This window comes from Mirounga leonina, unplaced genomic scaffold (genome assembly GCF_011800145.1).
Source record: "Mirounga leonina isolate KUSES-001 unplaced genomic scaffold, KU_Mleo_1.0 Mir_153, whole genome shotgun sequence".
NCBI classification, from domain to species: Eukaryota; Metazoa; Chordata; class Mammalia; order Carnivora; family Phocidae; genus Mirounga; species Mirounga leonina.
This window is the reverse complement of record NW_023270387.1, coordinates 4,987,188-5,131,366: the sequence shown is the minus strand read 5'-3', so window position 1 is coordinate 5,131,366 and position 144,179 is coordinate 4,987,188. Positions and strand designations below refer to the sequence as shown.

Here is a 144,179-nt window from a genome sequence, read left to right as displayed (position 1 = left end):
ACTCGGTGGGCACGATTGACAGGTAAGGGCCTGGCGAGTGCTGTAGCATCTTGCAAAAGAAGGGGGCAGAACAAGAGAAGACGAAGAAGAAGTTAGCTGGCTGGATTTTTGTTAGTGCCAAAGGGGTACCCCCATGAGGACACAGATATAATTGGCCTGAGGTGTGGGGGTCCCCTTTCCTCTTGCACACTGGCACATGAGGGCAAGAACCAGCAAAATGCAAGCTAAAGAGGAGGCCTGAACCACTTCTCCCAGATAAGCTGCCCAAATTCTCAGAATATAAGCCCCTGGCAACTTCACATCACTTACTGTAAAGGTGTAAAAGGTTAGGTTACTCCCCAGGCTCTAGAACAAGTGCCCAATTGCTCTCAGAGAGAGTACATCCCTCATCCAAAAGGAAACCTAGCCTGTAGCTTGCACCCAGCTAATCTTCCACATTACTGCAACGAGGCGCTTCGGTTTTATCATTGCCTTCACAGAGAGCGGAGTTAGATTTTCATGATTCTTCACGACTCTGTTCCCTGGGCTTTCATAGCCACAGCTAAAGCCAAATGAACTTGTTCAGAGAGAACAAGCAATTTTGCCTGATCCTTATTATTCATTTTGAAATTGCAACTGTGTTATTCTGACTGACAGATTCTCAAAAGAGATTCAGTGAAATCCTCGATCAAGTTCACCAGGGAACAGAAGGTTTCAAGTAGGCGTGTCTGGCTAGTCTCCCTGAACGGCTCGGTAACGGCACATCGAAAGACTGCTGAATTCTTATTTCCCATCTGAAAAACAACAAAGCCAGTCTGAAATCTGGGAGTGTTTGGAGGGCAGATGGTATTAGCCTAGTAGTAAACACATTTTTGGCTGCTGCTTTTTTCTCCCTGGTTGCTATGTTTAACGTGCTGAAAGAAAGCTGTTTGCTTGCAGAATCTTATTATAGAGCAGAAATACACTTGTTCCAGAGAAGAGGAATTTAATTGGCTCCGAGTCAAATGATGTTAACGTGTCATCTCACCAACCCAGGACTCGAAATGGGTTATTATAAAAAGGACCGACACATATTTTTTTCTGGCTCTCGTTCCCACCTGTTATGCAAAACTGCATGTCCCTGTCATGTTCCTCCTGATTATTTCCAGCACCTTGAGGAGGTGGTTCTTCACACGGACCCATGCACAAGTGCGGCTGGCCACCACACTGCTTGCCATTTTCTTGCTCTTTAGCGTAAGCTGCTCTCTACTGTTATTGGCCAACGAGGCCTGCACAGCTGAATACGAACTGCAAGTTGGTCTTGATCGGTACTGCTGCTTCTGCCAGTCTCCGTGACACTTCACCAGAAGGAGGTGACGGTGCTGGTTCCCCGGACGCGCTGAGGTCCAAGAGATGGTACCGGTAGAGGCGGAATCTCTCTCTCCCGCTCAGTGCTACATGCTGCTCAGAGTTTTTATCCCTAGCTCTCTCTCCTCTAGGACCCAGACTCCAAGCAACAGTGAAGCAGGATGCGTAGCGTGTGGGGACAGGGGCCACGAGCTGGTGCCTCTCGCCGACCGTCATCGAGGTGGATCCCAGCTGAAATCATAATCACATCCGCACAGAAGCCATGAGCCCCTCGGGCTGCTCCTGGTCAATGAGCATGGGAGGAATGCGAAGGTCATCTCCTCCCTGGGAGACGCAGCATGTCTCCGACATGCCACTGTGACTTGAGGCTTCCAAATAGCCCGGTCAAACTTTCCTTAGAACCGAATTGCAGTCTGAGATGCTTCTACCCAACCTCCGTTCCTTTTCCCCGCTGTCTCTTTCTCTTGCTGTTCGATGGCTCTCTCAGTTCCTCTCTCCCTCCATGTTTTCTCTCTGAGGCATTTCCCCTAATATATTTTCCTTTTGCATATTTCGTCCCACCTTGGCATCTATTTCTCAGGGGGCCTGGCTAACCAGTTGTGTTATGTGCAGTGGAATGACTATTCTCCCTGTTGCTGAACAACATGTATCTTTTTGATCACTTCCCTTTAAAGGAGTTTTCTCTCCCAGGTGGTATCTAGATCCTTTTATGGGTCTATTTGATGTCGACCTCAGCTTACCCCATTCATGTTTGCAGGGCACGCTCAGACATGTCTGGATCTCAGTAGGAGATGTGATATGATGGAGGTGCAGACTGAGCCCCTTGCTATACATTCTAGATCATCTGTTATGATACTTCGTTGGTTTGATGCATGGCTAGAGAACAAAAGAAATACAAGAGACTATCCCTGCCTTTGAAATTAAAATCCAGTTAGTGAGACAAAAATCACACATATGCCATAAATAATTGAGAATGCAGATAGTAATCATTACTTTTTTCAAGGACCTAGAGAGAGCTTCAAGAAATAGGGTTTCCTCTTTCTCTGGGCTTGTACTTCTGTGTTTGGGATAATGAAAAAGCACAAGCAGAAAGCAGTTTCTTTCCTCTGAGCAGCTCCATGAGCAGCTGGATGTGAAGATGTGAAGATGAGAAAGGCATCGTCCTCATGATCATATTCATTACCGTGATGTGCTAAGAACTTATCACCTTTCATCAGGCCCTGCTGATTTCTTCCATCATGTCATAGACTTGACCCAGAAATCATGGACTGACTTGAGGTGCTCACTTTTTGCAAAGTAAAACGGTGGATGAAAACGGGGAATAATCAAGCACAAGAGCTCAGCATTGATTCTCAAAGGGTATACTATACTGAAGAATGTGTGGTGGTGGTGAAGGGGCAGGGGAGGGTACATTAATGCCAAGTAGATCATCAGGATCAATGTCAATGTGAACATTATTTACTTGACATTTTTAAAAGATTTTATTTCTTTATTTGGCAAAGAGAGCACAAGAGAACACAGTGGGAGCAGCAAAGGGAGAGGGAGAAGCAGACTCCCCACCTGAGCAGGGAGCCCGATGCAGGACTCGATCCCAAGACCCTGAGATCATGACCTGAGCTGAAGGCAGACGCTTAACTGACTGAGCCACCCAGGAGCCCCTTTACTTGACATTTTGGGCCCTTGGCTGAATTCTATATTCATAGGCATAGAAATAACGTCAAAGGTTTTTTAGTATGTCTTCTTGTTGATGGGCAGAACAGCGCCTTGAAAGAAAGTTGATAGGGAATGAATGCTGTTAAGTCCTGGGAACTGCTCACAGAAAGGAAAATGTCAGCAGACCTTAAGAAAGGTTAATTGAAAAGGATGCCTTTGCTTTGGCACTGAGTTTTGAAATCTTGTTATTCTCAATTTCTTAAATGAGAGACCATAATGTTTATTTATTTATTTATTTTTTTGAGACCTGCAAATCCTCAGGGCTAAACTATCCCGTAGGCCTTTGAATAGTTGTCACGTGACTTTGGGTGGCTTTCATATTTTTCTGGAGAGGGTTAGGTCAAACTGATAACAAGCTAAATTCTCAGTGTAATCCCACTGTCTCAGGACATCAGTGGATAAGCCACTACTATGCAGAAGCTTCTGAGGCTTTATCTGCGAATTTGTCAATGTACTGGGCAGAGTAGTCCCTGGTATAAAGTGGACCAACTTAAATGGGACAACCGAGTAGACAAATTGAACTGAATAATTAATAAGCAATAGGATTTTCCCTCCCAGTTACATTGAAATTGACCAATTCAAACAAATTGACAATGTTTGGGAATATGTTGACATTTCCCCATTGTATTTAATGTTTTAAATATTGTACAGCTAATCCTGTTTTGAACATGTACAAAATAAATGCTCGTCCCCTACACACAATACCAAACCCACGGCATAATATGAATTTGATTCTACGTGAATCAAAAAAGATAGAGGTTTTCCACATATCAGATTCCTTTACCAAAAATATCGGGAATTTGAGACTGTGTGCAGCCTGAAGGAAGGATTTTTTTCCCCCATTGGGTGGTGAGATTAATAGCTAGTAGAAATTTTCTGTATGATTTAATATTTTCAAATGTTCTGTAATATATATGTAACTTTTTGATTGCCCCCAGCATAGTTTTGAGTGGTTAAAAAAAGGTACGGGTGTGGCTTGGTGACCAGGAAAACACTCCCAGCTTTTGAAATGATCTGGCAAGAGCTCAGAGGCAAAAGACAGAAATCTGACTACATTTGAAGGGGTTTGCCAGATGGCAACATGTCAGTGCCAGTGTTCGATTGAGCTATAATTATTATGTACTATCTGTCACTTCACCCAGCTATCTTTTTACAAGGCGTATGGTGACAGAATGTTGTCTTAACATTATCTATCACTGGGTTTATGTTGAAAATGAAGAAAAGGATGGAAAGTCTTTTATTTTATTTTATTTTATTTTTTAAAAGATTTTATTTATTTATTTGAGACAGAGAGAATGAGAGAGAGAGAGCACATGAGAGGGGGGAGGGTCAGAGGGAGAAGCAGGCTCCCTGCCGAGCAGGGAGCCCGATGAGGGACTCGATCCCGGGACTCCAGGATCATGACCTGAGCCAAAGGCAGTCGCTTAACCAACTGAGCCACCCAGGCGCCCCTGGAAGGTCTTTTAGTAACGTCTCTGGAGTATAAGGCACAGTGGGGAGAGGTTTGACAATGAACACAACTATATGGAGAATTTTGCTTGCTTATGCCTTCTGGGAATGCATTATTTGGGAATGCATTATTTTGATTGGCCCTACTTGAGAATTCAGAGGGGGATTTGCTCTATCATCTGTAAGGAAGGGATTTGCTGAGCAAACACAGTTGCTGGGGTCCTGTGGAAAGTGCTTTGCTGATGTGCTTTCAAGTCCCATTAAGTAGTTCAGGGGCTCCATTTACCTCCAGACATCTAGAATGTTGCTTGTAAACTCATCTTAACAGCTTAGTTTTAGTTAGTGCTTATAATGGAGAGTTACACACTTCTACTTCTTGCAGAGAGGTTCCATAACTCACGATTGCACTACTGTCAATCGCTTCTGTTTTTACCCCTGAGGTCTCTCCAAAGGACTGAGTTTTGCTCTCCAAGTTTGCTGCGGGATTAGTTTACTGACAGAGACAAAACCATGCCTTCCACAGCTGTCTCAGATGAAACTGTATATTAATGTGTAAACTTCCAAAATACGACTTAGCTGGAATGTTATGGAGAGCAGGTGACTGAGGAGATAGCTTTCACTGCTTGGATGAAGGTCAGTTCTGAAGGAGCTGGAGATGTCTGTTGAATTCTGGTGCCCGTGTGATTTGGAGTGTGCGTGTGCAAGGCAGAGAACTCTTCATATTTCAGATAGTTAAGGATATGGATGGTAAAACAAGGTCATTTTTTTTTTTAAGTTTTTTTTTTTTTAAAGATTTTATTTATTGGGCAATCCCTCCACATCCCCTCCCTCTTCAGGAGCTCTGTACTATCACTTTGCTATTGCTCAATAAACCTTGCTTTGCTGCCCCCCCCCAAAAGATTTTATTTATTTATTTGACAGAGAGAAACACAGCGAGAGAGGGAACACAGCAGGGGGAGTGGGAGAGGGAGAAGCAGGCTTCCCGCCGAGCAGGGAGCCCAATGCGGGGCTCGATCCCAGGACCCTGGGATCATGACCTGAGCCAAAGGCAGACGCTTAACAACTGAGCCACCCAGGTATCCCAACAGAGTCATATTTTTTACACCCTTGTGTGATGAGTAGGGGGGAGTGGCCAGTTTCAGCATTGATCTGATATTAGTCTATCGCTCTGGGTTTATGATGTTTGAAATACATGTTAGAGCTATTCGTGAAGATGTAAAAGATAAATTTAAAATCCACATCAATTGTGCCTAAAGTCAACGGGAAGGGAAGACGTTAAGTCTGTGTGGTGTTAGTACAAATAGGCAGCCAGAGGACTAGAGTCTTAGTCAACAGACTTCTATCTTCCCCCTAAACACAAATAGCTTCAAACCTTTGGAGGTTGTTCCTTTGAGATGTTTCATCAGTGACATCACAGTGACTGCCACCTCCCTCAGACTACTTTAGGCCCTGCCCAGAGTCCAGGAGTTCAGAGAGCCTGGGAGACAAGCAGGAGTGGGAGCCCGAGGTGGAGAGAGAGAGAAGAAGCCTACTGCAGCCAGGTGTGTCCTTGACCCTCTTCAGGTGACAGAGGGATTTTTATACTTAGCAGAGAGAGAGTATGTGTGTCTGTGTGTTACAAGTTGCAAATGAGAAACACAGAGGCATATTTACATTTCTTAATGAAATAGGCAATACCTATTGTATCCGGTATTTTTTAAAGATGTAAAGAGTATTATTTATTCTTATTTGCCTTTTTTCTTTCATCTCGTGGTATGCATTTCTCCCTTCCTAATTCGCAAAGCCTCCATTCGAAGAAGGTCAATGTCAATGTATTCAGAGCTTTTCTGGTTTTTATTTCACCCATCTGGCAATCACTTTGGATCATATGGTGTGATCTTGACTCTGGGGAAGATTTACAATGAGGCCAGAATTGTCTTCGTGGGGTAGCAGCAGACGAATGGAAGTTTGCTGATCTGAATATCTGCCTAACTTTGATATAAATGTGTGTGATAGTAAAGTCCACTTCTTACTGTTAGCGTGTGCATTGATTCAACTGGATTCATTAGAAATTCTCAGCTTAACTCCTTGTATTTTACTTATTTAAAAATATATAAAACAACAAATATTCAAGTTTGCCATCAAAGTGTGAGAAATAGTAAGAGGTAGGAAGTAAAGAAGTATATGAGGTAGGCTGTCAATTCAGAGACTACTGGAAAAAAATGTAAAGAATCATAAAACATGGTTTGGACAATAATTATAAAGCAACACCTGTATACTATCACCCAGGTCAAGAAAGAGATCATTGTTGGCACCCCAGAAGTCCATTCCTGATCATCTCTCCCTTCTGCCCCACCATCGGTGATCACCATCTTGATTGCTGAGATAATCTCGTTTATTCTCTTCTTTATAATTTTACCACCTCTGTCAACATTCCTAAACAACATGACTAAGTTCCCTGTTTTGGGTTTTGTATAAATGGAATCACATTCTCTGTGTCTTTTGTAAATTCTTCTTTGGCCTGACAGTTCTATTTGTGAGATCCATCCGTCTTGTGTGTTGCTATCGTTCATATATTTGCTTTGCTCTGTAGCACTCAAATGTATGAATGTGCCAAAACTCATCATCCATCCCACTGTTGATGAACATCTGAGTTGTTTCCAGCTTGGGGATATTATGAAAATGTGGCTGTGAACATTCTTGTATATGGATCCTAGTGCACACGTGCTTGCGTTTCTAGAGCAGACATGAAATAGCTGGGTAATAGAGAGTTAGCATTATCAGCCTCAGTAAAAAATGTCAAATGGTTTTCCCAAAGTGTTGAAATTTTACACACACTTTGTTTTGTCAGGGCAGTTAATTGCAGTAATAACTCATCCTTGTAATCACTCCTATGTAGTAACCACAATTCTAACAACCAGTTCAGTTCCAGTCTGCCAATTCTAGTTCTGCCTCTAACTTGTTACGTGCCATTATGCAAACAACGTACCTTCTCTCTCAGTTTCTCAGCTACAGTCATGGGAAAGAGAAAAATCGTGGTAATATTTGCCGGAGTTGTGAAGGTCACAGAGTTGTGAAGGTCACACAGAGCTGTGGACAGCTTTCAATAACATTTTCTGAGTATGTTCTCGTTGGCCACTCTCCATGGATCCCTTTATTTAAGAGCTTAATCTAATAAGCAGATTTGGTGGGATAGTGATTTTGCCCTCCCTGAATTGGGTTGTTTTGATCATTATAGAGTCTCTCTCTTTTTGCATATCTCTGTATTTCTTCAAAATGCACCCAAATAAATTAGTGTTTGGACGAGGACTAGATTTTATTGAGAGAGAAGAATCTGCCTATGATTCTCATTCCTTTGCCTCCAGGCTCCTGGCCTGGATTCGTCACCTTCCCGTTCCTCTCTGCTCTTGTATACCTTCTAACACATTCTCTCTACCTCCTTTATCCATTTATTATCTTCTGTTTACTTTATCCTTCAAAAGCAAATCTTTGTAAAGCGTTCCATTGGAATTCACTGTATCCTGAATGTGGAGGGCCAAACGATGGATAACAATTAAAAGGGAAATGATACAAAAATCAGTCATTATCAGCCATTTTTTAAAGCAAGATTCAATAAGCTACTGCTTGACGCCATCTCATTTGAACCTATGTGTTAATTACACCAACTGTTCCATAATATGAAGAATGATTATTTAGTTGGTGTGTACAACTAATGATTTCATCCATTAATAATATAATAAACATGGTAATTACAATTAATAATTCAGTCCGATTAGATGCTTAAAAATGCCCTTCAGGCCAAAAGCATGCTAACAACCCTTCCTACCCCCTGAACTCCCACCCTTAACAAATAAACAAAACACTCCTTCCCCCTAAACTTTTTCACTTTATAGTATCTAAAATTTTAGTATCTAAATAAATATCTAAAATGTTATCTTTAATCTTTAATTTCATTCAGTTTGCATACACAAAGGACCAATTATGCCACATCACTGAAGGTAGTAATCTCATTGATTGCATTGCATATGTTCTCAAGGTACGATTTCCTGCATGTACTGTCTGTACACACTCTAAAGATACCATCCCTGCTCTTTGAAGTGTTTACAGCATAGGCACATCCTGCACTTGACTAAAAATAGCTTGCAGAAGCCCTTTTGAAATAGAAGTACCCATGAGGTTAACACTTGCGCTGTTGACCGAGTGCCTGTTATGCGAGGGACTTTCGGTTGACCCCAGTGGGCTCTGTGCCCAATGCAGGGCTTATAAGAGGCCGAGCAGCTGCTGCAAGAACTTCATGCCTTCACAGGTTTAGATAGAGACCTATGGCAGCCCGACACCTGAGAAATTACGGGGTCCTACTTCTACACGCAATTCCAGGCAAGAACGAATACTAAACCATACCACTTTTTGGTCTTACTTTGTTTCGGTGACCTTGCTTGTTGGTACCCTATGTTAGCAAGGCAAGCACACACATCCTTGGAGAGAGAAAATACAATATTTTGTGTTTTATCCAATGCATCTATATATTCATCACAGAAAAACAATCAGGACTTTGTTGGTCTTTTTGACATTAGGCAGAAAACCCAGGTTCTTCTTATTAGTTAGGGTTCTTCAGAGAAACAGAACCAATAGGGTTTATGTGTGTGTGTGACCTACATCTATAGTTAATATCAAGACAGATGTAGGTAGATACATGGATAGAGTTGGCTTAGGTGATTTTGGAGGCTGACAAGTCCAAAATCTACAGGGGAGGTCAGCCGGCTGGAGACCCAGGAAGAGCTGCGGCTCTAGTCCAAAGATAGTCTGGAGGCTAGAAATTTAAGATGAAGGAGTTGACAGGGTTGATTCCTTCTGCGGCCTCTCTCCTTGGCTGGTAGATGACTGCCTTCACCTGTCTTCACACGGACTTCCTTCCGTACATGTCTGTGTCCTCGTCTGCTTTTCTTATAAAAACACCAGTCATAGTGGATTAGGGTGCATCCTAATGGCCTCATTTAAACTTAATTACATCTTGAAAGACCCTATCTCCAAATACAGTCATATACTGAGACACTGGGGGTTAGGATTTCAACATATAAATTTTGTTGGGGCCACGGTTCAGCCCATAACACTCTCCTCTTCCACATTGAGGACAGCATGCTCACGAATCTCCCCATGTTTTCTTTGCTACTTTCCGTTAGGTGAGGACAAGCAGGAGGTCGTTGGCGTGCCCTCCGAAGTCCGCTGTCAGTTCTCACCGAGCCAACTCGGAGGATGGGGATATCCACCCGGGAGCTGTTTCTCAACTTCACTATTGTCCTGATCACCGTGATTCTTATGTGGCTCCTTGTGAGGTCCTATCAGTACTGAGAAGCCATGTTACACTCCTGGGACTGACTGCAACCCTCTGGAGCTCCCTGCTGTATGTCCTGAGCGCCCACTGCTGTCATGGGATGCCTTTCTCAGCACCCCAAGGCATTCTGACCCAAATGCACACTATCTGAGGTGCCTCCAGCGTTAGGATCGATCGTGTGTCCTCTAAAGATGCTGCTCACACGGGCTGCCAAGTATTTGCCAGTGAGCATTAGATTTATTCCTCAACTCTTACGGCAAATGTGTTAGACAAGCCACAAGGTTAAAATTAAATGATTCATGATGATGTAGAATTGTAACAAGCCCCTGGTCTGTCTTCCCACACATCCCATCTCCTTACACCGTCTGCAACCAAACTCTCCATCAACTCACCAGAAGAAAGAAATGTTAGAGGAAGTCATTGTCAACCCCTATAGCTCTCATGTGAATAAAGTGAAGTCAACCACAAAATGACTTCTGGGATTTATTTCGCCTTCTATTTGCGATGCTACATTTGACCCTTGGCTGGGATTGAAGTGACATGTTACAGTATTTCTAGCATTTGAGATAAGCCAAGATGCTGAGGATTTGAAACCAAATCAATTAAGATTTGCCACATTTCAAATAATTCTGTTGATTCAGTGTTCCTCAAACTTACCCTCTAAACTGGTTCCGAGGGCCGAGGGAAAATAAATTCCACTAGGAGGTCTGGGGCAGAGCCTGAAGTGTCCCCTTAAAGCACAAAATTTCTTTGAAATCTTGTGTTTTATCTTTTTTTTAAATTGCTGTATATCCTTTTTATTTTTTATTAACATATAATGTATTATTTGTTTCAGGGGTACAGGTCTTGCGTTTTATCTTTAAAATTCACAAGAAATGTGGGATGCCTGGATGGCTCAGTCAGTTAAGCATCTGCCTTTGGCTCAGGTCATGATCCCAGGGTCCTGGGATTGAGTCCCGTGTCGGGCTCCTTGCTCAGCGGGGATCCTGCTTCTCCCTCTCCTGCTCCCCCTGCTTGTGCTCTCTCTGTCAAATAAAATATTTAAAAATAATAATAATAAAAATAAAATGTAGGATCTCAGGCCCCACTCCAGACTGAATTAGAATCAGAACAAATCAGAATCCTCACTTCCAGTGATCCATAATCACATCAAAGTTTGAGAAATACTAGTGGGGATCAGGGATTGCCAACTCTGGCTGCACAGTAGAATCATCTAGAGGAACTTGGGAAAATGCAGATGCTTGGGCTCTACCCACTGAGGCTTTTACTTAATTGGTCTGAAGAGGATTCTGGGATCATGACCTGAGCCGAAGGCAGACGCTTAACAACTGAGCCACCCAGGCGCCCCTTCCCAGGAGTTTCTAATCTAATTGGTCTGGGGTGAACCCAGGCATTATTCTTTTTCAGAAGGATTCCAGTTGATTCTTCTGTGCAACCAATTAAGAACCCGGATGTGATTAAGGGGAAAAAAAATTTTTTTTTCTTTAAGGTGTTCCCAGCAAAAGTTAGGAAATTGCAGTGTCCTGTTCCTAATTTCATTTTATTTTTTAAAGATTTATTTATTTATTTGGGGGGGCAGGGGCAGAGGGAAAGGGAGAGGGAAAGAAGCAGACTCCCCCCACCACATCCGTGCTTGGAGCCTGACGAGCCTGACTCGGGGCTCTAACTTAGGACCCTGAGATCATGACGAGAGCCAAAATCAAGAGTTGGATGCTCAAGACTGAGCCAGCCAGGCGCCCCTCCTGTTCCTATTTTAGAGTCAGACTACACCTGCGGATTTGCAGTCCTTAATGATTTAGTGTGCAGTGCACCTCCTCCTAGACACGTGGCTCTGGGGCCCTTGGTAGAGGGTTATTAGTTTCTCCCTTACCCTAAGAAGACCTCAGAGAATCTACGGCTGTTTGTGTCTGTGTTTGAGAAGGTGGTAGAGAGGGAAGTGGACACAATGAGTGACATAGTCCCTTCACCCAAGTCACTAGTGGTGCCAACGTTTACAGCAGCAGCCGTTTACTGAGTCTGCTGTACGTGAAGCCCCACACCAGGCACTTTCCACATATTATGCCATTTAGTAGATGTGGAGTAGATGTGGGAGCTGAGGATCACAGACCTCACTGACCAGATGTAAGTGGTGAAGCTAGGGTGACGAAAATAGTGTGTTCCCCTCTGTCGGGACTGCAAACAAGTCATGCTTTATTATAGCTCTCCAAAACCTTTGATTATAAGTTTGTACCCTCATCTTCTTTAGCATTCTAAAACATCAGGCTAATGAGATAAAGGTAACAGGTGTAATTCTCTATGTAATTTCTCTGCTTGTCACTCCTTACCTGCTTTTTTCCTGCCTTTCTCTTCCTAACTTGCTGTGATTGGATCTACTGATAGGACCCACTTGCAGACCATATTAGGGATCACCTTTGCAGGGGTAGGACATCCATTAGCAAATGTGTCTAATTTCCTCTACGTTCAGGAGTCCTAGTCAGTATGGCTAAATTCTTGTTTGACTTGTAAGTATCCCCCCCTTTTTTAAAAAAGATTTTATTTATTTGAGAGAGAGTAAGCGAGAGAGCACAAGTGGGGGGGAAGGCAGAGGGAGAGGGAGAGGCAGACTCTCTGCTGAGCAGGGAGCCCAATGCCAGGCTCGATCTCAGGACCCTGGGATCATGACCTGAGCCGAAGGCAGACGTTTAACTGACTGAGCCGCCCAGGCGCCCTGTAAGTCTCCCTTCACGTATAACCTTCCCTGAGTCCTCAGGTATCTGAATCATCACAGTACCCTCAGTGTTGGCCCCACCCACTCAAACAAAATGCTAGTTCTTTGCAACCAGAATGCTGAATCCTACTTGTTAGCTAAAGTTCCAGCTCATGGGCTTGATCTATCGTGCTAGCTTCTTTCTCTTTAGTTCATTCATCTGACAAGTACCTATGTGGAACTATGATGTGTTGGGCATTATACTAGCCACTGGGGATAAAATGGCAAATAAGACAGGCAAGCCCCCTTCTCAAGGAGCACATCATTTAGTGGGGGAGACAGATACATGACTGGGTGGTTATAATGGCATAAATTCTTCAATGAGAGAAGGACAGGCTGGGTATTGTTGGAAGAGATTCCAGGCAGAGGGAACAGCAAGAATAGAAATCCAAAGGTCAGACAGCATGGCAATTCCAGGAAATTGAAAGTATCAGCACAGCTGAAGCATAAAGTACCACTCCAGCCACATGAGGGCAGGTCTCAAGGTTCTGACTGCATCTGACTTCCAAGTTGGACCATCTCTGGCTTTCCTCACTGTCATGCCTTCTCACTCACTGGAAGGGACCTCCTGCCACCAACAATCATCTGAACTGTGTCTGTGCTTATACAGGAATTAGACACTGGGTCTGGGAACCCCTGGTCACCTGTACCCCCAGCAGTGAGGAGAGTTCTCGCCACTTACCATCTCGCCCTTGGGGTAGCTCTCTGTTGGATGATGGTCTCTTTTTGCCATAAACCCCAGACTGCCCATTCAAGTGCCTCTTAAAGTTGAGCTGCTCATATTACAGTGGCAACCAACCATATGAATTTTAAAAGGAAGGTAGTTTGAAGTGCTGGCTTAGGCTTTTCTTCCAGTCTTCCTTAAACTCACTACTAAATTGGGCATCTTTTGGAATATCCATCTCCCCTCCTTTTTTAAAAGATTTTATTTTTACAGAATCTCTACACCCAATGTGGAGCTCAAACTCATGGCCGAGAGCAAGAGTTGCATGCTGTACTGAGCCAGCCAGGCGCCCCTGGGACATCCTCTTTTTTTTTTTTTTTTTTAAAGATTTTATTTATTTATTTTGAGAGAGAGAGAATGAGAGAGAACACATGAGAGGGGATAGGGTCAGAGGGCAAAGCAGACTCCCTGCCGTGCAGGGAGCCCGATGCGGGACTCGATCCCGGGACTCCAGGATCATGACCTGAGCCGGAGGCAGTCGCTTAACCAACTGAGCCACCCAGGCGCCCGGGACATCCTCTTTTTATCTAACAATTTTTTTACACTGAGGAGATACACATGCTTTTATCAGTTGTTGACAGTCCCACCACCATATGCGGTTGCCAACTCCTCTCCTTAGGGCTGCCAGGAGTGTTGGCTTTATAGGCATAAGAAATTTTCCATATAATTCGTGTCCCAGCCATGGCTCTTAGAAAAGAGCCCCAAGGTACTCCAACCTGATCAGCTTTTCCAATCACATTTCCATCTTTGCTCCATTGACCCAGACAGGGAAGTGTGAAAATCATCATAAAATGATGGTGCTGCCACTGTTGTCTTTTTTTTTTTTTTAAGATTTATTTATTAATTTTAGAGCGAGAGCTCTCACATGAGCAGGGGGAAGGGCAGAGAGAGAGAGGGAGAATCCTCAAGCAGACTCCCCGTTGAGCTGGGAGCCCAATGCAGGGCTTAATCTCATGACCCTGAGATCATGACCTGAGCTGAAATCAAGAGTTGGCCGCTCAACCGACTGAACCACCCAGGCGCCCTGCCACTGTTGTCTTTTAATGTGGGCTCTCAAACATTCTAGAAGGCATTTCAAGGGGACAGCACCCATTGCATGTTTACTTTTTTTTTTCTTTTTTGCACTAACGATGAACTTCATTCTCTCACTGAATAACAAATTGGGGAATCCTTTAGAAGGCAGTCTCACATGAAAAGGTAAAGGTCAGATTTGCAATTTTATTTTCCTCCACCTTCTTCCTATTCCTATTTGTTTAGAGTCAAAAGAGCAAGGTTCACAGAAAAAAGTCATCTCTTGCTGCACAAGCCTGTCCCTTGGATAGTATCCTGCCACATCAATAGATATTTTCAAACAAAGTATGTATATTTTGGTCTCTTCCACGCCCCCTATCCATTCATTTCTGATTGACTATCAGGTGTACTGGAGGAATAATTGTCAAACTATATTGGAATGGCTTGGTCTCATGGCAGGGTCTTGCTCTCACTTTCCTTTTAGCTCATGGTTAAAGGGACTAATCACCTTTAAGATTTTCTTTTCGGGCGCCTGGGTGGCTCAGTTGGTTAAGCGACTGCCTCCGGCTCAGGTCATGATCCTGGAGTCCCGGGATCAAGTCCCGCATCGGGCTCCCTGCTCGGCAGGGAGCCTGCTTCTCCCTCTGACCCTCCCCCTTCTCATGTGCTCTCTGTCTCTCTCATTCTCTCTGTCTCAAATAAATAAATAAAATCTTTAAAAAAAAAAAAAGATTTTCTTTTTGCTTAGCTGTCCCTTTTATATCCCTGGGACACATTTTTTTTTTTTTAAGATTTTATTTATTTATTTGAAAGAGAGAGAGAGAGAGGGAACACAAGCAGGGGGAGTGGGAGAGGGAGAAGCAGAATCCCTGCTGAGCAGGGAGCCCGATGCAGGGCTCCATCCCAGGACCCTGGGATCATGTCCTGAGCAAAAAGCCGATGCTTAACAGACTGAGCCCCCCAGGTGCCCCTCCCTGGGACACAATTTATTGTGCCATTCTGCCTTCCCACAGCCATTTGGGCAAGTGCTCCCTGTCATTCCTGTATGGGATCCCAGAGCCTTCCTCAGCAGGTGGGTATGTGTGTTACCTCCTTGAGATCTCACTACCCAGAATCCTGTCCTGAATGCCTAGAGTGCCCCCAGTAGATACGGATCAAATAAACTAAGCTGGTTCTGTACCTCTTTCCTCCAAATACATTACCCATCATTCTCCTAGATAGGTTTTATCTTTTTTCTTGTTTTTAGAATGTCTTTTAAAAATTTTTGGCACAGAAGACATTTCTTAGCTGACCTATGCTACCTGTAACTGCTCTTCTGTTTGCCTGTCCCATGTGCCCCACTCCACCCCTCATTTCCTGTCATTTCTTACTATGTATAGTTTTCAAGTATGCCACGCTCTCTTATGCTGCTGTGACCTTGTACATCCCTTTGTCTGGACTTTCTTCCCTTTCCTTTCCTGGCTAATGCATTTAAGGTTGCCATTAGGTGTTATTACCTCTTGGAGGTTATCCGCAGAGGATTCCCTTCCATGAGTCTCATGCTTCACGTGCTCTTAGCCCTTATCCCACTGCATAGTTTGTTGCATGTCTCTCTCATTTCTTTTTAGTCCATGGCGGGGAGGGGGAGGGTCTTATTTCAAAGCTAAATTTTAGTTCCTAGCTGGTGGACCATCATCACTAGATAAGTATCCATTGAATCCATCAAGAAATGCTTGGCTGGGTATAACAGTCTTGGGAATAGACCTGTGCCCATTTCTATGATTAGGTGCATGATCTGTGCTCACGACAGTGTAAGAAAAGAGGGGGCATGAAATCTGTGCTCTAAAAATTCTATCACAGTAATGAGCAAAGCAAACTTCTTTTAAACTTTAGGCAGTTGAAACAGTTTTTCCAAAGGCAGTTTGCATCTTTATGAAATATTCATGGTACTTGCTTCTTTTGATCTATCTCTATCGCCACCCTGAACAGTTTGACAGTGTTTATGAATGACTCAGCAAAGCCCAATGTGTTGAGCACACATTTGAGTTCATCTACAAACAGGGTGATACTGGAAAAATTTCCATTTTTCAAGCTACATAAAGTTAGGGTTAAACTTCATTTATAAACAGCATACTTCTACAAAACTTACGGCACACCTACTGTATGTAAATAAGAGAAACGTATTTCTCTTTTATCTCGTTAAGTATTCATTTTTATTCATACTTTTATTCAGCCAGTGAGATGGCTGGACATAAAGGACAGATGACCAGTCCTAAAACAGAGCTAATGAGAGGCAGAGCTGAGAGGCAAATCTAGTTCTTTCCAGCTCAGCTCACGTAGAGCTCTTTCCAGTCGCAGGGCTGCCCCTCTGCATTATCAGATGAGTGACTCCAGGGCAGAAGGTACATTCCCTTAATCTGGGCTGAAAGTGCCAAAGTATAGTACATATTAGAGGCCTCCAGGCAAATAATTTAACTGCTCTGTAGCTCAGTCGTACCGGGTGTGTCATGTACACAGTTCTGTTTCCCAAGAGTTTGATACAAAGTCCTGGAATCATCTTCGTCAGTCAACTGAGCAGTAGACGAGAAAGGACAAGAATACTGATGGCTGATTAAAGCTATTTTCAATGTGTCAGTGTTATCTATGGGGATTAAGTAGAAATGACAGCTCTGTCTACAGCATTAGCCACTTATATACACTTGCAGGAATTTGTCACATGGAGATGTTTTCATCTCCTGCTCATTAGATCATTTTAAAGTAAGTACTGGAAGAAGTACAGTCTTTGGATTCACAGACTATATTTTGTGTACTAACATGTGACCCCAGACAAGTTACTGAACTTTTGTGAGCCACAATTTTCTTAGCTATAATAATAGAGAATAATATTTTCTTTGTAGAAAGATTAGACATTATTTAGATATCCTGTGTTTAATGAGAGTGCCTGGAAATTAGTAAATGCTCAATAAACAATAGTTAATATTGTAACATAAGTAAAGTGTGTACAATGTTTGGAACAATGTGGCCCTAAAAGAGTGTTAAAGATTTGTGGTGAGTAATGCTGCTGAGATTCCAATGCTATTTCTTTTAAGAGGGAAAATGAAACACTTTGTAAAAGTTGGGATTTTTTTTAAAGCAGAGGAAAGGGATAGGGGAATAGCCGATTCTTTTACTCCAAAAGAGTACAGTATTTTTCTCAAAATGCAAGGACCATTTGAATGATATCTGGATTCCTGCACCAACCCTGGATCTGACAGAATCTCTAGGAGTGGGGTCTGGCTTGCTACATTTTAAACCTGCTCCCTAGATGATTCTTATTTCCCTAAAGCTTGAGAACCATGAATCTGCAACACCCACACATGCCAACCCATAGGATTTGCATCTCTAATACTATTAAGGATTTGGGTTCTTGCTGGACTCACAAGTTCTCCCAGTTTCACTTTCTCAGAGGGATCACAGAGTTCTCACCCCATCCCCTTGAGCTACAAATTTATGGTCTTTCTTTCTTTTTTTAAATTTTATTATGTTATGTTAATCACCATACATTACATCACTGGTTTTTGATGTGGTGTTCCATGATTCATTGTTTGCATATAACACCCAGTGCTCCATTCAGTACGTGCCCTCCTTAATACCCATCACCATAGAGCTATCCTATGACCCAGCAATTGCACTACTGGGTATTTACCCCAAAGACACAGATGTAGTGAAAAGAAGGGCACCCCAAATTTATATTCTTGTTCCTCCCCATCTTTCCAGGGAAAGCTCTCCTTGCACCCTCTAGCCCCTATTCTTAGTAGTTCCCATGCCAGATCTATAGATTCTCTCTCAAAAGTATTTGCTTCTTTGTACCTGAAGATTCAGATGCTCTCTACACCTCCACTAATACAACTAATACTAATATTAATAAAATTATTTCTAAACCTGAGGTTATGTAGTGTGTTAGCTTGTATGCAAGGGTTCTATTTTGATACATTTTCAAAGAAAATGTTGGAACTGTCGCTCAAATTTTGATAGCTTTAAAACATAAACATCAATAGATCTTTCCAAATTATGTTCCCACTTGATCCTCGCCTTCTTCCTGGCAATGAGACTGCACCCAAGGCTAGAACATCAGCAGAAAGCAGTCTTCCCATTAGATCTCGGATTTTAAAAATGCAGAAATTTGTTACTTTCTCCCTGGGTGGGTAAAGTGAAAATGACTTTTCTCAGCAGCAGCTGTTTCAGGGTCTGCCTGAAACAGCATTCTGGTGGCAGTGTTCGCAGGCTTCAGCCAACACTGTCTGACCTACATCCACCTATGAATTGCTTTTCTTCCAACCACTTACCCACTTTAGATCCCTCTGACACAGCCTCAAAAAGGCCATGGGAGAAAAAAAACCTATTTTCAACACATGCTGGGTCTACAGTGACATGCAAAGTGATATCCAGCAACCCCCCCGCCCCCCCCCAACACACATCCTGCCAAGTCCTGCCAAGTCCTGCCAAGTCCTAAGACGGTTTGTCTTCGCACTGCAACCTTTTCAGGTATTCAGAGATTTCATGTGATTCTCTGATAATCCAACATGAAAACTGCCCCTGTCTTTTGCTGCATGCCCCGATGAACTTTCCACTTCACCCAGAATGACAAGACACTCAGAGCGTCTTGGAAGAGCAACGCTTGGAATCAAGTGGTACTAGAAGGCCATTTGTGTGAGTCACCACTGCCATCCCGACCCTGTTGGAATGAGTACGATCACATTCAGATTGCAGACTCATAGAATAAGCGGGAAACCACACTTGTAAGATTTGATTTTGTCACATGTGATAATACCATCAAACCTTGATTTTGGAAGTGAGAGACAGTCATATGCAGTTGGGGAGACTGCCAACCTGAGATACATTTTGCATTATACCATATGTCACTGACTTTAACGATGGTTCTGGACCAGTTCATTTTGAATATCACTTATGAAAGATCATATCATTGACATTTAATATTATTGATGATTAGCCTCTGAGCCATAAAGCGTTCTCTTCCTGAGAAAGATAGGTATCTTGAAATATATTTTCCTTGAAGATGTCTGTACTTGGTCCCATCTTTTCCACCTTCTGGTATTTTCAGGAGCTTAATCATAATGATTAATATGACTATTGGCTAAGGCTGTATTTAATCTGCAAATCAATCCCCCAAATAAAAGAAAATTTTTTCTATTTACAGTGAAAAGGCAAAGCAAGCCCCATCTTTCGTCATGACCACTCATCTATGGAGATGAGAATGAAGGAATATCTCTTATGGAAGAAAAGGATGCAGTAGTACCCAGTAACAAGGCATATATATTTTGATAAGTACTATTTTTTATTTGCAATTCAAAAATGTTCTTCTGAATATTAGGTATGATGACTTAAAAAGAGGTTTCAGAAGTCTTTTTCTATCTGGGTGCCAATCAAAAAAGAACTTGGTCCTTTTTAAAAAAAAAATTTTAAATTATAGTTAGTTAACAGACAGTGCAGTATTGGTTTCAGGGGTAGAATTCAGTGATTCATCACTTATATACAATACCCAGTGCTCATCATAACAAGTGAAGAACTCAGTCCTGAAATATGAATTATTATCTTACTATGCTATTTTAATTACAATTGGTTATAACACTTCATTATAATGTCTTATATTTTCTGGAAAGAGAGAAATTTATTCAAATTTTGTTTGGCTGGAGTTTCCCTGAGGCTGTTGGAACTCTGGTAAAGTGAGTGGTCTTAAGCTACTTTTGCACTAAGGCAAACAAAATGGAAATAATGTTGACAAAATAAATGGTTTCTAAAAAAGAAAGAAAGAAGGAAATTAGAAACCTTTCAAGTGAAGGCTTCACGCTGGGCAGCATCCAGTGATGATACTTAAACTAGACCATATGATTTAGGCACAAGCTTTGATGGAGAGGCAGGACATATGCCCCCACAATAATTTGGGGCTAATTTCAAACTTTCTCTTCACTACCAGACCTCCAAAAAAACTTCTGGAATGTTTCAGCTAGAGAGAATTTCAAAGATATATGGTTCAACAGTGAAATTTTATGGTGAGGAGCCAAGCTTAGAAAAGTTAAGCAACTACTCCCTATTTGTTAATTGCAATTTTGGGGCGAGGAGCCAGATATCCTGATGTTTAGGCCACCATTTTTCAACTGGCAACTATGAATAATTGGATTTCTTTAGTGGAATCTCTCTTCATAGCTCTCAGATGGGGGGGTGGGAGGAAGGGCAAAATCTGGCTCCTTTAGGCTGTGGCCCAAAGAGTAGATCTCATTCTGTATGTATACAACTGAAAGAATGTGATTGTGTGGCTCCCCATGGCCAAGTTTGTCTTGCTGTAGACCAGAAAATACACTGGCACTTCATCCTGCCTAGATGTCCAGGCCCCTCAACTTAGAATTCAGCTAACAGTGCTGTTACTCAAAAAGTGTGGGCTTAGGTATGCTGGAATCAGAAATCTGCAGAATCTCTCAGAATTTTTCTTATGATTAGCCTTCATTATTATGGCTGGAAGGAGGAAATTTTCAGCAAGGATTAAAATTTTAGCCACAGGGAAGAACAAACAGCTCCTATGACCTCTGAGATTTCCTACAATATCATTGGATGGTTTCCCTAGAACTTTCTTTACAACTCAGATGCTAAAACCAGCTGCTTTCAGATATCTTGCCCTACTCTCAAGGAACATGATCTAAATATGAATCATCACAGGCACCAAGACCTTGGCTAGAAAATCTTCCTAGTGACACAGTATCCTATTCCCTGAGAGATGCCAGAGGAATTCTTTCCACAGCTTCTTCCTCAGAAGAGAGGCAATAGGGCATAGTGAAAAAAGCTGTGGCTTTTGCTACAGTTGAAGTATTCATCCTGACTCAGCCATTTATGGGCTGTTTGACCTATGATAAGTAAAATAATTTCCCAGAGCCACGGTGTCTAATCTCAAAATGGAGATAATGTTATGTACCTCAGAAGCTAGTGATAAAGTAGAAATAGTACATATAAAGTACTCTAATATAGTAGATTCTAGATAAATTATAACTTGTAACTATGACGCATAGGTTGAGTGTGATTACTAGAACGGAGCACCATCTCTATTTAAGGTAAGCTTTGAGAATTTAATGCCCCACCAAGTCCCACACATGGATCAGTGCATGTATGTTTTGGGGGTGGGAGTTTGTATGAGAGAAGGCAAGAATAAGAAATAAGATCTGGGGCGCCTGGGTGGTTCAGTCAGTTAAGCATCCGACTCTTGATTTTGGCTCAGGTCATGATCTCAGGGTGGTGACTGAGCACATGGGCTCTGCACTGAGCTGGAGGGAAGGGTCTGCTTTACTCCCTCTCTCGCTGTGCCCCACCCCACTCACACACAGACTCTCTCTCTCAAATAAATAAATAAATCTTTTTTAAGAAAACAAATAAGACCCAATTTTCATCTTTTTTACTAAGGTGTTAGTATGTCCTTTGTATTCATGTTGCATTGGCTAGGTTCTCCAATAATATGTCAATTAACAGTGATAATAGAGGGCATCCTTTAATTTTTTTCTTACTTTACTGAGAATGCTTCTATAGTTTCCCCATTAGATATTATATTTAATGTAAACTTCTGGTAGATAACTTTTACCTGGTAAGGAAAATTTCTTTTGAATTTGTTAATTAAAAGAATCAGGTATGGTTTTAGCTTTACCACATGCTATTCCTTTGAGATTATCATATAGTTTTTTTTTCTCATTTGATCTGGTAATTAATTAATCTACTTACATTCCTGAGATAGATCCTACCTGACCACAATGTATTATTTTTTCACTATACTACCCGTTAGGGTGGCCAGTGATGCTGGCGGCAAAGATTTGCACAAAGAATACAGCAGTAAGCAGGACAGAATTTATTCACTCTCCAAGGGAGGAGAGGGGCTAGACATGGAAAGAGAGGTAGGCCCCGAGTTCCTTTAGGCTGGGCCTTGTGAGGAGGGGCTTGACTCTTGGCCAGGTAGAGCAGGCCTAACAAGTTTCAGAAGTGGGGACAGGGCTCTGTCCTGGGCTCCTCTGGAATGTGGGCTATGGGCCGGCTAGAGAGGAATATGTTTTGTAGTTGTGGTCTATTTTCTGAGAATGAGGGGCACCATGACCTGGAAAAACAAAACAGACACCTGTGAGTTTTATCTGTAAGCTTGACTGGGGAGGGGGCTTTGAATAGAACGCTTTCACTACCAGAGTCAGAGTCATAGGCATTCATGAAGAGCTCCGAAGTGGCTTCATGCACAAATTTAGGGCATCCCTTTCTCCAGCTGTCTCTCTTCTGTGATTTTTCCAATAGCTCTCAAGAGCACCTTTTCACGGTCCTTAGAAAGCTGGAGTACTGTTCTTGTTTTGTTTTGTTTTCCATGCAGTTGCATACTTTCCGTAGCTGGGTCTGGCTTAGGAACAAAGGGTAGAAACAAAAGAGAGAGAAAACAATAAGGATTCCTTCAACACTGTTCAGATTAAAGGGACTCCTTTTCTCAGTTCTTGGGTAATAAAGAAGGATTTTTCTCTGGGTTTTAGGTGCCTGCAGGCTCACCACTGCTGCTTTGTTGCAAGAGTTGCAGCTTTATGACTTTACACGGGGCAGGGTCAGGAGATTAATAAAAGAAAAAAGTGGCAGATTTCCTTCAAATTCACAATCGCCTACCTGGTCCTCTGACTAGAAAATACAGGTTTCTTTTGGAGCTATTCTGTTGACACATGCTGTGTAGTTCCAGGATTTGGGCTTGCCCTAGAGTCTAAATTAGAAGACCTGAGTAGAAAAATAAAAACCAGAAAACTCACCATTTTAATAGTTGTTACATGATTTTATTTATTTTTATTATTTATTATTTTTTAAAGATTTTATTTATTTATTTGACAGCGAGAGAGGGAACACAAGCAGGGGGAGCAGGAGAGGGAGAAGCAGGCTTCCCACCGAGCAGGGAGCCCGATGCGGGGCTCGAGATGCGGGGCTCCATCCCAGGACCCTGGGGTCACGACCTGAGCCCTGAGCTGAAGGCAGATGCTTAACGACTGAGCCACCCAGGGGCCCCGTTAGATGATTTTAGAGAAAGATACAGAATGAGGTTTATCTATTTTAGGCAAAAGCGTAAGTTCCTGGAGTCTAGATTTGAATCATCTACCCTCTTGACTGGATTAAGATGATGTAAGATTGTTAGAGCGACAATGGTCAGGCGGAGCAAATGAAAACTCTCTTGGGAGAGACGCTCTCATAGTCCTAGAGCTCCATTTATTTTTATAATTCTTGATAGGCAATATCTGGCACTCAATAAAAAAATAGGCACATGAAGAGACAAGAGAAAGTAATCAAAGACGAGAAACAACAGACAATAAAGAAGACCCAGAGAACAGACATGGACTTTGAAATAACTGCAAAAGGGCGCCTGGGTGGCTCAGTTGGTTGAGCGACTGCCTTCGGCTCAGGTCATGATCCTGGAGTCCCAGGATCGAGTCCCGCATCGGGCTCCCTGCTCAGTGGAGAGTCTGCTTCTCCCTCTGACCCTCCTCCCTCTCATGCTCTCTGTCTCTCATTCTCTCTCTCTCAAATAAATAAAATCTTAAAAAAAAAAAAAAAGAAAAATAACTGCAAAAATGGTCAAGGAAAAAATACATAGTTATAAAGTTGTCCCTTGTATTGTCTTACAGCTTTTAATACTCTCTGTATCTGCAGTTTGGTCCTTTAGAAGGCCGGCCGGCGCTGCTGCCTCCCCCCCCCCCCAAAACATTTATTGTCTCCATTTGGTCCCTGGGGTGGGAGAAAGCTGTCTCGCGGCTGCCTGGAGAGGCTCAGGCAGAGGCCCCTGTCACCAGAGGGACACGAGGGGGACACGAGGGGCACTTTACGGGGCTCCAGAGGCTCCTCGCTGTGCCTCAGAGCGAGCCCTTCCGAGAGCTACCGGCGCAGCCCGCCGGCCGGCTGAGCTGAGTCAGGGGGTCGCCATCTTGCCGACGGGGTCGCCGCCTCACCCAGGAAGTGGTTCTCCGGCAGGTCCCAGACACGGGGGTGGCGGAGGGCGCCTGCGCGGGCACAGCCGACGGCTCGGGCTCTGGGCCTGCGCGCCTCACGCTCTTCTTCCAGAGCCACGGCGGCCCCACGGCGGCCCCACAGCGGCCCCACGGCGGCCCCACGGCGGCCAGGGCCCTGCCCACGCGTCCGTGGAGGCCCTGTGCCGGTCGTGCAAGCGGGCGCAGCCCCGCGCCGCCTGGGCGCCCTCGCGCTCCTCTCGGGCGCTCCGGAGAAGGGCCCGCGCGGCGCACGGCCACGGGGAGGCGGTGGACCCCGGAGCCCGGACAGAGGTAGGGGGCGGGCCGGCCGCTGCGCGTCGGCGAGCGGGGCACGCGGCCTCCGGCGGGCGCGCCGGTCCTGACGAGGCTCGAGGGAGGGCGCGGCCGGCGCGGAGGCTGCCTGGGGACACGCTTCTCGCGGTCGCGGCTGGGGAGGAGGGCGGAGGGCGGCGGGAGGCCGGGGGACGGGCGTCGCGGTCTGCGGCGTCCCCGGCTGCGGAAGCCGGAGGCCGGCGGGCCTCAGCGTCGCGCGCGCTGCCCGTTCTTCTCCTCAGTGGGCCGACTTCCCTGCGTGGGGGGGTGAGGGCGTCCCTGTGGACGAAAAGCGTGTCACAAGGTCAGCGACCTTCCCGGGCGACCAGTGCTGGTGCTGCTGTGCGGGTGAGGGGACTGGTTAGCGTCACCTGTACGTAGCCCGTGTTTTTATTAAAATGTTATTTACTTAGGTATTTTGAGATTGTACTTTTAAATAATCTCGACAGCCAGGGTGGGGCTCGAACGCGCACGCTCTGCGCGCCGAGTCCGTCAGGAGCCCCCATTAATACGCACAGGTACCTCCAGCAGTATGTTTTTTTACCCGTTTGGACTGTAGTCTCCGGGTACAATTTTTAAATTTTTTTTTAATTTTAATTTTTAATTTTAATTTTTAAATTTAATTTTAAAATTTTTAATTTTAATTTTAATTTTATTTTTTTTATTTTTTTAAGATTTTATTTATTTATTTGAGAGAGCGAGAATGAGAGAGAGAGAGCACACGAGAGGGGGGAGGGTCCGAGGGAGAAGCAGACTCCCCGCCGAGCAGGGAGCCCGATGCGGGACTCGATCCCGGGACTCCAGGATCACGACCTGAGCCGAAGGCAGCCGCCCAACCGACTGAGCCACCCAGGCGCCCTCAAGTGCCCTCTTTTTTTGACAGTACATTTTCTTCAGGGAATGTTACCTTTTCTTTGGTAATTTGCTTTGTCTTAATCTTCCTTTCCGCCCCGCCTCACCTTAATTTTGTAAATCTTCTTCTCCTGTCCCTTGAAAAGGCTTAGGATTCCCCTAGAGGTGGCCCTCTTACTTGCCTCGGTTAACACTAAAAAAGGGAAAAGGCCTTTTAAATTTGCCCACATTTGTTGCTGCAGTTACAAATCTGTCATGTGTCCTGGTGGGTGTCAGCTGTCGATTTCAGTTAAAATTAGTTCAAGGGCACTGATCTCCAGCAGTAGCAGAATTAGGGGATAAAGGCGTTTTGTATTTGTAAAAAGCGCGGTACTCTGCTTGGCTGTCTCGCTCCGGCTTTGAGCCCAAGGGCGTGAAGCGTTGGTGTAGGAAACAGCCTTGCCTCGGCGTGGATCCCTGATCGCGTGTGTAGAGGTGACGAAGAGGCCACTGTCTGGGGCACTGTGCGTTGAGATACTCAGCGCAGCTATCTTTGAATATGGTTTCTCTTAAGTAAAAACAGGTACATGGGGGCGCCTGGGTGGCTCAGTCGGTTGGGCGACTGCCTTCGGCTTCAGGTCGTGATCCTGGAGTCCCGGGATCGAGTCCCGCATGGGGCTCCCTGCTCGGCGGGGGGTCTGCTTCTCCCTCTGACCCTCCTCCCTCTCATGCTCTCTGTCTCTCATTCTCTCTCTTTCAAATAAATAAATAAAATCTTTAAAAAAACAAAACAAAAAAACAGGTACATGATTGGAAATGCATCTCCCCACGCACATTTCCTTTCTCACCACAGTGTCCAGTGTCTGCTCCCATATAAATGATATACTCTTTTTCAGGGAAGTACAGTATTTTAAATAATCTGCTGCAAGATTAATTGTCATTTTTTAATCCCTTCTGTTTAAACATTTTCTTTGCAGTTACTTGGTTAATCATAGCATATGACATGATTCACTAAAAGTGTGCTTTACGTGGGCATTCCTCAGATTTTGTCTATTCTCTCAGTTGAGGTTCTTCTACATCCAGGTGTCTTTAGCTAAAATCTCAAGTGAGGGACGCGTCCCATGTACATAGTTGCTTTCTGGCGGTCTTTTCAGAGGGTTTTCAAACATGGTGGGGTGTGGAGTCTTGTGAGCTGTCCTACCATCTGTCCCACCACCTCACTTTATTTTATTATTCCATTATTATGAAGGGCTTATTTATGACCTAAACAAGATATAAAACCTGAGCCAGGGACGCCGGGGTGGCACAGTCAGCTAAGTATCTGACTCTGGGTTTCAGCTCAGGTTGTGATCTCAGGGTTGTGAGACTGAGCCCCATGTCCAGCTGCATGCTCGGCGCAGAGTTTGCTTGGGAATCTCTATCCCTCTCTCTCTGCCCCTCCTATTCGTGCTCTCTCTCTCTCTTTCACTCTCTCTACAATAAATAAATCTTTTAAAGAAAAAAACTGAGCCAAAACGTTTTGTTTTTTTCAAAAAACAAATGACATGGGTGATTGCAGCTGTAAAATGGATGACCCCAGGTATAGCACCGGGGAGGGAAAGCAGTACCCCCTGGTTAAGGAGACGAATGCTTTGCCTGGAATGAGCCTTTCTGGAAACTTGTAGCTTTACTGAATTCCCTCAGGAGTTTTGCTTCATAGCCAGATAGTGAACAGGTCCATACACAGCAGAGGGCGCCCCAGTATAACACTAAAGCCCCAGGCCCACTGAAGAGCTCTGCAGTTACTGGGTTTGTGCTCAGTTCTTACAGATGTGGTGATAGCTGTTCAACAAACATCTGGTGAATGTTTATTATGGGCCAGACACAAAGATGAATTTGGCTTCATTCCTGCTCTCAAGAAGCTTACATGCAGTCAAGTAGGGGAGATGAGAGTATGTGTTAACTAAAAATAACAACAGCTAACGTTTATTTTCCACTTACTATGTTTCACACACCGTGTTAAGGGTTTTGCCTTCATATTCTCATCTATTATTCGTAAGATTTCTATAAGTCAGATGCTGTGACTATGGCTGGCACCACACTGTGAGCTGTGCTGTAACTGAAGGGTGCTTGGGAAGAAATAAGAAAGACATAAGTCTACTGAAGAGAGTGAGGGAGGAGAAGGAAGTAAGTGACATTAGCCTTTCCTCAGCTGTGAACTGGTTTAGTGGGCAGACTGTGTTTCGTTCAGTTTTGAAACCTTAGTGCCTAGCCTCAGTAACTATCTCATGATCCAAGAATAATGTTTGAGCTTGATCTTGAATGATGAGATTTTCACAATATAGGAGAGAGAAAAGGGCCTTCTAGGCAGTGGGTCATAACAAAGGCAATGAGGTATGACTGTGAGATAGGGAATTTCAAGTACTCTGGGATGAAGGACTATCAGAATACAAGGCAGGGAGTGGGAGGAGAAGGTGGAAAGTAGGTTGGTGTCTCAACTATGCTGGGTAGTAAGTCACATAAGCTCTTGCTGCGAAACAAATTATGATAAATGTAGTATTTAAGCCATCAGTATTTATTATTGTTTATGAGGGTATAGGGCGGCTGGGGGGTTTTGCTGATCTGGCCAGACTTGGCTGATTTCAAGTGGGCTTGGTCACAAGTCTTTGGTGACCTAATGGGTAGACTAGGGGCTGCCTTGCCCAGCATGGCCTCATCCACATTTGTGGTGGTTGGCTGGATGTTGACTGGTGGATCAAGGTGATTGGGCCTGTCGTCATTTAGTAGGCTAGCCTGGGTTTGTTCACTGGGCAGTGGCAGGGTTCTGAGGTGAGTGGAAGTGGTCAAGGCCTCTTGAGACCTCCGCCTGGAATTGGTACTCTGCCATTTCTGCTGTTTTCTATTGGGCAAAGTTAGTCACAGGCCAGCCTAAATTCATAGGGTGGGGAAATTGACTCCACCCCTTGATGGGAGGAGCTGCAAAGTCAAATTGCATAGGGTGGGGATACAGAGAGGGGTGAAGACTTGTGGACATGTTTGCTCTTGCAGTAAAATCAGATACCAGAGATTATCACCATCTGAATACCAGCTATGGACATTATTTTGTAAAAATGGGAAGCTGTTAAAGGCATGACATAGATTTGGGTTTTAGAAAGCTATCTCTGGTAGTGGTATGATACAAAGTTTGGAGGGAGGAGAGATTGAAGGCAAGATGCCTTTGAGGTGGCTAATTCAACAGTTCAAGACTATGGGTTTAAACAGAACCCACAACCTTAATTCACTCCATCTAGTGATCAAGACCATCTCTTCTCTTCTCTGTACCCACCAGTTCATTTTTCATAGAGATTTAAGGGTTTGAGTTTAAATAGGTAGGCCTATGAATGAACTCAGGTGGCCTCTGAATTTCTTGTCTATATAAAATTTCCATCATTTTAAAAAGAGTCTTCTCTGTGGTTATTCCAGATGCCTTGAGGATGAAATACTGTCTAAAAGTTATTTCCCTATGTAAAGAAATATGTTGTGAGGGATCAAGGAAGGTTTTTGAGGAAGAGAAAATGTGATCATAGATACCATTTGGAAGGTGAGTTTCACAAGGAATAGCAGAATAGATTGATAGAGAAATGTTGTAGTAAGGGAACCATTTGGAACCCATAGAGATAGTTCATGTAGGAATTCATAAGGCCTGATTTAGACAGGGGGTGGAGTGTGGGGGATGGGAACTGGGAGTGGGAAGGGAGGGATGATCTGGAGGGTGCTTCTATTCAGATAGGGAGAACTTCCCACAAATAGAGAACAAACTGATGGTTGCCAGTGGGAAGGGAGTGGGAGGATGGGCAGAATGGGTGAAGGGCAGTGGGAGATACAGGCTTCCAATTATGGAATGAATAGTAAGTCATGGGGATGAAAGGCACAGCGTAGGGAATATAGTCAATGGTATTTCTTTTTCAAAGAGTTTTATTTATTTATTTGACAGAGAAAGAGAGAGAGAGAGCACAAGCAGGGGGAGCAACAGGCAAAGGGAGAAGCAGACTCCCAACTGAGGAGGGAGCCTGATGCGGGACTCGATCCCAGGACCCTGGGATGATGACCCGAGCTGAAGGCAGACACTTAAGTGACCGAGCCACCCCGGCGCCCCTAGTCAATGGTATTGTAATAGCATAGTAGGATGACAGATGGTAGCTACACTTGTGGTGAGCATAGCATAAGGTATAGAGATGTTGAATCACTATGTAATACACCTGAAACTAATGTAGCATTGTTAACTATGCTTCAATATAAAAAAAAAATAGTATCAAGTGTAAATAAAAAAGGTTGGTAAATTGGACCTCATTACAATGTAAAACATATTTTCTCCAAAGTTACCATTAGGAGAGTAAGAAGATAAACCACTGAGTAAAAGATTTTTTCAATATGTATATCAGATATAAGATTCACGGAATATATAAAGATATTATGCCAATCAATAAGAGAAATGGGGCAGGGTATTTTTTTTAAATGAGTAGACATATGGAACAGGAATTTCACAAAAAATATTCAGATGGCCAATGAACAAATATAAAAGTAGTTAATTTCATTAGTTATCAGGGAAATCTAAATTAAAGCAAAAATAATATGATGTGCACCTGCCAAAATAGTTTAAAATAAAACAAACAAATGTAATAATACCAAGTGTTTGTGAGGATATAGAGAAATACAAATTATCATATACTGCTGTTATGATTTAAAACTAATATAACTACTTTGAAATTAATAGAATCACTTTGGAAAATTCAGAAAGCTGTATGTTAGTCTTATGAGCCAGCGGTTTCACTCCTAGATTTATATCCGATATCAGTGAATGTATATGTACAACAAAAGACTTGCACAGGAATGTTTATTACAGTACTCTTCCTAATAGACCAAAATAGAAAACAATCAAAATGTTCATGAATTGTAGCATAGGTAAATTAGAAAATTCAAACAATGGATTATTATTTGGCACTGAAACAGAACAAAGTATTGGAGTATGAAACAACGGGTATAAATCTCATAAACATAACCTTGAATTAAAGAGACCAAATACAGTGGAGTCCATTTCCTATAATTCCATTTATGTTAAGTTCGAAAACAGGTAAACTAATAATCCGTGTTGATATAAGTCTGCAGAATAATGGTTCTTGACTGGGAGGGTTATTGACTGGACAGAACATGAAGGAACCCTCTGGAGAGCTGGGGATACTTCCTTTCTTGATATGAATGGTGATTACACTGGCTATACATATGTAAAAACACATGTTTTATACATTACTGTATTATACTTAATTGAAACTTATACTAGAAAAAAGTGTAAATCATCCTAGAGGCCAGATGCTAATGACCAAAGCACCACCTTGTTTTGGAAAGTTTATGGCAAATTTTTCCACAATGGAATAACTAAATACTAAATGGCCCAAACAGAGGTTACTCTTGTGCTAGACAATTGCACTATTAAGCTTAGAAAAGGATTAAATTCATTTTTCATACAGTCACAGAAAGATTGGAGGGAACTTGGAACCTGGTTTGTTGTAGGGGTTTGACCAGGGAGAGGAAGAGATGGAGGTAAGTTCATTGATTAATGTCAGTCTTCAGTCCCCATTATATTTCCAAGGTCACCATTTTATAAAAATTAAATTGTATTGCTTATGAAAGTAATAGCTAGTCATCATGGAAAATGCATGGGGTTTTCAGGGCTTTCTGGAGGAGATAAACTTGAGTTGAGGCAGACAGTAGAAGTTAGATACAGACATGAAACTGACTCTGCCATTGATACTTACTAAGTGTGGGACCAAGGCAAGTTTTTACCTTCTCTGAGTCTGTTTTCTTATATATATAAAGATTATTGTGCCTACTTGATACATTGTGAAAGGCATAGGGAATTGTTTGTACAGTACTCAGTACATAATGACAATAGCAAACAATTATATAGCATTTACCAGGTGCCAGACATTATTCTCATTTACTTTATTACTTAATTTCTCAGGTAATATAACTCACTGAATCCTCATAACAATTCTGTGATGTGGATATTTCTATTATACTCCTTTTACATACGAAGAAATCGAAGCCATAGGTGTTAAATGGCTAGTTTGTTGAATAGTACATAAGTGAATAAACTGAAATTTATTTTTTTAAATTAAATCTTCAAAAAATTTTTATTTGGGCATAGTTGTATATGTCTTTTTGAGTTAGTGTTTTTGTTTTCTTCGGATAAGTACTCAGTAGAGGAATTGTTGGATCATATGGTATTTATATTTTTAATTTTTTGAGGAACCTCCATACTGTTTTCCATGGTGGCTGTACCAATTGATACTCCCATCAGCTGTATACGAGGGTTCCTTTTTCTCCACATCCTTGCCAACACTAACTATTTCTTGTCTTTTTGATTTTAGCCATTCTGACAGGTGTGAGGTGATACCTTATTGTGGTTTTGATTTGCATTTCCCTGATGATGAGTGATGTTGAACATCTTTTTATGTGTCTGTTGGCTATCTGTATGTCCTCTTAGGAAAAATGTCTATTCAAGTCCTCTGCCCATTTTTAAATTATTTGTTTTTTGGTGTTGAGTTGTATAGGTTCTTTATATAGTTGGGATATTAACCCCTTATTGGATATATCATTTGCAAATATCTTCTCCTATTTAGTAAGTTGCCTTTTTGCTTTCTTGATGGTTCCTTCACTGTGCAAAAGCTTTTTATTTTGATGTAGTCCTAATAGGTTTTTTTTTGGTTTTTTTTTTTGCTTTTGTTTCCCTTGCTTTAGGAGATATATCTAGAAAAGTGTTGCTATGGACAGTGTCAGAGAAATTACTGCCTGTGCTCTCTTCTAGGATTTTTATGGTTTCAGGGCTCACATTTAGGACCTAATCTGGAATTTTACCCTGTGCTTTTAATTGCTACCTTATCATCTCTATAAAAAGTAAAATAAGTAAATAAATAAATAAAAGTTAATTATTATTAAAGGAGGAAAAGCACCTGATGCACAGGAAACAGTGTGTAAAAGGGCAGGAAGTAAGACATAGCCTAACATTGACTTATGCCTAAGACTGGTTCTGGTGGAATGTTATTGTATCAGTCAACTTCTCAGTCTCCTATACTAGAAACTGCCTCAGAATAGCTTAAGCTAAAGGGAATTTTTGGTAGGATGTCAGGGGGCTCATACAACAGATAGGAGGCTGAACAAGCAGGCTTGGAAATGTAGAACCCATAAAAACCCATGGAAATCTCAGTAGGCATTGTGGGGAAGGAACAGTGTGGTGAGCAACATTTGGAAAGAATAACACCCAACCCTAAGTCAGCTGAAGCTGGCTCAAATTCTAAGTCCTCAGAACATGTCTTATTGGTCAATCTTAGTTACTTGCATCACTCCTGCTCCCACTCCCAGGGCCAGGAGGAGGAGGATCTGAGCCCTTCATCTTCTATTATGGGAAGTGGTTTCCAAGAATTTTCTTCTAAGATTACACAGTGGAGGAGAATTATTTCCCCTCAAGAAAATTGAGGTACTGTTAGAATGGGGGTACATGTTGGAAGTTAAATAATGACCTAGTCTACTACGTGTATTAAGAGAGCAATGGCAGTTAAATAGAAAACCTGAACAGACCCATAACCAGTAAGGAAATCGAAGCAATAATCAAAAATCTCCCAACAAACAAGAGCCCAGGGCCAGATGGCTTCCCAAGGGGAATTCTACCAAACATTTAAGGAAGAACTAAAGAATGCATATTCTTTTGAAAATGTTCCAAAAAATAGAAATGGAAGGAAAACTTCCAAACTCATCTTATGAGGCCAGCATTACCTTGATCCCCAAACCAGACAAAGACCCCATCAAAAAGGAGAACTACAGATCAATATCCCTGATGAACATGGATGCAAAAATTCTCACCAAAATACTAGCCAGTAGGATCCAATGGTACATTAAAAGGATTATTCACCACGACCAAGTGGGATTTATTCCTGCTGCAAGGTTGGTTCAAGCAAATCAATCAGTGTGGTACAATGCATTAACAAAAGAAAGAACAAGAACCATATGATCCTTTCAATAGATGCAGAAAAAGCATTTGACAAAGTACAGCGTCCTTTCTTAACTTTTCACAGTGTAGGGATAGAGGGTACATACCTCAATATCGTAAAAGCCATCTATCAAAAACCCACAGCGAATATCATACTCAATGGAAAAAACTGAGAGCTTTTCACCTAAGGTCAGGAACATGGCAGGGATATCCACTATCATCACTGCTATTCAACATAGTACTAGAAGTCCTAGCCTCAGCAATCAGACAACAGAAAGAAATAAAAGGCATCCGAATCAGCAAAGAAGTGAAACTCTCCCTTTTTTGCAGATGATATGATACTTTATGTGGAAATCCCAAAAGACTCCACCCCAAAACTGCTAAAACTCATACAGGAATTCAATAAAGTGGCAGGATACAAAATCAATGCACAGAAATCAGTCGCATTTCTAAACACCAACAAGACAGAAGAAAGAGAAATTAAGGAGTCGATCCCATTTACAATTGCACCCAAAACCATAAAATACCTAGGAATAAATCTAACCAAAGAGGCAAAGAATCTGTACTCAGAAAACTATAGAATACTCATGAAAGAAATTGAGGAAGACACAAAGAAATGGAAAAATGTTCCATGCTCATGGTTTGGAAGAAAAAATATTGTGAAAATGTCAATGCTACCTAGAGCAATCTACACATTTAATGCAATCCCTATCAAAATACCATCCACTTTTTTCAAAGGAATGGAACAAATAATCCTAAAATTTGTATGGAACCAGAAAAGACCCCACATAGCCAGAGGAATGTTGAAAAAGAAAAGCAAAGCTGGTGGCATCACAATTCCGGACTTCAAGCTCTATTACGAAGCTGTAATCATCAAGACAGTGTGGTACCGGCACAAAAACAGACATGTAAATCAATGGAACAGAATAGAGAGCCCAGAAATGGACCCTCAACTCTATGGTCAACTAATCTTCAACAAAGCAGGAAAGAATGTCCGAAGGAAAAAAGACAGTCTCTTCAATAAATGGTGTTGGGAAAATTGGACAGCCACATGCAGAAGAATGAAACTGGACCATTTCCTTACACCACACACAAAAATAGACTCAAAATGGATGAAAGACCTATATGTGAGACAGGAATCCATCAAAATCCTTGAGGAGAACACAGGCAGCAACCTCTTTGACCTCAGCCGAAGCAACTTCTTCCTAGAAACATCGCCAAAGGCAAGGGAAGCAAGGGCAAAAATGAACTATTGGGACTTCATCAAGATAAAAAGCTTTTGCACAGCAAAGGAAACAGTCGACAAAACCAAAAGACAGCTGACAGAATGGGAGAAGATATTTGCAAATGACATATCAGATAAAGGGCTAGTATCCAAAATCTATAAAGAACTTATCAAACTCAACACCTAAAGAACAAAGAATCAAATCAAGAAATGGACAGAAGACATGAACAGACATTTTTCCAAAGAAGACATCCAAATGGCCAACAGACACATGAAAAAGTGCTCAACATCACTCGGCATCAGGGAAATCCAAATCAAAACTTCAATGAGATACCACCTCACACCAGTCAGAATGGCTAAAATTGACAAGTCAGGAAACGACAGATGTTGGCGAGGATGCAGAGAAAGGGGAACCCTCCTACACTGTTGGTGGGAATGCAAGCTGGTGCAGCCGCTCTGGAAAACAGTATGGAGATTCCTCAAAAAGTTGAAAATAGAGCTACTGTACGACCCAGCAATTGCACTAGTGGGTATTTACCCCAAAGATACAAATGTAGTGATCGGAAGGGGCACATGCACCCCAATGTTTATAGCAACAATGTCCACAATGGCCAAACTATGGAAAGAGCAAGATGTCCATCAACAGATGAATGGATAAAGAAGATGTGGTATATATACATACACACACACACACACACACACAATGGAATATTATGCAGCCATCAAAAAAAGAAATCTTGTCATTTGCTATGACGTGGATGGAACTAGAGGGTATTATGCTAAGCGAAATAAATTAATCAGAGAAAGATAAGTATCATGATCTCACTGATATGAGGAATTTGAGAAACAAAACAGAGGATCATAGGGGAAGGGAGGGAAAAATGAAACAAAATGAAACCAGAGAGGGAGACAAACCATAAGAGACTCTTAATCTCAGGAAACAAACGGAGGGTTGCTGGAGTGGAGGGGGGTGAGAGGAATGGGGTGGCTGGGTGATGGACATTGGGGAGGGTATGTACTATGGTGAGTGCTGTGAATTGTGTAAGACTGATGAATCACAGACCTGTACCCCTGAAACAAATAATACATTATATGTTAATAAAAAATTGTAGAAGAAAAAGAGCAATGACAGTAGATACTGAGCTACCACTCCCTGTGTCATCAAACAGGTTAGTGTTCCAAGCAGAGAAAGACATTTGATTATTTTCACAGTGTCAAAAAAGAGTCCTTATTACTGTTGGAAGATTTGAAACATTTCTGGAAAATGGTAATAGCCAAGAGATTATTCTTTTTCATCATATGTTTGGAGACAAATATATTTATCTCCCTCATCCTCAGCTTTGACAGTTGGCTCGTTTTTTTGCTCCTCTTCCAGCTCTCTGGAGAAGAGCTGATTCTTGGACCAAAGGTAAGGTGGATGAAATATTCCAGAAATTATATTTTTCGCTATATATAGAGGGGGAGGAGAGAGAAGAAAGAAAGGGAGGAGTGGAGGGGGGAGAGAGAGAGAGAAAGAAATGGAGAATTTTTAGACATGGAGGAAAGGTTAGAGATTATTGAATTTCTTTATTTTATAGATGAGAAAACTAAGATCCAAAGATGTTCTGGGGTGCCTGGCTGGCTCAGTTGGTGGAGGGTGCAACTCTTGATCTTGGGGTTGTGGGCTTGAGCTCTGGGTTAGGTGTAGAGATACTTAAACATAAATAAATCAGTCAATCTTAAAAAAAAACCCCAAAACACAAAGACATTCTGTGGCTTACCCAAGGTCAAGCAGAAAAACAAAACTTGCATCTCCTGACGTCAACTCTGCTTTTTCTATTCTAGCACAAAAACAATGAAATAAATTTTTCCAGATTTTTTTGTGGTTTTCAACATGATTCACATCCTTTAGTATACTCTTCAAGTTTCCAAATTTCCTGGGATTATATTCTTCCCATTTCATGGAAAATCTGGCTTGGTTTCTTTCCTTTAAGTTTCCTGCACCCCAGGGCTAGCCGTCTCCCTTCTCCAGTTTTATGTTGCTCTGCTCCTGCGTCTCGCCTATGTGTACTTGGTCATATCACAGGGATCATTATGCTCTCATTTCATGAGCTGGCGTCTCCTCTCCCCAGCTCCTTTATCTTTGCCTCAAGGCCTAGACCTCTGCATTCACAAAAATGTGTGAATTGAAACTTGTATGTTGATTGGTTTGATTTGCAAATTACCTTTGTTAACAACTTACTTCTGCCTTTCAGTACTCTTGGCCCTGCTCTCCATGATCACAGGCTGCTAGTGTGCCTAATGTAGCAACCTACTCAGGTTGCAGCCCTGTGTCCATCTCTTCCCTGCTATCTTCCTGAGCACCAGCACTAGCCCATTAGTATATTGGGCTTTGTTACCTTTGTTAATTTTGATAATCATGTTATTAGGCATAAATGGAGAATGTCTATTTCAGATACCTATTGCTGTATTATAAGTCACTACACAACTTAGGGGCTTAAAACAACAACCATTTTTTATTTCTCATGAGTCTGTGGTGGGATAGTTCTGCTGATCCAGGCTGAGCTTGGCTAATCTTGGCTGGGCTTGCTCATGCATCTGCAGTCAGCTGGCAGGTCGGCTGGGGCTGGTTGGGTCTAGGGTAGCTTTAGCTAGGATATCTTGACATTCTTCCACATGGTTTTTGATCCTCTAGCAGGCTAACCCAAGCTTGTCTTCCTGGTGGTGGCCAAGTTCAAAGAGAGGAGGAGGAAACCTAAAGTTTCTTTTTCAGGCCTGTTTGTATCAGGTTTGAGATTGTCCCATTGGTAAAAGCGAGGCACCAGGCTGAGCCCAGAGTCAGTGTGGAGAGCAGAGAGATCAGATTCAGGGAAGTGTGAAGATTGGGGCTACTAGTACAATCAATCTAGTACAACACTCAATTAAAGTAACCTTGAAATTATCCAGGCTGGTTGCTTGTTATATGTATATTACACATGTAATGTTTAGGTGTGTGTGTGTGTGTGTGTAGTTTTAATCCAAAGTAATAATAGTAATTGATGGAGTAGTAACCAGTAGAGTGGACATTGGTTATTTTTTTGCCATCTCCCCCCATGTCCCTACTTCTTACAAAGGATTTGTTTAAGACTGAGTGACTCCTCCCCTACTCTCAGCGTATACAGTTTTGGGAGAGTAGCACATGACCACATCTAGCCAAAGTGCCACTTCCCTCTAGTAGCAGTGATGGGCACACATCTCAAGTTGGGCTAGTGAGAGACTCAATGTGAGGTCTTTATCTGGAGCAGGTTCTTCTACCCAAATCCTTGCCAGGCCTGCACCTAAAAGTAGACAGTGTGGAAGCTGCTTCAGTCACTGCCACTGTGGAGCCAAGAGATGGAGACATACTCAGTCCTGGTGAGGGTTTTTGAGCTGCTGGATCCATCTATATTTGAAGACAGACATGACTCATTTTTTTCATTTAAATCTTCTCCTTATATTTAACTGAGTCAGAAGATTAATACATATAAAGTGCTTGGATCAATATCTAGCAATAATGAGCGTTCAGTATGTGTTACTATTATTTGTTTATATCAGTTTGAGTTGGATTTTCTGTCATTTGTAACCAAGTGAATCTTAACTGATGCAACTAATGAGAAAATATGATGAAAAAGAGAGTCCATTTACAATAGCAACAGGGAAATAAAAAATCCGTATGTATTCATCTAGAAAGAAATAACTGAGACCTAAGTGAAGAAAATGATGAAATGTTATTGAGGGACTAGAGGAAGATTTAAATGGAAGAGACAATAAGAACCTGGATTGGAAGATACCATGTTTTAAATAGATGACATTTCCATAAAATAATCTGCAGATTTTTCTATGTATTGGTTCCTCCCACTCCTACACCCTAATACTCCTCTCCCAACTCGTCCAAATGCACACCATCCTCCTCCTTTAACTAGGGACCAATGTTTCCTGATTTAATCTTTCCAGTAGTTTCTGAATCTGTTTCCTTTTCCATATACCCACCCCCACAGTTCCAGTTTGGGCCCCCATAATTTTGTTTCCTGGCCTGTACTACCAATCTCCCGTCAATCTTGCTGCCTTAATTTTGGTCCCTTAAATTCACCCTCAAGTCCCAGCTCTTTCTTGAAGCCTTTGAGGCCATTCTTATTCTGTCTCGCTGCTCTCTGACAACATTGAACTGCTCGTCATGCTTTGCCCAGACTATGCTCTTTTCAGGTTGGTGCCTTTGTTCATGTTGTCCCCATTAGTGGTATCTGCCACAGCACCTGCGACCTAGTGCCAGCCATTCATTGCACTCACCTCAGTGTAGTGTAACGGGCTGTTGATGTGTCTGTCTCCTGACCCGACTTGCAGGCAAGGAACATGTCAGCTTTGTGTCCTGGAGCCCAGCATAGGGTCCTCAGTGAGTATTTGCTGATGGATGGGTGGACGAATGCAGGATTCCCTAGCTCTCTGGTTGCACAGGAAAGGAAAACCGAACATTTCTTAGAGGAGTATTCCCCCTATGTAACAGGACCATACGCAAATCTGCAGCGGGGTATGTGGTGCTGCTGAGTGGGAGAAATAAAGAATATTCAGGGTCAAACAGTGAGATGAAAATGAATATGGTCACTTGTGCTGAAACTGTCATTCCTTGTAGCCGTGATAATAACAAGACATAAATATTCATGGTGCCATTATTCAGACACTTATGAAGTGTTGGCAGAGGATGTGCTGTCTGGAATTTTTGTTTCAGTGCCTGAAATTATTACTGACAAGAATTTTTTTAAAGAGGAAAAACCAACAAACTAGTGGTCTCAGAGCCAGTGAGATAATGAGAATTTCTCAAGGTAATGTCTTTGTGAAAGGAGGGGCCTTCCTGGCCAGTACCAGCCCAGGGGCCTGCCATCTGACAAGGCTTTTGCTGGGAGTATTTATTAGGCTTGGCTCTCACTTCTATGGCAACCTGGGCCTGTGACTTAAGACTCTCCCCTCTTTCCTGCCAAAGAATATGTACATATGTTTAGATTTCTGAAGCTTTTCTTTCTCAGAGTGTTATATTATTATTTAAATAGAAACATTTATTGCGGGACACCTGGGTGGCTCAGTCATTGAGCGTCTGCCTTCAGCTCAGGTCATGATCCCAGGGTCCTGGGATCGAGCCCCACATCAGGCTCCCTACTCTGCAGGAAGCCTGCTTCTCACTCTCCCACTCCCCCTGCTTGTGTTCCCTCTCTCACTGTCTCTCTCTCTCTGTCAAATAAAATCTTAAAAAAAAAAAAAAAGAAAAACATTTATTGCTTCCTTTATAGATACCGTGCAAATGCATGGAAGAAAATCTGGAAAACATAGATGTGTATAAATAAAAACAGCTTCTGCCATCCAAAGGTAACCATTTTGGTATATTTTCTTTCAGTTCCTTTTCTGAAAAACAGCATCTGAATGCTGACCTGGGGGACATAGCATAGGGTGGTGTCATGGAGACCTGCACTGAGCCAGAGAACAGGGTTGGAGGCATATCCTTGTTGGTTTCTACCTGGGAAGTTCTGAGTAGGTCACTCAACTTTTCCTTGCCTCATTTTCCTTATTTGTAAAGTGTGGATTAAAACTGTATTCCACAGAGTGAGTCTAAGAATTAAGAGGTGTTGAATATGAAGCACCAGACTCAGGGAGTAGCATGGAGTTGGTGGCCAGTGATTGGCGGCTGTTTCTAGTAGCTTTAGTATTAATAACTTAAGTTATCCTGTCCCAGAAGTCTCCCCATGTTCCTCCCTGTCCTCATCCTTACATCTACCAGTCACCAAATGCTGTTGATTTTACTTGTTTTGTGCTACTCAAATATGTCCCCTCCTCTCTGTGGGGAGGAGATCCTCAAATATACCCCCCCCCCCCCGTCTCTGCTTTGGTTCAGGCCCTCAGAATTTCTTGCTTGGGCATCACAGTTTTATTTGCTTCTTTTCCTGCTGCCTTCGAAACCATTTTCCATGCAGCAAGCAGAGAGCAGTCTTAAGTGTAAATCTGACCATATCACAGCCCTGCCATGGTCACAGGGTTGCCATGTTTACCTCTGTGTGTGTGTGTGTGTGTGTGTGTGTGTGTGTGTGTGTGTGGATTCTGAGGGTGAGGGAAGGAGTTTTGTGCTTTAGCTCCAGAAGAAGTGTGGAGAGGGTGGAAAGGTGTCTGAAATCCCCTGTGCTCTTGAGACCCCTCTGATGGGGGAGGGGAGTTGGGGCCAGAGTCTGAGGCACTGTCTTCTTAAGCATTTTTGGTGATACTATAGCTACAAGCAGTGTTGCTGGAGAGATCTGGTGACCAGGGGGCTCTGAATTATTTGTCATTATATGTGCACCAGAGCTGCAGTGTCAGCTGCCAAAGCAGCAGTGGAGCCAGGAGGCTGAGCTGCCCAGCAGATCCGTGGGAGGCAGCGGCCTCAGGGAGGGCTCCAGCCTCCTGCCAAGGCCAAGCCTCCCTCTCGGTGGTTTGTGGGAAAACCCATCTGGATGCATGGGTATTCCTAGACCTTTAAGGCAAGCTTTTGAAAGAGAGCTCTTTGTTCCTGTAGACGAGCAGCCCTGGTATGCCACACCCTTCATGACTGGGCCTTGCTTTTGTCTTTGGCTTCTGCTTCCTTTCTAGTTAGGTACCAGGGAGTACTCCGTGCTCACACTGTTCGGAGCTAATGGTGTTTCCTGGGTGGATCATTTATGTCTCCGTGCTTTGGTACCTGGTCAGGATTCAGTCCCAGCTGTGAATAACAGGGAATTAAAGAACAGCCTAAATCACATAGTTTATTTTACTTTCACATAAAAGTCTGGGCAAGACAGTGTAGGGCTAATTGGTCTGCCGGGGTCCTCAGGGACTTAGGCTACTTCCAGCTTACCACTCTGACATCCCTAGGATGCAGCACTTGTATTTATGATCCAGGATGCCAAATATCACATCTAGTTTATAGCAGCAGGACGAACCAAGAAATAAGTAAAGGGGCAGAAGGTACAATCTGCATTTCTTTAATGGAATATTCTTAGAAGCTTCCCGCAAAACTCCTACTTAGAAGATATTAGCCTGAATTAATCAAGTGATCATACCTAGCTGTGAGGGAAGACAGAGAATGTAAGTCTTTACTTTGGGGTAGCCAAAATTAGGGATTTCAATCACTCTGAGAGATGGGTCACTCAGATATTGGGGAATTACTGGCAGTCTCTGCTGTATCTAGAAATTCCTACTCATCTTTTGTGTACAATGGTTCAGCTCCCCTGGAAAATAATTTGGCTGTTTCTTATGAAATTAAATGTGCATTGCAGCCCATGTGTCCATTGATAGATGAATGGATAAGGAAGGTATGGTGTACATATATATGTAATGGAATGTTAGCCATAAAAAGGAACGAAATCTTAACATTTGCAATGACATGGGTGGAGAGTATAATGCTAAATGAGGTAAGTTAGTCAGACAAAGACAAATACTATATAATTTCACTTATATGTGGAATTTGAGAAACAAAACAAATGAACAAAGGAAAAGAGAGAGACACATACACAAAGCAAGAAACAGACTCTTAACTACAGAGAACTAACTGATGGTTACCAGAGGGGAGGTTGGTGGGAGAATGGGTGAAATAAGTGATGGAGATTATTTTCACATAAAAATAGGCACACTAGTATTCAGAGCAACTTTTATTTGTAATAGCCAAAACTTGAAACATTTCAAATATGCTTCAACAGATGAATGGTTAAAGAAACTGGTATGGTTAGTCGATGGAATACTACTCAGTAATAAAAAGGAATAAACTATTGCTAAGGGAAAAAACGTGGATGGATCTTAAGGAATTATGCTGAGTGAAAAAGCTAATCAGAAAAGGTTACATACCGTATGATTCCATTTATAAAACATTATTGAAATGACCAGATGATAGAGATGGAAAACAGATTAGTGGTTGTCAGTGCTTACAGACTGGGGTGGGGAGGAAGGTGGGTGTGCTTATAGAAGGGCTGCCTAAAGCATCCTTATGGTGATTGAAATGTTCTGAACATTGATTGTGGTGTCAATTACAGAAGTGTACACACAGGATCAAAGTGCATAGAACAGAACTCTCACAAATTAGTACATATGACACTGATGAAATCTGAGGTGGATTGTATCAGTGTTGGTTTCCTGGTTGTGATATTGTGCTATAGTTATGCAAGATGCTACCGTTGGGGGGAAATGGATGAAGGGTGTATGGGATCTTCCCATATCATTCCTTACAACTGCATGTGGTCAGACGTACAGTTATCTTAAAAAGTTTGATTAAAAAATGCTTTCAGAAGCTGGGAAAGTAAACAAAATTAATGTAATTAAAACATATTAATCCGTAAAAAAAGAAACCCATAGCAAGTTAATGGCATTTTAGATGAATCCTGTTTAAATGATCCATGTATCTTGCTGCAAATAGTAATAATTTTTACAAAAGAGAAACCGTCACATTTGTGTAGGATATTCATACATGTTAATTCATTTTATATTTAAATAGAGTCAGGAACACAAGTATAAGCAAGGAAAAGACCTAAAGCCAGGAAATTGGCTTTGTGGCTTTTTTTTTTTTTTAAGATTTTATTTATTTATTTGACAGAGAGAGACACAGCGAGAGAGGGAATATAAGCAAGGGGAATGGGAGAGGGAGAAGCAGGCTTCCCGCCGAGCAGGGAGCCCGATGCAGGGCTCGATCCCAGGACCCTGGGACCGTGACCCGAGCCGAAGGCAGACGCTTAATGACTGAGCCACCCAGGCGCCCCGGCTTTGTGGCTTATGATAAGGATGAGCGTAACCCCAAAAGTAGCAGTTTCATAAGGACATTAAAATAGCTTTCTTATAATTGACTAGTATTTTAAATTGGTTTAAACTTGCCATTTTTATTCTAGATCATGAGAAAAGATCAGATTGTTATAAGTCAGGTGAGATTCTTTATAGTTTATTTAAGACTGGCTCCATCTTGTTCTGCAAATGTTTGGTTCTCTTTTTAAAAAAATTTCTTTAAGTTTTTGTTTGTTTAGAGAGACAGAGAGGAGTGGAAACGGGCAGAGGGAGAGAGAGAGAGAGAGAATCTTAAGCCAGCTGCACGCCCAGTGCAAAGCCCGAGGCAGGGCTCTGTCTCATGACCGTGAGATCATGACCTAAGCCGAAATCAAGAGTTGGACTCTTAACTGACTGAGCTACCCCACATCCCTTTTTTAAAATTTTTTTAAAATTTATTTTTATATTTATTTTAAATAATTTTTATTTAAATTTCAGTTAACATACAGGGTAATATTAGTTTCAGGTGTACAATATAGTGATTCACCACTTTTCATACATCACCTGGTGCTCATCACAAGTGCACTCCTTGGTTCTCTCTTAGAATAGGGTCAGAACACTGGGGTGGCAGAGTTGCATTATTCTGATTGTTATCCTCTTGCTGCTTCCAAGCTTCTGGGTTTGCTCTCGGAAGCACATGCCTCAGACTTCAAATGACTTCTCTGGATAGTTGCTAAGTTGCAACTGGATGATTTCTGTTCAGTGAGGGGAAGACTTTGGCTAGTATGTGAAGACTCTGTTTGCTTTCTCCAGCATGTAAGAGGCTGGCCACTCTGACAGATAACTTTGAGAACAAAACTCTGAGAATGGCCTTCAGTGAGAGTATGCATCTGGGGCAGCACCAGCTTTGCCTTCTCAAGAAGCATTGGTTGGAAGGGCAGGCCATCCTCCTGTGTCCAAGCTGATGTCTTAGTCGGTTTGGGCTGCTGTAACAAAAATCCCATAGGCTGGGTGGCTTAAACAACAATTTATTTCTCATAGTTCTGGAAGCTGGGAAGTCCATGACTGAGGTACCAGCAGATCCAGTGTCTGGTGAGGGCACTCTTCTTGGTCTGCTGGATGGCCACCCTCCTATTGTACCGTCAGGGAGAGAGAGGAAGAGAGAGAGAGAAAGAGAAGAGAGATTCTCATGTCTCTTCCTATCCACGAAGCCTCATGACCTAATCACGCCCAAAGACCCCACCTCCTACGACCATCACAGTGGGGTTAGGATTTCAGCATATGAAGGGGACACAGTGTACTGAGGGACACAGATATCCAGTCCCTCACAGCCCTCCTCCTCTTCCACGTTGACTCCTGTCTGCACTTGGAAGAGGATGACAACAGAACATGTAGTCCTTCTTTGCTTCAGAGAAAGCTGTGGGAAAACAAAGGGGATGTTTGATTGATTTCTAAACCATTAACAGTTGAGGTATAGTCTTTGTCAGGTTTCAGTGGAGAGTGACAGGATCAATACCCTCTAGAGCAGTGTTTGTCAAACTTAAAAGTGCACATGAACCAGCTGAGGAGAGTGTTACATGATTCTTGTTCAGTAGGTCTGGGGAGGGGTTGCAGTGATTCATTTCTTTTTTTTTTTTTTTTTTAAGATTTTATTAATTAGAGAACGAGCAGGAGAAAGGCAGAGGGGGAGAGAGAGACAGAGGGAGAAGCAGGCTCCCTGCTGAGCAGGGAGCCCGATGTGGGACTCGATCCCAGGACCCTGGGATCATGACCTGAGCTGAAGGCCGACGCTTCACCGACTGAGCCACCCAGGCGCTCTGTGACGATTCATTTCTAGCAGTGCTCCTGCCGCTGGCCCAAGGACCACACCTGACAAGAAGGTGCTGTTTAGACGATGAGGTCTGTGAGACCAAGGACACTGTCTTGTTTCCCATTTTATCCCCAGTCTTGGCATGATGCCTGGCACAAAGTGAGTGCTCAATAAATATTTGCTGAATTGAATTAATGGGGGACACTGGCTACAAGGACAAATATTATAGCTTTTCTGTTAGAGTAAGCTCATAGCCAAAAACCAAATGGATAAAATACCAACAGTAATTAAACATGTGTTTAACCAGTACTTTGGAGTTTCCCAAGCACTTTAATTAATGAGAGCTTATTTGATTTTACTCTTAACAATAATCGTCTGAAGAGGAGCTGTCATTATTATTTTTCTGTTATGGATGATAAAAGCGAAGTCACAGAGGGCAAGTCACTGGCCTAAAGAAGGCTAGAAGCAGGTACGCTGCAATATGGGTCTTCTGACTGCCAGTTTTCCCTGCTGTACTTTGCAGAAATAGTAAAAACTTGACCAAAAGCAGATTATTTAACTTTTAGTATCATATACTGAGAGGCTGCTGATGTCCCTATTCCTTGTTAATTGCTACACACTTGGTATAGAAAAGCTAATATATCTAAAATGTAAGTGTATGTGGGTGTGATATGATGAGATTTGTCAAGAAAGAACTCACAAACTGTCTTTGGGCTGCTTGACCAAACTATCTGTGCCTGAAGGCTCTTTTCTCTCCCTTCAGAAGGGGTTGCATCTGCTTACCTTTCATTAGGACCAGAGATTTCCTTCCCCAGGGCAATGTCCCGCACATCCCATGGTCTGCAGGGGCAGGGCAGCTGGCAGCCAGATCCAGACTGCCTGGGTACAAAGTGATCCTGTCAGATCACCACTTCCCCCATGGTTGCTTTCAGGCTTGCCCTAAAAGAAGGGAGGACAACAGGGGGATCGGGATTCTTCACCCACACTCAGACCTTCAGTGTGTCTAGCATAGCACACAGGCCCTGGTATGCCTTAGGACATGGGATGCACTCATATCTTGTTTCCTCTTGCTAATCCTTGATTTAGAAATGTTCCTAATAAAGTCTATTCCAAGACCCATACCTTTCAATGCTGTGGAATGCATCTGAGCTATTGTTATGGTAGGTGGCAGTCTTTTTTTTTTTTTTTTTTTTAAAGATTTATTTATTTATTTATTTGAGACAGAGAGAATGAAAGAGACAGAGAGCACATGAGAGGGGGGAGGGTCAGAGGGAGAAGCAGGCTCCCTGCTGAGCAGGGAGCCCGATGCGGGACTCGATCCCAGGACTCCAGGATCATGACCTGAGCCGAAGGCAGTCGCTTAACCAACTGAGCCACCCAGGCGCCCCGGTAGGTGGCAGTCTTAAAGGGACCTCCCTTAACCCACCTTGCATGATGGAGGGGGTTCAATTGTTGCTTTACAAGCTGAAGCTCAGCTTTCTCTTCTCTTTGCCACATACATACATTCATTCATTCATTCATTCATTTATTTATTTATATTTAAGAGAGAGAGCCCACTTACATGAGTAGGGGGAATAGCAAAGGAAAAGAGAGAATCTCAAGCGGACTCTGTGCTGAGTGCAGAGCCTCATGTGGGGCTTGATATCATGACCCTGACATCATGACCTGAGCAGAAACCAAGAGTTGGACGCTTACCCAACCGAGCCAGCCAGGTGCCCCACCATAAACTTTTCATCTATGGCCTCTTTTGCAAATCAGACCACAGTGCCAGGTACACAATAGATAAAATAATAGGAAGGTACTAAGTCAACATTTTATTTTTTGTAATCCTGCCCTGACCTCTCTCCTAAGCATCTGTGTGAGCATATTGCAGCCCAGGCTCTGCAGGCCCATATAGGAACCTCACTGAAGTTTCCCACAGGGGAGCCTGGAGGTGGTGTGCAGGCTTCCATGACTCTTGGGGGAGACAGAGATCAGGAGAGAGAGCTCACAGTCCTGTAAAAATTGTTCTTTGTGTATCAAGAAAGAAATTCTAACAAAAAATGGGGGAAGTCCTGAGGGACAGTATGGCAGCATTTGTGATCTGCAGTGTATGAATTCATCCTAAAGACACCTGAGCAAGAACTGTTTTTACATATATATTATCACTTGGGGGGTAGGTTTTGTACTTAAGTTTATAACCTACCCTGGACAATAGAGAATAATTCATTAGGGAGACAGCATGATTACAAGTCAGGGCTTAAGGCCCTGGGTTCAAGATCTAGCTGTGCCACTTACTACTACTTCTTTTTTGTACCTCTTGACCACCTTTACCCTACCACCTGCTCTGGCAACCACAATATGTATCTGTGAGTTCAGGCTTTTTTTTAGATTCCACATATAAGTGAGATCATAAGGTATTTGCCTTTCTGTCTGACTTATTTCACTTAGCATAATGCCCTCAGGTTCCATCCATGTTGTCACAAATGTCAGAATTTCCTTCTTTTTTTGGCTGAATAATATTCCATTGTGTGTGTGTGTGTGTAAAATATATGAATAAAGAAAACATGGCATATATATATATATTTTCATCATTCGATGGACACTTGTTTTCATGTCTTGGCTATTTTATTTATTTTTATTTTTATTTTTTTTATGTCTTGGCTATTTTAAGTAATGCTCTAGTGAACCTGGGTTTGCGGATATCTTTTTGAGTTAGTGCTTTCATTTCCTTTGAATAAATACCCAGAAATGGAATTGCTGGATCATAGAGTAGTTCTATTTTTAATTTTTTGAGGATCCTCCACACCGTTTTCCAGAGTGGCTGCCCCAGTTTGCATTCCCACCCACGGTGCACCTGGGTTCCCTTTTCTCCACATCTTCACCAACATTTTGCTGTGTGAGGTGATATTTTGTTTTCTTGAGACCTGTGGCAATATATTTGATTCTCTAAGCCTGTTTGTCTAGAAAAAGAAGGAAGCAATTTCACTTTGTATGTTGTTGAGGAGATGAACTAATGCAAATAAAGGCTAGCATGGTCCTGACACATAGGATCAGCACTCACTAAATGTTCACTCTTGAAATGGAAACCATACTAGAATCTCTGTCATTCTAGGACTTGATGTTATACTTGATTCTGCTTTTCTGCCATTTTGTTTCCAGATTAGAGCAGTTACTTCAAGCTCCCTGAAGAGTTAGAAGCATTGCTTTGATAGAGTATGTCACCGTGGCTCAAAGTTTCCTAGGTATGGCTATGGACCTAGCTGACACTTTTTTTTTCCTGTCCCCTTTTCCTTCTATTTCTCATGCCTGATCCCCACACTTTACCAACTTTGGTCTGCTCCTGATATTTCTTCGGTTTGGATCTGGCCCCATCTGTTTACAGATCAAGCTAATTTAGGGCCATGGAGTTTGATTGCTGGGTTTTGTTTCCCTACTGCTTTCTATAAGTAAGCCTAGCCTGTTCATGTGAGCTTCTCAGATGAAGCTTGTGCCTCTTGATGGGTCTTTAAGATGTTGGGTAATATCCTAGATATCAAAATGTCTGTATCCCTGCGATACACTTCTGCCAGAGGCTTGAGTGTGAAAAAATCAGGTTGCATTTGTCTGAGTTGTGGGTAGACAGTCCCTACTTAATAGCTGACATCTCGGTTTTCTTATGCTGTCCCAGTTCACGCCGTTGTCCTGAAGAAATTATTAACAGCATCCTCTTTTTCTCTCAAAAGTGTTGTGAGCTTTGGAAGATATATTGTAAGGTCATCCTACATTTTGGGATAGGTATGTATTTAAGTTTTGTTTCAAGTGGAAAAGATGGTGGGTTATCAGGCAAAAACTATTTTTTCAGTTACAATAATAAGAACTGTGATAAGGAAAGTCAAAGGGAAGTCATAATTTTCAAAAATGGTGCTTCAGAGAGTTTTCTTTCTGTGGTACAAACCGGAATGTGTTTATCACAGCAAGCAGTGTTTTGGAAAACTTGTGAGAGGCTTGCTACATAATTTACATTTTAAGTGGTCAACCCTTGTTCGGTGGAATAAGGATGAGCAAGCTAAGAATGCTCAAGGGGAAAACGCATACACATCACACATTTTTTTATGCTTTTGAAACCTTCTTCTCTTCTTTTTCTCACCTCACTTCCGGTTACTGGGTGGAGCGCATCTTTCACAAAGAGGTGTGAATGAGAAGTCTAATAATACCCAGAACTGGAAGGAGCTGGCAGTTTGCTCCTCCTAAAATTGTGCAGCCATGTTAGGGTACAACAGAGAGAGATGCAAGGAGCTGGGAGGGAAAGCTCCCAGCTTTGTTACCATCAGCTGTGTCTACCTGAGCAGAAGAGACATGAGCCTGGTGTAAATGCCACATACTATCAAGCTGCGGCAGTGACACGGGGCCCTGGTGGGGAGCAGGAGACGGGACACACACGTGGCTGACAAAGGCTGTCCTGAAGTGGAGAGCTGTCTGCACGCTCAGCAGCTGCAGCTGTGGTGCACGCTCACGGCTCCCGGGACGGGCCACTTAGCAGGTTCACACATCCTCACCCTGGAGAGGAATCTGTATTCTGGTCATTCCTCACGATACACATCACGCGTTCATCAACTCCTTCCCTTCTCCATTCTGTCGAAGGGCACAGGGCCGTAATAGTTGCAATGCAAAATGCTGCCACCTGGTACGCAGCTGAGAGAGAAAGTATAGCACAGTCCCCGAGGAGCTAGAAGGGACAAGGAAACAAAAGGCAGCTTAATGTTGCCTTTATCATTGTCTAGCTGTAGATAAACCAGGCTTTTATAGGAAGTTACAAAGAAGAAGCTGGATCTTACTCTTTCAATTAAAGCACCATCAGGCCTCAACATTAAATAAAAGAAGTCTGTCAGACATGACACACTTTAATTTACACCTGGTTACTCTGAATGATGGCATGATTTATATTCAGCTCTAGGTCGTCTGTCTTTGACATTCTACCCACTCACATATTTGCATATTCAGAAGCTGTACAAGCACAAAAATATTAAAATGAAATCCACTATACGTTACAGTAGAATGACATGTAATTTATTCATATAACTGACAGTTAGGCAGTACCCAGACTTCATTTAAATAAGCAAGTGATCACACAAATGTCTAATAATACTAAAATTGATAGTCAGAAGGTATAAAATACCATGGGTATGAAATGCCATGGTAAATACTATTCAACAGACTACAATCATAATTCCAAACTAAATCATGGTTTTTAAAATGATTTTTAGCAGTTTTGGAATGATTTGATGTTTTTTCCCTTCCAAGCAATTTACTTTTTTCACTGATACAAGACAAGGTCATTATTTTCAAGAAATATTATAGAAGGACACAGCTTAGGTCCCTCTCTTGCAACACATTTTCTTGCAAATTGTTTTTTGATATAACCTCTTGACATTGAAAACAAACCAGTCAGCACTCAGTTCCCCAAGCAAAGACGCTTGGATCAGAACAGTGCCAGCGTGTAACTCTGAGTTCAGCAAGAGGCAGGCAGTGAAAAACCTTTTGCAGTTTTTGAAGTATGCATACTTCTTTTCTGAGGCTCCAAGCATCATAAACATATTTAGGTATCCAAGTCAGTGAAATTATGGGAATAAAATTATTTGGTATCCATATGACTATGACACAGTTACAGCTGGGGGAAGTTACAGTATAATTCTGCGGTTCTTCAAACAAAAACAGCACCTACCTAAATCTGCTTCTTGTAAGCCTTGTTACATTTTCACGAGGCGCGGCTGTGTTTGCAGGAATGGTTTGGCTTATCATGTGTCTGTCTGTATTGTTTGAAAGTCATACACTTTAGTGGAGTGAGATCCAAGCATGAACCTGGCCTGAAGAGCTAGCAGCAGTAGTCATGAAACATATCAGTAAATTAAAAGGCTTTCACAGAACAAGATTCAGCTAAATCTCTTGCATACAAAATACAGCTAGAGAAATACAGTTCTTCAGTGCTGAATTATGAGGGGGAGGAGAACAGTCTAAAAAAATAGAAAACTCTCTCCATACCTGGGTGTCAAGGCAAATGTAACATTGCATAATGCCACAATATGAGCGGTCACTGGATGACAGATACTCCAGAAACAGTGGTATCTGGGGATCTGGTAATTATGACCAAGAGGTGAAAATACTGTACCAGAAGGCATGCATACAATCACTGTGCATTCAGTGTGTGAGCTGGGACCTAAGCAGGATCTAACACGACAATGAGGCAGTGTTCTAGGGTATCCGTTAAAACCAGCGTGGGTGACTACATGTTGATTAAACCTTCTGAGGCAGCAAAGTGTGGGCACAATGCCATGTCTGGGTTCTGCAGCTGTCTTATGATCCTCTTGCGGAATTTCTCCCGCACACGATTGAATTCCATTATGTCCATGGGGTCCTCTTCAATCCAAAACTTATGAAACTCATGCATCAAATAGCCTGTTAGAAATAAGACAGTGATAAGAATGCAGGAGAAAAAAAAGTCCTTAATTACATTCAAAATCACTGAATGCTGAAAGAGATGTCAGACCAAATGACAGCAACCACGGAGCTCAAAGAAGAGAACAAAATGCAGCAAATATTACTGTTAAAGATTATTCTTTAAAACTAGTGCAGTAGAAGCTACCAATCTGCAAGACTTTTGCAATTGGTCCTGGAATTATTCTTACTCTTCCCAAGGAGGAAGACAAATCAGTTCTGCCATCTCTTGAATATGAATCACATCTAGAACATAATCCGAAAGGCCGACAGTGACTACTTCATCCTTCCCCTCCTGATTAAATTAAAATAATGGTCTGATTTTTCAAAATTACTCCACTCAGCTTTTTTTCTCTTGATATTTGATTTGAGTAAAGTTTTAAATTACTCTGACAAATCAAAAAAATGGCTTCTGACAGTGAGACAATAAAAATTGTAAATCAACTCTGAAAAACACAGACTGGTCATTAAACTACATGAAATCGTTAATAAGACCTTCTTGCTCTGAAGCATAATGTTGTATTCAAATACTTCTCTGTCTCAAAAGTGTTATCTATGAATGATCTGGATTGGAAACATTTTTGGAATAAATGTTAAGTATTTGAATCTATTCACTGTGTTCTGTCTCCCCACTGTGCACCCTCCCCCAACCACATTCAGAATTGAAATGTGAATAGTTTTTTAAAAAGACAATAATAGATATTTGTATGTAGTGAACCTATTACAAGCTCAAGTGTCTCATATATTAGAAGCAAAGCATTTAAGGAAATAATTCTAGTTTAAAAAATCGAACATTACAGAAGCTTTTCTTGGTTTTAGCATTAGAAGGAGCAGAATATAGGAACAAGGATTCTGAAGCTAGAAACCTGGTTTGAATCCTAGCTCTCCCACCTCCACAGGAAGGAGTGAGCAGCAGAAATGATAAGGGGCATGGGGAGAGAATTTGAGAACAAACATTCTCAATGCTAATAGTAAAAAAAAAAAAGAATACCATTTGTTTTTCTAGTAACTAGCTACTTATGAGAAAACCTTTAACATAGGTCTGTAAACATACATATTTAAAATCTTTACCATATCTCACTGTAATACAAAATTAGAAGTGACCTTCCTTCCCACCCCCAACACACTTCCAGATACTGGTCCACTTCCACAAACACACCTGGGTTTCTCATTCATTACACTGTTAAATATGCTTATACATTTTTAAGTATATGGTCTCTCTACAACTACAGGAAGAAAGGTAGTAAGGAGAGAGAAACTTATTTTACTTTTTTGGGGGGTTTGACCATTGCATTTTTTTAGGATTGAATTATCTTTGGGCCCTCCACACATATTAACTGATGTGACTGTTTTTAATATCTCTTGATGGGGACACACACCAACCCTCACTCACATGCCTCTGGGCCACACTCCAGGACCCACTGCCACTGTTATGGGCACCTGATAACGTCAGGGAAGCCCCAGATCACAGGTATCAGCAATCCCAGGAGCTGTCCAGTCCATCTCTGCTCTATCTGGTGCTGGGAGTCCCGGAGGCAGCTTCCAGCCTTGAGCTCTTCTTGTGACAACACTGACATTAACCTGTCCCATGGATGAAGAACCTGATTCTTAAGGATTTTTCCTCACACTGGGCCAAAATCTGTTACTGTGTATTTCTTGGAACAAATTCAGTCCTTCTCCAACTCAGGTAACTGAAGTGTCTCTTATGCCCTGAGCTTCTCCATTTTCCAGGTTAAGCATCCCTTTTGCTCCTCACCATTTTTCACGTGCCATGACTGGGAGTCTGTTTACTATTCTGCTGGATTTAGTGCACACCAAGAGGAAGTGGTTTCCTTTAATCTCAGTACCTTATTCAACCAAAAGAATTCAATCATCTGTCCATTTCAGTGACTGGGCAAACTCCTAAAGTATCCCACGAATGCTATGGGGTACGTTTTTAAAAATGCAGACCTCCCATCCCAGATTCAGCTGCAGTGCAGTAAGATGAATCTCAGGTCACTAAAATTTGAGAACCATTGCTCTAAAAGATGCCCTCTTTTTAAGTTCCCTTGGCTTTTTCCTAAATATTATATTTTTATGGTTTTAAGTGAAATCTATGACTACTTATAATTTCTTCTTCTTGTGCTATATAAAATACATAATTTTCCTGACTTGGCCTCTCAGCTCAAATAAACACATCTGAGCTGTTTTGTATGTAGAGTCAGGCTTCTAATACTAATTCATAATACTATGAATTAAAATCATACATGATGAGTTAAAAGAATCTCATTATTATCTCATGAGTGATAAGGTCTTTACTCTTATTCACAATAATGAACAGGTGCTGTGAAAATTATCTTTTAATGAAGAATTGACTTTTGCATCATATGTATAAAAATACTCTTCTACAGTGTGCTTGTATGCTGGCAACTCACTCGAATGGTGATCTAGTGTGGTGCAGAGTGTTAAAAGAATGCAGATCCATTTGGTTTCCTCATTTTTCTACCTTACATGCAATTACAGAAAAACATTTTGAAAGGTTTAAAAGGTAGGCAAGAAAAAAAAAAGGCAAGGATTAAGACTAGGGGTGGGGTAGTTAACAATCTGACACTATTCTCAGGATCCCTCCTCTCAAGGGTACAAAAGTGAAGCTGTAAAGCTTGCAGATTCTCTCTATCCTACCAGGAAGATACAGATTGTATAACATGATTTTAATCAAAATGCAGAAATGGTGGCTTGGCTTCCAGGGTACATTTATAATTATAATACTCCACTCATTTTTATAACATTACAGAGTGTTCATTTATCCACTTGGTCAGTTAACCAGTTGGCTCATCTGCCAGTTAACAAATATGCAGCAGATACAAGAAAAAGGTAGAGTTCCTGTGCTCCCCAATTCTCTTGTCTCTTGGGGAGAGACACCCAAGGAGACAATTTCAGCCAGTGATTTAGTAGCTAAGGAAGCTAACAAGATGGCGTGGAAAGTAGAGGGAGGAAACAGAGGCCAGGCTATTGCTTATAGTCTCTTAATTCTTTGTGGAGTGGGTGGTGTAGATGTATCTTCATTTAACAGATGAGAACATGGGGCTTAGAAAAGATACTTGAAGAGCGTACAGTTGAACCATATAGCTGGAAGCTGAAAGCGAGAACTCGAAATCAGCTGACTTTTCACCACTGTACCTGCTGCCTTTCTTAGTGTATTCTCTTTCCCTGGTTCTCATTCTTACTGAATAGTCCCTTCTTCCGAAGATCAAAGGAAAGATCATTCTTTTTCCTCTTCTGATCATTATACTTACCTTGTGCTCACTACACCTTACCTTACTTCATTTCAGTGGAACTGTATGTTCCGTGGGGCTTTAGATGGAATGTAATTTTTGTAGCATACTGCCTTGGCAGTGCAGTATTCACTGAGTAATACTATAAAGTCAGAATGATAGAGCCATTAGTTTCTTATATTTTTTCACCTAGATGAAATACCTGTTTAGAATACTAATTTGGCTTTCCATCCCAAGCCTGCAGTGTATTTGTTGTTGCTTGAATGTATCTTGGTTTTGCTTCACTGCATTCAGTTAATAGACAGCAGAGACATAAGCAAGGACACAGGTAATTGCAAGAATATTACAGAGGAAACGTGCAGAACTGATCATGTCTGATAGAGGAACAGTGAATTCGGGGCATGGTTTGCTTCCTCTGGAGAGGCATGAGTCCCTCTGCTTATACCCCAATTATTGGGGGATTGCTGCTCTTTCTAAAACCTGGTGAGGGCCTTGGGAAATAAGTAACCCTATTGCATGCTACTCACCTGGGCTAGGGTTGTCTTGAAAGCATATCCATTCAGGGGCAAGGCTAAATTAAATTCTCCATGAGGAACTATACTTCCTTTCTTCCACAAAAGACATTATCCAGTATTTTAGCTTCCCATCCATCCATCCATCCATCCAATCATCCAACAAATATTTAGTGAGTACTTACTCTGTATCAGGCTCTGTGCTGAGGTAGTGAATACAAACAACAAAATGCCTGTCTTTAAATGTCAATTCCTATGATTCTAATTTTGATTTTCTCCTGCCAAAGCTCCCACACTGTGTGGCTCTGATTTTCTCCTCAATGCTCATGAATCCCAAATCTGCCCTTGGAATTCCTCAGAGCTCCAGGGCCTTCCATTGGAATGTCTACTATTTAGCTACATGTGGATTTCCCAAAAGGAACTCACCCCCAGTATGCCTGAAACTAAAACTCATTCTATTTTCCCTCAAAACTGCTTCCCTGGCTTCCCTAAAAAGCATGGTAAATATAGAATAGGGTACATACAAGGGGTAGGGAAGCAAAGCAAGGGGACTTATTTATCTACTGTTGATGTTCTTTTTTTTTTTTATTATGTTATGTTTATCACCATACATTACATCATTAGTTCTTGATGTAGTGTTCCATGATTCATTGTTTGTGTATAACACCTGGTGCTCCATGCAGTATGTGCCCTCTTTAATACCCATCACCAGGCTAACCTATCCCCCACCCACCTGCCCTCTAGAACCCTCCGTTTGTTTCTCAGAGTCCATAGTCTCTCATGGTTCCTCTCTCCCTCCGATTTCCCCTCCTTCATTTTTCCCTTCCTGCTATCTTCTTCTTCTTCTTCTTCTTCTTTTTTCTAACATGTAATGTATTATTTGTTTCAGAGGTACAGGTCTGTGATTCAACAGTCTTATACAATTCACAGCGCTCACCATAGCACATACCCTCCCCAGTGTCTATCACCCAGCCAACCCCATCCCTCCCACCCCACCCCCCACTCCAGCAACCCTCAGTTTGTTTCCTGAGATTAAGAATTCCTCATATCAGTGAGGTCATATGATACATGTCTTTCTCTGATTGACTTATTTCGCTCAGCATAATACCCTCCAGTTCCATCCACATCGTTGGAAATGGCAAGATTTCATTCCTTTTAATGGCTGCATAATATTCCATTGTATATATATACCACATCTTCTTAATCCATTCATCCGTCGATGGACATCTTGGCTCTTTCCACAGTTTGGCTGTTGTGGACATTGCTGCTATAAACATCGGGGTGCGTGTACTGTTGATGTTCTTTCAAATGGTTTACAAAGCTCTTCAAGATAAGTGCCCCTCACCCACCCCTTCCCTGCTCTTATTATTGTCAGCTCTATCACCTGCCTCCTCAAACCCTATGCTCTGTTTCTTGAGTCCACCATGTTCTTTGTCTTGTGGCCTTTGCCTGTGCCACCCCTTGTGGCTGGACCACTCAGCCACCATTTCTTGATTTCCTGCCACTCATCCCTCAGGTCTCATGGAAAGTGGCACTTGCTTTGGGAAGTTTTCCTCGACTCCCAGATTGAGTGAGTTGTGGCAATCATAAGACTTTTCAGTTTTTAAAAACAGTACATTTACTTCCCAATTACAAAATTCTTTCACTATGTTTTAATTATTTTTTTAGATGCACAGAACCTGATCTGTAGTAAAACTTCAATATCTGTCAGAAGTGGTCAAAGTGAATATAATCATCTAGTTGTCAAAGTAGGAGCTATAATCACATATGTAAGGGACTTTAATTTTCCATTTTTAACAAGTTATAAGGTATATGTATTCTTAAATTTGCTCTTCATTTTTATCTTAAGTTATACATGCACATAGTTTAGAGTCTCATAGTTTAACAAGTCTTGTTACAAAAAAACACAAAACCAGCAGCACCTCCTGCCTTAATTATTGCTTCCTTAAAGGAACATATCAATTCTTGTGCTGATTCTTTTGATTATCGACCTCCATAGCTCTATATAACATGATTGCCATTGCTTGATTTTTTGGACTTCCTTTATAATAGAAGATGAAGATTTAGCTCCCTTTCACCCATTCCAACCATATTATCACATATTTTCTAACAATTTTCTTTGTGCTGTATTACCAACTGCCCTCTCTGTTTATTTGCTTAGTTTTCACCCACTGGACTCTAAGCTATGCCAGCATCTTTGCAGTGTATTCAAACAGTAGATATTCCATCAATTTCATATTCTTCCAAGAGCCTCTACCAGAGCCTTCCGACCTGCTAAAATCTAGATTTATTATTCTCATCCTGCTGCACAGATAGCACCTTGGGCTTTCCCTTCACCTTCATCCTTGAAGATTCTCTTCACTTGGTTCCTGTGATAGATTTCCTGCTCTCTGGACCCCACTTATTCCTTTCAGGATTACTCTCTTTATGAAAACATACCCTTCAGGATCTTCCTAATAATGGTACAAGGAGGTAAAATGTTTAAGACCTTGCATTTAAAAAATATCTTTATTGTTCTCTCACACTTAATTGGGAAGTTAGCCTGGGTATAGAAATCTAAATTGAAATCATATGCCCTTAGATTTTAAAAAATATTCTCTTAAATTTTTGAATACATTATTCCACTGTCTTCTAGAATACAATGTTGCTGTTGAGAATTCCAGTGTCCTCTTGATTCCCAATTCTTCATGTGGCAGCTTTGGAAACTTTTAGAATCATCTCTTTCTGATGTCATAAAATTTCATAGTGATACGGACCTTGGGTATGAATCTATTTTAATCTATTATGCTGGTGCTTACTAGTTTAAATATGAAAACCCATCCTTTAGTTCTGGAAATTTTTCTTGATTTACGTCTTTGAGTCCCTCCCTTTAGTGTCATTGTTCTTTTTCTGGAAATCCCATTTTTATATATGACTTCTAAAATGGTCCTTTAATATCTTGACCTTTATTTTCTATTTTTCATCTATACTTTTTGTTCTACTTTATGGGAGTATTTTCAGCTTTATCTTCTAATCCTTTTTGGTGTTTAATTTTTGCTATTTGATTTTTAATTTCTAAGAGCACTCTTTTGTCTTCTGAATGTTCTTTCTGTAGCACCTTGTTCTTGTTTCATAATTACAATTTCTTTTCTTAATTCCTTGGGGATACTAATGATACATAGTTTTGAAGTTTTTCTCTCCCTGCATAGTTTCTATTTCCTTCTAGTGGCTTTATTTCTGCTTGTTTGGACTCTGTTTCATGCTTGAGGCTTTCATTACTGTTCTTGTTATCTAGTACTGCTTATGAAATTATTCCAAAATCCAGTGGCTTAAAACAACCATTTTAAGAGGGCGCCTGGGTGGCTCAGTTGGTTAAGTGACTGCCTTCAGCTCAGGTCATGATCCTGGAGTCCCTGGATCGAGTCCCGCATCGGGCTCCCTGCTTGGCGGGGAGCCTGCTTCTCCCTCTGACCCTCCCCCCTCTCATGTGCTTTCTCTCTCATTCTCTCTCTCTCAAATAAATAAATAAAATCTTTAAAAACAAAAAACAAAAAACAAAAAAAACCCCAACCATTTTAATACACTCATGAATTCAGTGGATTAGGAATTCAGAAAGGGCATAGGAGGGATCATTCCACAATGTCTGGAGTCTCAACTGGAGTCTCCACTCAATGTCTGAAGACCTGAAGGGTGTGGTGACTTGATAGCTGGTGGCACGAATCACTTGGAGGTATCTTCACTCACATGTTTGTGGGGACACTAGCTATCAGCTGGGACCTCATCTGGAACTGTCAGTGAAATCACCTACATATGGCTATGCCATATGTCCTAGACTTCCTCACAGCATGTAGAGATCAGATCCGTTACATGGGGCTCATGCCTTCAAAAGCAGCTCGGTCCCTGAGAACCAGGCAAAAACCTCTTCTAGCATAGTTTTGGAAGGCACATAGTGTCAATTCTGCTATATTCTACTGGCCAGCCAACTGGTCAGCCCAGATTCAAGGGGTAAGAGGAACAAATAAACCCTAGCTCTTAATGGAAGGAGTGTCAAAGAATTTGAGGACATGTTTTTAACTAAGACATCTGATAATCCTTGGCTGTCTTAATATTTTTTACTAAATAAAAAGCCAGGGACTAAAAGCTTATTGGAAGCTCTGGGCATGTAAGTAGGGCTTTTTGAGAGTGAGCATGACTGTAGAGTGCTATGGCTGGGTTGTTTCACTGGGGAAACCCAGAGGCCAGCATCTTCAGCTGTTTTCTGTCGGGTTGCTCCGATAACCCAGAGGAGGCCCTGTCAGCCTCGTGACTGGCTGCCAAAGTTAGAGGAATGGGGAAGGAGAAGCCGCCTGCATGACTCAGTGCCCATCATCACTTTCAGTGTGGTTTGCCAGCAGCTGTACCTGATTCTCATCAGACCAGAGACACTTTATTTTTAACCCTCTAGAGAATAATCCACCAGCCTCTCCTGGGGGGCAGGGAAGGACAGAAGCTGTGTCCTAGGGAAGGGGATTTGGGCCTCTAAGAGTTTCTTAACATATTTTCAAGCAGTCTTGCTGTTTTTGATCCTGCCTTCACCCCTATTTCCAGAGACACCTAATGCTGCCAATTCCTGCACCTTCTGGGAGGTCCCATGGAATAAATCAGGTTGCTTCTTACTTTTCCACACTACCTATTTGGGATTTGCTTCCTCAGGACTACTAAATCAGTTATCACATCACCTGTTTTTCAGCTTCCAAAATGAGGCTTTTCCTGCCTTGTTCCTGATTTTTCCTGTCCTTGTGGGTTTATGCTTTCTTGGAAAAATACTTTTACGTTAACTTTAAGTGAAGTTTCAAAAGGAGCATAATGCATGCATTAATTATGCCATCTCTAACCAGAAGTCCTGATTAAGCAGACACTAAAAAAGACAAAATCCTAGATAACATAATCACTATTAATTTAGGAGTTTAGATAAAAGAAATTGCTGTTAACTCTGTCACATTGTAAAAATGAAGTGGGAAACAGTATTCCCCAGAGTGGATTTGGGATGAACAGCTGTGTCTTAACCATAGTTAGAGTGGCAGACCTGCTCAGCAAATTAACAGAAGAGAAGAGCTGAAAAAGTTTAAAAGAGAAGAGAAACTTGGAAATTTTCTCAGAAAATTTCTAAGAAAGCCTGGGTACAAGGCCCTCAGAGCAGTAAGCATGGTTTAAATGGTTTAAATGGCATTTCTCCTTTAAATTGCCTGGATTGCTTAGTGACTTGGAACATCTTTCCACGGTCCTCCAAACCAGTTTGTGTCTGGCCCACAAGGGTCACAATGACATTCAGATTTTAGGATTCTGTCTCTAAGAACAGAAAACACTGTCCCAGGACTCTGTCATATAGTCTCGGTTTTTATCTTCTGAAGCCTCAGTGTAACTGCAAACCCCACGGATGCCCCTCATTAGTACTTCCTTCTGTAGAGGTACTAGTGGTGGCAGGGAGGTAATGCCATTGAGCTCCACCACCATCAGCACCACCCGCTACACCAACATCTCCTCTTTCTAATGTTCACTGAGCACTAACTAGGGAGCGAGCTAGTTAGAACTTTTTACCCATGATCTCACTTTATCTTCATAGCAACTCTATGAGGAAAGGACTCATCTTATACCTGACATAACCAAGGCTTAGAGAGGCTGGTAAACATAGATCTGGGAATCACCTCGGGCTGTCTTCCGAACCTGCACTCTCAAGTGCTATGCCATGCTGCATCGGAGAGAGATACCCAGACCAGAAGTTGATAGAGTGGATATTATGCAAGAGCTGGGAAAGAGAAAAATCCACAATGCCTGAAAATATTACTCGAGGTTTCTGAATGAGAAAACAACAACAAAATCAAAACCAAAGGGGAAGTTCAAAGATCCCAAAGCAGCCAAATTGCAAAGATCTCTCAGCTTTGCCCCTTGCATAGAATGTTCCATAGTAACTGTATTGATAATTCAGCAACAGGATACTTACAGAATGTTTGCTGGAAATGAGACAGTGTTGGAGCTTCTGGGGCGATGTTGTAGAAGTGAGTTTTTAGAGCTCCGCTCACCAGTAGATTATATGCCAGATCAGTTATATTGATGCCCACAATTGCGAATGAGTACCTGCAAAGTGCAAACCACAAAACCAACTGCATGTCACATAAGCATTTAAAAATAATCTGATTTTTAAATTGCTGCTAAATTATCAGAGTGGCAGGTTGCCATTCCCTTTCTACCCAGTCTTTACCCTGAATGTTGTAACTTACTAGAAAATGCCAGTAATGTAACCAAGGGAATTAAGAGTCCATATGCTTTGATTTGGTAATTCTATTTCCAAATATATGAGAGAAAAAAAAAATCAGAAACAAAGAACTTTATATTCAAGGATACTCATTATAGCATTATTTATAATGGCAAAGACGTGGGAACTATTCAGATATTCTAAAAAAAGATGACTGGTGAAATAAATTATGGCAATCTCATATTACAGCCAACAAATACTGTATTCCTAAAGACTATTTAAGTTGGAAACATTATGTATGAAACAAGCTACGTTTTATTACATGCTCACACATGTGCACAAAAAGAGGGCAAGAATGAAGTGCCACCAAATATTACTATGCTATGTTAGAGGAATAATATAGGGGTGACTTTTTTTGTTTCCTTTCCTGTATTTTCTATATTTTCCATAATAAGTCATATATTACTTTTAAAATGAGGCAAAATTTAAGTATCTTGACACTCAGGGTATATTTCCTAGTTCCTTTTCTACATGGCTACCAAAAATTAAATGGAGGGGCGCCTGGGTGGCTCAGTTGTTAAGCGTCTGCCTTCGGCTCAGGTCATGATCCCAGGGTCCTGGGATCGAGCCCCGCGTCGGGCTCCCTGTTGGGAGGGAAGCCTGCTTCTCCCTCCCCCACTCCCCCTGCTTGTGCTCCTGCTCTTGCTATTTCTCTCTCTCTCTGTGTCAAATAAATAAATAAAAATATTTAAAAAACAAAAAACAAAAACCAAAAATTAAATGGAATTGAGGTCTTAAGTCTGTGGGTAATATAAATCCAGCACATAAAAAAAAGGAGTCTCCATTCAGAAATATTTTTGAATGAAATGGGGCATTAAAAAAAACTAATAAAGTAAATGTATAATCTAATAGCCTGATACTTGATAAAAATCCTTAAAAAAAACCCTACCAGATACGCTTATTATTTATTTATATTATTATTATTTTTTAAGTATTTTATTTATTTATTTGACAGAGAGAGACACAGTGAGAGAGGGAACACAAGCAGGGAGAGTGGGAGAAGGAGAAGCCGGCTTCCCATGGAGCAGGGAGCCTGATGCGGGACTCGATCCCAGGACCCTGGGATCATGACCTGAGCGGAAGGCAGACACTTAACGGCTCAGCCACCCAGGCGCCCCTACACTTATATTTTTTTTTAAGTAGGCTCCACACCCAGCATGGAGCACAATGCAGGGCCTGAACTCATAACCCTGAGATCGAGACCAGAGCTGAGATCAAGAGTCGGATGCCTAACTAACTAAGCCACCCTACCCTACCAAATATAATTCATTTAGATGATTTCTGAAAATCATTTTCATATAGTTATAACTTTGTAAAGATTGTCAGTTGGTCAAAGGCAAAGTAGTACCATAGAATCACCCAAATAAATCCAAAAACTTATGGTTCTTTTAAAAGTTCAACTGGATTGGGCGCCTGGGTGGCTCAGTTGGTTAAGCGACTGCCTTCAGCTCAGGTCATGATCCTCGAGTCCTGGGATTGAGTCCTGCATCCGGCTCCCTGCTCGGCAGGGAGTCTGCTTCTCCCTCTGACCTTCCCCCCTCTCATGCTCTCTTTCTATCTCATTGTCTCTCAAATGAATAAATAAAATCTTAAAAGAAAAAAAAGTTCAACTGGATTATATATTTCCATTAGGACATTTTTCATCTTTGTCATCTTTTACAGTGTTCTTAGGACATTTTTTTTTCCTGGTTCTGGTTCTGATTGACAGCCTTTATATATGAAATCCCACACTCACCCAATTGCTTTATCCATCCTTTTCTTCTCCCATTCTGCTTTGCTGAATTTGCTGAATGAATGAATAAAGAAATAAGATTTAATCTCTAATTGGTACTTTTCTCTTTTAATGTTTATATTAAAACTATTGACTAGATGCAGAGATGTCTGTAACTCAGTTCTCAAACACTAATCAATGTAAATTTTATCAATTAAAAATCCATAGTAAAATTTATGTGGAGCTCAGAAATGGGATTACTTAAAGCCCTGCTACTTATCCCTTATTCCCTTTAGTGCAGCAGTGAGAGACAGTCCTTAAGGTGAAACACTAAAGTACTTTTTTATGAAATCATTGATTATCAAACAATACTTTCTCCATGGGGTATGTCTCTTCTAACCAGATGCTCCCTTGCTCTCTCATAATTCCCCACTGCATCTCCTTTGGTTTTATTTCCTGGCATTTATCCTATTCATTCTTATTTGTGATGTCTGGCTCACCGTAGGTGCCAAATTGAATAAAGTAGTGAACTAGTGAAAGGAATGAAGGCAGGGAGGGAGGAAGGAAGGATATATAGGTTTTAAAAACTCTGTTTTCACAAGTCCTGTGGCATTTCCTCTGTCTAAGCTAAGACAGCTAAACCACAGCAGTTCCATTTTGATCCATTTTATAATTTGAGCTTCTGAATAAGACTTTGTAGAAAGGGGTCTATCATAGAAGTATTCTGAAAATATTGCCTTGCATTCTTTTACTTTGTGGACTTGCAAGTCCTTCCCATTCTCCCCCGCTCCATACTGTCAATGTTTTGTAAACAGAAACCATGTTCCACTCCTCTCTGTGGCTAATGTAATCTTCATTTTACACTAAAAAATGTGGTTAGCATTTGAACTAAATAACATTTTAAAATTACTGTTACGAACATTTAGCTTCCATCTAACTAGGGTTCTCTATAATACGTTGCACACGCTACATTAAAAGACACCCATGTGATACACACAGCACACGACCACAAAAACATGATACAAAATTGGTATTTAACTATATGTACTTTCCACTCTGTAAATGACTAGTTGTAATTCAAAGTAACTGCCTTTCATTCATGTTAAAATATGCCACCTCTTTTTAAGGTGTAACTGCCTACAAACCAGCCAACCAACCAGCCAAAAAGGCATTAGATTTTTACTTAGAAGACTCATATCTGAACTAAACTGAGTTAGGGATGAAATTTAAGAAACTTTAAATAAACAGATTTATAAGCATCTATTTTCTCTTAACAAAGCTTTAAAAATACATAGTGTCTCCGTATTTAAGTGAAGTCTTTTTCTGCATTGGAAATAAAAGAAAAGGCCAAATGACCTCCACTCATTTAACCACTTACAGGATATCCTGGACCAAATAGAATGAATCCCTTTCTTCAAGAAACACACAACAGTAACAACAACAAACTTGTTGCAAAATTCTCTTAGACTTGAATGTACTTAGGTCCCTCAGGCTACTCTAGGACGTAACAGATGGAGGTTTACAAGAGCAATACAGCAATGTATAATGCTTGCTGTTGGGTAGACAGGAGAGTTTCCTTAGCATACACTGCTGCTCAACACCTGAAGTATTCGGGGCCTGACAACCTACGCTGCTAGCGCAAGTGGTCAGTATGTACTTATTTTAGGCATTGGTGAAGGATAGTAGCATTTTCAAAACATTCTGATTTGTGTTTACTAACATTTACCATCAATATGAAGTGATTAATATTTGACGTTCAAATACTACTCAATTTTATGGTGGCTTGAGGAACACAGCATGGTGGCTTTATCTGTAAGCCCCCCCGCACACACACACATGGTAGTCTCTTCTTAAATAAGAGTATTCACACATAAACTATCAAATATATCCTCTCTGATGGTTGACACAAGAAATAAAACTACAAAGCCTAGCTTTGAGAATGGCTCACAGCTAAAATTTATCATCCTATAATGATTAATCAAAAAAATATTCACTTCCCAATGACCATGGAGGATTCATGTGTTTTTCTGATGTTCTTCCAGGAATACCTGAGTATAGACACTGACTCCCCAGACAATTTTAATTGGAGGAAGTTCAGAGTCTCTACATCACAGAAATATGCAATTCAGAAAATGCAGTTAAAAATTAAATTAAAATAGCTTGATTTTAACCAGGTTTTATATATATATATACATATATATATGTATATATATCTATATCTATCTCAAGAAAGAGCTAAATGATTTTACTGTTTTTCTCAAATAAAAAGGTAAAAAAATGAAAATATAATCTTATAAATAAAAGATTATAAATACAAATTTAGAAAGTATAGTGTAATTTAATGAACCTTAGCCAAATGAAGCTTGAATAATAGTAAGGTGGCGGGAGCAAAGTTAACCTGTTTCTGAATTTTGAGAATGGTATGATAAAATTTGGGGTTGATTTATTAAATATGAACACTAACAAGGAACTTGGCATGCTGAGGAGAAAGAAGTGATACAAAAGCATGACTGCAAAATGGCAGAACTCCTTATATACGATAACTACTATTTTTAATAATGAAATTAGAAATATATAGTAGAAGAGAAAAATTGCTCTATGCAACAAAACTTCCAAATGAAATGTCCCGCTCTGGGGAGTAGATGAGGTCAGAGCATGTGTGGTGACGTGTTCAGCCATTAGGTGAAGTGCTCAACATGGTTCTCTGATCAGGTACAGCCGTGACTGTAGAAAAGCTCTTTGATATTTTCTGTTAGGTTGGTCTAATCTGGTTTTCCTTCACTAAAACACAACCTAAATATAATGAAGTATAATAGATAAAAAGTTGGGAAATGTTTTTTGAAAAATTTTCAAGAATTTATATTTCTGTAAAAATTCTTACCCATACTGATTCTAAAATGAAATAAAAGCAACAAAACACAAAAGCAAATAAGAAATACCTTATTTCCTCTTTAGTGATATCCCTTCATGTAATCAGTTAAAGAAAAAAAAATTTAGGAAGTTAAATGAAAATGCAAAATATTTAGAATCTAGATTTTTATCAAGGAAAATAAAAAAGCCTCAGCATTCTGGATTTTCTCAGTTGGCCCCTGACTTCATAGCTCCCCTTCTCCCCTCTGTCCCCCCATCGTGCTCTTCTGTCTCTGAAATCTTTCTTTCAGGCTCTGCCTTTCTCCTTCTATGCGCACCTCCTTAATCCTCTGGACACCAGCGATGTTATCAGTCCCTTTAAATACGCATCTCACTTGAACGGTGCCACTTTACATCCTGAATCCTGTCATAAGTACCTGGAAGTTTTAACCCTCTTATTCAGTATTTGTCCAAAGTGCTCATTTGAAAGAGCTTTAAGCCTCACTTCTGGTGGGTTGATGCTCCTGAGAATCTCACTCACATATCTGTGGAGAAGTTCCTCTGACCTAAGCCATAAGCCTAATCCATCTTTTATTTTTAGTAATTACCTGCATTTTGGATGAAGAGAGTCAGAGAGGACCTGCTGAGCTGCTACAGCGTCCCTTTCTGCAAAATACCTGCAGTTGGGGGAAAAGAAAACCACAGCTCCATACCTGTTGGATGCATTCATTTTAATCCAGTTTCAGGCCATTTTGCATTCAGAGGTAGACACCAGCAGAAGACTCCCACTTGTTTCAGCTCTTCCAGAGAACAGACGGCTTTTCATAATAGGATTTTCCAAATATAATGACAGTATAATAGGGAAGTTGTAAAACCCACACAGATTTAGGAATGTATCGAGTGGGTTTGAAATTTTATCTTTTTATTTTAAAGATTTTTATTTATTTATTTGACAGAGAGAGAAAGAGCGAGCGAGCACAAGCGGGGGGGGGGAGCAGCAGAGGGAGAGGGAGACTCCCCACTGAGCAGGGAGCCTGATGTGGGACTCGATCCCAGGACCCCAGGATCATGACCTGAGCTGAAGGCAGATGCTTAACCAACTGAGCCACCCAGGTGCCACAGGTTTGAAATTTTAATTATGAACTTTGCCATTCCCCAGGGAGCTAAGGATATTTGTAGTTAGAAGGGTTATAGATGAGGGGGCAGGATGAGGCCCCTCAGAAGGCAGAAGCAGCCTGGATGAAGGGACATACCGAGGGGCTGTGTGACAGTCAAGGGACAGAGAGAGGAAGAGAGTAGAGGAGGTGAGAGATGATGCACTTCAAGTGCATTTTTCTTGGAGAGTGTTCATGGGTATTTGAATTCTGGATGAATGGGAAATACGGTGCTAAAAGCAAAATTCTACCCTGGGGAAAAAGGGCAATGAAATTTCTTAAAAAATACAGTTACATACCTTATAAAATACATCACAAAAAGTATTTCATAAAGACAGTAACAAAATAAAACATTAGCATATGTTATTTAATTTGACATGTATATATCTCCCACATAAATCTGAAGCATGAAACAAGCTCTTGAATTTTCTCAGAAAATTTCAAACCACAGTCAACAGTTTTAATATACATGTCCATGATTATTAATGAAACTGAGTCTCTTTTCATACTTTTGTTGGCCATCTAGAAAACCTGGATGTCTTTTGTGTCTTATCTGTTCATATTTTTTGGTCTAGCATATCTAAAAATGTCTTCAAACAAATAAGACAAATAACCCTATAGAGAATAATATACTGGATGGGGGTCCTTTATCATTTATGTGAGTGTCAGACTTGGCTTGTCTTTTCACTTTATTTATGATGGCTTATCTTACAGAAATTTTTAATGTGTGAAATGTATTGATTTTTGTTTTATAACTTGTGCTTTTTTTTCTTTGTGTCTTTAAGGGATCTCTCCCTATATATCTGAAAAGATTTTCTCCCAAAAGTTGTAAAGACTTGTTTTTGACATTCCATTTGTGAAACTGAGATTGAGACAGAGGTAGAGATTTTTTTTTTTCTCAGCTCTACTTATTCAAAAGCTCATCCTTTATCCACTTATTTGTCACAGTATCTTTGTCCTCAAAATTTACTTTTTATTCATTCATGTTATGTAATGTGGTATTTACAACATTTCATAAAAGAATAGGTGATTATTAAGTGTCCCAAATTTAAAATAAAAGCAAGCATCTAGAGGAAAAATGGGGTGCATCCAAAATGACTAAGGCTTAGTTTCTTTTATTTTTATTTTTTTAAAGATTTTATTTATTTATTTGTCAGAGAGAGAGAGAGAAAGAGCGCACAAGTAGGGGGAGCAGCAGGCCAAGGGAGAAGCTGGCTCCCTGCTGAGCAAGGAGCCCTATGCGGGGCTCGATCCCAGGACCCTGATCATGACCTGAGCTGAAGGCAGACATGTAACTGACTCAGCTGCCCAGGCATCCCAGGCTTCGTTTCTTTTTAAAATACATAGCTATCCTGGGGCGCCTGGGTGGCTCAGTTAAGCGGCTGCCTTCGGCTCAGGTCATGATCCCAGGGTCCTGGGATCAAGCCCCGCATTGGGCTCCTTGCTCAGCAGGCAGCCTGCTTCTCCCTCTGCCTCTGCCTGCCGCTCCCCCTGCTTGTGCTCTCTCTCTCACTATCTCTCTCTCTGTGTCAAATAAAAATAAATAAAATCTTTTTTAAAAAAATACATAGCTATCCTAACTAATAGGATGGTGTCAAATCGCAGAGAACCACTGAAAAGGACTCCCTTTGGCTTGAAAAATAGTGACTCCATATGAATTAATTTAAACATGAAAGAAAGAATGAGCGCACAGTTATTTGAATCATGATGAACATATAAGAACCATGAATTAAAAATGGTATTTAAAAAAAAATGGTATTTAAGGGGCACCTGGGTGGCTCAGTTGGTTAAGCGTCTGCCTTTGGCTCAGGTCATGATCCCAGGGTCCTGGGATCGAGTCCCGCATCGGGCTCCCTGCTCAGCTGGGGAGCCTGCTTCTCCCTCTCCCTTTGCCCCTCCCCCTGCTTGTGTGCTCTCTCTCTCTCTCTCAAACAAATAAATAAAATAAAGAGGTAAGGGCCTAATTGTTTAAAAAAATGGTATTTAAAAAATAAAGTAAAAAAAAATTTTTTTTTGGTCACTAACGAGGGACCTTAGGGCACTAACTCCTCACTTTGATAATTGGCAACTACATGGAAAAATCGAGCATCTGTCCTGCCTGTATGTTAGAGAAAGTAAATAACCATAGTTGATGAAGGAAACCAAGTCTTTACAGAATTCCAGCCAACAATTGTGGGAGGAATCACAGAATTGGAAAAGCACTTTTTGTGCAATTAATTAACTGGTCCAGCAAAGATCACTGAAGGATGAAATGGTTAGATAAAAGGCTGATGGGGGACTTTGCAATGGAGCCATCAGGCTGTGATGCCTCCCATCCCTCTCAGCACAGGACTGAGAAGGGGACACGGCAGGCCACCCTCAGTGTCAACCTGAACCTACTCATGCCTTTCTGAATACCTCCAATTTTCAGAAAATCCAGAGCATGGGACATTTTAGAGGATAGCTGACCTGGGGTCTTGCACAAGTTTATGACATTGGGGAGGGGGCAAAAGGAGAAGGCAGACAGGGAGAGACATAATAACTAAGTGCAATATGTAGATATTTGAATGGAACTGGATTGGAAGAAACCAGCCATAAGAAGACATTTTTGAGAGAGCTGGGAAATCTTAATATGGACTGGATACAGATGACACCAAGGAATCACTGTAATTTTGTTAGATGTGATAGTGGCACTGTGGTTAATACAAGGTAATATTGATTTTTTTAGAGCTACATATTGAAATGTGAGGACGAAATGACAAACAGTAAAGGACTTCATTAACACACTTCTGCCAAAAAAAATAAGCGTTGCAGATGTTTCAAAATCTTGATAATTATTGAACTTGGACAGTATAAGGGGGTTCTTTACAGTCTTCTATTTGTTTTTGTATCTACTTAAATTTTTTCATAATACGAAATTAAAAATTAAAACATTTGAGATCTGCTTATAAAACAATAAAGTTTGCCAAAGAAAAGGGAGAGGTAGTACCTTTTTAAAATTTAGGAACCTGAGTTATCTCTCAGAGGACTTTCAGAGGACTTCACTGTTTTCTTGGAGCTTTCTGCCAAGTGGCTTTTGGAACTAGTAACTCAACGGTCATTTCCATGTGACTAGGACATCACTTTTTAATACTCGACCCTTCTCCATTTTACTTACTGCAAATTGTATAGGCCCAGAAGTCCCATTCCTCGAAAATCTGTTTTAGGATCATCACCTTGGAAACCAATTTCACACCACTGCTTAGAAATCCGAGATTCCAATGGAGTATTGGGCTTCAAGAATTTCCATAACTGGAAGATAAGACAGAAAGTTAGCCTGTTGGTGTAAACACAAACGCTCTTTCCTGTGGTAGATTTTGTAAACTACATTATTAGGAGGAGTTTTACAAAGCTGAATATAGATTTGATCATATTTCAACGATTCATTCTCACAGTATGGTCTGAAGATTCCCTAGAGGGACTCCAAGACCTTCTCAGAGGGCCTGGGAGGTAAAAACTATTTCATAATAAAACTAGGAGGTTATTTGCCTTTTCTCTCTCATCTTCTCATGAGTATATAGTGGAATTTTCCAGAGGCTGTGTGACATGTGATAATGTCATTACTCTGGAGGCTATGGAATGTGTACTTGTATATTTTAGTGTTTTACATCTTTCTGTTTTAATTTCTAATAAAAATATAACTGCATAATCTCCCACAAAAGGTCCTCAAAAGTATGTAAGAGAATGAAGGTAAGGGGTGAACAAGGAAAAATTTGAGGCCATGTATTATCTTTACAGCATTATTAACAAAAAGAAAAGTGGACTGACTTGAGTTTCATTTCTCACCTGTAGCAGAGGTGAGAATAAACAAGCATCATATAGCTGGATAAAGGAGGATCACTGATGTTCATGGATAAATAAACCTCAAAATATATTATCATTTTTAAGAGTTACCTAAAAGAATTTTAATTCCAATCAGTATATATTAATTGACAAATACAAACTGCAAATACTATGCTCTTCACTGCCTAAGGAGCTGGTTCTATTTTCCTGAGTTTTCTATAGAAAGACAGATTCAGCACATACTATTACTTGAGAAAGAGTGAGACCCACAGCTGCATAAATTTATAATGCTCAAACTAGTCTTTCAAATAGAGATGGGCATATAAGCAAATTTACTTTTTAGACTATTAATAATATATCTTTATTATAGACAGGGACAAATACAAATGTAAAATTTTCTTATTTCAGACATAATTCAACTTCTAAATTGTTTATTCTATGATGTATGGATTTTAAATCTTACAGAGAATAGTAATACAGAAACAGCTTGCTTTATAATGAATTGTCATATCTGACACAATATAGAACATAACATTCAGTGACAGGAAACACTAACCAAAAAAAAAAAAAGATACAATTCGAAGGATACAATATGTTAGTGGCTCAACAGGTAAATGCAGTCTGAAGGGTGAGAGAAAAAATTCAGAGGGAAGAAAGTAAATCTGTCATGCTTGAAAGCAAAATAGCAAACATGAGTATAAGAAATTTCTTTTTCTATTATGCATATGAGAATTTGCCAGTGCTCTACATTAGGACAGAAAATGTTTGAGTTCAACAGAGGAGCAATAAAAAAATGAGAGAAAAGGCCTCTTTTATCAGATAAAGGGCTAGTATCCAAAATCTATAAAGAATTTATCAAACTCAACACCCAAAGAACAAATAACCCAATCAAGAAATGGGCAGAAGACATGAACAGACATTTTTCTAGAGAAGACATCCAAATGGCCAACAGACACATGAAAAAGTGCTCAACATCACTCGGCATCAGGGAAATCCAAATCAAAACTTCAATGAGATACCACCTCGCACCAGTCAGAATGTCTAAAATTAACAAGTCAGGAAATGACAGATGTTGGCGAGGATGCGGAGAAAGAGGAACCCTCCTACACTGTTGGTGGGAATGCAAGCTGGAGCAGCTGCTCTGGAAAACAGTATGGAGGTTCCTCACAAAGTTGAAAATAGAGCTACTGTACGACCCAGCAATTACACTAGTGGGTATTTACTCCAAAGATACAAATGTAGTGATCGGAAGGGGCACATGCACCCCAACGTTTATAGCAACAATGTCCACAATAGCCAAACTATGGGAAAGAGCAAGATGTCCATCAACAGATGAATGGATAAAGAAGATGTGGTATATATATACAATGGAATATTATGCAGCTGTCAAAAGGAATGAAATCTTGCTATTTGCCATGACGTGGATGGAACGAGAGGATATTATGCTAAGCAAAATAAGTCAATCAGAGAGACGATTATCATATGATCTCACTGATATGAGGAATTTTTAATCTCAGGAAACAAACTGAGGGTTGCTAGAGTGGTGGGGGGTGGGAGGGATGGGGTGGCTGGGTGATAGACATTGGGGAGGGTATATGCTCTGGTGAGTGCTGTGAATTGTGTAAGACTGATGAATCACAGACCTGTACCTTTGAAACAAATAATACATTACATGTTAAAAAAGAAAAAAAAAAAAGTAGGAAGGGAAAAATGAAGGGGGAGAAATCGGAGGGGGAGAGGAACCATGAGAGATTATGGACTCTGAGAAACAAACTGAGGGTTCTAGAGGGGAGGGGGCTGGGGGGATGGGTTAGCCCGGTGATGGGTATTAAAGAGGGCACGTAATTGGAGAACTGGGTGTTATACGCAAATGATAAATCATGGAACACTACATCAAAAACTAATGATGTAATGTATGGTGATTAACATAAAAAAAATTTTTAAAAATGTTAAAAACAAAAAGAGGGCACGTATTGAATGGAGCACTGGATGTTACACGCAAACAATGAATCATGGAACACTACATCAAAAACTAATGATGTAATGTATGGTGATTAACATAATAAAATAAAATTTAAAAAATAAAAAATAAAAATTCTTTAGGAACTGATTTGGTTACTGCCACAATGAAAAACAAACAAGAACAAAAGGAAACAGTTGGTAAAGCTCATCACACTCATTTGGTCAATAATTTGAAAGAATCTCAGGGCCTCACACAGTGGAGTGAAATGGCAAAAGCAAACACTTCATTTCTATAGGTAGCTTATAAACCTCATTCATTAGGGGAATACTTTAGGGGAGTAAAAGTTCGAATAATGCTTAAAAAAGAAATCCATTTTAATAATTTCGTGTATCATGACAGACTAGACCAATGGCTAAAAAGTGTTCTTAATTAAGGTCTTAATCCTATCTGCTTTAATAAGGGCCACTTTCTCAGAAAATGAAAGTCGATTATGCTAAAGTACTTCTGTGAAGGGCTACCATGTGTATATTTCCTTTAAGAATGAGCTACTGGGGGCGCCTGGGTGGCTCAGTCGGTTAAGCGGCTGCCTTCGACTCAGGTCATGATCCCGGGGTCCTGGGATCGAGTCCCGCATCGGGCTCCCTGCTCAGTGGAGAGTCTGCTTCTCCCTTTCCGTCTGCCTGCCTCTCTGCTTACTTGTGCTTTCTATCTCTCTGTCAAATAAATAAATAAAATCTAAAAAATAAAATAGGGGGAAAAGTTAAAAAAAAAAAAATGAGCTACTGGATTCTCTCCTGATAGGCTCTTCTCTGAAAAAGTAAGGGGAGCAGGCAGGGTGGCCCTGAAGGGTGAGGTCATTTGTTGCATATATGGAGCTGACCAGAAACCTGAACAAAGGTGGTGGGCCTCTGATGGGGGGCTCTGTGGAGTTCAGCCCTCCAAACTGTGCTGGTGGCAATGGAATTATTACAGAGTTACCTGCTACAGGTAGGAGACCAGATCACCAAGGGCGATTCCTGTGGAAAATGACAAGCTTCAGATGTGGAAGCTGTACCCTGGGTCAGACTGTCATCCATCATGGCCTATGCTCTGTTTAACTCTGTTCTCTTTTCACTGAGCCTTTACCACAAACTTATTTCAACATTTCCCCTTGTCTCAGGTCTGCTGCAAGAGAGCAAGGGCAAGGCCATTTGTCTATCCATTCATTCAAGGAAAAGCAGTCTCACACCAAGGCCACCTTGGAATTATCTCTTCCCATCAGGAGAGGATCTTTTAATTTTGGGTTTGGTTTTGTTTTAGATGGGGTGGGGGGGAAGGGAGGGGCAGAGAGAGAGAGAGAGAATCTTAAGCAGGCTCCACGCTCAGTGCTGAGCCCAATGCGGCACTCGATCCCATGACCTAAGCCGAAATCAAGGGTTGGATGCTCAAGTGACTGAGCCACCCAGGAGCTCCTATTTTTTTCTATTAAGTACATGACTTCACCTAAAATTTTCGCCTTATTATTAATGTGGTTAGCAAATGTTTAATAGAATAATATATGGATGAATAACATATGGACAGTGCTATATGAACATAAAGTAATGGTACTCAGTTTCATCTCACCCTATATTTGAATGATCATAAAATCCAGATTTTTTAATATTTTAAGACTATAAGCACTGATAATGGTCTCCCGTGTTTATAATTCAAAGCACTTAAACAATATGGTAATATATTACCTAAGTCTCTAAATCAAGGGTTGGCCAAGTCTGCCTGGAAAGGGCCAGACAGTAAATATTTTAGGCTTTGGTGGCCAAATGGTCACTGCTGCAATTACTTAATTTTGTCACTGTAGTACAAAAGCAGCCACAAACAGTGGTATACACGTGTATTGACATACATCCAATAAAACTTGACTTACAGAAATGGGTGGCAGGCCAGATTTGGCCCGCAGGCCTTAGTTTGCTGGCTCTTGCTCTAAACAATTTATGAAGTGGGTAACAAGGGTATTACTACCCATTTTAAAGATGAAGCAGCCTAAGATCAGGCAGTTAAACACAAACCACAGGCCAGCCTCTCGAAATACAAATGCAAGACACAGTTCCTCCCTTGGGAGGTGGCGTAGTGCAGTAGCGTGGAGCCCTTTCTAACTGTGTGAGCTTGGGCAGTACTTAACTGTTCAGCCTCGTCTTCCTCACCCGAAGATCTTGCCACAAGGCTGTGACCGTTAAATGAAATAATGCTGTAAAATATTTAATGTTTAACGTGCGCTAAATACTCACTTAATGTTTTATTATTATTGATTTCATTATCATACTTGGGATTTGAATAAACTAAAGAAGAGAATAAAGACCCCATTCCTAAGTATTCTTGGGGAGACTAGAGAAGATTTCAAAATCAAATGAGTAAGGATTTAAAAAGTGCTAGCTTCTGCTATGAGAATAATAGGTAATAGAGGGAACCACATGAGCAAATACCTGGGCATAAGGGATGGCACGGCCTGTTCTGGGTCAAGGTGAATGACAGAGCATGGAGGATACAGGAGATACAGCTTGGAAAAATAGACTGCAAAGGGTCCAAAATGCCAAGCATGGGATTTCTTCTGTCAGATACAGGGAACCTAAAGTTTTTGACCTAAGGAATAACATGACTAGATAATCCCTCCAGCAGTATTTTAGAAGATGGAAGGGAGGAAGCTAATACTTAGTGGCAGAATTAAAAGGCTATTATAATGGCCCAAGCTGGAGATAATGCTAGAATAAGGTGGTGGGCATGGGAAACATTCAAGAGCTATTTTGAGGGAGATCTATGGATAAGATTTAGTGATTTTTGTAGATGCATAGTATCTCCCCAATTAGATTGCAAGACACTTGAGGGTAGACAAGATGCATTTCCTCAAAGTGCTTAAGGCAGTAGTGGACAGTCCTGGCTTTATACTTTATTAGCTGTATGCGTCAGAATCTGGACTGAAATGCTTGTAGTTTGCTGTAGCTACCAACCGTCACCTTGCTTACCTCTTACAGCTGTGCCAGTAAAAATAACACATACAAACTCAAATCACAACCACATATAAAAGGTGTATCATAGAAGTTCTTGACTTCTTGTAGCTAGTGAACCACAGTAATTCATGCTTTTCCCCGTATTTGTTGAAAACCCACTATGTGCAGCATCCATACAACAGATCAGCTAAGATGGTGCAAAGCAGGCACCTGGGTGTCACTGATTCTGAAGGCGTCATGACCCGGGTGTCCCTGATTCTGAAGGCGTCATGGCCATTCTAACGAATTCTTCAGCTGCCTGTGGCCACTCTGTTAATTTTTCCACTTCTCTTTCATTCACCTCTCAGTTCTCACCTTGAAGTCATTTTAATTAAGCTTGATTTTAATTAGGCTATCAGAAAATATGATAAAAAAGGCAATAATAGGAAATGAAGCTCAGCCAGTAGGTTAGCTAAATTTAAGCAGAGCAGAAAGGGAAGAAGAAAAACTACTGCTAAGAATGAGTCTTCTTTCATTTTTAGGGATTCACATCAGATATAGCACTAATTAGCAGAGACAAGTCATCTGCGTAAGTATTTACATACACAAAAGCATGCACTCCTTTACACAAAAATACAGCACTCCTTCACACAAAATTACAGCTCCTATTGACAGTTTTCAATAAGATAAAGTTAAGGCAGCTAAACAAATGTTTCCTTCCAATTTTGTTAGTGTATTTTTGTATTCTAGCAAAGGACAGGGAAGCACTCCATCCTAAAAAGCTTCTATTTTCAGAAGTGAATTTAGAAAATATTCCAGATGAATAGTTCTAAAGGTTGGGTCTTAATTTCTTAAACTCCAAATTCAGTGTTTTGAGGTCAAGTTTTATTGGTGTTTGATAATGCACATCAGATCATATAAAATCTTTAAGGTTTTGCTTTGACAGCCAGAAGAAGTATTTACAAGTGCATATTGTTCTTCTAACAGTTTTAATAAACCAGATATAAACTTTAACTTCCTCTTCTGATACTCTCCAAGTTACATGAATAAATAATCAGCAATAAGATCTTAGGTAATTTCCCAAGAGGGCTATTGCTGAAGCAGAAACCAACTTCATCATCTTTGATGTCTATTAAAAGTCATAAATGGAAATCCCAGGTCACTCTTTGACAAATGCTCTTTCTCCTGCTGGCTTTCAATACAGTTAAACAGCCTAAACCTGAGCCAGAATCTGAGCACTCATGGAAATCACCTCTGATGCTCTCTCAGATTAAAAAAAAAAAAAAAAAAGACTTTACATTTAGCTTCCCACATGAATTTTCTAAAGAAGAATTTACCTCGTACATCTGAACCAGCAAGCAAAGTAGGCTTTACCAACCAGTTACACGCCCGTGTCTTATTCATCTTTATACCCTCCCCATCAAAGCAGTGTCTAGCACTTAGCAGGTGCTTGGCAGAGGTTAGCTGACCTAAGAAAAGCACTGAAATGTGTTCAAGGTCTAACCTTCAAAAGCATTTCTTCATGTTGGGGGTTATCAGAATCATAGGGTTCTCTGCGCAGTTTTTCCACATCTGCGATAAGGTTTCTGTAGCCAACAATTTGCAGAAGGCAAGCCTGAAGAGAGATTCCTAACCTAAGGTGTTCAAAAACAGAAGAAACACACATGAGGAAAAACAAAACATATATTTTGGCATTTGTTCACTTGATATGTGCACAATAGGATTTCCACATCTATATAATATTGAGGAAATTGCTCGTACGGGATGTATTTAATCGAAGCCCAGTTTTTCTTTTCTTTTTGTGGACAAAGAACCGTATTTAGTTTACTGAGAAAAATAAAGGAATGTAACATTTCCTGCATTGGTCTCACAACCACTTCTTACTTGAGTGGAGGAAGCACAGTTTCTTTACTCAAGCTCCATATGGACAGTTGTAGAACTTGGCTAAAATTTACCTTTTGTTCTGGCCTTTTCTTAAACCAAGTTGCAACAATATGGCTTAAAAAACAAGGAAGATCTTTTTGCCGGTGACTTAAGTAAGATGTAGAAAATATAGGTGATAATGTGTGTGAGAGAGACAGCTAGCTCTCAGGGGCACAGTGGAAGGAAAATTTCAGAACAACAATAACAAAACAAATACAAAAACATCTGTGCTCAGGAGCATCCCTGACAGATGACGCAATGCCAAGAGAAAGAAAGAACTACTTTATGAAGTTTCTCATTCCATTCTGACTGCTCTATTTGTCTGAATGCTTTTTCTTATGTTGAAACAAAATTTGCTTTCCTTATTACCAAGTGGTTCAAATTTTGTTCTCTGAGCAAATTTATTTCCAACTTCCCCCTGCCGTGACTACTTATTTTAAGATAGTGATTCTTTCTTCTAGTCTTATCTCCAGGATTTAAAAAAAAAAATCCTGGATTTCTTCAGTTCCCTCTCATGGGACATGGGTTTCACATGTTTTATTCTCTCACTCAGTCTTCTCTGAATGCATCGTTTGAATAACAGCCCCCTTAAAACAGATCACCAGAACAGAAAACAGTTTAGCAAGCATGATATACAGAGGATCACTACTTCGTGTGACCTCAGTGTTGTTTTTCTCTCCTACAACATAGCAGATAAAATAGGGTCTTTTCAAGTAGTCACATAACAACTTTATCAAGCTACTGTCATGTAAATTACTCTCCTGTACTTGTTTGATGGCATTTTTAAATCTAAAGGCAGCATTTCACATTTATGTATTCCTGTTGTTTCTTTATAGCCATTCACTTTTGTAGCTCCAAGATAGTTGAACATTGGCGATTTCATAGGATTCTACTCAGAGTTACTGTCCAATAGGCTCCTACTCCCAATTCACACTACGTTTGAGGATTTTTGTTGTGGTGGTTATTATAATCATGACTATCTTTTTTTTTTTTTTTTGAAGGAGAAAATGAGATAGTTAGAGGTTAAGTCTAACGCTGGGAGTAATAGAGAATCATACATTTTAAGATTGTATACCTATTCCACACATCGAGCACAGGGTCAGATAACCCAAATACTAAACTTAAATAAAACTTGAATGTTCAATTAAATGGCCCTTATAATTATCTGTTACCAAAAAACTAAATGAAATACTTAAATTTAGGAAAAGGGCAGAGTGGCACTGGTCACCCAGGGAATCAATGTAGGACTGAGAAGAGAGTTGATTTTGAGGAAGAGAGCAAGAGAAATAAAACAGGAGGGAATAAGAGGAGCCAATTCCATTTCCCCCCCCATTTTTACTGTAGTAATTTTTCAAGTGCATAAACAGCACTTTGAAAAAAATGTAATTAAAACAAAATGTGGTTAAAAATTATGGAAGCAGCCCAAGTGTCCATCAATAGGTGAATGGATAAAGAAGATGTGTGTGTATGTGTATATATATATACACATACATACACAATGGAATATTAGTCATAAAAAAGAATGAAATCTTGTTTTTTGCAACAACATGGATGGATCCAGAGAGTATTATGCTAAGTGAAATAAGTCAGTCAGAGAAAGACAGATACCATATGATTTCACTCATGTGGAATCTAAGAAACAAAACAAAAACAAAGGGGGAAAAAAGGAGGCAAACCAAGAAACAGACTCTGAACTACAGAGAACACACTGATGGTCACCAGAGGGGAGGTGCGTTGGGGGAATGGGGGAAAGAGGTGATGGATATGAAGGAGGGCACTTGTTATGATGAGCACCAGGTGATGTATGTAAGTATTGCATCACTATATTGTGCGTCTGAAACTAATATAACATTGTATGTTAACTACACTGGAATTAAAAAAAAACCAGTGTGGTTAATGGTAGTAATAGCTTGATAAATTATAAAACATTTCCCCTAGCCTTCTCTATTTCCTGATTTTTTTTACAGAAAATTATTTCATTTTAAAACATTACATTTTGTCATGTCAGTCTAGAAAAAAAGCACTGAAATCCACATTGAGATGTAAAAACACAGTCTACTACCTATAAGGTTTTTTTCCGCCCTAAAGGAAATCAAAAGAATAGATGACAAGGAAATGCTTCTGAATGAAACACATAACTTTCATAGAAGAGACAAAAAAGATTTACTGTTAAATTGAATCCAATCTCCAAATATGATTGTGGGTCTAATATATCCCTCATGCCCAACTGCAGTCTTAAATTTTTGGTTCAACTTAATTTAAAATGAATTGCCTTCTTATCATCTTCCCAAAGAAATAAAATATATGTCAGAGGTTTCAAAGAGACATTTGCTGTATAATTAAATCACCCTCAATGACTGAATAAGGAAAAGACAGCTAATTAGCTGAAGTGTCTGCAGAAGAATGCTATGGAGACCATGTGGAAATGAGGAGTTTTGTGATGAGCCCCAATTGCTAGTACCCAGAATCCCTCCCTCCAAGAGACAGACCTATATGCAGCACTCTCTGAAAGTCTCTTCAACTACAGCTCCCTGTCTTTGGCAATTAAAAGCCTTTCTCAGCAATAATGTGAAGTTCTCGCCTATGCACATCTAAAAGACAGTTTGATTGTTACCTACCTAAACTGTCTCTAAATATATCTGCCTGTGGAATTTATTCTACCCAACATCCTTAGCCCAAAATTTTACTGAAAAACTCCTCTACCCAAGGGAAAATATAAAGCTAATTTTAAACGTCATGTACATTGCCAAATGCATTTTAATATTTCTAAGATGAGATGACTAAATTACAAAGTTCTGAAGTCTTCATATAAAAACCATCTCTCCCTCCCACACATGCCAGTCTTCTTGACAAGCAAGTAGGAACTGTCTCCAAGATTATCAGCCTGTCATAAACTGAAGGAATATTTTTGATGGAGCAGAATCAGCTTAGGCACATTTACAGTGTTAGTAACGTTTACTGTTAGTGTAAACAGGTGTTGCACGGAGCCACTGTTGATAAATGGGCTCCCTTGATTTCATCTTCTGATATCAGGGCATCCATGAGATTTCTTACTACAGCTCAGAAGCATAAGCATAAATCATAACAGAACTAGAGAGTTGCTGCTATTTACAAATATGAAAAAGGCACTTTTTTTCTTTATTCTTCATCTGAAAACCAGGCATATTGCAGATGATTGTGGCAGGGAGAGAGGGAGAGCACGCTAGCGAGCTCAGCACTACAGAAATACTAAGTACGTGCCATGTGTTCTGTGTTTACAACAGCATAAATGCATGCTTACTGTGGATTTATGTCGGGGTTAATTTTCTTCAGTTCCATGATGTCCTCTATAGTTTTCTCAATGGCGTCAGGGTGAACACTCACTGAAGTCTGCAGCAGCTGGAAGACATGGTTCAGGCAATTCCCTTGTCAAGAGCATCAGTGACTTGAGCGGGATCTATTTAGATGGGACTTCAAGTATTTGCTTAGAGCTTTTAAATGAGACTAAATTAAAACTAAGCTAAAAGCAAAAATTGGTTTCATATTTGAATTCTAGTAAATTAGGCATTTTCACAATAGGGGGGTAGTGCAGTTTTCCTGATAAAGGTAATTAACATAAAACAAGGTGTTTTTTTTTTTTTTTTACCATTTTCATCTTTTTCAAGCTATTTATATTGAAATTTTATTTTTCTTATCCAATATACATGGTTTCCATTGTTAATGGGCAGTATGCCAATGACTAAGTGAAGTACATGGAGGATATAGTCTTGAGGATGCCAAAATTAAGTAATAATATTCAGGAATCTTGAAAAAAAACACCCCTCAGCTTTTCTCTCTTATGTGGACACTTAACTGCTATACAAACTAGCATAGTGGCTTCTCTGATTTTCTTGGGAAATCTTGAGTATAAAGTTAAATGATTTGGATATTTAAGAAGTGCCAGAGAGTTAACATTGCTCTTATTTTCAAGGAGTATTTATTCTATAATTTGGAAAGTATAAAAAATCAACTTCAACAATGAAGTCATAAGTGCATGATAAATCTGCCTAGAAATTCATATATAGTAGCTGCTCTCATGTCAAAAGTGGAGTGGCTTGTGATGGGCAAATAACTCTTTCTTCTCAGTTTGCACAGTCATTGGTATATTTTTGTTTCTTAAAATGTTTAGTTTTTGATAATGGAGGTAAGCCTCCAAGTGAGAAGTTGCCAGAAAATATAGAAACAATTTTACTTACCTTACTTTTTGAATCCCTCAGTGATGTTTCTGTAAAAGTGACAATTAAAAAAAGCCATTCAAAAATTTTCCTTTACAAGTGGTTTAAAATTACTGTACACAAATATAACACACTATTCCACAATCCCACCAAGCTTACATTTTGCTTACTTCTTTGTTTCATGCTTACCGATTTTCATGGTTCTAGAAGCCCCAGGCTTGGTATTGTAACAGATCCGTTGCAATTCACATCTTCCAGTCAGCTTCCTCATTACAAATTTTAGGCAGCGCCACAAAAATTTACAGTAAAAATACAGGCACACCTGGAACAACATTCTGTCAAAGACAAAAGACAGCACCCTTCCACTAGAACTCTGGAAGAGAACAGAAAGCAGCCACCACCAACAGGAAAAGCCCAGAAGAAAATCAACCATTAGACTTCTGGGTTTACAAGCATATTTTATTTTTCTAATCCCATGTTATTTTTATTTGACATATCTACAAAACCCATTATTGGGAGGGAAGCCCAGGGTCTGTGAGGATGCACTATCTATCACTGCAAGCAACTCCAGAATGCTCTATTCTAGTAAATTTGATATTCCAAAAACCGAGGGTGAGGCTCAGCCAAGAATCCTTTCTTTTCCTACCTTTGCCTAAAAACATTTTGAAAATAAATCAGTACATCAGTACCTTGAAAACAGTATCCTTGTGTTTTAGAAGTTGTCTCTCTCCCTTAGTCTTGGGGAAGAACATGCTATGGCAGCTGTCTTCTTCTGCCTCTGGAGACAGCCTCTCAGCTAGTCCTAGTCAGTTTCCAGCCCCTCCTTAGTGCCTTTTTTGGCCAGGGGGCCACTATTTTGAGTCTTCCTCTCTTTGATTCTTGCTCTCATTCTTTCCCTCCTGCTCTCTGCTTTCCTTTAGGCACTGTTGTCCCCCTACAGGACTTGCTTGTGTAGCATCTGTCTTCTCTGCTGCCCAGTCCCACCACTTCTTGGACTTGCCAGAAGGCTCCTCATCAGTTCATTGAACAAGTGGGTTGACCTTTAGTTCTCCAACATTCTCTGATTTAAACCTTCCCCACACTCTACCTCTTGACAAGTTTGTTCTTGGCTCCTGCTAACAAAGTTTTCTTTATAGCACCCTCTGTCTCACTCCAATAATTCCTCAACAAACTATGAAGTGTATAGTCGCCAATCATGTACTTACAACGTCTTTGGCACATGGGGATTTGTGTTTTATGCTGACTTTTATTTTTAATATGTGAGTGTCTTCCACTTCACAGTACTGTTTAGAGTCTCAAAATGACTCAAGCTACATAAGTAAAGAGAACTTCTCATCCAGGAACTTATTTTCAACCCATCTTCTCTTCCTACTATGCATTCCTTGGAGGCAGAATTATTTATATAACTTCCTATTGGTGTCATTTCTAAAAGATGTTTCTTTTTCACAAATGTTCACTAATTCCCTCCAACTCTAACATAAGGTGATCCAGGGTCACTCAGATTAATGAGAGTAGTTAACTAATAGCCTTAGTGATGTGATCCATCTATGAATATGAACCAACATTTTGATTGTGTTCCTTTGCGTAATTGCTCTGGCTCTAATATTGGACTGCCTGTGTTAAAAATAAAAATTCTAATAGGCTTATTTGTACAAGGGCCTGGGATCTATATCATGTAAATGCAAAGGGAACGAAGGAAACAGTAAGTAACGAAACTGCTATGCTAAGATACCACAATGGAATCCTTTGTAGGCAATAAAATTATGTTCTAGAAGATCTAGTAACACGAGAAAATGTCATAATATGCTTAACAAATAGAAAAAATTAGAAATAAACACATATGAAATGATCTACTTTTTCTTTAAAAAAAATTTAACGGTGGGGCGCCTGGGTGGTTCAGTTGGTTTAGTATCTGACTCTTGATTTCAGCTGTGGTCATGATCTCAGGGTCTTGAGAACAAGTCCTGCGCCAGGCTCCACGTTGCACATGGAGCCTGCTCAAGATTCTCTCTCCCTCTCCCTCTGTCCCTCCCCATCCCTCTCTCTCTTGAAAAAAAAAAAATTGTTATGTATGAACAAGAAGAAAAAGATGCAGGATATACAACAAAAATGTTAACAGTGGTATTTCTAGGTAAAGGAATTATGAGTACTTTTAATTTTCATTTTTGGCTAAGTATATTTTCCTTTTGTACATTTTATTTTATTTAAGAAAAAAAGGTTTTAACAATTAAAATGTATAAAATGATCACCAAAAGCCATTACAGAAATGCATATAAAATATCTATGTGAAGTCAGATTCTGCTGCAAGATAAAAAATGGATTTACTATCTCATAAAATCTGAAATTCAACTATTTTAGTCGAATACATCCTAAAAGGTATTAGGATTGAGGTTATCAGCTTCCCTCCTCCCAAAAAAGGTAACCTAAAAATAAATTTAGAGGAACATCTTTTTTTTTTTTTAAGATTTTATTTATTTATTTGAGAGAGAGAGCATGAGCGCGCACAAGTTGGGGTTAGGGGCAGAGGGAGAAGCAGGCTCCCCCGCTGAGCAAGGAGCCCGATGCAGGACTCCATCCCAGGACCTGGGATCATGACCTAAGCTGAAGGCAGATGCTTAACCAGCTGAACCACCCAGGGGCTGCTAGAGGAACATTTTAATTCGATGAGTGAGAAATTTTATGAAACTTCAACTTTCTCTCTTGGAAAAAATTTTCTGTTTTTCCACCTAGTAGACCGCCATGCCAGAAGAAAAGACTGAGCAATATCTTTGTTAACTGGTCACCAGCCAAGTGGTAATGATATTACAGGTTGGCTTTATGCCTGTTACTAAGTTGAGGATAAAAGCTTTCCATGATCTGTCCTTATGGTGCACATGTCATTTGCCTAGCACAGGAGCCAACGCCACAAACGAAGCCTCTTCAGTTCATGTGTCAGGACTCCTAGGACAATCAGGTTCTTGTAGTACCAAATCTTCATAGACGAAAGGGTTCTGATTATTGTTTAGGGAGTATCTTTGTATTTACTCTACTTAGGGTTCAAGCCACCAGACCATTTTGTAGCTTAAATTAAACTAGAAAGTTTCCGCCATGCAACTTCTCCATCAGATCCATACAAAGATGTGGCTTGAGGCCTAGAAGTGTCTTCCTAGGGCCAGGGCGTGTCCAGGTGTACAGTGGCTTCTAGCCCATCTGTAGTTTCTCCCACTGGCCTCCTTGCACGCGAGAAGAAAATGCCTGGGGAGCTGTTTTGCATTAAGACAGCCTTACATAAAAGGAGAGAAAAGACATCATGTTCTGTTTGCTTTTCTCTTTTCTTTTTTTTCAACTCCCCTGAGGAGGTTCCTACTGTCAAAGACTGGAAAACCCAGTGGAAATGTACAGTGAGGGGTTCAAGATGCTGCATCATCCCTCTGGGCTCATCTCTCTGAGGTATACCGCATCCCTCTCAAAAAAGTCACAGAAACACTGTCACAAACTGTGCACAAGAAATGCCCATTCACTTGCAGAGTGACATTTATACACTGCTTCTTTACTCTTTTGTAATTTCTGGGCCAGTTGTCCTGATAATATTAATTATGAAGGATATTATGTTAATTTTTTTCCTAATGGGCCAAAACACCCACAAATATTTCATTAAAATGCCAGCTCACTATGCTAGGCACTGTGTTTTCTTGCTTTGCTAGGTACTTTGTATTTTTTCAAGCTAGATCATCAGGTCAGTGTTTTGACAAATATAATTTATTTTGCATTTAGATCATAAATCTAAGGCATGGTCAGAGATGGAAACACCAGTGCTGCCCTTTACTTTGGAAGCCTTGCTTTGATGACAAAAACAATATCCAACTTGCTTGGATAGGACCAGATCAGCAAAGCCTCCCTATGAGCATCTCAGGATGGCTGTTCTTCACCATTGGGTGTTGCCAGGGGCTTGCTTTTAAAATTTTTGGACCTATTTAAGTCCCCATATTGTAAAGTTTATGAAAAAACTGTTGAAGGTCCAGAGGAGGATAAACATGATTAAATATTTTGGGAGAAATTTGGGACAATATTTTGGCATGTTTACCCTGAAAAGGAAGAACTTAAGAAATGGATCTTCAAATGCTCTCAAGTTGATCCACGGTTGGTTTAGGTGAAAAGGGATGGAAGGAAGGAAGGAAGTTCCTACTCTCAGAATAAGAATTATAGCCACACCCTCTCCACCATCTGCACACTATTCAGAGGTTTTATAATGCTGCTTGGTCTTTCCTCCTGGCCTAACTCACCAAAACAAGAGGCTTACTTTTAATTAGAGGAATCTTTTGCTTTTTTTCTTTAAAACACTAGACTTATTTTCTTAGTTCTGATGGAAGATTCTCAACTCACTACTGAAAAGATCTACATTTGGTAGGAACAACAATAACATTCTCAAGAGTACTAGGAGAAAATACTGATCACTGTCCTGTTTTTAATAATTGTATGCATAGACAACAGTTTTTGTGTTCGTTTCTGTTTCTTTTTTTTAATCACAGCATTTTGATGGTGTTCCAGAAGGACTTATTGTGGCTTCCTAACAACGAATGCCTTGCACAAGCACTGGGAGAAACTGATTTAATAATAAGAACTATTTATGCATGTTTTATTTCCAACATTTTCATTACAACTGTTTGTTAATACGCTGCTGAGTAAGGTTTATGGTGGAGTTCACAGCAGTGTTTTTCCACAAGGCAGTTATGAACACTTCTGTTATTTAACATCCATTCTCTGGCTTGAACCAGAATAGCCATCCGATGTAAATCATTCAAAATGGATCATATCTCTAACACCAAATAAAAGCGAACTCCTGTCTTGTGGTGCTTTGTTAGAGGAATCCACACAGCAGGGATGGGGCCCCTGAGATGGGAGAATCACCCAGAACCATGCAGCCCCCTGCCTGTGGGGGGGAGGGTGGGCACCTGTAGTGCCACACTACTCTAGCATCTTAAATTTGTGACTGACGTCTTCGTTTGGAATAGTAAGAGAAAAGTGGCTTATTTTGAACAGTTTCAATGAGTTTGCTAATGAGAGTGAATTCTTGCTTGAAGAAATCCTGTAATAAATAAGAGGTACACTACTGGTGAGGAAGGATACATACAAAATAATCACATTTCTTGGCCAAGCCACAGTTTCCTACACGAAACACTTTCCATCTAAGTGGCCATAAAGAACAACAAACTGCTCAATGTTTTCAGCATTTCATGCATTTTCTGAAATGATATTTAAAAAACTAGTTTTTCTGTTGGAGTTGCTAATTAGGGGCACTGGCAATCAACTGGAAATTAACTTGTCAGTAGGGGTTTGGCCTAGTCAATGGGCCCCTCTCTATAATGAGCTTGCTACTACTAAGAGAGGCTGGACAGGACCTGATGCATGAACTGATATTATGAAATCACAACCATTTGTGGGCCTCTAGAAGAACAAGAATGTTTCCCCCCATCGAGCCCAGTGCCCTGGGCATGAAGATCACACTGCCTTTGAAAAGTAGTGATAGAAATTTATCATGGATTGACACCATTCCAAATTCTATTGCTAGAGCAAAGGGCACTGTTTTTACATTCCAGGGAAATTTTATCTGAGGGCTTAGAGAGCGATAGCTGACAGAGGGATAACTAAAACAATAAATAAATTCATGGTTTATCTAGTATGGACTAGACTAGATATGGACCCTCAACTCTATGGTCTAGAGCATATGGATCTAGAACTCTATGGTCATATCTATGGTCTAGATATGGACCCTCAACTCTGTGGTCAAATAGTCTTCGACAAAGCAGGAAAAAATATGCAATGGAAAAAAGACAGTCTCTTCAATAAATGGTGCTGGGAAAATTGGACAGCTATATATAGAAGAATGAAACTCGACCATTCTCTAACACCATTCACAAAGATAAACTCAAAGTGGATGAAAGAGCTCAATGTGAGACAGGAATCCATCAAAATCCTAGAGGAGAACATAGGCAGTAACCTCTTCGACATCAGCCACAGCAACTTCTTTCAAGACACATCTCCAAAGGCTAGTGAAACAAAAGCAAAAATGAACTTTTGGGACTTCATCAAGATAAAAAGCTTCTGCACAGCAAAGGAAACAGTCAACAAAACAAAGAGGCAACCCACAGAATGGGAGAAGATATTTGCAAATGACACTACAGATAAAGGGCTGGTATCCAAAATCTATAAAGAACTTCTCAAACTCAACACCCAAAAAACAAATAATCAAGTCAAAAAATAGGCAGAAGACATGAACAGACACTTCTCCAAAGAAGACATACAAATGACTAACAGACAAATGTTCAACATCATTAGCCATCAGGGAAATTCAAATCAAAACCACATTGAGATACCACCTTACACCAGTTAGAATGGCAAAAATTGACAAGGCAAGAAACAACAAATGTTGGAGAGGTTGTGGAGAAAGGGGAACCCTCTAACACTGTTGTTGGGAATGCAAGTTGGTACAGCCACTTTGGAAAACATTGTGGAGGTTCCTCAAAAATTAAAAATAGAGCTACCCTATGACCCAGCAATTGCACTACTGGGTATTTACCCCAAAGACACAGATGTAGTGAAAAGAAGGGCCACATGCACCCCAATGTTCATAGCAGCAATGTCTGCAATAGCCAAACAGTGGAAAGAGCTGAGATGCCCTTCAACGGATGAAGGGGTAAAGAAGATGTGGTCCATATATACAATGGAATGTTACTCAGCCATCAGAAAGGATAAATACCCAACTTTTACATCAACATGGATGGGACTGGAGGAGATTATGCTAAGTGAAATAAGTCAAGCAGAGAAAGTCAATTATCATATGGTTTCACTTATTTGTGGAACATAAGGAATAGCATGGAGGACATTAGGAGAAGGAAGAGAAAAATGAAGGGGGGAAATTGGAAGGAGAGATGAACATAAGAGACTATGGACTCTGAGGAAACAAACTGAGAGTTCTGGGGTGGGTGGGGGGATGGGTTAGCCCAGTGATGGGTATTAAGGAGGGCATGTACTGCATGGAGCACTGGGTGTTGTACGAAAACAATGAATCGTGGATTACTGCATCAAAAACTGGTGATGTATGGTGACTAACATAATAAAATAAAAGTGAAAAATAAAAATAAAAAAGAAACTAAAGTATTTAAACATAATCTCAAATATAAAGTTTTATTATAAATAAAAATATTTTTAAAAATATATAAAAAATAAATAAATATAGAATAAAATAATATAAAATAAAAATTTTAAAAAGTCATCGTCCATAATAGGCCTCAAAATCTTCTAGAGGGCATAAGGAGTTGGCTTGTTACTCTTACAGATTCACTACATAGAGGATGTTCTCAGTATTATGAATATATTAATATCTGTTGAGTTAAAGACCTGGAGTACCTGAAGGAAAGAGATTTGAGATGACTTGGGGAGAAAAATTAAAAATGATCATTGAAAGTTCCTTCTCGGAACTGAACAAATACAAAATGAGAAGTTGTGTTGTACAGAACAGGGGGTGGGGATATGGCAGAGGGAAGAGGTGGATAGGAGTTAAGAACTTAATGTCACTGCAAATCCCATGCCCATCCCTTATCCACAAAGAACTTCTAGTCTAGTAAAGAAAATGACAGTAAAAACAGAAACAGTGTGATAATTCTATAAAAGAAATGGTCCAGAGTGTTAGAGAGGCAGAGGAGAGAAAGTACCTTCCTCTGAGATTGGACAGGAAAGCCAGCTCTTGGCGACTGATTTTCCTGACAAGGAGGCAGAAACAACATGGAAAATCAGTATGCCTTCCTCCCTTCAGAACAAAAGTGAAACATGCAATAGTTCAATGAATGAAATGCAAACCAACACTTATTGAGTGTCCCTGGCTTTCATTTATCTTGCTCATGCTCTGGAGGAAGAGCTTCCCGAACAGTGAAGTGGCCAAGAGTCAGTCTTGAAAAGCTGAGGGAAAACAAAGGGGCAGGAGAGCAGGGCTGCCGACAGTGGAGCTCTAACACAGCTAGATGGTGAGGCCACCCGCAGGAAACTGCCTAGAAAACTTTTTAGGTTAACATATTTCAACAAGGATACGGAAACAGTTTTTTGTTGTTGTTTTATTTGAACGCAGGGAACAAGATGATTTAAAATATATGTATGTGTAGATATACATACATGTGTACGTGTGTGTGCACATGTATGTATATACATATATGATCAACATGCACGTGTGTGTGTGTGTCCTAAGAAAGAGAAAACTATGGCTAAAAGTACCGGTCTCCAGTGAGAGAGGTATTTGGATGCTCAGGCCATAAACCTTCCCCTTTTCAGGACTCCGCCTCTGTATTTCCTAAGCTCAGTCATTGTTTCAAGCAAAGTTAACCAAATTCTGGAACAACTACATGCATGACTGTACACACCTTCTGCCCTTTACAAGTAGTGGGAATGGGTTGGTGCTGAGTGGAAATACCGCTTGATTAAGTAGGGAAGTGTCTGGAAGCCTGACTTCCATTCTAGCCTCGATTTGCCACTATTGAACTATGTGACTTCGGACAAGATACTTTGCTTCTCTGGGTCTCTGCCCTCTCATTCGTCAGGTGAAGGGAATGGGCTAGCTTTCTGGCTCTGAGAGAAGGCTAGACATGTGTCGCAAGGCAAAAAGAGTTTTCATCGGACTCTCCCTTCTCTTCAAGTCCCACTGTAGGTCTGGCTGAAAAGGTTACCATGCTCCTGGGCTGTGTTACGCCCGGCCTGCAAAGGTCTCCGAGAACTGCCCCAAGTTTATCTTTGCCGCTTCTCTTCTACTCACCCTAAAAAGGGTCTACAGCCAATAAACCTGGACCACCTGCTGCTTGTGGCAGCTGGTCACACTTTCTCAGCCCTTTTTCCTTCCCAGCGTCTGCTCCACCTCCCACACCCTCTGTCCTTCATTAAAAATACTAACTTCTAGTCCTTCCTTTCCCTCAGCCTCACCTCAGTGAAGCCTTCCCTGAAAATTCCTGCCACAAAATGCCTGTGGCACATTAGTGAGCACATTCCTACTTATATCAGAGTTTTATATGTGTGTGCCTCATCTCTGTAGCACGTGGTAGGTTTGGAGCAGAGGTCCCCACATACTCGCTTTTGTGTCACCTACAACACCTCACAACAGGCACAGAGTGAGGAGGTAACATGGTGCAGAAATGATGAGAAACATCTCTGAAGGCAGACAGGCCTGCCTTCAAATATCTGTGTGCCCCTGATGAGTTATTTAACTTTGCTAAGCCTTCTTGCTTTGCTCTGTACAAAGGGATAGTAATCCCTACTTTGTTACAATTGTTATAAAGAGAAAATAAAAATTAAGAATGTGGGATACTACTAGAATTATTAGCAGTAAGTGCCTACTAAATGAATCAGTGGACCGAGATATTAATCAAGTGTGAATGTTTTAAAAAACCAATTTACAGATATTTTTGTTAGTTGGAAGCCTTTATTTATCTAATGATAGCAGTAAAATACTTTCTCCCCCGCCTTCACTGCTTTATAGCCAGCACTTGGGTATAAATTTATTCTATTTCTCAAAATTTCTCCCAAGGAGGTGTGAGTGTGACAGATGCTTTCCTTCCTGCTCTTCTGCCTAAGGGAAAAAGGTATGCAGTGAAGTCCATGGCCAAGAAAGTGAGATCCCAAGACTAGGACAGTTGGAAGCAATTATTTACATGGAGTGACTTAAAAGATTCCCTTTATTAGAAAATTTCATAATGTACTGATAACTGTAAAAAATACAATTTCAATAAAAAATCCTAGCATGGGAAAAGATCTTAGTACAAGTTTTAAGCCATCCCTATTATATACATCAACTTAATTAAAATTAATAAAATATATAAACTAAACCCTAAGCCTCAGTTCTATTTGGGGCTCAAAAAGTTCCCCCTCTTTCTGATCATCTACATAAATTCACTTTCTTTTTTTAAAGATTTTTATTTATTTATTTGAGACAGAGAGAATGAGAGGGAGGAGGGTCAGAGGGAGAAGCAGACTCCCTGCCGAGCAGGGAGCCCAATGCGGGACTCGATCCTGGGACTCCAGGATCATGACCTGAGCCGAAGGCAGTCGCTCAACCAACTGAGCCACCCAGGCGCCCCCATAAATTCACTTTCTTCTGCATTTTATCTTTGTATTCCCTTAATGCAGACCATGGCTAAAGTCATTGAATGACTACAGGTTACTTATCCAGTATCTTATATCTACTCTCCATTTCAAATATACCCATCAGCTAGGTGTACTAATCCTGTGGCAGTTATTTCTAATATTTCATGTAATGTTTTTTTAATCAAATATTTTCTCTACCCTGCTATGCTCTGAACAGTTACACCATTGATACACTTGGTGACAGTCACACTGATGGCAGCAGTGAGCTAGAAAGAGTGGAGTGTGGGTATCATGTCACTTAACTGTGGATTAAAATCCATTCTTTAGGGGCGCCTGGGTGGCTCAGTTGGTTAAGCGACTGCCTTCGGCTCAGGTCATGATCCTGGAGTCCCTGGATCGAGTCCCGCATCGGGCTCCCTGCTCGGCAAGGAGCCTCCTTCTCCCTCTGACCCTCCCCCCTCTCATGTGCTCTCTGTCTCTCTCATTCTCTCTGTCTCAAATAAATAAATAAAATCTTTATAAAAAAAAATCCATTCTTTACCCCAACTTGGTTTAAGATTAACCTCATTTCTGCTGGAGCTATACATGAAGCACTTCATTCTAGAGCAACTCAGAGGCTGACCGATTTTAACCACTCTGTGGGCTTTTAAATAATACTGAATTCTTCTCAGAATCAACTCCTTTTTCTGCATAATGTATTTGCTGAGCTCAGGAATAAACACCTAATTTGTTCAGGCTGTGTTTACATAGCCTCCTCTTTGGTTCAAATCAATCAAAAGATTTGATTCAATCAAAAGATTGCCGAAATTGTCCCACATCTGTGCAAAGGGACTACAGGGGAAAAAAGGTAATCTTAAATAACCCGATAGAGCTTGTAATTCAGGGTAATTCTCCTTGCCCTCTTATCCTTCCGATTCCATAAACCCCAACATATAGTGAATACGTACATTATAACTTAATAAAAAGCATTAAAACACCAACATATAATGAATACACACACATTATAACAATAAAAAAGCATTAAAAACACAAACTAAAGCCAAAGCAATAATCAGCTTGGGGCAGTGATTGAGTTTCCTTTTATTATTTCAAAACCAGTGGTCAATGAAAATCCTCAAGTTTCTTTCTTGATATGTAATCTGTTACCCTAGCTTCCATTTCATATAAATGATCAATGTCAAGTAATATTTATAAAACATATGTCTCGAGTTGAAAGAGAAGGATTTGTATCAGAACATGGAACTGACTGGGATGTGCTGGTTCTGTTCTTCTTGGTGCTAGCCTGTGTGAAGTCACAGCAGGTTTTTACCAGACTAGTTCTCAGTCCCAAATACAAATTAATTCCAAAAATGTTCTCATCTGTACTAGACACAGTGTTGTAGCTATTCAGCTTACCAGAAGACTAACAGAAACAAATGCTACTATTTCTCCTAAAATGGCTGGTTGTAAGGCTGCTCAAGTTTTTCTACATGAAGACTCTGAAGAAGAAATCCAGTAGACGAATCTTGCTCCAGACTTCACCACTACCATCTCCCCCTTTTCAAAAGGAGCTCCTGACCTCTAAGCTTCATCTAACACTAAAACCTTCTGCAACTAAAAGACACCATGTTTACGTTCAGGAGGGATTCATAAATAGAATGTGTAAGTAGATGGGTTAATTACCATGGCAACCACAGTCATGTCAGGTCAGTACTTTGCTGGCATATGTCCTAGTGATTTTTCAAATACTACCCTTTTACACAGCTGAGATAAACAGGCTGAGGAGTATTCTGTACAATAAAACCAAAGCTAATGCCTGTAAACGGTTTAACAGTGACCTCCTGAGAGGTTTCCATAATTCTAAGACCAGTAGCCCCACCAAAACACAGTGAATCCCACACAAACTGATCTAGGTGTTCCAGACACAGTGATGCAATCAAAATCAGTGAGGGAAAGAAAATCTTAAATGGAAGCCACTAAAAGAACGAAATCATTTCCTAAAAGAAGTGAGCCCACTAATTATTTGCTTAGAGAAAACAGCCAGAGCAAGGGGCAGGAATGTGTAATAGAGGTAGGCTATCTTGAGGAAAAGAAACTTAATATTCTGGAAAGTACGTATTATTTTCTAACTTTCGGGACCAGAATAACTCTATTTTGTCGTATTTTAATATGATGTAAAATTTCTCTGGGAATTTCATTAATGGATTGTGAATGGCTGTTAAATACTCTTAAAAATAATTATAATTATAGGTCTAGCCAAATGGCTTTCAGAACAGTACAATATCACTACGGAACACACCAGCATATATGTTACTCTATACAGCACAATCTTGAGGGAACCAACAATGCAGAGTTCAGACGCATCAAGGAGGCAGGAAGAGCAAAAGCTTAGAATGCGTATATTATATATATATGTGTATATATGTATGTTTTATATGCATATATATATATATATTTTTTTTTTAGCAAGAAGGAATGTTTGAAAATGCCTGTATGAATAGCCAGCTAACCAAAATCTAAATTAAGGAATATTTAAAATTACTTTTTTCAGGAAAATGATTCCACACAGTTATACTGATTCCTTAACTACTTACTGATTCCTCAAACCTCAGCCTTAAGGCTTTAGAGACACATGGCATCCAGGTTGTCCAAAGTACACCTGCTCCTTGCTTTTGTGCCTGTGCTCTCTTATAATCTCCTACAGGTAAGTGCTCTCTTAGCATCAGTATTCAGATAGGGCAGCAGAGGAAACTTGTGACCAAATTATTCTTAGCTAAAGTAAAATGCTATTTTATGCAATCCTAAGAGATCTGGTTATAGGATTACAAATGGTGAACAGAGAACTATTTTCCTAATTTGGAAGGAAGTGTCTCCATTTTAGAGGGCTCAAGCAGGCCATAAATACTTACCTCAGGAAGTGCTTCATTGTGCCCGTTTTGATTATCTAGGTGTTATCCAAACTGTCCCCAAGTAATTGCTTCCAAACTTGCCTTTGTCAGAGTAAGTGTAAGCTGTGGGAAGAAATTTAATATATTTACTATTAATGGGGCTAGAAATCCCAAACCCAAGATTACTGCTTACCTTAATAAGCAGATAATGTGCTATGCACCCAGAACATGATCAACTAAACTGCTCACATAGCACTGCAATTCGGTGGATGGAGATTAGAGCCAAAGGCTTTCACTTTATAGTTACATAATTAGTCTTTCATTGTAGGTCCCTTGCTGGAGAAAGAATTCGTTTCATAAGCAACCTCTTCAATAGTAAGGGTTTTCTCTGTTTTGGGTATTATTCCTATATTTTGAAGAACAGTATTTGTAAGAAAAATAGAAATGGAGAATCATGAAATTAACTGTCCTAATTTCTAGATATCTGGTGGCCTTAGATCTGGCAGCCTCAACTTTACAGAATTACAGCTCAAAAGTAACTAGAAGCAACTGGTAATGTCTTTAAGCTAAAAATTAGATGTTAAAGAGCCAAGTACTTCATACAAATGAATGTTATGCCCCCACTCCCCTCCCCTTTTGGCACTTTGAACAAAACAGTAAAATTTTCCATTTGCCTAGCACTTTCTGGTTTATAGTTTGCTTCCGCAAAGTCTACGGGCTATTGGTCTTCTTCCTCCTGACAGGGAGGTTGCCAGAAGCTGCCTATAAAGCAGCAAGTTGGGGCGAGATGGAAAGGTATACAGACCAGAGAAGAGAGAGTGGCTGGAGGTGACTGAGAGAAGAGATGAACGCAGCCCCAGCATGTAAGAGCGGGGCGAGGGCTGTAAGTGCGGATACGTGACTCGGCGCACACTCACCACTACCAACCAGAACAGCCCAAGAAGGTGGGCAGCTCAGCCCAAATAAAAGCCAGGTTTTTCCTTTAATACATATGCTTCTGTAACTGTTCCATGAATGCTTGAAAAAGAGATCTACACCTCAACTTAAGATTGTGGTTGCTTCTGGGTGGCGAGGGAAGGGGTTAGGACTGGGGAAAAGGCCACTGGGGAAAACTGGCCTTTGATTTCGTGTTTTATTTCTTAACATATATCTGAAGCAAAACAAAGGGAAAAAACATCTACTTATTTTGGGTGGTGGGAAGATACATTAGTATTTGTGCTTTTGTGGCTTTTAAAAATGAATCTGGTTTTGTATTAAAAAGTGTTAGTACCTACCCAGAGCCCAGATCGTGGTTTTGAATACAGTTTACAATTAAGGGAACCAGCGCTCCTTGGAGAAATGGCTGATTCTAGGGCAGGGGCAGGGAGTACACAAGGTGAGCCTGAAGTGTCTTGTGCCAGAAGGTAAGGGAGTGCTTGAAAGACAGACAATCAAGGATATGTCAAATAAACACATGAGCCAACAGAAAAAGTTCCCAATGGACAAAGCTGGAACTATTTAAGTAACAAAATAAAGTAGTATTGGATTATTGCCCAAAGTAGAAAATAAATATCCATGATTGCATATTGATATAAATAAATAAAGAATATATAAGTCTCTAGTACAAATGAATTCCAAATAATTTATGTGGATACTCTGCCCTCAAGGAGGTGGAGCTTAACTCCTAACCCCTTGAATGTGGACTGGACATAGTGTAGTGACTTCCTGAGTACAAAATGGAAAGGGGGGAAATTAGTACCCCTGCACTAGAGAAACCTGGCAAATACTACCTCAGCTAGGTGATCAAGTTAACATCACAGTGGTAAGTCATGTTGACACTCTGTACCCTTGATATGAGGTGATCTAAATGGCACTTAACCTCTGCGGTCTTCCTCCTCCAAACTCATAACCTGGTCTAATCATGAGAAAAACATCAGACAAATTCTTATTGAGGAATACTCCACAAAATACTCAATCAGTACTCCTTATAACTCTCAAGATCATCAAAAAGAAGGGAAGTCTGAGAAACTGTCAAGGCCAAGAGGTACCTAAGGAGACACGGATACTAAATAGAATGTGGTATCCTGGAAGGGATCCTGAAACAGAAAAAGGACATTAGGTTAAAAACTAAGGAAATCTGGGGGCACCTGGCTGGCTAAGTTGGAGGAGCATGTGATGCTTGATCTTAGAGATTATGTGTTCAAGCCCCACACCGGGTGTAGAGTTTACTAAAAAATAAGTAAACTTAAAAAAAAAAAAAAAAAACTAAGGAAATCTGAATAGCCTGGCTTTAGTTAATAATTAGGTATTAACTTTGGTCCATTAGTTGTGACAAATGTATCACATTAATGTAAGATGTTGACAATAGGGAAAACTGGGTGCCAGTGTGAGGGAACTCTTTGTGTTGTCTTTGTAACTTTTCTCTAAATCTAAAACTATACTAAAATATAAAAGAAATGTTAGTGCCTACTCTGCTCTAGACACAAAGTTAGGTGCTAGGGATACAGGTTGAACAGGTGGGCATGGGTTCCATCCGTCTCCTTGAGGGAGAGAGAAGAGAAGATGATAGAAACAAATGGGTACTTAACCACAATATTACAAGTGGAAACAGCTGCTGTGATCGTGAGCATGAGAGACGCATACTTTAGATGTAGGGGTCAGGGGCTCCCCAGACAGCACATGCAAAATCCTAGAAGGAAGAGAATACACAGCGTGTAGAGAGGAAATGTTCTCTATGACCTAGTTGTGCTCGGTGAGAGGGACAGGTTAAAAGGGATGGCAAGATATGGAAAGGCAAGAAGTCTCAGAAGGCTTTGTAAGCAATATTGAAGACATTTGAACCTCATCCCCTGAGCAATGGGGAACTACTGAAAGTTTTCAAACTGAGATGTGACATGACCAGACTTCTAGTTTTAAAAATATACTCTGATTGTGGTATGAAGAATTAGTTAGATTGTGTTAGAATTGTAGGTAGGGGCACCATTTAGATTGTTACAACAATCCAGGCAGAGATACTAGTGGCCAGAGAGGGCAATGGACAGAGAAAGAAGTGTGATGGATTTGAGAGATACTTAGAAGGTAAAATCAAATGGACTTTTGTTAATTTACTGATTAGGGAACATTAGTGGAGGAAAAGGAGTCGTCAAACATTATGCCTATCCCTATGGCTAGACAGTAGAAACTTACACTAAGAAATGGAATTCTGGAGATGCAGATCTAAGGGTCTAGGTGTATTTGGAGGTCTTTGGGTCATTCTGAACTTGCAGGGTCAAGTGGTAGTGTGGATATACATGGATCTGAAAGTCAGGAGAGAAATCCGGTTGGAGACAAAGATCTGGGCTTCTTCAGCATATAGATGGTAATTAAAATTACAATCCAGGGGCGCCTGGGTGGCTCAGTCATTAAGTGTCTGCCTTCAGCTCAGGTCATGATCCCAGGGTCCTGGGATCGAGCCCCGCATCGGGCTCCCTGCTCAGCGGAAAGCCTGCTTCTCCCTCTCCCACTCCCCCTGCTTGTGTTCCCTCTCTTGCTGTCTCTCTCCCTGTCAAATGAATAAACAAAGTCTTAAAAAAAAATAAAATCACAATCCAGAAGGAAATACTAAATAGTGTATACAACATTTGTTGCTCATAACAATAGTTCTTTGTGATTAGGGTAATAAATTAGAGTTGTATTACTAAGGCAATAAAGAATGAAATACATTTCAGAGAGATTTTATCAAAATAAACATAATTATATCCTTAAATGGTTTAATTTGTTATCTAGAAAACTGGTTTATCTAAAAAATTTTCATAATGATGTGGGATAAGTGAAATAATACTTCAGCTTCTTGTCATCTACGTAAGTATTCCTGAATCTATCCATTAAAAAAAAACCTTTGAATTCTTTTTTTTTTTTAAAGATTTTATTTATTTACTTGAGAGAGAGAATGAGACACAGAGAGAGAGCACGAGATGGGGGAGGGTCAGAGGGAGAAGCAGGCTCCCCGCCGAGCAGGGAGCCCGATGTGGGACTCGATCCCGGGACTCCAGGATCATGACCTGAGCCGAAGGCAGTCGCTTAACCAACTGAGCCACCCAGGCGCCCCACTTTTTGAATTCTTAATGCTAGCATCGTGCTGGGTAATATAACATAGTTTAATACTGCAAGGGAGCTTTACTATTTAAGGGAAAATTCAGCAAACATGGCAGTGAGTGCATGGTAGTTAAGAGCATAAGTTTTAGAGACAGAGAGTTCATATCTGGGATCTGCCACTTGCCAAGTAGCTTTAGACAAGGTGTTTAACCTCTCTAGGGTTTAGTTTTCTCCCTGGTGGATGGGGAAAGAAATTAAAACTGCCTTGTAGGATTGTACTAAGGACTGAATGAGCTAAAGCATGTAAAGTGCTAGTGACAGGTGTACAGTATGCACTAAATGAGTTGGCACTCGTCTTTGTCAACACTTTATCATTCTTACTAAAGACTCTTCTAAAATGAAAGGCCATTTTGTCAAGTGAAGAATCACTGAGGAGGTAGTTTAGATAAATCCTGGCAAGTTGTGACCTGAGCTGGGACACTGACAGTGAGATGGTGGAGAGAAGTGAACAGACATGGAAAATACCGAGAAGGTAGCATCAGCTGGACTTCCTGTTGGGTGGGAAAAGTGGAGGGATGGAAAATAACAATTAGTTCCAAATATCTGTCCCCCAAACAGGAGACAAAGATAGCAATTAGTTCTAATTATCTGTCCCCCAAAGAGGAGACACCAAAAATGGCTTTGGGTGGAAAGCCTGTGTAAATGCTGTTTAACTCAGTGCTCACTGGGTATTCACTCAATGGCTTCTTTAAATGTTTTCTATAAGAAAAAAGTTACTGCTTACTAAGTTTTTAAAATCTGGCTTTGTTTTAAAGGAGGCACATTTGTCAATGTCCTAGTTGCTATTAACTAGACAATTTGTGTAAAGGTAGGAACATGCAACAAATAGTGTGCAAAGTATGATACTCCAAGCCACTATGATTTAAAAAAAATGTCTTTTGAGTTGCTTTTCCCTTGAGTGGTGCTGAGTTAATCTATTCCTTTGTGGCCAAAGCAGCATTTTTCAAGTGCTGGGCAGGGCCAGAGTTCAGGGAGAATTTGCAGCTGCTTCTGGTCTGCACAACATTTTAACAAAAGGGTAGGCCGGGTAGATTCTCAAGTATTTTACACACCAGCCTGTTGACCTTAACTCAATTAAGTCACTTGGCCTTGTTTGTATCTGTCTCACTACTTGAAAAACACTGATATGAACTTCTTGTTTAATTCAGATTTATTCAGGTATTATTTATATCAAGTTCGCCCTTTTTTGGTCAGACAGGAACTCTAATGCCCCTGCTTCGCAGCATGCAAGGACAATGTGGGAACCACTCTTGTGCTGCCTCTTCCCTGTAACTTCCTCTCTGGAGGGGTTTTTAACCAGGTGGACATCAGAAATCCCTGTTGTTTAAAATCTCTCCTGTTGTTCTGAAGTGATGTGCTTCCTGTTTCTTTCTCCTCTAGACTACATGCTCTTTTAGGGCACCAGGGAAGCCCCAGGGCCTGATACAATGCCAGGTACATTGGGGGCTCAGAATGGGTTTGTTGGAATGAACTCAGCACCCTTCTAGAGCAATGCACTTCTTTAATAGCGCTATTCCATAAGAGCACCAATAAAACAAATGAAAAATCTCCCCACTGGAAGAAAAAGAAAACCCTGTAGATTTCTTTTAAACCAAAACAAAGAATATGATCATGATCGTGGGTTTCCTGATCCTTCCAGTTTATCTGCAGTGATTCCTCTCCACATGTATGAGTCCACTACCTGGACCTGTTCCAAAGGGAAGTATCAAATGACTGTGTTGGATGCATCAAACACCTCCGAGATCAGTTGACACTTCAGTGCTGTGTGTGGGGTTATGTCCCCTTTGTACTTTTTTTTTTCCAGCTGGGAAGAAAGGGGCAGCAGGCGTGGTCTGCGCCTTTGAGAACTCATCCTCTCACCTGGTATCAGGGAACCTGCCCTGCCTCCTTTGAGTGAGAAGCCCCCTAAGGCTCTTTGTAGAGTCCCTCAGGGTGACCCTGCCTCTTAGAAACCAATCTATCTATTGAGCATCCCAGGGAATGAATTAGACACTCAGCTAGAGGAAAGAGAAATCCTTTCAATAAAATCATAATCCCTATGTGAGACTAAAAAATTGATGTTGTATGTAGCCCTTCAAATTCTGACTAAATCCCCTATAACAACCAAAATGCTTGTGGACTCATAATGTTTATATGTAAATAAAACACAATCTACAAAGTGAACAGTGTTCTACTCTCACAACTTGCCTAATTTGGGATTATCCTAGTTTTTTTAAAAAAAAGTTATATGGAACACATTTAAAAAATAAAATTTAATTTACATATATAGCCTCAGCCTAAAGGTTTGTGAATAATAGCGGATATTCACAAAGTGCTTCCCATATGCCAGGCAATATTCTATGAGCTTTGTTTATAGTAACTTACTTAACAGTCATCCTATGAAGTGAATAATAATTATTATCTCCATTTTACAGCTGGGAAAATTGAGGCACAGAGAGGTGAAGCAACCTTCCCATGGTTATGCAGCTACTGCTGGCAGAGCTGGGATTCAGAGCCGTGCAGCCTGGCTCCTGAGGCTTTGCACTCTCCTGTGCTGCCTCTGGAAACCACTGGAATAAAATTCTGGACTGACAAAAGAGTGAAAGAAATGAACAGTGTATTCAATTCAAACTAAACTGCAGAGCTGGGGATAATCGAGGCCTGGATATACATCTGCACTTGAAAACTTCGTGTTCCTCTGGGAGCTAGCTAGCTAGGGGACTCTTGCATAATAAGGGTTACTATTCCACTGTTAACCTCTTTCCTTTCCTGAAGCAAATGCACTGCAGATATGAAAGTTTCCAAACAAGAACATTTTATGGGGACTTACACAACAGAGCCCCAATGGGTGGGTTTTATATCCTCTCTTGAGACCACATTGCCAAGGACATATGAATCCTTGGTAGTATAATTCTGAAATAACTAATAGTAAAAGTTCCCCTCCCCTCAATGTAAATCTAGTGCTCCCTTAGGGGAAATCCCATGAAATTCAAGCTCTAGGTTCATAGTGCTGTTTGTGTGGTGATTTCATTCTCCCCAAATTACTCTTTGAGTCATTGATCAGTGTGACAGGGTCTTCAAATCAGCATTTTCTCTGGGTTTGCTTTCAGTCCACCTCTGTATGTTTTTGTTTTCATAATACGTTACACCTTTTCCTTTGCAAATGAAAATATTTACCTTTTTTTTTTTACTGTACATAAAATATATATAATGGCTGGTAAAATATTCCACATTTACCTAGGAGATATATATTAACTTGAATGAGTTTTCTTGAAGTCATTGAAAAGCAAAGTAAGTTCCATTCTTTAGATTTCCCTAACTGCTTCTGTTGTTTTCTTTTCACGCTACAGCACAACTAAGGAGAAAAAAATCAAATGGGTCAATCTCAAAATGTGTAATTATAATCTGGAGATGAAAACACATTCCACTCCCCCTCCCCTGAGTCTGGATTCAAAAGACAAAGTTTGGGCAACAGTTTTTAGCAGTAGTGAAAAAAACGTCCACTTAGCAGTTGAGGGGGGACACACCTACAACTTAACTCTGCAGGTGATAAAGTCAAGGTCAGCAGTAGCAAAATGATTTGCCACTGATTTACTTTCCTCACTTTAAGCTTTTCTTCTCATTTCACTTGAAAGAAGAAAACAATGACACATTGAACCATAAGGTCCAGAAATAATAACTTTTATAGCTTTCTCCCCTAAAAATACATTTGATCAAAAGCTGCTTTGGGTATCAGAAGAAAGCCTATGGCTAATTTGGTTCAATTCTCCATTTATTCTGTCTTTATTATACTCTGTCACTTTAAATATTTCTTAAAAGTATTTGAGACATAATAAACCCAAGTCAATGACCTTCACCTGTGGGGCAATTTCAGTTTCCCTCTGGAATAGTCTCAGGGGGTGTTCCTAGTGTCCTGCTAGCATCCAGTGAAGTCACAGTGGTGACATCCTCGATCAGTCAAGGAGAGATTTGGGACTTTTGCAGAAACAGATACAGGCTCCTCTTTTCCACCCTTTCTTCAGCCATAGCTATATGTCTGTGGGGAAGGGTAGTTAAAACAGAGAGAAGGCAGCTATTCTGATGAAGGCCAAACCTTACAGATGTTTGAAGCGAAGATCGTTTTAGGATGTGATTACTTAGAGAATCGCTCCCAAACGAGCACGTGTCTGTGGGAACAGAGGCAGGGGTACAGATGGATGTGGCTGAGGAGTGGCTGGTAAGCCACCTGCCATGTGAGGGGCTGGGCTCTGGCTGGACCGACCCGCAAAGCAACACAAGAAGGTGGAGGTCAGTCTTTTAAATCTGGTGGGCCAAGCATCAGACTCAAATTAGGTGAACAAATAGGTCCAGATTAGGAAGTTTAGGGAATAGCTAAGCTTGCATCATGCTTCCTATTTTGTCAAGTCCTAAGAAGCACTGTGTCAGGGAGCCCTAGACAGATGAGGAACTCAGTCTTGAAAGGATATAATGCAGTCACTCACCACGTGAGATAAGAAGGGAGGGGTGGGCAGAGCACAGGAGGAAAGAGAAGGGAAAGAAACATTTCTAAGGCTATTTTTGAGCATTTGAAACATGTATACAATGCTACTTTTGACTTTATTACAGGTATGCAGATGAGGGAGAGAGCAAGCAATATGAAAATTCACCATCCTGGAGAAATGAAAAATCTTTCCGATTTTGCATTTACATGTAAAACATGCTGGCCTGCATACCACATTAGAGTATAATGTTCATGTATAACATTCTCCCTGAGGCCACATTCCAGAACTTTCCTTCTCTGGCGATTAGCCTGAAAAATGCTCTGCTGACACTCACTAATATGACAATTAAGAAGGTTTTTTTCCCCCTCTTTGGGAATAAAACACTCACCCAGGGTTTATTTTTGTGATTTATAGCAACGGGGGCCCATGCCAGCCACAGAATTCAGTGCTGCCTGCAAATGTATTTATGATCTGCTTTAAAGGTACAGTGATTTTCTGGCTCTCACTGTGGTTGCCTACATGTCTGTACTGTTTTCATGGAGGGAGTGAAGGGTGGGGAAAGCAGAATTGATCAGATTTGTCTTTCATCTTTAAAAGAGTAAGGAATTTCAGGGCACCTGGGTGGCTCAGTTGTTAAGCGTCTGCCTTCGGCTCAGGTCATGATCCCAGGGTCCTGGGATGGAGCCCCGCATCGGGTTCCCTGCTCCGCGGGAAACCTGCTTCTCCCTCTCCTACTCCCCCTGCTTGTGTTCCCTCTCTCGCTGTCCCTCTCTCTCTCTCTCTCTGTCAAATAAATAAAATCTTAAAAAAAAAAAGTAAGGAAATTTCAAAATCTAAGTATTAATCCATTTTAACACAAAAATACTCAATGTAGATTTTATACATTCTCAATTATATGAGTTTTAAAAGTTAAATTTCTAAATAAAATCATAAAGAATGGTAATAAAAATTAAATGGATTATGATTTTGCCAATCTAAACTGATACTTTTTGTAAAATTTTCTCTTTCATATAATGAAATAGAGTGAGGGCATCTGCTAGAAACATTGGACAGGGAAGCCAATCAGAGTGTTTCCAGGGACCTGGCGGCAAACCCACAGCACACAGATGAGATAATAGCATTCACTGAGGACAAGTAGATCTTTTAGGTTAGGCTTCTGCAACAATTTGTACTGTAAAACAAATGGAAAAAAAAAACAGTTTTAAGCTCACGTTAGAGCTATGACTTGATATACATGACTTGATAAATGTTTGCTGAGTGAATATTATTTTATTCTCTCCAATGGTATTTCATCAGGGCCATCAAGGGTAAAATACACCATTATGTCATGTGTCCTTAAGGAAGAATAAAATGCTGCTAATTAAACTGTGGTACAACCTAATCTCAGTGGTGTGGGGAAAAAAAATCTTAGAATTAATGAAATAGAGTAAGACTGAAGCCTACTACTTATTTCCAAATTCCAGGCTATGATGTTTTTGCAGAAGAATCCATTGGTTGATGACAAAGAGCACTAATGGCCTGCAGCAAATCACACTAGGGGATTCTTATTCCCCGACTCAAACATTTCTGTTCAGGTTACACCAGGCTAACTGAGTAAATTCCATGATATGTTATAGGTTGATTACATATGAGCAACTCATGTCCTTCTTAACTCACTGGAGATCCTCCTAACCCCTTACTACATAGTCTCTAGGGTCTGGTTCTCTTCCATATCACAGTCCCTCCAGTATACACACAGCAAACACAAATCACACACATAATGTTCTCACACATACATGGGGCTCAGCACAACTCCCTTATGCTACCGTCTTATGCTCTCACCATAAACATCTCAGGAGTGATGAGCATGCCTTATCTACACAAAGAGTGAATGAGTGAGTATGAAAATGCTTGGTTGAAGACAGAGCACTGTCTAATCCAAGCTCCATTTTCTTGTTCTTAGTTGATATGATTTCATGTGATGCTGCGTCTCTAAGGGCCTTTTTTGGCTTCCGTGATCCTTCTTCTCCTGGTTCCATCTATTTCACATTCTTCTTCGGCCTGCCCTTTAAGCCTAAGTGTTCCCTAGCGTTCCACTCTTGACCCTTTTCTTCCCCTTCACCTCTTCTAAGTGACCTGCTCTTTTGGCCTTAATCAGATCCAACAAATGACTTGTCCAAGACCAGACAACCAGTTGGTAGGAAAAGACCTCAGCTCCTATTTTTAGTCAATAAACATATTTACTTATTATGTTCAGTTCTTTGTAGGCACTAAGAGACACAAAATAAACAGGACACAGATTTTGCCCTCCAGGAGTGGAAAATCTAGTAGATCTCACACATGGAGTCTAGGGCCTTTCTGAAGTCAGTACAGAAGCTCTGAGCTGTCTCAAACAAAAATACATTTCAGCCATGTCAGACTAAACCAGACTATCCTCTTAGGCAAGGCTTCCTAAGCAATCTGTCAGTATCATGGACTCTTCATGGATGTGTGACAAGATTTTGATCAGTGATTATATGAAATCCTCTCTCTTTTTAGGGGGGAGTACATATTATTTATAGTAGTATGTGTTAGGTGGAATATTTTGCTAAGAAGATGGTATGAGTAGGTTAAGAGAGTATTAAATTTTACTGTGCATTAGGAGATAAGAGGAGTAAGCAAAACAAGTATGGCAGTTGTGCGAGTTTACATAGGCAATATGAGGTCTGTACTGCATAATAATTCTCTCACTGTAATTATTGCTGATGTATGTAACAGTATTTTACATTAATTCCTTTTAAGTGTGCCCTTAAAACTTGTGTCATGAACTTCCATTTAAACATGGCAAATAAAACACATGAAATCCCACCAACATGAGAGTAAAGAAATCAAAAAGGCATAAATCCATAAGGTTGAGGGCAACAGGGGCATACATGAGGTGTCAGCAGATTTGTAGAGCTTGAAAAGGATGGACAAGTGGTAATTTACTTAGCCTAACTGATGAAGCCTGCAGTGAAGGAAGTGACCCAAAGGCAATACAATGTAGAATACAGAATCTTGGTTATATTCAGGAGTTAGTGATGCCCAGTTCCTCTACAAGTGGTAGTGTAGGATGAAATCAACACAGGAGGCTTGGCTGACATTTTCCATAAGGAATAGTTAGATCTCTTTCCCCATTCTTTGAAAGCAAGTATTCACCATTCTATCAGAATAGGTGAGATTTACTCTTGAAGAGGTTGAACTAGAGAGGTTCTGAATTTTTGGTTCATACTGAATACAAGAAGCTTAAGTGAAAGACTACATGGTAAATGTGAGATTTATTCAGGCTGCTTCTTCCATTCAGCTCTCAGAACAGAGGCAGCCATAATGCTACTCCTCAGGCTACTGGGGATTTATCCCTCAGGAAATTACCCAACACACATGTGGATCTCCCCCAGTGAAGCACCAGCCCCCTACTGGTCAACGAGCCCCAATTATGCATAGAAAGCTTCCAATCAGTGTTTTAGTGCCTCAGTCTTAAATGTGAATAGACAGCCAGGGATTATCAGAGAATTAAGAAAAGTTTCTAGGGCGCCTGGGTGGCTCAGTCGTTAAGCGTCTGCCTTCGGCTCAGGTCATGATCCCAGTGTCCTGGGATCGAGTCCCACATTGGGCTCTCTGCTCAGCGGGAAGCCTGCTTCTCCCTCTCCCACTCCCCCTGCTTGTGTTCCTGTTCTGTCTCTCTCTGTCATATAAATAAATAAAATCTTTAAAAAAAAAAAAAGAAAGAAAAGTTTCTAACTTGACTGAATTACAGAGACTCAATGAAAGGAGAAAAGGGGGAATTTGGAAGAAACAGAAGCAATGCAAAGGGAAGAAAACAATACATCATAATTAATTTTCATAGATATTAGAAAAATATTACACTCATGAAAGAGACATGAGAAATAATAAAAATCCACATTAAGAGAATAAGAAAATGTTCTTAGAAAATTTTTTTTAAATGGTAGAAATGAAAGTTGAAGAAATGTCCCAGATTTGAGGGAATCTGCTAAGAAGAAATTGACAAAAAGATGAAAAATGGGAGGAAAAGATTCAACATTCAAACAACAGATACTCCAGAGAGAAAGAAAAGTGAAAAAGTATGTGAAAAAATTATTGAAGAAATAATACAAGAAATTCCAAGAACTGAGGAATCCGAGCCTCCAGATCAAAAGGGCCCACAGGATACCCAGCTCCTTAAGTAACAAAAGACCCTCACCAACGCATATCATGATGAAATTTCACAACATAAATGTTTCCAGTGGGGGAATAAAAACAGACAGTTCACATACAAAGGGCTAAGAATCAGAGCATCCAGTTTGTCAATAGGAAAATGGAAGCAAGAATAAAAATTATGAGAAAAAATTCCTTCCCATGTAGATTTCTATACCCATCCAAAATATTAAGTATGAGGTGAGAATGAAGACAATTTTGGACACACAAGCCTTTCATGTACCTCCCAAGCATGCCTTTTTAGGAGTTTCTGAAGGAAGTATTCCACTGAAATGAAGGTAGAGAATGAGAAGACATTGGACCCAGGAATCAGAAGATCCATATTTGAGAAAGGAAAGGAATTCTCAGGAGGATGGTGAATGGGGGCTTAACAAAGGATGTCTTCATGAAAAAAATGAACTGACAGATTACTTGACAGATAATTATATGATGTTTTAAGTGGTGGATATTACTCTGATAAAAACAAAAACTTAAATTTAAAGAAGACATACAGAGGATGGTGCTTCCAGCCTCCCGAGGTCCAGTGCCCTAAACTCTGTGAATCCATACAGAAAGAAAGACAGAAAAGAGAGAAAGAATGAAAGAGAAACTAAGGCTTAAGGAACCAGAGCACTGCCTGCAACAAGTGGGCGAATTAAAAAAGCCCACCCTACTTCTAGAACAGTATCTGACTAGGCCATAAGCTGCAGGTTGAGTGCTGGATGTGACACAGATGAAGATGCACTGGAAATCTTCAACAGGGGAGTTGCAGAGTTTGTGTTAACACATGCTGACATGGTACGTTGTAGGTGTGCCCACTATCTAATAGAATGTCCAAGTCATTTGATACAGTAATTATGAATCCTCCTTTTGGGAATGAAAATAAAAAGGGGATAGATATGAGTTTTCTGAAGGTTGCTTTGGAAATGGCAAGAATAGCAGTATATTTATACAAATTCTCAACTGGAAAACACAATAATAAGAAAGCTACAGAATGGAAAGTCAAGATCAATACTACTCCAAAGCTGCAGTACAACCTACAGCATCATATTAATTTCTTAAAAAGAAACCAGTAGAAATGGAAGTGGATCTAATTTGGTTTTCTTTTTAAAAACCTCCAGATCAAAGCACCTTAAAACCTAATTAATGAATACAAAATTTGTTATTAAAAAAAAGACGTCACGAATTATAGATATATTTTTCAGGAATGTAATAATGATATTGTGATTATGTATTTTTGAAAAGTCATCATAGTTCACAGAACATACACAAATATTTACAAATGGTATGATATGTGTCTAGGATATGCTTCAAAATAAAATGGGGTGGGCAGACAATAGGTTAAAAATCAAACAGTACTGGTCATGAGTTGATGATTTTTGAATACTGGGATCCATTATACTATTCTGTCTACTTCTGTATATATTTGACATTTTCCAAATAAAAGCTTACCAAAAAAAAAAAAGGTGCCTTCAACAAAATTGAGAATCACTGTAACCATAAGACGCATTTTTTTACAGCCAAGCAAAGATGATTAGTACCTGACTTTGTTCATAACAGAAGTTAGAGGCAAATTTATTACTCTTTAACAGCTTGAGACTACAACAAAAATGAACAGGAATTTGGTATCTAACCCATACCACTTCCATGACTGACTTAGTTCTCTTAAGAACTATAAATGCTCTAGAGCCTCCATCTGGTGTTAGGTGTCGCCATTTAAAAATATTTACTGAGGGGGTGCCTGGGTGGCTCAGTTGGTTAAGCGTCTGACTCTTGATTTCAGCTCAAGTCATGATCTCAGGGTCATGAGATGGAGCCCCACGTAGGGCTCCGCGCTAAGCATGGATCCTGCTTGAGATTCTCTCCCTCTCCCTCTGCCCCTCCCCTGCTCACATTCTCTCTCTCTCTCTCAAAAAAAAAAATTAAAATATTTATGGAGCTTGTTTCTTAGTGGTTAAAACATGTAATAGTGTATATCAATAACATCTTTTATTTATTTTTTATTTTTTATTTTTTTAAAGATTTTATTTATTTATTTGAGAGAGAGAGAATGAGAGCAAGCCCATGAGAGGGGGGAGGGTCAGAGGCAGAAGCAGGCTCCCTGCCAAGCAGGGAGCCCGATGCGGGACTCGATCCTGGGACTCCAGGATCATGACCTGAGCCGAAGGCAGTCGCTTAACCAACTGAGCCACCCAGGCGCCCTCAATAACATCTTTTATTTGGTGAAATATAGTAGATGGGTTTAGGAGAAAAAAGTGGCAATTAAAATATGACACACTCTAACAATGTTTCCTAATTTCATAAATGTTAAGATGAAAAAAAAAATGGCCTCTTAGAATTGATGAAACACAGTATTTTTCTAAAGAGCATCCTTTCTTATTCTGACCCTTTATCCCCACGCTAAATCAATCTTCAGAATCAGTAAACCCACAAAATAATATCTGTCTCCATCTTGTTTGACAACCTCCTCCTACTTGTCCCCACAGCAATAATTTGAAAACACCAGCTTCGTGTGCCTCTTCTGTCCAATGCCAAGCAAGAAAATACTCAGAAAATGAATAAACATTTCCTTTTGTGCTTTTCGGAGTGCATCATGTTCAGTAGGTCCTAGTGACCGACTAACATGCCCGCATCAGCACAGACTTCCACCCTCTAACAGTCAGGATTTCTTATCACAAGGAACAGAAACTAGCTCTGCCTATTTTAGTTGAAAAGGAATATGTTCTGAAGGTAAACTATAGACTCTCCAGGAGGGCCAGAGAACTAGGTTTAGAGGTTATGTAGCCAAAAATAACCCTTAAAATGATGGCATGGAGCGGGTCCAGTGAAGACACCTCTCCTGCTGCCACCGGGTCCAGACTCTGGAGCAAGCCCCGCTGATCCCCCAGCACGGGGCAGGGGGTGTTGCTGTCTGGAGCACCTGCCACTGGGGCAGAGTCTGGGTCATGGGTCCAGGATGCAAGCCTGATGTATCTAGCATTTTAGCTCCTATGGTGGGGATTGGGCTCTGCCTCATAATGTGGGAGAGCCCCCAACATGGGAAAGGCGTTCAGATGACAGCATTCAAAAGGAACAAGTGTTGGGGCGCCTGGGTGGCTCAGATGGTTGAGCGTCTGCCTTCGGCTCGGGTCATGATCCCGGGGTCCTGGGATCGAATCCCGCATTGGGCTCCCTGCTAGGCGGGGAGCCTGCTTCTCCCTCTGCCTCTCTCTCTCTCTCTGACTCTTATGAATAAATAAATAAACATTAAAAAAAAAAAGGAACAAGTGTCCACTTGACCCTATAAATACTTTTGAAAGCCAAAACACAATGTAGAGTAGTGGAGTGCCCAGCGAGTACACGGAGTGAACACGTTTGCCTTCCATCTTTGTCTAAGTTGATTAGGTGTACTGTGCAATTTTATATTAAAACCTGGACACATGCCTATTTTATGGCTAGTCAAAATACATATCATTTTGAACTAGGAATTTTAATTATGATCTTAGATAATGAAAGAATACTTGGAAATAGCCTTTTAAATTTAACCCAGTGGTGGTCACAGAATAGATGCACTTACTTTAAGTGATGACTGATTAATTACCTAGGGAATAATCATTAAGTAGAAAAGAATAAGGATAGATATTCACTATAAATCAACAAAAGGATGTATAATCGTTACATGTTACATAAATATTACTGAATCAGGCTGAGTTAGACATTGGCAGACTCACATATAGGTGACTGGGAGCTCAATTTAAACTGCATAATCAGATTTAAGAGGTGCTTTTAAGGTCATGTGAGCCAGCGTCCATACCAACAAAGGCAGTCCCCCTTGTTACATCCCTGACAGGTGGTCCACAATGCATCATTTTGAGTATAGTGTATTACATTGTTTGTTTCTGATATGGACTCTATTCATCTATGCATCTCACCAAAGGTAGCATTAATTTCTTTTGTCTTGTTGGTTAATACTCAAGTGACCAGAACTATTTTTTACAACCCAAACTGCTGTTAAGCTAGGAATTCCATTCCATGTCCTTGGGCAACTGATTTTAGAACCTAAATGAAGCCAACATCTATTCTTTTTAAACAGTCTTAGTTTCAGCCCTTGCTCTGGGCTCAGGGATATCAAGTTTAATAGGGATTGTCATTCAAATTCACTAGTGCTTTGAGCTTTGCATCATCAGCAAACCTAATATACATAAAGTCTAAGTATACGTGAGTCACTGATAAAATTGTAGAAATGTCAGGGTCAAGGCAAGAGCTCTGAAGCAGGCCAACACAAACCACCCTCTATGTTGGCTTCCACACCTATGAACGTTCTTTGGGTACAGCTGATCAACCCAGCTATTAGACCACATCCTAGACCTCATTTCTGTATCTCATCCACAAAGATTACTTGAGAGCCTCGTTTACAGATATGTCCCAAAAGGACTGTGAGGATTTAAAAATCTGATGGTCTGGCTCTATTTTAAATACTCTTGGTTATCTACAATTTAAAAGAGCAGTAGGAGAAATTTCTGATTCAACACAGAACTCTTCAGTGAAGCAAAAACTATAACCCAGTCCTTTTGTAAGTCTTGATTTTCATATGCTGGGTTTACTATTGGGCTACGTAGACATTGTATATGAGTCAATATGAAAGTCAAAATTCTACATTAGGCATTTTAATATAGGCTTTAAAAATTAATGATGAGCATAATGCACATTTTAATTAAAACAACTTTGATAAATGCTTACCGTTTTAAGAGAATGTACGATTTAACTTTTTTTTAAAACAATTGTTTTAAGTTTTTTTGCTAACTTTAATGGATTCTAAGACCAAAGAAAATCTAATTAAAATTAAAGTGTTCTACTGGAATGTAGAATCTTTAGAAAATCTGGCTTCTAAATTCTGAAGCGTGGAACATTCTTATTCTTCTTCTGAAGGAAAAAGGAAGAAATGTACTTGTATAGTAAATTCATTGCAGGGATCGATTTACACCTAAAATATTTATAATGCCAACTGGTGATGTAAAAAAAAGGGGGGGGGGACAGAGTTTATGATGTCATTGATATTTGCTAAGCCAAAAAGCAGCTGTGGGATAAATAAATTGTTAGTTTCACCATGAATGAAACCTTCAAAACACATAGCAGCTTTTTGCCATCTAGTTGTACAAGGGAAATAGGAGGGAGAGTTATAGCAGCTGAAATAAGCTCTTATACGAAGCATTCTCATTAACCAAGTCCTAATATCAATAGTTAAAATGGAAACTACATTTAAAAACTATGTAAAGACCTTTGAGTTCTGCAGTTATTAGCTTGTTTGAGACTGATTTTTTAAAGGGGTTTAATGAGCTCTTCTTAAGCATTTACCACAATCATCTTGCTTTGTACCGAAAAAGCAAAAAATGAAACAGAGCAAATTGTCAATTATTTCAATGGTGTCTAAAACAGCAGAGGGTACACAGACAATATACAAATTGTCTAATGAAGTTAGACAATGAAGTCTGAAAATGAAGTTATTTATCCCTTAAAACAGTAGTAAAAGCTAACATTTATTTTATAGACATAGAGGATTGGAGTTGGCATAATTTTCTTTTTTAAATGCACCTATCTTTCATTTTATAGCACAGAAACTGATGTAAAATAAGACTTGCTTGTGGTCAGCGTAAGTGTGCTGGAGTGTTCAAAGCTCCTGGGATGCAAGAACACACTGTCTTCAGATTCTTTAAATTCAGAGTATTTACTGAGGACTTAGAATGTGAACCGAGCACACAATTTCAGTTAAAGCTCTCTCGGGGTGATAGTGCACATAAGCGGTCATTAGAGACCATTGCAGTAAGCCTTTCTTTAATAAGCCATATCCATGGGAAATCTTGCTGAAAATAAAACCTGTGGTCTAATTGCCTGGAAATTTTAGTAAGTTCAGTATGTCCTAGATCACTTTTTTTCTCATCTATCAGAATTATAAGGCAAGACACGTTTGGCAGACACTTACAAAGAGGAGTGGTACAAATACCTGAAATGGAACTTTTTTTTTTGCTCTATTTTAAAGGATAATCCTTTGATAAGAAAGACCCTAATTAACTACTTCATTATGCATTTTAGCATAGAGTAATTTTTATGATTTTTAAGACTTACTATAAAATATGAAGTGGAAATTTAACCATCTGGATACTCAAACATATGAGCCTCTTCTGAAGATGGTCCCTCAGATAACTAGATTTGTTGACAGAAGTGCTATCTAGAATGGCACTCTGTGTCCTTTGCTTGAGATTGACAAATCGGAATCTTTGAGTTCTCTACATGGCTGTACTGGTTTGATCTTCAACTTCTCTGGAAACTTCCTGTGCTGATTAATAGTGAAGGCACCCACAGCGTTTTCAGACACGAATGTAAGTGGTGTGCTATTTTTTGGAATTAGTTGCATTTGGAATATTCTGAGTAGGTACTCTCTGGTACTACAAGCATATGGTCGGTCATTTTCACACAGTGCTATTTCTGTAAAATCTACATTCTTTCCACCATCAGAATATGCTTCCTTAAAGGTAGCTGGACAACATCAGAAAATGATTGCAAGTTAGTATCTTTTCCTACTTGAGGCAGTAGATCTGCTAAAACCAAAACATCTGGTAATCCTTTTTCAGAAGTTCATGCCAGAAGCAACTGAATATTGATAGACATTTCAATATTATACTTAAACATCTACTTTCATACAAAACACTATAAAATGCTATACTCCAGTGTTACTTTATGACTGTTTACCTGAGGAAACCAGAACGGTAGCGGAAGAGTGAAGCAGGACTTAGGGTATTAGGCAAAGGGCAGACCAACTGCTTTTTTAAATGCAATGAGATGCATTCACCCATTAGCGAGCCCTGCACTTGTCCCATCTCTGCTCCCTCCCATCAGCAACTCTTTAAAGTCTCTTTCTGAATCTCTTTCTCACTTCCCTCCTCAGCAGGCCATTCTGTCCTCTAACTGAAGCCTTCAAGTAAAACCCTTCAACTTCTGGCTCTCCTCCACTAGCTATAAACCCAGGGATTGTTTTCCTCCCAGAATAAGGATAAGATCTCACTCTCTTATTCAAGGCCCCTCAAAAGTGCTGGTCATCTCACTCCCCGACTGGAGCTGCCCAGCAGAATTCAGTGTTGCTCCCCGGCTCCTAGACCCACTTGGCGTAGCAAGTTTCATGTCTCATGACGTAGATCTCCCCCCCCCCCCCACCACACACTGTCCCTACTCATCTTCACAGCTTTGGCACCTCTCACTAAGCCTAGCAAGCAGAGGTACTCAACAAATATGTGTTGAACTGAAACTACGAACTTTTAAGCATGAGTTATTTTCAATAGCTTGAACCAGAAATGAGCTTGTCCCAGATTGTCTGCAGAACAGCATATGATTCCTGCTCCACTTTATTTTCAACCCATAAGTGACCCAGAAACGAGGAGTGAGAAATTTCCAGTGACTAGAGTTGCTAGATAAAATACGAGCTGCTCCATCAAAACTGAGTTTCAGATAAACAACAAATATTTTTTTAAGTATAAGTATGTCGCAAGAAGTGCATGGGGCATACTTAAACTAATATCAATTATTCATAGTTTATCTGAAATTCAAATTTAACGGGGCAGCCTGTATTTTTACTTGCTAAGTCTGACAGTTCAACCAGTGACTCCTTAAAAATTCTAAAGATGCTTCTTTAGAGCACTTGGAGGTTTGTGTCCCAGCTCTGCAAACTTCTCAGTTGGGCAGATTTTGTCTTTTATTGCAGCTGGGTTTCTTTCTGAACATCTCAGTAACACGCTTTAGGAAATGCTGTTTATATAATTTCCATTTATTTTACTAATTTATATAACTCCTTTCCAATATCTGTTAATAATTTTAGCAGAAAGAACACTGTACGTTGCTCAAAATCTCTTACAAAGCTGATATTCAGTTATTACTAGGCCTGAGTCAAGTCCTATCTACATGTGTTAATAATTAATAATTTTTAAAAATTTAATATTTTCAATTAAGCCAGCAAAACACAATATTGGAAATAAGTAAGTCTTTCATTTTGGGGCTTTCTTTTCTTCATTAATCAAGCACAGTGAGACATACTGTCCTCACTCAGAGGCTGGGGAGAAGCAGCCCGGCAGGCGGAGCCGGGGCTGTGATGTAACTGCAGTGGGTCTTTGTTGGAGAAGGCGCCCCTAAATGGGAGACGTCTGTAAACCCAAGCGCTTCAGCGTCAGTGTGAATGGGCTGGAAAGCGGAAAGAGTTGCCTCTTTTAGTCTCCTGTAAATCTTGGAGGCTTGAAACCTTGGTCAGCAGAAGAATTCCTCCCAGGTCGTTGAAGGACGTACCTGTCTCAGGAAAGAAAAGCAGGTTTCTTCTGCAAAGGAGTACCCTGGGAGAGTACTAACTGCTGGTGCGCGGGTTTACCGACGGTGACGGTGCGATGGGAGTGAAGGGGACGGCGTGTTCCAATCCTGAAAGTTTCCCACATTAATGCGTTCCGCTTTCAGTGTTCGTGACAGTGACTGCTCGTTGCTTATTCCCACGAAAGCAACAAGGAGAGAGCGATACCTCCCTAAGGAGAGGGATACCGGAGTGCACCTTCCTCAGACTTTCAGCTGGACTGATCTAGGCTCCAGCTTCTAGGGAGAGAATGACTGAGTCCGCCGTACCTGCCGGTGTCACGGGGGATAACGAATTAAGACGTTTATCCCGACACCGGCGCGGTACCTGCTTTCCACCATTTTGGCAGCTCGGGCTAAGGACGGTCGTCAAGCGAGCTGCCGGCACAACACGCACACACTGCAGAGATGCAGAACAATGCCTGGATGCCTGCCCAGAACCGCGCTCTGCAAATGACACACTCAATTTATGGGGCCATGCCGACGCTCACGGGGGTCAGGAGCGGCATTTCCCTGGTTGGTGCGAGGAAGGGAGGGCATTTGGAAAGCTTAAGGCACGGGGTTTCCAGCCGGCTGTGCAGCAGGGCGGACGGACACCTCGGTAAACTTGAGCTGCAGCAAGCGAGCCTGCGAGGTCGCTCCTGAAATATTCAGAAGGCGTGTTCCCGGACTCGCCGCTTAGAGCTGGGGCAGGAGCACGCCGAGCAGGAGCGGCGCGCGGCCACGCTCGGGGGCAGAAGGCGCTCGCGACGGCAGCCCGCCGCCCCGCTCCGCGCCCCGCCGCCCGCAGCCCCGCCGCCCGCCGCCCGCAGCCCCGCCGCCCGTCGCTCCCCGTCGCCTGTTCATTCTCCCTGCCCGGGAAGGAGAGAGGCTCTCGAAGTGAGCAGTTTCCCGGCAGTTGCAGGAGCCCCTCAGACGGCCCCTCGGGGGCCGCAGCGCGGAAGACCCCCCGCCCCGCAGGCCCGCACCGCCCCTGGGGCCCAAGGCCGCGGCGCGGGGGGGGGGGGCGGGACCCGGGTCGGCCCCTCGCCGGGGCCAGGCCGCCCTCGGTGCCCCCGCCTCCCGTGTTGGCCCCTGCCAGGGATGACTCCTCCAGAGCCCCCGTTCGGTCGCGAGGTGACCCGCGTCCGGGCCGAGACGCAAACGGCCCCCCGCGCGGCCCCGCGGCCCCGCGGGTGTTAGTTCTGGGGGCCGGAGGGGGAAAGGATGACCCTGGGTACCTGGTCCTCGTTGCCCCCCGGGGCCCCTGCACCGAGACAGGGCGCACTCTCATCCCAGCCCCTCTCCAGCCACAACCCTGACCTCTCGGCTGCGCCCCAGACGCAACGCAGCTCGCACGGTGCCGCGTCCTCGTCACCAGCCCCCTGCTCTCCAGGGCACTCGCCCCTCGCCCCTCGCCCCTCGCCCCTCGGGGTCGGCCCCAGGCGCGGCCACTCACCCGGACCCGGCGGCGGCGGGAAGCTCAGCAGGTCCCGGCGCGCGGCGGCCGGGTCTCCATCCCCGCCCTCCGCGGGCGCTCGGGCTGCGCGCTCGGAGGCGGCGCTGGACGCGGTCCGTGCGTCCCCCGCGCCGCGGCTGCACGGGGTGGCCGCGGCTGCCGCACCGGCGGCGGGCGCGGGCGGGGCGGGGGCGGGCCAGGAATCTGGGTCGCGGGGAGCGGAGCGAGCCGGGAGGCACCCGGGCGGCCGGCGGCGGGGAGGCGACCGAGAGCGGCCCGCGGAGGGCGTGCGGAGGCTTCCCCGGGAGCGCGACGCGGGCGGCGACTGAGCATGCCCAGTCCCCAGCCGGGGGCGCGGGGCCGCGGGGGCGCGGGCCCGGGGAGGGGCCGCCCCTGGCGCCCAGAGCGGGGACGCGGCCGCGGTGGCCCGGTTGGGTCGTGCCGGGCTGAGCCGCGGGAGGCGCGGGACCCGGACACCTGTCGGCGTGTCCTGCAGAGAGCCCTGCAGTGAGGCAAGGTGTGCTGCTCGCTTGCTCCCCAAATTGTCCAGAAGGCAAAGTTCGCTTTAGCTCAGCTCCGGCCCTTGCGGCCTCACCGGGTGATTCCCGCAGTCCTGGCGCGCACGTCCCACCTGCCTGCCTGTGCCTGGGGACCAGCCCTCCGGGGTGCGCGGGTAGCACCCGCCTTTTCCGACACCTGGACAGTCGGGTCAAGTTCTCCAAGAGCCAGCTCTTTAATTAGGTGTAATTGAGAGATGCTGTCAGTCCTCCCAGGTCCCATATCTGCGTTTCAACCAGGGCCTCGAAACAATATCTTCACCCCGGGGTTAACTGCAATGGGTGGATGACACACACCGTGGCCTGGGGCCATTTAGGGAGCACTGCTTCACAGTGCAACAGGAGTGGCCCAGGATGACTCACCTGACCCTCGCCGAAACCTGTGCCTTTCTGTGGTGTGGTGCTTCATGTTGAGTGAAGAACGTTTTCTCTATACTGCAAGCAAAACGCTGCCTACGTTAAAGGCAGCCTGGGGTCAGGAAAGAGGGTGAGCCCCCCGAGGTCGGCCTCGATTTCAGTGTCACCTACCACCCCGGTTCCCTAACCGTTCCGGGCCTCTGTAGCCTGAAGGGTGGTGATCCTGACCTCTCTGGATTGTTGTGAGGATTGGGTGAGGCAAGTAGGCAGAGCTCTTGCTGTGCAGTAGGTGTTCACCAAATGCGTCTCTGAAGGTTCCACATCTGCTGGTCTGTTTTCATGACAGGTTGGGCGGGCTAGTGCTAATCTTGAAATGGTGAACATTTGTGGTGTTGCCTCTTCACATTAAATAACCTTAAACTTGGATCTTTCCAACTTTTTGTTAAAAAACATTAGCCACTGTTACCTTTTCTCTCAACTGTCCAGTTTCTTCCTACTTCCTTGAATAAACCTCTAGGAAAAAAGCTAGACCAAGGCCATATATAGGGGTGATTCACTAGGGGCAGGATTATCCACATAAGAATTTCACTCCATAGTCTTCTAAAAGTGTTTAATTGACTTGCATTCCCCTGTGGTCCTTGTTTCACAACTATTGCACAAAGTAAGGTATGGAAGGAGGTTTACTCTGCATAATACTGTCCGCTCTTAAAAGTACTGATGTTCAAAAAGTAAGCTTTTCAGAGGTGCCTGGGTGGCTCAGTCGGTTAGGCATCTAACTCTTGATTTCAGCTCAGGTCGTGACCTCAGGATGGTGGCATCAAGCCCCAAGTTGGGCTCTGTGCTGGGCCTGGAGTCTCCTTAAGATTCTCTTTCCCTCTCCCTCTGCATCTCTGGGATCGAGCCCCGCATCGGGCTCCCTGCTCAGTGGGAAGCCTGCTTCTCCCTCTCCCCCTCCCCCTGCTTGTGTTCCCTCTCTCGCTGTGTCTCTCTGTCAAAAAAAAAAAGTAAACATTATCTCCAAAACATATCATTTTCTTCATGACACTGTGCCTTTACTTATGGTATCCCACCCTTTCTGGAATACTCTTCCCTTTCCATTCCACTTCACAGAGTCCTACCCACTCTTCAAGTTCAAATGCCACCTTCTTTCCAAAGACTTCCCCAAACCCCACGGCGGAGTTAATCCTCGGCTGTCATCCTGCTGTCTGCATGTGCCACCGTCTAGTGGCATTTTCAAAGCCATCTAAAACAACCTCCCCGGTGACTGTTAGGTCCAGGCCCCGTTCCAGGCACCAGGAAGATAGCAACGCACAGGACAGACAGGGTGCCTGCCCTCATGGAACTTATAGTCTCGCTTGAAGAAGATAGGCAATAAACACCTAAATGATAAATAATCACCAAGGACACAGGCCATGTATATTTTCGTCTTTGTGTTATTCGTCAGATTAATGTATACAGTCTAGATTCATCTTTCCAAAAACATCAATAAAAATATTAATATTGGCCCTGGGCCGACCAGACTACATGGACATGGATCCCTGACTGGTTGTTGCGGAAGCAATGATTTTTACTCCTTTCATTTGACTCCCTCAGCTAAAACAGTCCTAATCCCAGACAATTCTAGGTACGTTCCTACAATCCCGTATGAAGAGTGGAAGAGGATGGGGGAAAGCCAGAGAGTTTAGCCCCCACACCAAATTATATCCTTTCTCTAAATTCAAGGAATGGGGGCGCCTGAGTGGCTCAGTTGTTAAGCATCTGCCTTCGGCTCAGGTCATGATCCCAGGGTCCTGGGATCAAGCCCCACATCGGGCTCCCTGCTCAGTGGGAAGCCTGCTTCTCCCTCTCCCACTCCCCCTGCTTGTGTTCCCTCTCTCGCTGTGTCTCTCTCTGTCAAATAAATAAATAAAATCTTAAAAAAAAAAAAAAAAGACTGTAAATTCAAGGAACGGCATTTCCAGTGGCTGGATTCAACCCGGATTCCCAGCTCTCCTGAGTCCCAGGCCTCTCTTCCAGGATCACGCAGCACTCCCAGTCCCTCCCTTCTCTTGATCTTTGGCCTCTGTTTATGTCAATAGTTATTCTCTGTTGGACGTCATTTGATTGTTTGGATCTATCTGCTCTCTGAATGACTCAAGCTTTTTTCCTCTGATCTTCTTATTGTCTGAGTGTGAGACAGACTTGGCACCACTTAGAACCAACTTTTCCAAAGCATATGCGTATACATGTATTCCATAGTCGTTAGTGACAGCCCTGCCACTGTTTAAGGTTTAACTCTGGGGCAGGATCTCACTTATCCTTATGTAGATAGCACTTAGCAGATGACCATTATCCAATAGATCCTCAATAAAAGATTGTGAAATGAATGAATGAATGTGTACAGATTCTCAACTCTTCTTGCTTCCTCAGACTATAGTTCTTTTCTAATTACTCTTTCTACTAACCCTACAATTTGGCTCAGTTTCACCCTTTTCTATTCTACTAATTTCCCCTCCTGCCACAAATCCACAGATCTCTTCCCTTCAGGGTCCACAGAGCATTCTGAAGAAAACCTTAATTCATGAAATAATTTGTGTGTTATAACGAAAGCCACAACGTATTCTCTGTAAATCGGTATCATTCTTGTTTCCTCTGGTCCACCGCAACTGTTTTTTAAACTTCTTTCCCTTTCCCATCTTCCCCACCAGCCGTGTGTTGAACAATGTACCTCTGGCTCTCCCCACTGCCCCAGAGAAGAGAGACCATCAAGGGTCATCACCCTAGGAATTAGCTCATTACCGTGACTATGTCCTCCACGCCACCACCCCCAGCTCTTCCTCTTCAATCTCGGCAGAGTAAATATCTTTGTTCTTGATGCTAATCTGTATCAGTAGACTATTTTCTTCCATCTTTATTCACTCTCTCCCAGCTATCCCCAACTTTTCTCTCTTTCCCTTCTCTCTCTCAACCACCTTCCATCTTCTGATGAACATACCCAGAGTTTTTTGGGAAGCCTGATTGGACACCCATGCCCCTTTAAGGTGTCTAAAAATGACTGTCTGATGTGACACTCTCAGGGGTTCTTTAAAGAAGCCTCATCGGCTCTCTCCCATCTCCAGGCATTTCCTTTGTGCTTCATCATGGTTACAGTTACAACTGCCAAGCTTGTAAGTACACCAAGATGTGTGACCTCATGCTCTGCTTCTAAATATCTCCATCATCAGACATCTGTCATCTTTTAGTAGAGTACCAGCTAGGCACTGCTCAAGGAAAACTGCTCTGAGATGCAGCTTTGTCACAGGCACATGAAGCATTTCTCGTCAGTTAATCAACACCGGAGGACTCTGACTAATAGCATAGTAGGATGCTGAGAGCAGTGTATAGAATTTCAGGTAATAACCTTGTTTGGATTGATCCAGGAAGTCCTTACGGGCTTCCAAACCATGGGCATCCTTGCTCAGGTAGTCTGGCAGCAATTAATTGTTGCAACAAAGGCAGTAAAGTATTTGGTGATACCTGCTGCAGCGATATTACATGATGATAAAGCACCAGCCTGGAAATTCAGGGGTCTAGGCTTCGCTGTTTTCAGTCTCCTGTCTAAAGTGAGGATGACAGTAAGAACGTCTACCTCATAGTGTTGCTGGTGGGATTACATGGGTGATCTGTAAAGTGCTTGGCATCGTGGCTAGCCCATAGTGCTCAATAAATGTTAGTCATGACTGTAGCTCCATTACTTTTGGATAAAAATCGTATTGAACAGATTACCATAGGATCAATGGGGGTGGCAGCTGAAGGAACTGAGACCATCTGAGGTAGCATTTGGGTGTAATGAGCGGGGAGGGTCCACAGAGGAGAGATTTGTACCACTAAGGCCTGCCTGGTTACCACAGTGGAGTTGAGGGGGGAGCGGATGCTGCGCTCTCTCATCTGTGGGGTTCCACCTCAGCTCATTACAGGTGACACACAGTCTTTCCTGTCTTTCCCAGGCAGGTGGGTGTCTATCTTGCTATCTTGCTCAGGAGATCTCTCATGTAACATCATCCTTAGGTATTTATTTGAATAAAAACCTCCCCACCCAGAGGTTTCTATCTTCAGCAAGGCTCGATTGAGCAACGCGCCAGTAGGAGTCTCCCGCCTGGACCATTTTGTGGGTGGAGTGGAAGTCATGGCCCATTTATTTATTTTTAATCTAGCTCTGGTCTTCATGTTGTGACTTGAAGAACTGGTAGTAGGAGATGTACGTGGTGTATATATTGGCTTCATCATGAGACCGGAAAGGCAACCTCTGGGCTTAAAAAGTGTTAGGCCTTGTCTCATTTTGCTTAATTGTTGGGTAAAGTTTAGAAATCAATATAAGGCCATTCTGTTTCCTGATAGAATGGATTTTATAAGCCTATGGAGTTCTGGGTACAAACCGTTGGACCCACTGTGCCTCCAACTTATGTGGAGTATATGCCTTATCTATGTGGATAAAATTGTGCCCGGGATTGTGTGAGAGGTAATCGTCATGCTGGAGAGTGCTTGAAACCAAATACACTAAGGCTCTGAGACATGCTGCTGTGGCAGGAGTCTTAGGATGCGGTACAGAAAGGGCCTTCCAGGGCCTAAACCCTGCTTCAAAATGCAGTCCGCTTAATAATCATTTATTGAACACCTAGTGTATATAATATGTTATGCTAGATACTGGGGAGACAAAGATGGATAAAACCCTGTCTGTGATCTTGAGGAACTCATATCCACAGAGGCATAAACACCTGTGTGCGCACACACGCACAGTGTGGGCCTTTTCTCCAGGTTTTTGCTAATATAGGATTAGATCTCTACTAAACCTCCTTCTCCTCCCCTTTCAGTCACCCCGTCAGACTCCTCTGGGCCTGGTTTTTGTTTAAGATGTCATTGCCCCGTGACACGCAGGCCGAAAACATCTGTGAGTCCTGGTGCTCAGGCCCCCACTCTTGTCAGCCAAGTCCAGGGGAGTTTAGTTAATCTCTGAAAGGTGGCAGATCCTGCAGGAATCCAAGAGCAAGAAACTCATGTCAGATAGCAAGGTAAAAGTTGGACTATTTTGTGACTGACACTGTGGATGATGCTCCTACCTGGAAACTTTAATAGGCCCAACCTGCAGTGGCCTTTACTGATGGTCAGCCTCGACCTGGGGCATTGATGTTTAATAGGTGGCCGCTTCTATACTAGAATATATATATGTAAGGAGCAAATTAACATTTTTGAAGGTTTTTTTTTTTTGGAGGACAGTCACGTTTAGTGGGTGGGAGAAAATTTGCTTCTGTGGGTCTGTGAAAACCAGGCTGCGATACAATAAGAGCCTGTGTAATTTCTTCCTGAAAATTTATGCTACTTAGTTGCACGGAAGCCCTTTGAAGAAATTTTGGATGCCACAATAAACTTCCAGGACAATTCAAGACATCTACAAAAACACACATTTTCCATGGACAACAAATTAAAAAATGCATCTGTTGAAAATGACATGACCTAGAATATGTAAAAATAAATGGGAATATCATTTGCTTTGTGGATGGTGCTGGGCTAGACATGGTTCTGGATGACATCATTTCCTTTGCTGGTCAAAACCCAGCCAACTTCTAGGATCTCAGTAGTGGTGGAAGGGAGGCTCAGGCATATTAAATTTTTAAATTGCTCATTGCTGATCCCAGGGTTGGAACCATGTTCAAGATGGTTGTAGGTGGAACAGTGAAATCGGCTATATTGCTTATGGCCTCTTCAAAGACCGCTCAGAGCTAGAACTCATGACTCCGGTGGTCGGACTTGAAGGAATCAGCAGGGGTCTCAGCACGTGTGCGGCTGTGTCCAGCTCCCTGCTACTTCTGGCCTTGGCTAGGAGGGCACATTCAAGAAGGCTGTGGCCAACACGGCAAGAAGTGGCTCCTTGTTTCTCCTTCTATCTCTCTGGGGATAGAAGTCTCCATTCCTAGAAGAAAAGGGAAGTTCTCATCACTAGAAAGAACATAGTTTTCCACTCGGGAAAAAAAAGAAGTGAGTGAAGGTCAGGTGGCATATGGAAAATCTTAAATTTGTACTTTCTTAACAATTAATTTCACATATAGTTTTCATCAAAATAATTTTTCATGTTATGTTCTTTACATGGTAAAACTACCAGTGGGCAGCATTTCGCTGACTTCTGGGAGCACTCTTCGTGAATACAGTGAAAATTTTTGAATTAGGACCTAGTTTATTTAAAAGAATTCTAGGGACCCCTGACTGGCTCAGTTCGTTAAGGGACGGACTCTTGGTTTCGGCTTGGGTCGTGATCTCAGGACTGTGAGATCCAGCCTGGAGTGGGTCTTCATGCTCAGTGGGGAGTCTGCTTGGGTTTCTCTCCCTCTGCCCCTCCCCCCTTTGCTCTCTCTCTTTCTCTTCAAAAAAAAAAAAAAAAAAGAAATCTGCTGGATGTATAGCCTAAAATAATGATTAAAACATAGAGATAAAAAATCTCTGGCAAAATTATATTTAAAATAGATGGCTTGGTCATGTTAAATTATTGAAAGGCTACAACTGAAACATTCTAACAATTAGCTATTACACAATATAACATTATTGCAAGCTTTTCATTCCAACCCATATTGGGAATTTATGGGGTTGTTTTATTCCAAACTATTTTCCAATAAAGTATCCACATGTTTACCCCACATATGTATTGTACCATTTGCCTTAACCTTGAATATACTATTTACCTCACAATCAACATCAAACCTAAAGGCTTTTTTTTGTGTCTGTGGAGCAGAAATGTTTTTATTTCATAACTGAATAATTCTGATTCTTCTGAAAATTGATGTAATTCATTCATCTTCAAGTGAGGCAATACTGAAGATCAAATTTGTTATAGACATTGGTGTTTTAAATTTATTTTTTCTTCAGAATTTACCAGCTTGTTGTTGTAAGAGGGAATAATATAATAAAGTGTGGCTTTTTCCGTGATATTTATCTATGTGGTGGAGAAGAATTTGGTTTAAGTTTTAAGTTTTGGTGAAGGTTTTAAAATGTGTTCACTAGAGAGGTGCCTGGATGGCTCAGAAAGTTAAGAATCTGCCTTCGGCTCAGGTCATGATCTCGGGATCCTGGGATCGAGCCCTGAGTCAGGCTCCCTGCTCAGTGCGGGGAGTCTGCTTCTCCCTCTGTCTCTGTCTCTGCCCCCCTGCTCGTGCTCTCTCTCTCTCTCTCAAATAACTAAAATCTTTAAAAAATAAAATAAAACATGTTCACTAATTTAAATCCTATATTATGTGACCTATTAGCAAAAAATTATGTACTAACAAACAAAAAAAGCAATCTTTGTGACTATGTATTTATTTAATGTCAAAAGCAACATATACCCCTCTCCCCAACCCATTTTGGAAGTATGAGTTGGTAATGTACTTTGAGTAATTAAGGGATGGATGGATGGATAAGTGGACAGATGGGTGGATAAATGGAGAGGAGGGAAGGAGGGAAGGGTGGGTAAGTGAATACCATTCTCCTGTCCAGAATTTTCTGAGACTCCAGATTTCAAATATTTTCTCTCACTGTCAGATTGTGTTTCAGATGATGAATCTCAATTTTTGGTTCAGAAGCCGTGTTACCATATACATGGAGACATTTCTCCTACTTATTTAATACGCACACTAAAAAAAAAAAGATTACCATGACATCCTATCTTCATGCTGGATTTATTGAGTGCTGTGTGCTAGGTTCTGGTGGGCAATGGGGACGTGAAGATAAATACTGCGGGGACCAGCCTCAAAAATAGTAGCAGTCTAGTAGCAAAAAAAGAGTCATGGAAACAGACTTATTTATTTATTTTATATATTTTTTAAGATTTTATTTATTTATTTGACACACAGAGAGAGGCAGAGAGTGAGCACAAGCAGGGGGAGCGGCAGGCAGAGGGAGAGGGAGAAGCGTGCTCCCCGCCGAGCAGGGAGCTGGACGTGGGGATCTCGATCCCAGGACGCTGGGATCATGACCCGAGCCAAAGGCAGACGCTCAACCGACTGAGCCACCCAAGCACCCCTAGACATATTTAATGCAAAAGAGTAAGTGGTGGACTGGCGATATGGACCGATTCCTGAGGGGAGCCCGCCGGAAGGAGCGTCTGAGTATATCCCTCTTTGGTGACGTCCAGCAGTTTCCTACACACAAGGAAACTTTTCTGTCCATGAGCGTGTCTCCGCATAGCTCAGTGGCATGTCACGACATTGCCCTGTGACTCATGCCGTGTGGGTGTGCTGCTTGTGGAAAAGGCTGTCTTTACATTTCGTATTTAAGTGTATTAGTCACAATGTAGAGCAGTCTGCAGTGATGTGCCTCTGAAGGTTTGACTTTGCAGCTCTTGAAATCCCACATGACAGCCAGGCTTAGCGTACCTGTTCTTTTGTTATTGTAGAAAGGGCATTTCCTCTGTGAAGCGTCTCTGAAGTTCAAAAACGTTACTTACAGATTCATTATAAATTTGACAACCATTTCTTGAGTGCCTACTATAAATGAGACACATTTCTAGGGAGAGTCCACATAGTTGGGTCCCCAAAATTAGTTGTAGCCCCAGGATAATAATAATACCCGAAGGTAACACAAAATAATAAAAATAACTGACATCTCCACGTTGCTCTCATGATGTGCCAGGCACTGTTGTAAGCACTTGACATACTAACTCAACTAAAATGACGGGGGGCTCTCACGTCTCTGATTTAATAGATTTCTGTGCATTTGGGAATAAAGGAGATGAGAAATTTGTGATTGACTATGCGAGGAAATAGAGCCCTCTTTTAAAATCCCTGTTTTGTTTGCTAGATCACTTGAGCCAGTGTTTCCTTAGAGCTGGTATGGAAGGAGCAGCTACAGATGGCCAGATTATCAACACTTCTTAAAGGCAGAGCAGCAGCCAATGGTAATTCAGAGGACTTTCAATGCTGAGGAGCTACAAGTAGGTGAACCAATATGTCTTTTTTATTTATAACATCTATCCTTTTATGAAAGTAAAACACATGCATTAGTTAAGTAGAGGAGAATTCATTACATTTTTCCTGATCCCTGTTCCACTCTTGTGTCTAGATCAAAGTTAAACAGTTACATAGAATAAAATTCATTGTATTTTTCCTGTTCCCTGTTCCACTGTTGTTTCTCGATCAAAGTTCTGCGTGACTGGGTGCCTCAGATACGAATGTAAACAAGCACCCAAAAATAAGAAAGTAGGGGGAGAAGCCCCCAACGGAAGAATCAAAGGGGCAACAGCGAGGCCATCATGCTCAAAACATCAGGTGAAGGAGTGAGCTGCAAAATTATCCACAAAGGCTCTGTTTTGTTGTTGTTCTCTTTAAAATGGCAGAACAACCCTCTAGAAGAGTTCCTAGTAGCTCAGTCCTCATGGAACATGATTCCATGGTTCTGTGATGAAATTGAACTACAGACATTTTCTTCTGTGATCTGAGAATTTTGCTAAGAAATGCCCAGTACACCTAGTTATGTGGAGAGCGCCATCCAAACTGTGGGTGATATTTTCATTCTCGTTGAAATTGGCTTTTGTTGAATGGGAGGAAAGGGGCCAGGGATACTTGGAACACTAGTTTTGCATCAGAATCGCTTGGGTAAATAGTTCCCAAATAAACATGCCAGAACATCACCTAGGCCTAGGGAATCCGAATCCTTGGGGTGTGGGGCCCAGGCATGTATGTGTTTGAAAACTCTCCCAGGTGACTCTAATGCACACAGCTGATTAAGGACCACACACTTAGGAGATAAGCCAAGTTCTGTAAAAGCATGAACAGGAGCTCATTTGTTTCACATTTTATTATATTCTTGCAATAAAATCATAAAATCTGTGTGCTTCCCCAGGCTGAAACTTCTGAACAGGCCTATTGTGAATAGACTGTAATGTGGTTATTTCCCTTTTTTGCCTAAGTGGAACTAGTCCTTAACTAGAATGACAGCAAGGGCATTTAATAGGCACTCCAGAGAGAGAAGCAACGTTTGCCGTCACTTACCATTAACATTTATTAGGCTCTGGTCGGCATGGTAAGGCCACCCGAGACTGGGCCAATTCATTTACAAAGGAACATGGTGTAGCAGACGGGGATGGGGGAAAAGTCTTAAAGCAAAACATTTCTTTAGGGGCGCCTGGGTGGCTCAGTCGTTACGCGTCTGCCTTCGGCTCAGGTCATGATCCCAGGGTCCTGGGATCGAGCCCCACATTGGGCTCCCTGCTCGGTGGGAAGCCTGCTTCTCCCTCTCCCCCTCTCCCTGCTTGTGTTCCCTCTCTCGCTGTCTCTCTGTCAAATAAATAAAATCTTAAAAAAAAAACAACACAATAAATGAGGAACCTGAGACACGGAGAGGTCAAGGTCACAAAGCTAGCAAGATTCTAGGCAGTCTATGTGCGTTTGAACGACCAGGTGATATTGTCTCTCAAAGTCCTGGCGTTGACTCTAATTTGGTGATAAGGAATGGAGTGCATATTTTATTCGGGTTTGTCTCTTTACTGTTAGTCAGAAGCAGCCCCACGCCTAGTGGCAACTTGGGGTGAGTTTTAGAGGACGACGAGGAAGAGTGCGTAGCGCCATTTGCTGAGGCCACGCACACCTCCTTCTACTGCTCTCCCTCTCCTCCTCCCCTTTGTCCTTTCCCTTTCTTCCTGCCATCACTTTTCCTTTTCCACTGCTCAGGCTGTCAGTCTAGAGACATTACCTGCATAAATTCTTAGTGTTCTTGGGAACCCTCGGGTATAGATAGAGCGGGAGAAGGAAGCCAAGTGTTATGCCAGGCAGAGGAGGCAGAGGTGAGAACCCTACACGGATGGCAAAAGCTGAGAGAAGCAGGAATGTGTCCATGCGGAGTGGAGGGAGGGGTGCCCAGGGGCCTTTCCCACCTGTCAGGACACCTATTAGGTTCCTGAGAAGCTGGAGGAGAGGGAGGGGGGTTCGCGTCTGAAATGAGTGAGCTGAGGAGTGCAGATCAGGGATGCAGTTTGATGCAAACACAGCCCGGGTCTGTTTCATCTCTGCAGACATGGAGGGCTGCAGTGGAGGCTGCAGGCCGGCGGCCGGGGCGGGAAAGGGAAACCCAGTCCTTGGACAGGGATGGACTGTTACTAGTAAGCCTCTTGTCCCGTGTAAATGTCAATGCAATTGCAAAACCCTATGTTAGAGTGAAAGGGACCTTTGAAATATTCGAGTCAGGTAACGTTTTAAAAAATTTTAGTCATGGAACTCAGATAAACGGCCTTCTACTGTGAACCCCACGATGTAAGACCGACAGAAGCAGATGTGCTGTCCATAAAGTGGGCCTGAACCAGTGTCCCTCCCCGCTCTCCCCTCCCGCTGTGCTTGGTGACTACCTGACGCATCTCTGAGAAACCCTGAGGCTCACAGAAACCCAACTGAAAAATCAATAGTTAGGTCTGAAGGCCCCATTTCACAGAGAAGCATTTGAGGTGCGGAAAGGTGATGAGACTTGCAGGACTGAAATACTCCTCACTTGTGCCCCCAGCAGTATGTTCTCGGATGTACCTTGCTGCCTTTCAACCCGTGAACAGAATAGATCCACAAATATATATTAGCACTATTTACGTGCAGTACTTGATCCTGGAGGCAATAGTGTAAGATATAAAAGTATAAGCTATGGCCTTCAAAAAGTTCATAGCCTAATTGGGGAAAATTGAATTAATAACCTAGAAGTTGAATAGTTGAAAGAGACCAGGGGGCGAGAGCTACCAGGAGTGATTTAATCAGACACTATCCATCTCTGCTCGCTGAGGGCTTGGGCTGTCCCCACAGTGGGAGCCTTCTGAAAACACCTGGAGTCTTTGACCTCTCACTTGTCGGATCAAACCTGCCCCAGCTGCTTCCCCTGCTGCTCAGTGTCTGGTTTAATCTATGAGCTCTTCAGAAGTGTTTCCTGCCCGTCGCTTCTTTTTCTTCTGAGTCGACTTAAACTCTGGTGACAGAGGGCTTTTCCCGGCTGGTAGACTTCCCTGAAGATGGTTTGCTGGGAGTTTCAGTGATTGTCTGCTCCTGGATCTCTTCCTTGTCCTTGTTTTGGGATGACTCTGCTACCTTGGGTTGCTTGCATGTCCCTGATAAGTCTGCCATGCTTTCTGGATGGACCGTCTTCTGGCCACCCTGGAGGATGGATGGGTAGTTCTGCATCTTCCCTTTGGGGAAACAGACCTTGCCAGTGGTGCCCGACGAAGTCCTGTCTCTTCTTGCTAGTGGCTTTTCCTGGTCTTAGCTGCAGTCAGTCTAACTGAATGTGCTCCTGAGTGCATATGTATCTTTTGGGCCTTTATGTCACTAAGGGATGGAGAGTTGTTTTTTATAACCTAATCTGCAAGTAAGAGCATGAGTGAACTAGCAGCCTTACCTGTCCCTTCTAGGCCCTGACCCACCCACCCCCACCTCCCCCCATAACACAGGCTCTGTGGCGTCTAGGCCAGCAGTTACTATGGGAGAATGCTGCTCAGAGGCCTTACATCTCCTTCCTCAGTGAGGAGCACCACCTCTTAAAGACCCAGCACACAGGACATCTCATCATAGTGCGGCCCACCTCACTGACAGTCTGACCCAGTGGAGGAGTTACAGAAGTCCTGGCTAGTTATTTGGTGTTGACCTACCTTTTTCTATTTTTCTAGGTCCTAGAATCTAGTCATGGACTCTTCTCCTGATCACATGAAAATCAGGCTGAAGATCATTAGCCTCAAGCGGTAAGCAACCTGCTGTGTGAGTAACAGCCCCCTGGACAGCATTTATGGAAAAGCCCTCACAAATCTGGGGGGAGAAAAACAATGCTGGTGTGAGAGAGAAGCAGTAACCCAGCTTTTAAATTCAAAGCTTCAAAGTCTTTCTCCAATTGAAGTGCATCATGGCAGAGAAGAGCTCAAGCCCCAACTGTTGATAGGAGACCTACGTCAGCCGTGGGAGTCTGAGCATTTTCCAGCTGTGTGTCCCGTGTAGAGCGAGGGTGGAGACCACTCAGCTCCATATTAAAGGCCTGACAGCTCTCTTCTGTGTGGGCTGCTTTATGTTGTCCACTTCTGGCATTTGTGTATGACTTGGGACTCTGGCTTCCTGGCCAATGGTTGGTATGAAAACTGCCTTGTTTGGAGGGGTAGGGGTTACATTTACCCCCTTCTAATAGGGCTGGACCTTTGTCAACCGTGGCTACATCTTTAGTGATAGACTAGTGGCTGGAGCCTCAGTCTCTAGGTCCATATAGGACCTCAGCTAATGGATGGCATCCTCAGTCTCCCCCACAGTATTTTTGGGAGCAAGGCGGGGTTCTCCCTGTGTTTTATGGTGCAAGGGCCTGGATCATGGTGATCAAAGTCTGAATCTCAAATTCCTTAGGCATTTCTACATATCATATTTCCTTGGAGGCTCCCCTGCCCTGTTTGTATAAGAAACAAAGCAAGAGTACTCTGACTGTGGAGTACTCTGGTTTTGCTTGCTTGCCATCCTTTACCTGGGGGCTAGCTCTGCCAAGCAGCACCTGTTCCAAACCTGACTCACCAGGAAAGTATAACCTTGGGTCTTGAAGTGAAAGGGGAGAGGGTTGAGAAGAGTGTTTAGGACTTAGCAGGAGCTGTGCTATGTATCTGAGGCTGAGCAACAGGCCCTGTTCCTTAAAAGAAGGATGGGTGACTGATGTCTTGCTTCATCCTGGGCTCTGGGCCAGACAGACAACCTGATATGATGCTGCTTGAACCGAAAATTATGACTAAAGGAAGGAGTGTTCCTGATGCACATCTTCCCTCAGGAAATAGAAATGATTGCTGAAATCTAAGTGTTTTGTTTAGAACACCAAACAAAGGTTTTCAGCTCTTCTTCAATTTGTGGTTTGACCCCATTTCTCTAATGTCAGTGTTTCTACGGTGTAAGGCTCCAACCATCACCTCTGTCATAGACTTGGCTAGAAGAACTAATGACCGGGCGCCTGGGTGGCTCAGTTGGTTAAGCGGCTGCCTTTGGCTCCGGTCGTGATCCCGGAGTCCTGGGATCGAGTCCCACATCGGGCTCCCGGCTCGGCGGGGAGCCTGCTTCTTCCTCTGACCCTATCCCCTCTCATGCTGTTTCTCTCTCTCTCTCTCTCAAATAAATAAATAAAATCTTAAAAAAAAAAAAGAACTAATGACCATTCTAGATCATCTTGAGACTAAGCCATGCTTTTATAAAATGGCACAACCAAGAATGTAAGACGTTGTACTAGAAGTGAATTCCTTACTGTAATAATCTTTCCTTGTGGTGATTAGGTCTGACCCCAGCCCCAGCAAACTCTCTTCAAGCTCCTGGGAAGAAACATTCATTGGCCTTCTTTGATCCACCTGATTGACACCTTGGTTTCATTCCTTATTCCTCTATTTAACAGCTGATGAAAAGGGGGCATATGTGACCTGCACCATTTAACCTTAGCTGCTCTCATTACCACCTAGGTATGGCTCAAGAAACTGAACGACCCCCAAACACAAGATGGCTGTGTGTTGCCAAAATACCTCCCACCTCAGACCCGAGTCCTCCCAGGGGTGATCCCCACCACCATTCCAAGACCTGGCAGAACCGGAGGCCCCGCCTAGATCTTTGGCCCTGGCCCCTGTTGTCCACATTTTTAGTTCCCAGTCAGATTTGCTTCTCTGCTTTGTTCTATGACTTATGGCCCGAATCCCTGTTCATCATTCTGCTTCTTATTGAAATGCTTTGATGTTTCCGTTACGCCTAGTTGATTTTTCTTGGTAGGAACTGGGCTGACTTCTGAGAGACCCTTTGCTACCCTGGCTTGGGTACCATCTGCTCAGCATGCCTAACCCTTTCTGTTGGGACTCTGAATGGGAGAAGCCTGGGATCACTTCAGTGACATGGCACCTCCTGAAGGCTTCCATACCAGCCAGAAGCCTTCAGTGAGGCCGGAGCCCTGGAGACAGGGTCCTGATTTTCAAGGATGGATATTTGCCCGGGATTCTTATTTATTTCTGTTTTCCTCTAAGTTCCCGCTTCCACGGCTGCCATCTCCTGGCTGGAGGTGCCTGCTACATTGAACGGGATTCGGCTTTATGCTTCCTGAGTTTCTTTAGGTCCTAGACGCCCATTTGTTTAACAATTTATCCCCAACTCCTTTTGTTTCCTGAATTCCCAGCCAAGGCTTGTCTCATGCCACCCCAATCTCCTTGGATTAGATCAGAACTAGTTAACACGAGGCCACTGTTACAATAAGAGCATTTAAAACTATGGAGGAATTTGTAATAGAAGGGATGACATAAGAAATCTGTCAGACCCTTAAACCCCAAACAATTATTTAGGCAGGCACGGAAAACATTTTTAAACTTGAGATCATGGTCTACCTGTATCACCATCTCAATAATTCAAGTTCACTAAGTTTCTTGTTTCAAATGATATTTCAAAGCTATCTGTTTCCATTATGGTGTGTTAAATTTCATGAAGAGCTCCATAATCAATACTAATTAATTATTAATTCCTCATCCCGAGAATGTCAACAGGCTTCCTAGAGATGTTGAAAAGTAAATTCTAGGTCTAGTTGACTTCTTCTTAACCATGGCCTCCAAAGCCATGATCATCAATAGGCGAGAAAGTTATGGTGACCCATCTTATTTCTGACCCTGAGGGCTGGAATGACAGAAGAGAACAAGACAATTAATACTGCTTGTCTTTTTGGGGGGCATCTGGGTGGCTCAGTCGTTAAACGTCTGCCTTCGGCTCAGGTCATAATCCCAGGGTCCTGGGATCGAGCCCCGCGTCGGGCTCCCTGCTCGGCGGGAAGCCTGCTTCTCCCTCTCCCACTCCCCCTGCTTGTGTTCCCTCTCTCGCTGTGTCTCTCTCTGTCAAATAAATAAATAAAAGCTTTAAAAAAAAAATACTGCTTGTCTTTTTAAAAAGTTGACAAGAGAGCATCTAAGCTTGCAATTAGGATTCTGGACACACTATCTTTATTGAAGGTTAGAAGTTATACTGTGTAAATTATTCTTGCGTATGCTTGCTTAAAAGATGCAACCATTTAAACCATTTTTCATGTTTGTCGTGTCTGTATTTGTCTCAGAATGCTTGGACAGATTTCAGAATGCCAACGGACATCTTCCTACAGTGCTGTCCTTGAGCGTATTGCATATGCTTGGAGAAGGAGGGACACTGGGATGGACTCCTATCTCTGTCACTAACTGCATGATCTTGGGAAAGTCGCTTAATCTCATAGAGCCTTAGTTTCCATATTTGTAAAATTAAGAGAATAAAACTTACTCCTAGGGTTTTGTTTTTTGTTTATTTTTAAGATTTTTTATTTATTTGAGAGAGTGAGAATGAGAGAGAGTACATGAGAGGGGGGAGGGTCAGAGGGAGAAGCAGGCTCCTCGCTGAGCAGGGAGCCCGATGCGGGACTCGATCCCGGGACTCCAGGATCATGACCTGAGCTGAAGGCAGTCGCTTAACCAACTGAGCCACCCAGGCGCCCACTCCTAGGGTTTTTTGTTGTTAGGGTTAAATAATAACATCTGTTCAGTGTTAGTACTTGCCAAAAGATAGTTGATAGATACGTTTTAACATATAAAACTGTGAGAACACAGAATGTGAATCACTCTCTTAAAAATGTCTCCTATTTAACCAGTCTCAGCTGCTACATCTGTAAAGTGGGATATGGAGATGACAGTAATTAGAACTGTTTTGAGACACACATTTTACAGGTTCCGTAATAATTTGATAATCTAAGTGCTGTACCATTTGGTTTCTTGGTCCCTCGTACCTTATAAAATGAAAACATTTCACCTAAATAAATCCCCAAAACATTAGAAACCTGGCCGTTTGTTACTCTGGGGCAGGTTTTTAAAGAGCTCTCTATTGATGAATAATATGCAAAATTCTTCCTCGATGGTTGAACATATGAAAAGCAGCAGGATGGCTTGTTAAGGATGCAGATCGCTAGGCCCTGGCTGCAGAGATTTTTAAATGCACCCTATAATCCACTGGGGCTCAGAGAAGCTATTAAAACTTACATGTGCCTTTAGTTGACTCCTGTCTAATGGGGCTTGGGATTGTTTTTACTGGGTACTGTACTGTTGCTGATGGTGGCCGGTCTAAGGGCCACCCGTTGAGAAACCTGCCCGTGTTGTGGCCTCTGATGTAGTGTGCACGGCGGAGAGTGGCTGGGAGATGCTGGAAATTCTGTTTACAGTTTCACGTAGAGCAAGTGCGACTCCACTCACGGTTGCTATACGGGAGCTTCACCAGGTCTGCGTGTCGGATTGTCGCACGTCGCAGCCCTAGAGAGAGACTCTGGAAGAAGAGCCGAGTGCGAGCTCTCAGGGAGAGGAGCTGCCTCTCGTGCCTTCCCGCCTTTGCCTTAAGTGAGGCAGGATTTTGGTGCCTGGTAAGTTGCTTACATAATCCAAAAACTATTTTTGCAAAATGGGCAAGTGGGTTAGAAAATTCCAAATTCCCTTAATTCCCTATTTATACAGGTGAATAAAGATAATTTCTGCCCAACCAACAGAAAATGGCAAAATTGATGCTTCTGGCATGAGGGAGGTCTTTGTTAGCCATAAAGGAAAAGCTAAGACCATCTAATCAGATCTAATAAGAAATCCCCCCAAATTAGAAGGGATCATGAAGATGATATGAAATACAGATTTATATCCAGTGCAGTTAATGATGAAGCTTGCCGTCTCTTGGCAAGTATCTTTTTATTTTGGTGCGTTTTTGAGAGATTAATGATAGTACGAAGCCATCAAAGTTGACATTTTAAAATGAATTGTTTATAGATTTTTAAGATTATATGTTTTAAATTCTTGTAAAGGGAAGCATTTTTAAGAAGTTGCCTCATTTGACCATAATCTTTACAAATCACAAATCCCAGTCCTCTGGTCATACCAAAGATTTCCCTATACCCTGAGTTATCTGCTCTTTATTTTCTTCTGCCTGAGAAGTATGTTGCAAATAAGTAATTATTCTGTGAAGTAGCAGGTCTTCAGCCTCAAGATAAGTAAACCATTGTGTGTGTGGGGGGAAACATTAATGTTTTATAGGTAAAATCTTATGTTTTGCACCTGACCAAAAACCCAACAATCCTCCAAGCAGTGTTTTATGTTTTATGTAACACATTGAAGACTGGCCCCTTTCTTTTTTTTCTTTTTGCCTCTAATTACTGCATGGGAAGTCTTTCACTATATGACTTACAAAACTGCAAACTTTTCATTGAATTTTTATCACCAAAGCATGAATAATGCATTCAGTCCTGAAATGTCACCGTGAACATCAAATGGTTTTACATAATGCATTCTTGCTGTAGTTTCAAGAAGACAGCAATCCAGGAAGCAGCAGAGACAAAAGTTTGGAAGGGCAACTTGTCATTTGATACAAACTTGTCATTTACCTAGGAGGGATAAAATAAGTAGCAGAAGAATAAGTAGAAAGACTGAGAAATGAAGTTGTTTTTTTTTAAAAGCCGTAAGTAGGAAAAAAAACCAAAAAACAAAAGCAGTATACTTGCCACTGGGGACAGGTGAGGAAAAAGCCAGAAGGTAGCCAAAAACAAATGTTCTGGATTGGGAGGAAGGGAAATTAGAAACCCCCTAAGTATAGGAATTAAATCTGAAACTGCAGTGAAATGATATCACGATTTGGAACCATAGTAAATATATAATAAGCCTCAGGGACTGTTCGGGAACATCTTTGATATTTTCCGATTGAGGAATCTTGAAGTGGAAATGTAATGCTATTAAAATTCTACCTTTCAATGCTTTATTAGTTTATGGTAGTGCCCATCCTTCCAGCATCCCTTTCTTTTAGGTCTTGAGATAAATCCAGCTGAATGAAGTGTTTAACCCTCTTATGGAATATGCTGTTACTTGTCTACCCAACCGTTGTTTTCCTGCTTTTCTTGCTAATAGAACCCTCATTTTATTTTTCTCCAGGTACAGTGTATTCTATCAAGGTCACTTGATCACAGGGAGGATGGGCCTCATCTCAGCCCCATGGAATTAAGCATGATTAGCCTAAAGCAGCCATGGCAATCCCACTTCCTTTAGCTAGTGATTGGTCAGGGGTAAGCATGTGTAATAGTTTTCTATTGCTGCTGTAACAAATTAGCAGAGTTACTATTTCACAGTTTTGTAGGCCCTAAGTTTGGGTTGGCTCGCTTGTTTTTTTTTTTTTCTCTGAGTTTTATAAGGACAGAATGGCTGTCAGCTCGCTGCGCCCTGATATTGTGGGAAGGATCTGCTTCCAAGATTATACAGATTGTGGGCAGAATCCAGTTCCTTGTGGTTGTAGGACTGAGGTCCCCACTTCCTTGCTGGTTATCAGCTGGGGCTGCTTCTAGCTTCTAGAAGCCTCTCTCCAGACCCTGCACACAGACTCTTACCTCTCTGAGCCAGCAACAGTATGATGAATCCTTAACACTTGCAATCTTTTTTATTTCTTCTGCTTGATCTCTCTTGCTCTGGCCAGAGTAGACGTTCTGTTCTGTCTGTTTTGTTTTTTATTCAAACCTTGTTTAAAACAGCCCACAAGCTGTATACCAGATTATAAACACTGGAAGGCCAGCTTCATTGTTCCTTTTCCTCCTTTAACAACCACCAAGACTAGCGTTCAGATCCGATGGGAAAGGGAACCAGAGGGTTGGATGTTCTATTCTTAAGGAATTGTATGGTTATACTGGGCCCTAGATACTCTGTTTTGAGGTTTGCAAACTTCATTATTCCTGCATATTCACAGGTTCCAAGGATTAGAGTGTGGGTATCTTTGGGGATCCATTATTCTGCCTCCCATAGTATGCAACCCATGTATGATCAAAGAAACAAGAAGGAGTCCATTGGGAACTTCATTTCCTGGGTGAAAAGACAGAGACCCTGCTCCCTTTTTCCAGCTAGAGACACTAGTATGGAGACAAGATAATCTGGGAGTACCTGCAGCAACCACCTTGTAACAAGGAGACATTAAGAATGAGGATAAAAAGTCAACATACAAAGGGTGGTGGAGTGGGAGAGTAGGAAGCACCTGGATTCTTGGAACATTTTTGAACAGTAGAACCAATACCAGTGATTGCTTTTGTCTGAATGGCTTGTCAGTTGAGGAAAATTATTTTTTTTTAAAGCAGTCTGTCTAGTTTTCTGTCACTGGCAACTAAAAGCAATTCTGAATGATATGTTGCTCCTAGCCTTGATTTCTGGAGCTCTACTGTGGGACAGACCTCTGCTTTTCCATGCTTAAAATGTTGTATTGACTAATCTGAATAAATTTACTTATATAGTAATTCATAATAAATGTGTTCAGTCGTGGCACCAATCTTAGCTTCACCTTGAGACTGTGCTCAGGGTTAGAGAGTCCAGGAAGGGGGTCCAGGGGTCAGAAAACTATAGCCCATGAGCCAAATCCTGCTGGCATAAGCCAGGGTTGCTAAGGAAGGTTTTTAGATTCTCAAACGGTTGTTTAAAAACAAAACAAAACAAAACCAGAACAAAAAAAGAATATGTGACCAGAGACCATGTGTGGCTACTAAACTGAAAATATTTATTATCTGGTCCTTTATAGAAAAATCTTGCCAACCCCTGCACCTGTCATACAGAGGATTGCACCTACCAAGAAGCTGAGAGAGATTTTACTAAGGAAAGGGTCATTAGGTCAGCATTTAATACCTTCGAGAAATAATTATAGATCACCATGTAAAGCTTTTGGCACAGGTGAAGATGAATTCTATCTTCAAGTTAAGTTTCTTTTCAGCTCAACATTTATTAGATTTCTGTTATTACAAGACTATAGAAGACACTGGAATTACATAATGAATAAAACAGAATCTTAATGTAGCTGAAAATCACTTCAGGGAGTCATCTTCTCTGGGAGAAACGATCCATGCAATTCCAAGCAAAAGATAAGGGCCTATATAAAATGATTTCATGCAAAATTTTATATGTATCCACCTTTTTCTAAGGATATGGAGGCAAGGATGGAGAGTGGGTGGTTGGAAATTTGTGCCTGTAACGCAAGATCAGAAAGGTAGAAAAGGAACGAACAACCATTTAATAGGTACTTTATAGTAATTAAGTAAATAATGTAGTAATTATTATAGTAATTAATAGTAATTAATTATTTATAGTAATTAATTATTAATCAATCCCCAAAAGTGAATGCTCTTCTGCAGTTTCTGTGTCAGATGCCCATATTGTTTTCACTAAACCAAACTGCCTCCTAAAGGGAAGTCAGGGGTGAAGATAAAAGATTAAGGAATGATTCACATATCCCTCAAACTCTGGGGCAGCAGATGGGGAAAGACTATAGAATGAGAAGACGATCAAACAAAACCTGAAGGATTACTTCTGTTTAATTGTGGAAAGATGAAGGCAAGCTAGTGAAAAACTCTAAAAACAAGTGATCACAATGTGTAAAGAGAACTAAGAGAACTAAGGTAGTTTCTTTCTTTTTTTTAAAGATTTTATTTATTTGACAGAAAGAGACAGTGAGAGAGGGAACACAAGCAGGGGGAGTGGGAGAGGGAGAAGCAGGCCTCCTGCCGAGCAGGGAGCCCAATGCGGGGCTCGATCCCAGGACCCTGGGATCATGACCTGAGCCGAAGGCAGACGCTTAACGACTGAGCCACCCAGGCGCCCCAAGAACTAAGGTAGTTTTATGGAGGCTAAGAAATTTAAAGGTTTTAAAAGCTTCAGTACCTTGGATAAGAAGATGAAATAACTGAATTTGGCCAAGAGGAGATATTTTACATTGTTGTCCAATTTGGTAGCCACTAGCCACATGCAGCTATTTAAATTTAAATTCGTTAAAGCCACATGAAAAATTTAAAAATTCAAAATTCAGTTCCTTAGTTGTACTCCCCATTTGGAAATGCTCAAAAGCCTCATATGGTCAGTGGCTACCGTACTGGGCAACCAGCACCTTTCCATCATCACAGAAAGCCCCAGTGGAGTGTGTTTTTGAACACACCCAGTTGTGCAGAAGTAAGAACACAATGGGGAGACTGAGCAGGCTTTCCCTTATCCTCTCTTCCGTGGTCGGCGCTGTGGTTGATCTGCCCTCTCCAGCTTGCACTGGGCTCTTCACTGTTGCAGTCCGGCCTCAGCCTCACCCTCTCTGCCCTGGACTATTGCAACGGCTGCCTACCTGCCCCCCCGTTCTTTCCTCCTTCTAACCTGTTCTGCATAAAGGTGCCTTTTCCCTGGCCAGCCAGCCCCAGCTTTTACTGCAGGTCCGCCGTGATGGGGTGCGCGTGGGGGCCCTGCACCGATCGGCACAGTGCAAAGCGATGCCGTCCTCACTCCGTTCCTTCCCCTGCTCGCTCACACAGCGCACAGTACAGTGCAGGCAGACGGTGACCGTACCTTCGCGTCGCACACGTGCCAGGAGGGCGGGAGCAGTGGCTAATCATCACCTTCCGTGTCTTCCGTCTGTTACCAGGTCTTTTTCCTTGTCGTCTCCTACTGGGTCCTACTTAACAGTTTGTTGCCTTGTACTGAGCACCGCACCGGCCTGTTGGTCTTCTTCGGTTCACTCCCTCCCCCCGCCCTCCACCAGCGGCTCTGGCCACACACCGCCATCTCCTCCAGGCCCTCAGGCCTTCGGAGGAGCAGCAGAGTCCTCTGTGACCCGGGCGGCCCACCTCCCTGCACACATGGTCCCGTCGCGGTGTGCTCCTCCCCGCCTCCCTGGCACGTTCATGCATGCCCCGCCCCTCCCCTCCCCTCCTCTCCGCCTCCCTGGCACGTTCATGCATGCTCCTCCCCTCCTCTCCCCTCCCCTCCTCCCCTCCCCTCCCCTCCTCTCCTCTCCGCCTCCCTGGCACGTTCATGCATGCTCCTCCCCTCCTCTCCTCTCCGCCTCCCTGGCACGTTCATGCATGCCCCTCCCCTCCCCTCCCCTCCCCTCCTCTCCCCCCCTCCCCTCCTCTCCTCTCCCCTCCCCTCCCCTCCTCCCCGGCGCCCGCGCGAGGTCACCCTTCAGACCCCAGGGCCCACTTCCGTTCCTCTAAGAAGATTCAGGAGGGGAGCTGCGCCAGGCCCAAGGAGGGGCGGCATCGCTGTGCGGCCGAGGGACACAGCGGGCGTGACCGTGGCCACGTGGGGCGCCACCGGCAGCCAGACGCACCCCCGGCGCTTTCTATTCCCGCAAACGGGGCCGCCAAGTCCTCCCCGAGACGCAGAGCGCGCCGTCGGCCCCCGGCGGCGAGAGGACGGGAGCCTCCGGGCGGCGAAGGGGGTTGTGGGAGCCCTGCGTCGCCCCGCAGACTCACGGGAGATGTAGTGCGGGTTCCTCCGGGGTGGCTGCGCCCGCCTAAGGTGCTGTGCGGGTGCGCGCCGCAGCTTTCGGGGACAAACTGGTGAGGCCGGCGACGGGGGGCGCGGCGTAGCGAGGGTCCAGCTGAGGCGGGCGGAGATTTGTGGCGCTCCTTCCTGGCGGGCAGGACGGCTGCCACCCCGCGTTCTCCTGTCGGCCGAGCCCGGGCCGGGATGAGCGGCGCGGGACGCTGGCTGGTCCGTGGGCAGCGGGTCCCGTCGGTGCGCGGGCTGCCCACGTGCTGCGTCGCTCCTCTGTCTCCCGGGGGCTGGGGACGGGCGGTCGCAGCCTGGGGAGCGTTAGTCGGGAGCTGCCCGGCTGGCCTGACCCGAGCCGGTGCAGTGGACAGGCGGCACTGGGCCGCTCTGCTGGGCCACCGCGCTGAATCTCGCTGTGCCCGCGATTGAGTAACCCCTGAGGCCCTTTGGCCCCCGGGAGCGTCCGCTGCTTTTATTTCGCAGACACTGACCGAGTACCTCCTGTGTGCCAGGCACCCGAGCCTCTGACCTCGAGTCGGGTCGACGACGGTTTTCGGGGCGGGCCCGGCGCGCACACGGTAATCACAATACAATCTGAAAGCGGCCGAGAGAGAGGCCCAGGCCAGCATCGGTGAAAACGTCGAAGGGGGCCACCAAACTCAGAATTCTGAAGAAGTGGTTTAGGAGAGAAGAAGGCAAGGTTGGTTAAGTTTAGTAAGGACAGGCTTACTCAGCAAACGTTTACTGCTGGCTTTCGTTGCTAGATCCTGTTCTAGGTGCTGAGTGCGCCAGGGTGAATGATACAGACAAAATCTCTACTTTCACAGAGCTTATTTTTCTGGTAAGTTAGAGAGAAAGAAAATAAATTAGTGAGGACAGAAGAAAATAGAGAGCAGGTGTTCTTCAAAGAATTAAAACAGGGTGATATGACAAGTGATGGGGTCAATTTTTAATCATGTAAAATTTTAATTTTCTTTTTTAATAGGCAATGCAGTTTGAATAGCTACTAAATTCAAATTTATCTACAAGCACAGGAACAATTTTCTATACTGTGTTGATGCATTATGGGCACTCTGTTGTTCAAGGAGGGCAGGATCACACTACCGTTAGCACTTAGGGCAATATCCAATAGGATATGTTGGGGTTAAACTTACTAGCAGAGTCTGTGTAATCTCTAAACTCTTGTTAACTCATGGAGAGTGTGCTTAGACTGTTTTTGATTAGACTGGACTCAGTATGGCTAATAGTCTATCTAGTAACTAATGAGTGACCTTACTCCCGTTACATCCCATAACACTACCATAGCATGGCAAGGAGCATCCAAGCCTTTGTGCAATAGTAAAGTTTTCTTGGCCAGGGAAGTGGCCTTGTGAGCCCAATTTTACACATGAGGGCACCTCCAGACCTCAGCAGCTGGTATCAGCCTATTCCTTGTGTTGAGGCGACTCAGACCTGCTGGGCCAGCACATAGCCAAGTCACTGGAATGGGAAACAAATGAGCCTCCAGAGCTATCTGGATTTGTCTTTGAAAGGGAGGAAGGGAAAAAACAAAAAAACACACTATCACTTGAATTAATAGCATTGTTTTTAGCTCAATAAGAATATTTCTGATTGAGTTCAGAGTTCCAACTTCATTAAATTTTTAAAGTATTTTCTAATCTTAATTGTTTGAACTCAAGTAAAACATTTTAAAATTTAAAAGGAAAGAAAGGGAAGAAGGTAGAGAGGATGACAGAATGTGATCATGAGGCTCCATCTGCTGTTCTAGGCTCTTAGTTTCATGCTTTTAAAAAGATGTATTCAGCCTCTTTTTCTTATTTCTTCCACTTTGCAGTCTTTGCTCATGTGACATATTAAAATAAGAATTCTTAGTGTTTTTATCCCTTATTTTCCATTTCACACTGCAAAGATGCCATTCCAAAGGTGATTATCTTGAATGGCAATCAGATAGTTCCTTTGAGGGCCCTCAGCTTTTCCTTGTCTTCTTAAACCATTCCGATCCTGCTCTTCTGGAAGTTACCAACAATTTATTAATAGACATATTTAATCCTTTTAACAAATATATGAGATAGTGTCAGAAATTAACACAGCCAGACATTAATGTGGTGAAAACAGATTTTATTTAGTCACTACTGACAGTAGGGGAAAGAGCTGAGCTCCATTCCAATTTGTGAGAAATGATTTGGGTGTTTTAAAGGTAGAATGGGGTGCGGGGTAGAGCAGGGGCTCCATAGAGTTAGAGAAGTGAAAAATCAC

At 41.8% G+C, this 144,179-nt stretch overlaps 3 protein-coding genes and 1 non-coding gene across 9 annotated transcripts in view; 2 read left to right on the top strand and 2 right to left on the bottom strand.

Moving 5' to 3' along the window:
* The first annotated feature begins 5,925 nt into the window (after nucleotides 1-5,925).
* Nucleotides 5,926-10,269, top strand: SLN (sarcolipin). The gene is made up of 2 exons (XM_035008849.1): nucleotides 5,926-6,029; nucleotides 9,648-10,269. The coding sequence occupies exon 2, from the start codon at nucleotides 9,721-9,723 to the stop codon at nucleotides 9,814-9,816; it is 96 nt and encodes a 31-aa protein (XP_034864740.1). The 5' UTR covers nucleotides 5,926-6,029; nucleotides 9,648-9,720; the 3' UTR covers nucleotides 9,817-10,269.
* A 39,901-nt stretch (nucleotides 10,270-50,170) lies between these two features.
* On the bottom strand, nucleotides 50,171-117,845 carry ELMOD1 (ELMO domain containing 1). Its single transcript, XM_035008848.1, has 12 exons — nucleotides 117,774-117,845; nucleotides 95,232-95,333; nucleotides 82,432-82,577; nucleotides 82,264-82,292; nucleotides 81,330-81,427; nucleotides 77,631-77,760; nucleotides 70,542-70,675; nucleotides 66,860-66,928; nucleotides 66,341-66,364; nucleotides 63,426-63,476; nucleotides 61,379-61,512; nucleotides 50,171-51,614 (listed from the first exon to the last, which is right to left on the bottom strand). Exons 2-12 carry the CDS (start codon nucleotides 95,246-95,248, stop codon nucleotides 51,442-51,444), a joined length of 1,005 nt encoding a protein of 334 aa, XP_034864739.1. The 5' UTR covers nucleotides 95,249-95,333; nucleotides 117,774-117,845; the 3' UTR covers nucleotides 50,171-51,441.
* Nucleotides 117,846-138,151: 20,306 nt separating this feature from the next.
* LOC118013588 lies at nucleotides 138,152-138,283 on the bottom strand. The gene has a single exon (XR_004680071.1). It is a non-coding gene; the product is annotated as a small nucleolar RNA SNORA61 (small nucleolar RNA).
* Nucleotides 138,284-141,877: 3,594 nt separating this feature from the next.
* Nucleotides 141,878-144,179, top strand: part of ALKBH8 (alkB homolog 8, tRNA methyltransferase) — a 52,883-nt gene continuing 50,581 nt past the window's right edge. For 2 of the 6 annotated variants that reach the window (XM_035008844.1, XM_035008842.1), the window contains exon 1: nucleotides 141,878-141,988. Coding sequence is in view for 1 of the 6 variants with exons in the window: in XM_035008841.1 (XP_034864732.1) it covers nucleotides 142,721-142,764 (44 nt within the window). In the remaining 5 variants the exon portion in view is untranslated. The other 4 variants (XM_035008845.1, XM_035008843.1, XM_035008847.1 and 1 more) reach the window with 4 other exon arrangements.

Excerpts from the sequence above, each read along its gene's own strand:
- SLN (XM_035008849.1), top strand. The coding sequence starts at position 9,721 with ATGGGGATATCCACCCGGGAGCTGTTTCTCAACTTCACTATTGTCCTG.
- ELMOD1 (XM_035008848.1), bottom strand. Across the intron at positions 82,293-82,431 it reads TTCTAGAACCATGAAAATCG|AAACATCACTGAGGGATTCA; the intron begins GTAAGCATGAAA and ends TCACTTTTACAG. Across the intron at positions 61,513-63,425 it reads AGGATGGATAAAGCAATTGG|GTACTCATTCGCAATTGTGG; the intron begins GTGAGTGTGGGA and ends TGCACTTTGCAG.